Source organism: Alosa alosa, chromosome 19 (genome assembly GCF_017589495.1).
Source record: "Alosa alosa isolate M-15738 ecotype Scorff River chromosome 19, AALO_Geno_1.1, whole genome shotgun sequence".
Taxonomy (NCBI): Eukaryota; Metazoa; Chordata; class Actinopteri; order Clupeiformes; family Clupeidae; genus Alosa; species Alosa alosa.
The window spans coordinates 12104137-12245055 of NC_063207.1; the positions used below are offsets into that span (position 1 = coordinate 12104137).

The 140919-nt window shown below is 42.4% G+C and overlaps 11 protein-coding genes and 1 long non-coding RNA gene across 14 annotated transcripts in view; 8 read left to right on the top strand and 4 right to left on the bottom strand.

Moving 5' to 3' along the window:
* Positions 1-8839: 8839 nt before the first annotated feature.
* On the bottom strand, positions 8840-11824 carry LOC125284442. Its single transcript, XR_007191862.1, has 3 exons — positions 10903-11824; positions 9280-10006; positions 8840-8976 (listed from the first exon to the last, which is right to left on the bottom strand). It is a non-coding gene; the product is annotated as an uncharacterized LOC125284442 (long non-coding RNA).
* Positions 11825-12985: 1161 nt separating this feature from the next.
* On the bottom strand, positions 12986-36073 carry sec23a (Sec23 homolog A, coat complex II component). Of its 2 annotated transcripts, none has more exons than XM_048227940.1 (20): positions 35968-36073; positions 34673-34913; positions 34314-34371; positions 34072-34158; positions 33543-33779; positions 32467-32546; positions 31901-32045; positions 31293-31451; positions 30815-30930; positions 30218-30341; positions 29958-30038; positions 29309-29398; positions 21838-21944; positions 20384-20537; positions 19322-19399; positions 18969-19130; positions 16135-16221; positions 14245-14400; positions 13651-13716; positions 12986-13287 (listed from the first exon to the last, which is right to left on the bottom strand). In XM_048227940.1, exons 2-20 carry the CDS (start codon positions 34891-34893, stop codon positions 13198-13200), a joined length of 2298 nt encoding a protein of 765 aa, XP_048083897.1. In that variant the 5' UTR covers positions 34894-34913; positions 35968-36073; the 3' UTR covers positions 12986-13197. The 2 variants fall into 2 exon arrangements, with proteins under 2 accessions (XP_048083897.1, XP_048083898.1); XM_048227941.1 differs by having other exon boundaries at positions 35975-36050.
* LOC125284152 (adenosine receptor A3) lies at positions 24602-28220 on the top strand. The gene is made up of 3 exons (XM_048227943.1): positions 24602-25704; positions 27038-27191; positions 27555-28220. Exons 1-3 carry the CDS (start codon positions 25008-25010, stop codon positions 27775-27777), a joined length of 1074 nt encoding a protein of 357 aa, XP_048083900.1. The 5' UTR covers positions 24602-25007; the 3' UTR covers positions 27778-28220.
* A 395-nt stretch (positions 36074-36468) lies between the features above and the next one.
* On the bottom strand, positions 36469-43537 carry srp54 (signal recognition particle 54). Its single transcript, XM_048228418.1, has 17 exons — positions 43453-43537; positions 42923-43044; positions 42545-42642; positions 42302-42393; positions 42130-42214; positions 41758-41862; positions 41275-41341; positions 41127-41184; positions 40355-40505; positions 40079-40227; positions 39744-39844; positions 39522-39608; positions 38617-38690; positions 38378-38486; positions 37995-38165; positions 37700-37795; positions 36469-36955 (listed from the first exon to the last, which is right to left on the bottom strand). Exons 3-17 carry the CDS (start codon positions 42620-42622, stop codon positions 36864-36866), a joined length of 1515 nt encoding a protein of 504 aa, XP_048084375.1. The 5' UTR covers positions 42623-42642; positions 42923-43044; positions 43453-43537; the 3' UTR covers positions 36469-36863.
* Positions 43538-43613: 76 nt separating this feature from the next.
* Positions 43614-48798, top strand: zgc:109986 (uncharacterized protein LOC553566 homolog). The gene is made up of 8 exons (XM_048228419.1): positions 43614-44118; positions 44911-45032; positions 45512-45650; positions 45769-45890; positions 46437-46547; positions 46951-47057; positions 47145-47244; positions 48321-48798. Exons 1-8 carry the CDS (start codon positions 44022-44024, stop codon positions 48435-48437), a joined length of 915 nt encoding a protein of 304 aa, XP_048084376.1. The 5' UTR covers positions 43614-44021; the 3' UTR covers positions 48438-48798.
* A 2196-nt stretch (positions 48799-50994) lies between these two features.
* Positions 50995-73701, top strand: baz1a (bromodomain adjacent to zinc finger domain, 1A). Its single transcript, XM_048227929.1, has 29 exons — positions 50995-51117; positions 51468-51623; positions 53015-53293; positions 56887-57045; positions 57138-57239; positions 57385-57472; positions 58523-58657; positions 58851-58941; positions 59857-60023; positions 61344-61439; positions 62127-62265; positions 62619-62765; positions 63797-63892; positions 64285-64509; positions 65371-65536; positions 65711-65806; positions 66099-66190; positions 67380-67651; positions 67693-67987; positions 68437-68594; positions 69045-69202; positions 69572-69720; positions 70057-70140; positions 70439-70686; positions 70945-71135; positions 71387-71715; positions 71902-72080; positions 72319-72406; positions 72695-73701. Exons 2-29 carry the CDS (start codon positions 51511-51513, stop codon positions 72865-72867), a joined length of 4515 nt encoding a protein of 1504 aa, XP_048083886.1. The 5' UTR covers positions 50995-51117; positions 51468-51510; the 3' UTR covers positions 72868-73701.
* A 215-nt stretch (positions 73702-73916) lies between these two features.
* cfl2 (cofilin 2 (muscle)) lies at positions 73917-77356 on the top strand. Its single transcript, XM_048228407.1, has 4 exons — positions 73917-74065; positions 75326-75633; positions 75763-75839; positions 76258-77356. Exons 1-4 carry the CDS (start codon positions 74063-74065, stop codon positions 76368-76370), a joined length of 501 nt encoding a protein of 166 aa, XP_048084364.1. The 5' UTR covers positions 73917-74062; the 3' UTR covers positions 76371-77356.
* A 4772-nt stretch (positions 77357-82128) lies between these two features.
* On the top strand, positions 82129-90269 carry snx6 (sorting nexin 6). Its single transcript, XM_048227610.1, has 14 exons — positions 82129-82210; positions 82349-82399; positions 83285-83389; positions 83896-84006; positions 85761-85882; positions 86004-86127; positions 86358-86453; positions 86792-86897; positions 87759-87825; positions 87916-87955; positions 89340-89426; positions 89646-89805; positions 89924-90009; positions 90134-90269. The coding sequence occupies exons 1-14, from the start codon at positions 82205-82207 to the stop codon at positions 90185-90187; spliced, it is 1215 nt and encodes a 404-aa protein (XP_048083567.1). The 5' UTR covers positions 82129-82204; the 3' UTR covers positions 90188-90269.
* Positions 90270-91573: 1304 nt separating this feature from the next.
* On the top strand, positions 91574-95078 carry LOC125283983 (e2f-associated phosphoprotein). The gene is made up of 6 exons (XM_048227611.1): positions 91574-91766; positions 92052-92236; positions 92393-92509; positions 93420-93534; positions 93635-93754; positions 94364-95078. Exons 1-6 carry the CDS (start codon positions 91696-91698, stop codon positions 94668-94670), a joined length of 915 nt encoding a protein of 304 aa, XP_048083568.1. The 5' UTR covers positions 91574-91695; the 3' UTR covers positions 94671-95078.
* Positions 95079-95257: 179 nt separating this feature from the next.
* sptssa (serine palmitoyltransferase, small subunit A) lies at positions 95258-98552 on the top strand. The gene is made up of 2 exons (XM_048227612.1): positions 95258-95709; positions 97594-98552. Exons 1-2 carry the CDS (start codon positions 95607-95609, stop codon positions 97692-97694), a joined length of 204 nt encoding a protein of 67 aa, XP_048083569.1. The 5' UTR covers positions 95258-95606; the 3' UTR covers positions 97695-98552.
* A 584-nt stretch (positions 98553-99136) lies between these two features.
* On the top strand, positions 99137-110274 carry egln3 (egl-9 family hypoxia-inducible factor 3). Of its 2 annotated transcripts, none has more exons than XM_048228605.1 (5): positions 99137-100065; positions 105527-105646; positions 106598-106734; positions 108281-108354; positions 108953-110274. In XM_048228605.1, exons 1-5 carry the CDS (start codon positions 99457-99459, stop codon positions 108982-108984), a joined length of 972 nt encoding a protein of 323 aa, XP_048084562.1. In that variant the 5' UTR covers positions 99137-99456; the 3' UTR covers positions 108985-110274. The 2 variants fall into 2 exon arrangements, with proteins under 2 accessions (XP_048084562.1, XP_048084563.1); XM_048228606.1 differs by lacking the exon at positions 99137-100065 and adding an exon at positions 100719-101484.
* Positions 110275-112711: 2437 nt separating this feature from the next.
* The window catches only part of LOC125284438 (neuronal PAS domain-containing protein 3), a 274366-nt gene continuing 246158 nt past the window's right edge, over positions 112712-140919 (bottom strand). Inside the window, 8 exon segments of the mRNA XM_048228381.1 lie at positions 112712-117286; positions 117288-117738; positions 118632-118747; positions 119301-119448; positions 129748-129854; positions 130431-130522; positions 130524-130679; positions 134917-135035. Coding sequence (XP_048084338.1) covers positions 116203-117286; positions 117288-117738; positions 118632-118747; positions 119301-119448; positions 129748-129854; positions 130431-130522; positions 130524-130679; positions 134917-135035 — 2273 coding nt within the window. The 3' untranslated portion in view covers positions 112712-116202.

Sequence of the window (140919 nt, forward strand, 5' to 3'; positions counted from 1 at the left end):
CTCTTTTTTGATCCCGTGAGGGAAATTTGGTCTCTGCATTTATCCCAATCCGTGAATTAGTGAAACACACACAGCACACAGTGTGGTGAAGCACACACTAATCCTGGCATGTATATATTATACACAGGACAACAGTTTTAGCATTTGACAAACTGGATTGTTGGATTCCAAAATGTCCGTTGGGTTAGTTGAATCCTCTGATCTAAAATCGGATCTGACCAACATAGGTCATATTTTTCAGAAGACATCCACTAATACTGTACATATTGCTCATCTCTCTGTGGGCAATAAACAGCCTGGGTAATTTAATATAATAGAAATAATCTCATTGGTTATGGACTAGGCTATATGGTGTGATCTTATCATGACAGTGTCATTTGAAATTAAACATCTTAAATGTGGTTCATGTCCACGAGGCTAGCCTCACAATATGCTATAAGAAGCCTGTCATTGTACACACACTATCTAGAATAACAGACTGGAAAATACAATGTGTTAGAATGTGCCTGCTCCTTTTTAGAGGATGCACCAGGGGTATGTGATGAAATAGTGTGCATGTCATTTTATTAATGACATTAAGGGAATTAAATGTGCACATAAATCCTGACCGGGGTTAGAAAATATAGCTATTGCTTCACATTAGAAACAGAGATAGAAAATAATAGTAGTATGGATATCCTTCTCATCTATATGTCCCCTTCCCCCAAAGGCACATAAACAGAGTTTAGAACACTGTATTTCACAATCTACATCCACACGATTCCCCCTATCCCACATCTAATCACTGAAGCTGACACTGATCTCAGACAGTTTGTTTATAAGGGCTATTGAGAAACCCAAGCTCTTTGAATATCCACATAAGAACATCTGTATTCACTCATGATATTGTCGAAGTGTAACCTTCTGGGTGCAACAATGCTTTTTTATGACAGACAATTAAATGACCTGTGTGATTTACCATAGTGTTTGGCTCCATATTTTCTGAGGCCAAGGTTTTTTTTTTTTCTTCAAAAGATGACATAGCCCTGAAATAATCTTAATACGATGTTCCACTCTGACAGACAATTAAATGACCTGTGTGATTTACCATAGTGTTTGGCTCCATATTTTCTGAGGCCAAGGTTTTTTTTTTTTCTTCAAAAGATGACATAGCCCTGAAATAATCTTAATACGATGTTCCACTCTGTTGGAGAAAATTGCACCTAAGTCATTTTCCATGAGCACAGTCAAACATTAACAGCTGTGCCGCCAAATGTAAATCCATTAGGTTATTGCTGCTAAAGCACTACACACTCAACACAGTGTCGCTGAGCTGTGGATTAGGATGCAGGAAGAAAGTAGAAGTCTGCAAACAGACCTCATGGTTACAATTAGAGCTTGCCTTCCTCCAGTTTGCTGTTGTCTCTAATGATGAAGAGGATTATGGATACAACACGAACAAAATTCTGGCACCCAAATGATTACAAAAAATTAAAGTCTCTCTGCGTGTGTGTGTGTGTGTGGAGTGAGATGGAGAGAGAGAGAGAGAAATTTCAGCAGATGTATTGTAAGTTGGCATTTCTGCGATGAATCTGCAACCATTTTGAGGTACTACGTTGTCTACACATCAATCAGAATGAAAGGATGCAATAAAGACAGTATATTTTTATACAGGATAAAATATCATCCTCAAAAACACAAAGGATGGCAACAGACAGCGTCTGCATTACTTACATGTTGTCCACATCTGTTTCTTTCACAAGGTGCATGTGGTGAAAGAAGTGGTTCATGTGGCTATACTGCATTTGCACCAGATGTATAGAGCGAAGAGCCTGTGAGTGGAAAGAGGAAATGGCACCATCATAGAGGAAAGCAAACAAAACATCTGAAACAAACTGCAGATGTGACCCAGGGATCTGAGTAAACCCACTCACTCAACAGATGCCTCATCCTTGGGGGGGGGGCCAGATCAATCCCCGCACTGCTGCACGGTGGCAGCGCAGAGCCTCCGAGCTGGAGATTAAGAATGACAGCCAGCGTTGAGCACAGCCCTGAAACAGAAAGCTTGGAGAGACACTGCCTGCCCCCTCTATTGGCTTCATCCCTAGACTTGAAATACACATCTTATGTTCTCCATCTCTTCCAACAGGGGAATAGCAAAGGGGGTAAACCAACGCTGGACAAGGGTCCTCAGACATTGCAGGCAGTCTAGATCCCTGAGATGGATTTCTCAGATTTAGTCAAAATATTTACAGCACAGGGGCAGTCAATGTGTTGATACGTGTCTGGTTTTTAATCACAAAATGTTTTCTTTTGGGATTCAGGTAGACAATTTAGTTTAGTTCTGTCCCTTTCCCCTCTCTTCCTGTATCCACAACCCTGATAGAATTAACCTGCGACAAGGTGGCTCTCCCCAGCCATAATTAGCAGCACGTACGGGGGAAGGTGACAGCAGCTGTGATGTACCATGCAAAATGTGTCAAATACCAGACTGAGGGTGTCAAGTTTAATAACATCACGTCACACTTTTAATTTACACTCTGTTTTTTTGTTTGTTTTTAACAGCATACGGAATGTGTGCTGAGCTTATTCAACCCCCACCATCAACAACAAAACAAATGCAAAAAAAGAGGATCTGTTGATACAGCCCTGGACCTCTGTGTTGGTCATATTTTGGAGGTATGTCACACTCTGACAGGCTCAGAGTCACAGGGAAAGCATAGTGCTGCTCATTCGGTGATCAACTGGTCCCAGTAGATGAGAGGAGAGGAGAGGAGAGCGAGGCAGGAGGCTGTGGTGTAGGGCACTGCACAAAACACCAGAGATTGAAAACCACTCAGGAGTGGAGAACTGATTCAGACTGTGAAAGCAAGGGAGCATTTTTCCATAGCACGTGCATCTCTCTATCTCTCTCTCTCACACACACACACACACACACACCTCTCTCTCTCACACACACAAAACAAATTATATTTCCACAGGAATGTGCCTATACACATATACACAACACATGCAGTTCCACATGGACATGCACATGTGCACACACACACACACACACACAAGCACACAAACCTACGATTTAACCCTCCATATGAGCTTGCTGCAGCTGATCTGACAATTTTGTAGAGGCTTCACAAAGACCTGTTTGTCAGTTTGTGAGATATGCACCGAGAACTGAGCCACATCAACTCATCAGCTGATATTGACATTGCAACAGTCAATCATTCTTTGATGTGTATGACCTTGCACCCGTCCTGAAGATGTAATCATAGCAAACTGCCTCCTTTCTTTTCTTTCCACAGTGTGACTAGAGGCACGCTGAAATAAATACAGGTTTTTGGCAGTGGACTTACTGATCTCTTTTGACATCCCAGCATTGGATTGTGTTGGTGCTGGGCTACTCATTATTATGACCGCCGCGCAGCGAAGCAGTGGTCATATAGGTTTAGTCAGATTTTTTTTTTTTTTTCGCGATGCCCAAATTTCGTCAATGATTCCGGGACACTGAAAGACCGGGTACACAAAACTTGGTGGGCATGTAACCCCACATGGATAGCATGGAACCATCGTTTTTCGTTTTGATCTGTAGCCCCCCCGCTGGACTGGACCCCCCGAAAGGAGGGTAGGGCAGACACAGTTTTCTGTGAATATCTCGAAAACCGTAGGGTTTAGGAGGACCATTTTTTTTTGTATGTTGATCTCAAGGGGCCATGTCAACCCATTCCATAACCACTCATTTCATGTATAGCGCCACCTAGTTAAACACAAAAAAGTAAAAATGAGGTGTTGTAATTGAAGGTATCTGTGACCTAACATAGTCAAAACTGCACGAAATTGGAAGTGTAGGATCATTATGACACCCTCTGTATGCACGCCAAGTTTTGTGGAATTCTGTTCATGGGGGGCCACACAATAAATTAATTTATGTCACTATACACCAACTGGCCTGTAGGTGGCGGAGACAGTTTTCTGTGAATATCTCGAGAACCGTAGGGCCTAGGAGGTCCACCTTTTTTATGTATGTTGGTCTTGGGGGGCATGTCAACCCATCCCATTACCACTTATTTCATGTATAGCGCCACCTAGTTAAAAATTAAAAAGCAAAAATTAGGTGTTTTCATCACAATATCTCTGGCTGACAAGGTCAAACTGCACGAAATTAAAAGTGTAGGATCATTATGACACCCTCCGAATGCATGCCAAGTTTTGTGTACTTTCGTTCATGGGGCCTTACAATAAAATAATTTATGTGTACATTTAGTGGCGTACACCAACAAGGATTCCGGGACACTGAAAGACCGGGTACACAAACTTGGTGGGCATGGTGGATAGCATGGAACCGTCATTTTTCGTTTTGATCTGTAGCCCCCAGCTGGACTGGACCCCAAAGGAGGGTAGGCGAGACACAGTTCTCTGTGAATATCTTGAGAACTGTAGGGCCTAGGATGACCAATTTTTTCAGTATGTTTGCCTCCAGGGGTCATGTTAACCCATTCCATGTGCACACATGTGCATAAACAGATACACATACATTTACAGTAATCATACATTATGACACATACTCACACAGTAGACATATGTACGCATGCATGCATGCACATGCACAAACACAGAAACGCAGGCAAACACACACCCACACATAAACATAAACACACACACCCACACACATAAACATAAATTTTGGTCTTGTACACGAACCACCGGGTACATGAACATGCCCACTAGACGGAAAAATTCAGGTCCCGGGGATCTTTTTCCGTTCATCTACTTCCTGAATTTTTGGTCATTGATACCGGGACAGTCCCGACAAACCACAAGTAAAATAAAAAGGGTACATGAAATTTTTTGGTGGGTATGTAGTCCCCAATAGAGGCTTGGGTAGTTCTTTTGACCTGAGGAAAAAATTTCATTTTAAGAGCAGCAGAAGTGTTGTGTTTTCACCGGGGACCATCAGTGTGCAAAATTGGAGTAGTGCCCCCCAATGTTGTTCTGTGCAATGGAAGATTTACCACCTCTTCTACACCCGGTCTGATACAGTTTTGCCTATACATGCGTGAGACTGAGGCGCCTGTTTATTTTGTTTTAAGTGCGTGCAGGGTGTGAGAGGGGAATCGATGTGCTTTGATTCCAGCTTGGTAGTTGTAGTCTGTGAAATTAAAAAGCACGTGTGTGTGAAGTATCCAAACAATGACACCTTCATTATGGCTGCTTTAGCAACACACCTTAAGCTACTGTGTAGTGGGTCCCATTTAGAAGTGGCTACTTCATTCAAGGCTTTCCTTGACTCATGGAGCTGCGTGAATGTTATTACAACTTTGCACCCACGATATGGCAGTTTAAGTCCGGCTTTGATACTGTAAGGCGTAAGCCATTGGTTTCCAAAGGAGATTTTATTTGTGTTGCCAGCATAGCCTATTGACAATTTATGTTATAAATAGGCCTACCTTATAATCCTACCTGTAGCTTAGGGAAGCTAACAGCTTTCTATTAGGATCTAGTTTGTTAGTTACCGTTTTGTCATAACTCCCTGATGCATTTTTGCATTTAGAATAGCCAGAGCGTGTATATCTCAATCGGGAAAATTAAACAATATCGGGTGCCTATGGACTAGGCTGGGTGAACCCAGCCTGATCTGCCCGCTATTTATTTTTGATTTCTTAAAAGATTGAGCTTGGTCTGATGAAAGCCAGACTAGCCATGGACCTCAGTTACACAATGCAAGGGAACATGAATCAGCCTATATTTGCACGCGAACAATAACGGACAATAGCTCTTCAACTTTGGCCCGTTAAAATGTGTATGAACAGTCTAGCGACGCATTTCATCAAGGCCCATTTGGACATGTCAGTTATTTGCACCACTGGTTAGATGTAAAACAGCATTTCGTTTCAGACTACTGTTACTTAATTTGTGCATTAACAATAACGTTTCAGACTACTGTTACTTAATTTGTGCATTGACAATAAAAAAGTATTACATGAACTAAAGATGACTAAAATCTTATGTAGAAGAAGAAACATCCATCCATCCAAAAATGACCTTTGTTTTTGATAGCTGTTGAAAACGGCATGGAACTGACAGAGATGTTTTTGTTTATAAATACATAATAAATAAATAAATAAATAAATAAATAAATAACATTATGCTGATACCTTTTGCTTTTCCCAAATACAATGTAGCCTACAGGTGTAAGTGACCTTTCATCAATCCAGTTGCAATGGATGAACTGTGATGAACTGCCCTACTTGTGATTGTTTAGAGATTTTAAAGGTTTTATAACAATGCTACATCTTCTTTGGCTATTCTACAATCTATTCACCTTTTCAGCACCAGTAGGCTACTTTCTGTGCAGCCGCACACACACACTCAGGCATGCCAAACAAGCATACACAAAAGTTTCAAGAGTGGGGGATGGAGTAAAATATGGAGACAAATTGAAGTGTGATTTATTTTCGCGGAACGGATGTCCAGGACTGAGCGGCGGTCATATTTTGTACCGCTATGCGGTACATCTAGTTTGAAAAGAGATTGTCTAGCCTCTTATTTTGAAGGAATTCACAGCAGGCTACACATTCCAGCTCAGCTAAAGTTCAGCACCTTTAGTAGAGTTATTTCTAGATGGCCGTTATGACTCTGTGAATGGTGTGTTGTGTCACCCTTTTAAGCAGAGGGGATTCGGCAACCGACGTAACCAAAAAAAGAAAACGGATATTCCCTTCTCCTGTCCCCAGCACTTCACCACACAAGTGTTTTTAATCAAAGAATAGTGGAATTGAAAATAAAAAAACAAAAATAAAAAAAACAATCCAAGACTACTTATTTAGGGAGACTAATTCACCTGAGATTAAAAAAAGACAAAATGAACATTACAGAAACGAAGCTCACTTGGGCATCACCTGGCCCTCTCCCACCCGCTTACCTACAGTAGATAGGTGACCACTGCCGTTGTGAATCTACACTTTTGTGTCATGATGAATACACTAAACCCTGAATTGAGTCCCTGGCAGGATTGCAATGACTAGCCTCTGAGAGGATCACTGGAAGGGAAACACAATTAACCTTCCCTACAGGGTTTGTCATTAACAGACTGCCCAATGCACCACCACCTGTTTATGCCTGTCCTTCTCTCTTTGAAGCATTTGCTCAGCGATAACCCTGTAGGAATATACAGTTCTGTAAAAAATGAAGAGACCACTGCACATTTTTCTGATGTCATCCTACGCTTGCTGAGTGACATTCGAATGAGTTGATAGTCATTTTTGCAGCGGTCTCTTAATTTTAAATATGACTGGCACCCATTCGAATGTCACTCAGCAACTCGTAGGATGACGTCAGAAAAATGTGTAGTGGTCTCTTCATTTTTTCCAGAGCTGTAGTCTGCTGTAGCCTGCCACTTCTAATTGCAAAGCTCTGGCATATGTTAGTGGTAATAATGAGTGTTAAGTGAGACTAAGGGTGTTTGTGCGAATGCACCTTCACTCAGATGAGATCCCCAACCCACCAACCTGATGATCAAGCCTCCACACCGAGAGGCCCCAGGCTCTGTACATGCAAGTGGGATGAATGTGCAAATGAGGAGTGTTAAAACCTCCAACAGCAGAGAGAGACGTACGATATGCAGCAGCAGCAGAATACCACTAATTGTGTCCATTTTCTATCTCGTGTTGCTTTTTGAATCTTTCAAAATTCCGCAAGTGTCTTTGTTGCTTTGGTTGTTACCATTAGAGGTGTTTAAATATGCTGAATATACGTCAGATGGAGACAAGAACATACATCTTATTATGTGCTACCTGCTTAGAACACACAGAATTAACACTAACTCAGACACTGCCCTGGAATCAAACTCTCTGAAGGAAAAAAAAGGATAAGAAGGATGCAAGGTTGCCATGGAAACATCAACACCAGTTGTCTTTAGTGTCGGTATCTCACCAAACTGTCTATAGTTGTTGGTCTTCATCTCAAGCATTGTCATTTTCCTCTGAAAGGATGTAGAACAACTGTGCCCATACACACCTATTGCATGTCCTGATTGGGTCTTGGGGATGTTGGATGTGGGAATTTTATGACATCCACTGAACCCATTTTGTTAATCTCTGTGTGCAAGATGAACAGGATATTTCTGTAACACATACTTACAGCACATTTGACTTAAAAGCATGAGAGAGAGAGAGAGAGAGAAAGACTGATGTTTACTGTTGTTGTTTTGCTTTGGTACCACATCTCTCTGTTCAGTCAAACGGGGCAGACTTGTAGCCCCACTTGGCTGATATGACCATTACGGTATTCTGTAATAAGATTGCAATATTTTATTATAAAATGTGAAATTTAAAGATTCCATAGGGATTTTGTGAATATATATACCGGCAGATATTTATCTCTTAAGTGTGAACATAAGGCAGTAGTTTTCATATAAAACAAAGCTTTTTAAAGGAGAAATCCGGATGATTTTTACATGGATTGTTAGATCGCTAGTACTGGTTACTAGGTCTGGGCCATTATCTAAACGTGCCTTTTTTGCCTCTTAAAGGATAATTCCGGTATTTAGCACTTTGAGTCCCTTTTCTGGTTTGTTTTGGATGAACTAGAGTGGTGGACACTGTAATTTTGACACTGGGTCCTGTCTCGACTTTTCTGACTCGTTTTGAATCACCTTTGATTACTTCAGAGTTGCTGCCTACAGGCATGCACAAACATGTCTTTAAAACAACCCTTAACGTTCATTTTCAAAACTGTGCAACTGCAAAAGTGCTAAATACCGGAATTATCCTTTAACAGACTCAAAATCTCATTGAAAGTTCTGGGCCCTTACGTGACAAAACAATACGTTTTCAACTCATTTATTGTAAAGAAACCGTTTGAATTCAAAGTTTTTACAGATGGTACATCCTCTACCTCTGTATGTATTTCAGCAGTTCCAGGGAACACAGTCTTGAGGGCACCTTTTTATCCAACGGCAGTGCCACAAGGAACAGTCTTGAGTGCACCTTTTTAATCCAACTGCACACAATGTCATAAGGTTCAGAAAAAAGCAGCAGGGAAACGTAGAAAATTAATAGGATCTGGCATTTCTCTCTCTCCAACCTGACCCCCCCGACCCCCCTGGAGCAGTGGTAAGATCAGAGAATGATGGCCTTAACCTGCATTCACATTCATTCACACACACACATACACACCTAGAGAGAACTCTATGATGTTCCACCAGAAATAAATGTCCTCTTCCACATGCATTTAAAGATGGAAACGGTATAGCCCTTAAAAGTCCCTATGAAATGATTCACTGGTTACATAATCATCAGTTACCATCGTTGTCTGCTCAGTTCTCCTTGAACACAGTGTCCCCTCATGTTGTTCAGCTCATCAATCAAGATGCTAACAACACCAGTGTTATGGGTTTGACGTCAAGGAAGTACTATTATCCTGTTGTACATGCCATGTTGCGTTGCTTTGCATCTTGCACTAGGATGTGAAACATTACCATAACATTCAAGTCTTTACAATGTCCTTAAATGCGGACATTAAATGCCATTGGTTTGTTTCAAAATGTAAAAAAAGCTGTCAAAAGGGGAATAAACCCTTGTTTTGTTGTATCCCTCATGTTAAACTATTGGTGCACAGTTTTTTGTCTTGGTAATATGGACACGTTTGAAATTGTAGCCGCTTACTGCGTCGAGCAGCTCCATCCATACCTGTGAATGTGGCTTGGGTGCTTGGTGTGACGGATGCAGGTGGGTGAAAGGGTGGAGGAGTCGTATGTCTCCATTAACCTGACCCTGCATGCATTTCTCAGGTAGATCCATCACAGCTGATGAGCCCCAGCATCGATCACTTTCCACCGACCACATAATCGGGACTCAGAACATAACAAAGGGGAAAGACTCCTAATTGTTCTGGCAACAAAGCAGGATCTCACCACTGGATAGGCAATTCTTTCTCACTCTCATATAGGACCTAGGCTTGGTTGGTTTAATTTTACAAGGTCTGAGTGTGAAGAATGCTGTTGAGCATTGTCCATTCAAGTACTGAGATTCTGTAATGACAAAAAAAAGTGTCATTATCAAATGTCATGTTTCATCATCGCACATCTGCCACTGCAAAAATTAATTTCCATAACCGACACTATTAGGCCAAATAACCTACGTCATTGTCATTGTTAAGTGTTATATTTAATGGCAATCAGTTTGGATCATAGACTGTATATATAGAACTATATATACAGTCTATGGTTTGGATAATGTAGGTCCTCTGACGCTATTAGGGAGAGAGAAGTTATAAGCCTTTAAGGATTTTGTGTTAGGTCTCTACTCTGTCTGATTTGATTTAAAAAAATCTGATGTATGATCAGCTAGGTCTGTGCTGTGCTGTTGTTCATCAAAAGACCGCATGGATGTATGTTTCTCTGTCTCCGCTGTCTCCCATCAAAAAAATGTTGTCTCCACGGCAACCCGCCCAGGTCTGTTCCTTCACCCACCACACCACACGCTGTTCACTTTTCTTCAAGGACATTATGCATGTTTGAGGCCCTATTCCAAACTGGATTGTAGTACTCATATAAACCATCCCTCATCCTTAGGACTTCCAATTTTGTCAACCACTCACATAGCCATTCATTTTCACAACATGTTCAGAACCAGTTTGCTTGTGTAGAACTACTGGAAAAAGATGTTCAAGGAATTGACATGCTGTTACTGTATGTGTGGAGGCTAAAAAAAACAAATGCCGGGCTGCTAATGGCAGTCAAGCAGCTGAATATTTCACATTAGTAATAGTATAGAGCCCCCCCAACCTCGCACACCTTTTTTAACCTGGTGGTGAAACGGGTGTTTAGGTTGGGCTCAATACATCTAGATTTGCGATTGTGAGTAGGGAATGTATATGTTGAAAGATGGGAATGGAGAATTCAACCCCTAAAGGAGCCCTGCTCACCTCTGCTCCAGATAATGTGTAGCGCTCTGATAGAACCAGACTGCCGAGGGCGGGTGCATGTGTTGGAGGCTGGGCTTACACACTCTTTGCTCCATTTACTGCACTCGTTCTACAGATAGGCCGCTACATCATGGAAATACGACATTACGTGTAGGCTATGTACAGCAGGGTTCTGCAACTCGTTCTACAGATACGTCATGGAAATACAACATTATGTGTATGTACAGCAGGGTTCTGCAACATTCCAGAATTGAATTGAAGCTGGCTCTTCAATTCCATTTTAGTTCTTGAATTTTACTTGCATTTCAACTGAGGTAGCAAACAGGAAGCAGAATAGCAATTAGAATTTTGCACGACCCTGTACAGCCCTATCAGTCATTTCAAAAGGCACTTCTTTCGCACATGCTAAACTCAATAGACTAATCACCACAGCAAAGAACAACGAAGGTCTCGCCTGACTGTTGCTGCTCTCATGTGGTTGTCATGGAGAACAGCCGCGACCATCAGAGTGATGTGGCTATTATGGTATTAGCATCACTCTAAAGAAAAAGAAAGAAATTATTTTGTGATGCGTTACCTAAGTGCTAATCACATTACAATCAGAGCACATTAAGCTGTCTGCCATGGTCTTCACATCAGAGAAGACTTAATGATTGCCTTTTTGATGGAAGCATTCTATCCACGTTGCTTACAAGAATCGTGAGAATAAAAAAAAAAAACATGTCTTTCTTCAACATATAATTAAGCTCCTAAGACAGCATCTCCTCAAGCTAGATCACTCTCGACAGTGAAGTACCATTCAACTGCTTTTAATGGTACCATTGTGATACTGAATTTGATTTTGAAACAGATTTAACTCAATACTTCTCCTTTCAGAGTTCCTTCCACAGCGCTCTGACTGACTGTTTTCCAGCAGAAAGGGCACATTGTCCATTGGTGGTTTGGAAGTTATTGCACCATTACAGCCATCATCATGATATTGCTTCTTCAAAGTGCATATTATCGCTAGCTGGCAGAATGTGAAGAGTTTACCAAAACACAGCAAGACTTTTTAATAAAGAATAATAAAAAACTTTTTTTTTTGATAGAGTGTTTGATAGTTAAATATCAGCTTGCTGACATCATTCTGCTTGCTCATCAGACCATCAAAAAAAAAAAAAAAAACACACACAGCTCATGTTTGACTGAGGAGCATTTTATTAAGAAATCACACTAATACTGTTAGAAACTATGCATAAATATCCAAGTCTTTCCAGACAGTAGGCAGCGTTTGCATACAGCAAGTCCATGACTATTAGGATTTACTGTTAGCTTTGTACTTTATGCGCCAGCATAATGTGATATAGAACCACCAAGAGAGATTTGATGAAAGACAGAGGGGGAAAAAGGAGGGGGGGAATAAGGGCTCTATAAATAACTCATTGTTTTTGACGCCACAAAGGCCGGGGTGAGAACAAAAGCACTCAGGCTTAATTGGGCACACTGGCAGTTTGTTCATCTCTGTGCCTAACCAACAAGAGTGGCACCACCGGCGTTGATACAAGGTAGGCTATTGTTGGATTTAGCACATTTTCACACTCTTTTAAATAGAAAGTTATCCAGATAAGCCATCCAAAAAGCTATTGTGGGAAATGTTTGAGAAATGTACTATTCAGAGGGTTTGATACATGGGGGCTGGGGGTACACAAAAAAATATTGAACGTCAAAGGAAAAGTATCCTCAGTTCGGAAGGGAGTCGAGTTAGTGTTTCTGAAACAAGTTGCTCTGCCGTTTTTTTTACCCACCCACATATACATACAGCACCTCATGCGTTCCTATTCAGTAACAATCGTTGTGTTTCTCCAACAATTATTGGAGACTGCCTTAGGACAATAGTTACATTGTGAGGCTCAAGTGTCAAGACTCGGTTGGCAATAACTTTCCTATGTAAATGTTTCCACAATAAAAAAAAAAGAGAGCAGGAGGAAAGACGAGGAAAGAGGAATGAGGAAAAAAAGAATAAAAAAGAGAAATGTGATCAAGAAAAGACGGATGAAAGGAACACACTGAGGCACAGATAAAGTGATATGAAGAGAGAAGGGGGGCAAATGGTAAAATATGGTAATCTCTGGGAGCAGACAAGAGTCTCCTCAAGACTGATAGTTCCTGTACCTCACAGGCCTTTGGGATGGAGGCTGTTCATATTGGCAGGGCTGAGGGGGGTGGGCTGGGGTGAATGAGGGTCTCTTAGCGTGTTGGGTGGCGAGCTGAATAAGCAGCAAACCCCCCCGACTACCCATCATCAACCCCAACCCCTTAAGCTGCGCTGGAGACGGCCAATTTCTTCAGGTGGTCCATGAACACTTGCAGGCTCACATCGTCCGTCAGGATGGGTGCTCCAGACTCCTGCCCAAAGTTGGGACAGAAAAGAGTGTTTAGACATGGCAGCCACCTTGTTTAATAGGACACATTTCAATTTCCTCTTGGCAGAGTCGCTAATGAAACATGCTAGCCTGAAGCAAGAAAGAGTCAGGTTGTTTTGTTACTTGTTGCTGTGACGAGGTATTTATTATTTAAAACGACACACACACACACACACACACACACACACACACACACACACACATAAATAACACAGTAGCTTCTAGGTGTAGACATATGAAGACCACAGGATGTTAGAATTATTTAGAAGTACTGACAACCATACTTACAACCCCACACACACACACACACACACACAGACAGACAGAGCAGCTTCACGCATCTTACCTGGCCCCAGGCATACATGTTGTTGTGGGTCTGAGATGGATTGACTTTGGAGAGCAGGAAACGAGCCTGTGTGGAGAGACAGGAGAAAAGAGAAATGGATCAGCTCACTGGAGCTTGTGAGCAACATCATCCTCCACACTGACAGGACGCAGGCCCTGGAGCCCATCCAGCAGGCCAGACAGGCAAAGGCAGACACACTTTATGAAGAGCTATGCGGGGGGTAATAAGGACATTTCTCATCAACACTATGTACTCCCACGAAAAACATCAGAAGTGTTTGAGCTTGTTGTGCAGCGATTGTTTTATGACCTAAGCAAGATGCTTTCACATTAACTCGCTGTGTGTGTGTGTTTTTGTGTGTGTACGTGTGTGTCTGTACTAACTGACTTGATTGTTGACATGTGCTATGTGTGTGGCTGTGATTGCTTGTTTGTATGGATGGAGATGTCTGACTTGGTTGTTTTCATACTCCCTGTGTGTGTGTGTGTGTGTGTGTGTGTGTGTGTGTGTGTGTGTGTGTGCGCGCGCGCGCGTGTTCAGCATGTTTACATGTGTGTGTGTGTGTGTGTGTGTGTGTGTGTGGGGGGGCCTGACCTGGCTGCCTCCGTGCTCCGTGTCGATGTAGCGGGGCATGGGGAAGCGGCTGTGCAGGATCTCCTGGGCGTCATCCACAGGGGCCTGCAGAAGGTGCCGGAAGTTCTCGTACTCGGGCATCTCCTGGTAGCCAGCCTTCCTCCACTGAGCCACCGTCTGGGGGGGGGGGGTTGACAGGAAGAGGGAGTGAAGGAGGTTAAACAGGGCACCAGAGATGGGAAATGAGAGAGAGAGAGAGAGAGAGAGAGAGAGAGAGAGAGACAGACAGAGGAACAGGAAGAGGGAGTGAAGGAGGTTAAACAGGGCACCAGAGATGGGAAATGAGAGAGAGAGAGAGAGAGAGAGAGAGAGAGAGAGAGAGAGAGAGAGAGAGACAGACAGACAGAGGGCAGGGCACTCAGAAGCATTTAATCTAACACCAAAGAGGGAAATATGAGAGGAAGGAAGAAAGAAAGAAAGAAAGAAAGAGAGAGAGAACAAGAGGCAGAGAGAAAGGGTACTCTGAAACGTATCATTTGAGCAGACCGCAGAGCCAGCAGATTCAGTTTTTATTTTTCCCTCAACACTGATTTTTCCACCAGAATAAAAAGCTAAAATATTTTGTGGATAATACAGACTTCTGATAATGGTGTGAAATGCCTGAGAACCCAAGCAAAAAATACCATTTACTGATGAAAAATTTGACCAAGCGTAATTCAGCATAATAAAGGCTTTTTCACCCCATGAGCAGCTTCTGTCTAGCCGTTCCACACACTTGCTCTTCCACATCTTCCTTCTTCCTTCTCTGAGACAGAGGTCAACCACTGCAACACAGGAGCTCTGTTTCTATGACATCAAGCTGTTCCTGTGATGTGTTCCATCCCATAATGTTCTCAGCTTTTTGCACTGCTGTGGGCCCCTGTCTTTACTGCCAAAGTTGCAACACCTCCCTCCACTACCGGCAGATAAAGAGGCACTAACTCCACTCAGGTGTTAAGTCCTGTTCCCAGCCCTTACCATCTCACTGGAGTGGATTTGAAATACAAAAAACCCTGTCTAGGGCCTGTGCTGCTAAATGCAGTAAAACTGTTGCAATAGCATTGCAACCAGTGATTAAAGATCCGCCTGGTATTTTCCGGTCGAAAATAAATAATGCATAGATAAATCATATACAGCTCTGGAAACGACTAAAGAGACCACTGCATATTTTTCTGATGCCATCCTACAGTTGACCTTCATATTCAAAATCAAGAGACCACTGCTAATTTGAATATGACCGTCAACTCATTCGAATGTCACTCATCAACCCTAGGATGACATCAGAAAAATGTTCCAGAGCTGTATGTCCAGAGTTCCCTGCTAGTCATATGCACTGCATGCATCTCAGTCTGCATTTCAGGTTCTCACTTATTCATTTCCATTTGTAAAGCTTTACAATTCTCCCTAATCCCCTCAAACATGGAGGTAGATACCCAAAGACTACAGAGATGTTCGGGAACACAAAAACAAAAGTCACTCTTCTACTCCACCAATCAGATATTGGATGTAACCTCACAGAACCCTTAGAGAAATCACTTAAGGCATTGGAATGGCACCAAATAAAGCTCTCTAACACGCTCACACCTCTAGCTAGTGCAAGTCACAGGATTCCAGTGAAACAGTGTCTGCAATCAAATGGATTACCAGTAGGGAAATATTTCTTTCTCTGATATTTACTGCAAACACTTCATCTGGAAGTTATCAAACCTAATATACAAATGAGTGAAGCCAGAGGGCTATTCATTTGGAGAGATTCCACAAAGATCTCAAGAGTCCTGGGATCTAGTTTCAGGCGGAGAGACCTGATATTCAGGTAAGCGTTTGACTTTCCACTCCTCACAGCTGCTTAGACAGTGTCTTAACCTTGCTTACCTCTCCGTGGTAGATGAGAATCTGGAAGAAGGTGTCCATGAGCAGGATCCGGTCAGGCAGGATGCTGCTACTGTCCAGCAACACAGGCTACACAGACAAAACAACAAGACAAAAGCAATCTATCAATCTGATACACATGGAAGAGATGCAGGAAGCAGTGTCATACCCTAATAAACTACAATTGGAGAAGCTTTTTTGCGGGGGTGCCTCAACCTGAATTATACAATATTTGCTAGGAAGTGAGACAAAGATGCCAAGTTCCCTAAAGGGTCATTCCATGTGAAAACAGCCAATATCGGGGTATCATGTACATGGTACCTCTCAGATTTTGCTGAAAAGCGCTGAAAATAAGCCTTATGTAACCAAACGAGGGAATCTGAAGTTTCAGGTCAATATCTCAAACGGTTTGCCCATGGCGTCCATTTTGAAATTCGGGTGCCACGGCCCTAATTGACACATTGGAATTTCACATTTCATCCTTTGCCATTTTTGGAAGCCCATAACGTCTGTTCTAATAGTGGTAGAAGGCTGAAAACTGGTGTGGTAGTTCATTGTAGCCTGTACTACACAATTCTGGAGGCAGAATTAACATTCCTTACTATGGGTGAGAGGAACAGTACAAAGAACAATGTCAGATCAGCCACAAAACTCAATTTTCCAGCTAGGAAAATACATTGCCTGAATCTATGATGACTGGTTCATTGGAAACATTGTTGAACGTTCAGATGAACATGGTGACGTTTTTGTGAAATTCATGAAGTGTGTCAACAACATCCTCAAATGGCCATCAGACCAAAGACAGGTCCCCTGTTTGGTGCCATTCCAACATATCATTTGTTGTGTCAGACATCTATGGACTTGACCAAAAGTGCTTTGATAACACTTAAAGACCAATACAAAGGGGCATGGAAAACTCCCTTTTATCTGTAGTGTTCTTACACTATGTAACATTCTTGTTATTTATTTTGAAAGTTTGATGGCGGGTCTCTTTCATGGGGGATAAGGGGGCCATCACTGAGCATAATAATAAGTTATTTCCACTATTTTCATGCTTTATCATCACTAAATTCTCCCTGATCTACATTCCAGACTTCTGGAAACAATGTCCAAAATGGTGCATTATGAAGAATAAAATTCATATTATGGAGGTTCATAGTCAAATAGACAAATATGTATCTTTATCTGGTATAAATCCCATTAGGATCATCAAATGCCCACATGGTCATTTGGGGGTCCAAATATGGGGTTAAAAAGTCACCTTTGCCGGAGAGGGTTTTTGGACCCCCATAAAACCCCCACCAGTGGTACCATAACCCTCAAATTAATTTTGGCAAGAGCAAAGTTCCCAAATATAACAAATAATCCTGTTTAGAATAAATATGATCATTAATCGTGGTGCTACAGCCACCCAAAAAGTGAAAAATCACACATGCCGTCATCATTTTTTAGGACTTTGGTGACCCACCTCTCACCCAAACAGTAAGGAATGTTAATTCTGCCTCCAGAATTGTGTAGTACAGGCTACAATGAACTACCACACCAGTTTCCAGCCTTCTACCACTATTAGAACAGACGTTATGGGCTTCCAAAAATGGCAAAGGATGAAATGTGAAATTCCAATGGGCAAACTGTTTGAGATATTGACCTGAAATTCCTTTGTTTGGTAACATAAGGCATATTTTCACCGCTTTTCAGCAAAATCTAAGAGGTGTCATGTACATGGGTGGCGGAGTTGGTGTGGAATGACCCTGAAGTTCCCTGTAACTACATTAGCCGTTGCTAGACATATTCCTCCATTATGGTCTGCATCTTTCTCCACCCCACAACAGCAGCTGCTTGACTGCCCTGAGACAAAACTGCAGCCATTTGGAGCTCTTGAGGGCGCAGGAGCCATCAGCTCTGCTAACAGACGCAGGAAGGACGGGCATAACAAACGGCCTGAACGCACGGCGTCTCCTGGTAACAAGACCCTGACGAAGAGGGGTGCATGCGTAACCTATTCAGTTCAGTCAAGTCATAAAAGAAGGCGTAAAAATAGTAAAAGCAAACACACAGCAACACCCACACACACACAGACACACTTACACAAACAGTTATTCGTGTCCTTGCTAATTAATTCTCTGTTGAAAAAAAGGCCCTGCGGCTCTCTCTCTTTTCCATTTATAGTCTGACAACTGTAGCATTTTCTTCTATCTGAAATCACCATTTATCGGTAGCCGTCGGTCTCCCGACCAGGCTCTCTGCGGGAATGAGCTGAGATGGGCGATAGTCTCAGTATAGCAGATATGAAGCACAGGAAGCACTTCTGGAGTTCAGCGGAAAATCCAAAATGATACCAAACAAAGAGAACAGTTCAAATAATATGCTCTTTGATTGATTGTGGTCTTGCTCTTGGAGTAATTCATTGGGGCGACACCTCTCTTCATACGAGTTCAATAGCTTCGGTCTGCTCACATCATGTTTTACATTCAGTGGTTTAGTCATGTGTCTACTTTTAAACACAAGATGTCCTCTTGAAAGTGCAAATACCACTCAGAGGCCTGCAGCCAGATGGAGACAATGGAGAAGTGACTGGATCTCACTGTGCCTGTGCCTTTTGGTCTGTAAAAATGGTGTATTCAAAAAGTGAACGATACCATGATGCCTCATCAACATCATCCATCCCTGTGTTTTGTGCTTGGTGTTTTTGTGCTTGCTGTCTGTGTGTGTGTGTGTGTGTGTGTGTGTGTGTGTGTGTGTGTGTGTGTGTAAATGTAGGTGCATCTGTGCATGTGTGTTTCTGTCACCGTTGGTGGGGACGGTGGTAGGGTAATAGTCTCCTCTTAATTACTAACCTCCGGAGGTCCACTGAAGGAGTACGCATACAGGATGGGCTGAATCATGATAAGTGACTGAGTAAGGTCCTGTCTCATGAACTGGTGCCTGTAGTAGGAACTTTCGTCTGGGCTGTTGTTGAAGACTTGCAGGAATGGAGACCTCCGCAGATGGAACATGAACTACGAAAAAACAAACAACAGAAAACAGATATGTGAATATAAAAGGTCTGGTACATGAATTATAATGAATCCACATACAAAATGTACAATTATGTATCAGTTAACATCAAATAACTCATTTGATGCGTTTATTAAGTTTGCTTCACACTAATGATTCCATTACAAAGCAACATTTAAAAGCACACACTGACCTGTGGATAGAGGGAGAAGGTCTCAGAGAAGCGGAATGAGTTTGGGTCATCCTTGTGGTAATCTCCAAACTTCTGGCACTAAAAATTAACAGACCAAGAGAATAGTTCATTAAAAACATACAAACATACATCTCTCTCTCTCTCTCATCCTAAAAACAATCACATTCAGGTAACTGTGTACCGAGCTGCTCCAAGGTGAGAGTCAACAGGAGCATAATGAAATCGACTACAGGACAAACCTTGTAGGGAGATTGTTATTTACTTAGCATTTGAGTTAAGTTAGAACACACATCTAATTATGATTTTCAATTTCATGTATTATGTGTGGGATTTTTTATATATTTCAAGTCAAGTCAAGTCAAGTCGGCTTTTATTGTCAATTTTTTACATGCATATTTGGTGCAGACATAGACATGCTTTAAATACAGACATAGACATACTATAGACATAGCCATAGACAATAAACATTAAATTAATAATAATAATATTTGGTCAAAGACAGAGATGTTCTATAACACCTATTTACAAATATGGACTTCAAATGATATAGTTCCTAAAAAGACATGTATCGAATGGGGCTATGAGTAGTTCAGCCCTTTGCAGAATTGAAAGCTGTGACCTATGAATGGGACACTCATGCACCAGTTCATTAGTCAGTAACGCAGCCCAAGCCCAGACACAGGGGATGGGGATGGGAGTGCTCATTTGCAATAAATCATTTATAGCAGAGGTCCCCCAAATGACTGTCAGAGCAGAAGTCCGTGAAAGACACGAACACAGTTTGGCAAGTTCTGTGTAATGTGAGCTCAGCTTTAACACCTCTGCAGGAACATCTCTATAAGGGTGCTTGTTGAGGGGAAAAGGAGTTCTGTGCTTGTGCCCACTGAGGAACACTTCAAGGTTCCAGTTATGTGATTTAAAGAGAACATTTTGGTCTCACTGTAACGTAAGCAGTGGGGGAAAAAAAATCTAACAAAAAAAGAAAAACTTTTTAGAAACATTTTAAAAAAAGACATTTGGACACATCTGGGACCGCGTCCGGGCTTAAGTCAGTGGACCTACCAGGCGGATGAGCTGTCGGTCCAGCCAGCGTAAGACGTCCGGTCCCTCCTCCGACTCGGCCCGGTACACAGCCAGACGCGCCATCAGGATGGCCGCTGCCTCCTGGTCAAATGAGGCTGCAATGCTCTGGATCTGAGTCTGTGCATCGGCCCAGCTGAGAGACACAGGGGGCAGTTTCATAAAAGGGTGACAAATCTGGAATTAACCGAGTGACTCTTGCCACTGCAATTAGATCAGACTGTAACATCACCTCCTTTACTAAAATAAGCCCAGGGCAGACTGTGTGGTCATGTCCTAAAGGACGCACAGACCAAAGGAGACATGGCCTCCACTACTGGGGGGCACGTCCTCATTCTGGCCCTCCTAGGATGATGGAGACACCCCCTGAGGATCTCCTGCCTGATGAAGCCTCAAACCTATTCTGATTCTAGAACTCTGAACTGAGGCAAAATGAGCAGACATGAGAACTGCGGGGAAAGCATAGCAAATGAAAAAGTGCAGCCGAGCATGCAAATCATGAATCACAAAATGGAAAATGAATTAACCCCAACCCTTCTGAAAAGACCCGTCAGATCAGGACCTACACTAAGTGCAAACTGATAAGCAGATGAGCTTTATGCAGGGTTCACTTCCATTATAGCACCAGGAGTTAGATGGTGAGGGATAACAGACTAATCTCTATGAGGAAGTTAAGCTGAAATCAGTGGCATCAGTGCCAATTAAAAAAAAAAAATTGCTTTCAACTAATTGTATTTGTTAAGAGAACAACCTTGAGAAAGATTAGTCTCCATTATTCTCTTTTTCTTCCTTTCCTTAGTTAATAAACATTTTGGGTATGAATTATCGGTTTTGTGCGTTTACATAATAGCCTGCTAGTGTGAAGAGGTGGAGCCAGGGGTCTTGTTTTGTAACTTGTATGGCAATGGGCTTTGATAAACATTGGCTCGCTGTTTAGACTGAGAGTGCAACACATTCCCAACAGGATGGAGGCTTCCTTTCTTGAGCTCTGCCTTTGTGAGTTGTCATGGAAACTGCACAAACTTGACACCACAAGATAGAAAGTATCTAGAAAGACGGAGGGGAAAAGAAGCCACCATGCAATCTCAGAGAAACGCTTCAAATGAGTCTGTGAAGTCTGTGAAGAAATAGAGAGTCTATGAATTCAATGTCACATACAACATAGCCTAGTTCAACCTTTTAGTCAGTAAATACACTTGTGTTTTTAGGTGAGCGGAGATACTACAGACAGAACATAAAAATGTTAAGACATGAGCAAAGAGGTTACAAGACACCTAGTCACATGTTATACATGTACCTCACACACATTTCAGGAAAGTGGCCATTTTGACAACTTGGGAGAAGCATGCGCCCACACAATAAGACACACATTGATGTGGGGGAGCACAATAACACACACACACACACACGCAGAGATATAGAGATGTGGTACTAACTTCCTGGCGATGGTGGAAACTCGGATGCGTCTCTGGCCGCTGGAGTGTTGGTACTGCGTGACGAACTGGACTGCCCCCCGGCCGCCCTGAGGGATTGGTGCGTTGTGCTGGAAAAGAACACAGACCAATAGACACACATCAGATGACTGCACACGAGAGCGATTCGACCCCCACGGCTCTCCACCAGTTAAGTACAGCCTTATTATACATGCATATTCATAGTATCAGTTTATCTGTACTATTTTGCTTAACATGGGCGTACCAATTTTTTTTAACAAAACTGTCCATTTTTAACTATTGAAATGTTATATTCTTTTGTTAAGTTATATTCTTATTCTGTAAGTCGACTTGGACAAAAGCATCTGCTAAGTAACCATAACAATAATCATAACATAATTTCTATGGTTAGTCCTGATTTACATACAACCCCAAAACAGAAAAAGTTGGGACGTTTCGTAAAATGCAAAAAAAAACCCCAAAATGTGATAGTATACAAGTCTCGTAAACCCATACAGTATTTAGCAGTAAATAGGACATAAGACAACATATCAAATAAAAATTTGGACTATTTCATGGAAAATATATGTTAATTTTAATTTGATGCCAGCAACATGTTTCAAAAAAGTTGGGAAGGGAGCATGTATGAAATATTCAAGGTCTTCCCTGGAAAAAGACATTGCCTGGATGGCAGTATATGTTGCTCAAAACCTGTATACATCATTCAGAATTGATTGTACTTTGCCAAATGTGCAAGATGCCCATGCTGTAGGCACTAATGCTCCTCCACATCAACATAGATGTTGGGTTCCGAACTGAGCACTAAAACAAGTTGGATAGGTTGGATACTTGGATAGCCCCTCTCCTCTTTAGCCCAGATGAGTCCATGATTTCCAAAAAGAATGGCAAATTTTGATTGGTCTAACCACAGGACCTTGACTTTTTCCATGTTACCTTAGTCCATTTTAAACAAACTCAGGCCTAGATAAGACGGTGGTATTTTCTGTATGATGTCTCAATACAATTTTGGCTGTTTTGTTTTTGAAATGTGTATCAAACTGTGCACATAAACAATAGTTATCAAAGGTTTTCCTGAGCCCATACAATGACAGGTCTGGAAACAGGTCGGGTGTTGATGCAGTGCCATTTGAGGTCCAAAAGACCACGGCCATCCAATTTGTTTTTCAGCTCTTTCCCTTGTTTGCAAAGATTTCTCTGGATTCTCTGAATGTTTTAATAATATTATGTCCTGTAGATGATATTGTGAACTCCCTAACATCTCCTTCACAATATCATGTTAAGAAGCATTACAATTACATTGTTTCATCATTTGTGCACACAGGTTTACCCAGTGTGATGAATATCCCTACATCTTTACTTCTAAGAGACCCTGCCTCTCTGGGATGCTCTTTTTCATACCCAATCATGTTGCCAGTTACCCTAATTAGTTGTGAAACATTCCTCCTTTTGTTTTCTTTATCATTACACACCTTTTCCAGCATTTTGTTATCCCTGTCCCAACTTTTTTTGAAACATGTTGTTGGTATCAAATCCAAAATGAACATATATTTTCCATGAAATTGTCAAATTTGTCATTTTCAACATTTGATATATTGTCTGTGTCCTTTTTGCAACTAAATATATGTTTAAGAGATTTGCAGATTATTACATTCTGTTTTTATTCACATTTTACACAACGTCCCAACTTTTTCTGTTTGGGGGTCGTAGATGATTTTTCCAGTCATGTAATTTCCAATCCCCACACTGAAATGATATCACTAACAATATTAATTATTTTCTGTTGTTATGTCAGATCCACTCAATGTAGCAAGGGTGATTCAGTGGAAAGATCATTTTAAATAAGCATCTGATTAGGGGCTTACAGACCCTGGGTGATGTGGATTATCATATGATACTATGGCAATTAATTTCAAACAAATATGGCCATGTTTTTAAAAAAAGAAAAAAAAAAAAAAAACAAGAGAAGGGAGAGACTGTACATTAGCTCACAGAGAAGATGGTGCTGGTGAACAGCTTTCTCAACACAGAGCAGAAAAACAAGCACCTTTAATTAGTGACCAAGAGCTTAACACAAGGCAGAAAAGGCCCCATGATCATTAATGAGTAGGGCTTAAAGTGAATTACTCTTGTGCTTCTTGCCAATTACCACAACAACACTCGGGCAAAAAAGGCCTCATTAACCTGGCTAGCAGCAGCCATTACGGGAGAGGATATTGAATGCAGGTTCGGCTGTTTGTACAGAGGCCCTGTTACAGCCTTCCTCAGTGAGCGCTATGTCCACACAACTCCGGGCTCTCCAAATGTTAGCCACTTTATTTGCACCAGCAACAGAGCGAGTGAGAGACAGAGAGCAAAGAGTGTGAGAGAGAGAGAGAGAGACTGTTGCATAGTTGTGTCGCTGGAAAGTGGCGTGTTTGTCTTTTTACAGTGGCAGGTGAGGTGGGGGTGGGCAGCATGAGATGAGGCAGGTGAGGTGGGGGTGGGCAGCATGAGACACGAGGCAGGTGAGGTGGGGGTGGGCAGCATGACACGAGGCAGGTGAGGTGGGGGTGGGCAGCATGAGACGAGGCAGGTGAGGTGGGGGTGGGCAGCATGAGATGAGGCAGGTGAGGGGTGTACCGCTCAGGTCCCCATGGAGAGAGATTTGGTGTGTGTGTGTGTGTGTGTGTGTGTGTGTGTGTGTGTGTGTGTGTGTAAGTGAGTGAGAAAGAGGGAGAGTGTGTGAGCGAAAGGGAAAGACTGAGTGTGTGTGAGTGAGTAAGTGAGTGAGTGAGTGAATGAGAGAGAGAGAAGGATCTTCAAACACAGCAGGAGACTGGCAGATCCATAGCAGCAGAAGTCTCCTGAGAGTGACCGATGCTCCACACACAACCATGAAAACGTGACCACATCTATCTGCGTCACCAGTCTCTTCTCATGGCTTAACTTGACTGTAGGAGCTCTATCTGGACTATGACATTCTGGACTGTGGACTATGCATTCATGAACTTCTGATTTTTGTTTGGAAACATACTGAACGCAAATGTTGCCAGGGCAGAGCGAAGAGGAGAAAGTGCTTTGAGGAAAATCTTCCCAGCTGTACACTTATCAAACAAAAACACGCGTCGCGCACACACACACACACACACACACAGAGACACACACATGTGGGTATGGCGTCCAGTGCGGTGGCGTACGCTGCGCTCATGATCGGCTCCAGCGCCTGCTCGGTGTGCGGCAATTCCATGCTTCTCCTGGTGTCGCTCCTCAACAAGAACCTGCGCACGGACACCTGGCCGCTCACCTGCAGCTTCTGCCTGTGCGACCTGGCCCTGGGCCTGTCCATCATGCCATTGAGCGCCCACACCAGCATACTGCGGCCCACCGAGGGCTACCCTAGTGAGGGCACGCTCTGCCAGGCCTCTGCCTTCATATTTGTCCTGCTCCAGCTGGCCTCTGTCCACTCACTCACCTGGGTCACCGTGGACAAGTTCACCGAGATCTGCTTCGCGCTGAGCTACGCCCGCGTCTTCACCGCGCGCCGTGCCTGGGCCGTGCTCGTTGCCGTCTGGAGCTACTGCCTGCTCATCGGCGCGCTGCCGCTGGTGGGCTTCGGCAACTACGGCTACAGCGCCGGACGCTACGTGTGCGCGCCCAGCTTCCGCAGCTCGTGCATGGGCTTCAACGTGCTCTTCGTCGGCCTGGGCATCATCGCGCCCATCCTGGCCATGTGCTGCCTGTACGGCTACATCGTCTACGTGGCCAAGAAGCAGGCCCGCCGCGGCACCTTCGTCTGCAACGAGCAGCACTGCTTCTACGTGCCCGCCAACAACTACCTCCGCAGCTCCGTCGTCATGATCGCCCCCGTAGGTAAGACCGCAGCAGGGGCTGGGGACACAGGCACTCCCTGTGTCCGTGACAACATGCAGTGACATGCCTCATTTTTTCGAGTAGGAATGTGAAGGAACTGTGTTTGGGTACAGCTCATCACCTCAGCCAGGCCAGGTAATTATCTGAAATAGCAGTGTTTGTTGATCTAGGCTATTGCTGCCTTGAAGCAAAAATATCATAACAGTAAGGTAAATCAAAGCAGTAGAGATTTACTAGGAGTAGTAATTTTACAGCTGTTGGCTTACTGATAAGAGTAATTCTACAGCTGTTTGTTATTTGCTATGACTTAACAGCTTAGAATTGGTATTGAAAGGTACACAGTGTTTTTCCCATGCTTTTCATATCCTGACATTAATGAACATAAATTACTTACTAACACTATCACACTATTTACTTGACGGACATATTACTTTACAGTACCACATTATTAAAAAAAAAAAAAAAAAAATACACTCTCAAATACATCCATAGTCAATTACCAGTTAATGTAACATACCAGTTACATTAAAGTGTATATAAATTCTAAAAGTGTGGTGTTATAAAATCAATCTTTTTGATACCTCTCTACTGCCATAGATTTTTTTTTGCTTATGTGATGATCTGAGAGATGGTCACATCTCAAAGTGGTTTATGTAAAATGGCTGCGACAGAATCAAAATACACAGTGCTGGAGCTGGTCAGTTCAACTCAAGCTTGCTGTGTTTTCTGAAAGCCTTTTTTTTTCCACTGACTTTTCAAGGACTCTTAATTTTTTACCTTTCATAACCTACAAGTGCACAAAATTGCATACTTCACTGCACAGTTTTGGCCTAATTATTGAATACAAAAAATAAAACATTTTCATACTTATATATTTATAAGTCTATAATATTATTGAGTTTAGTCAATTCAAGTGGAAACTGTATCACACTACAGAAATGTGCACAACGAAACATTATCCCCAGAGCAGTAACATTTCATTATACCTACATTTCGATTTCATTATACCTTTATATGTGAATTATTTCCCACTATGTTTTCAAAGAATTTCCTGAATGTCATAACTTTCACTGGCCTGGAAAATGGCATTCAGCCTCAGCAATGAAAACAGCTGTTACACAAACATGAGAATGAATTCAATAACACCAAACCGAATACGATAGCTACATGACCTGCTCTGTATTTATGTTTGTCTGTAGATGCATGTATTCACAAGATACATTACATACTGAGTTTGTAAATAAATGTTTGTGTATGTGTATTTTCAATGAACCACAATGTGTCATTCTGAATTTGTGTGTGTTTGTGTGTGTGTGTGTGTGTGTGTGTAAAGTGTGTCTGTTGGTGTGCTGGATGCCCTACATCGTGATCTGTTTCTACGAATCACTAACGGGGAGGGAGAGCCCTGAGCCTGTCTCTGCTGTGGCCACATGGCTGATGCTCTTCACCTCCGCACTGAACCCCTGGATCAACTCAATGACTCAAACGTAAACTACACTACAGCGCACACACACACACACACACACACACACAAATACAGTCTATCAATCAAAGGAGAGACTTTCCAATCTACGGATACATCCTTTTACTTCCATTAATGAACGCAACAGGCATCCTTGCATTGCATTTTAACAGACTGTACCAGCAGAATCAATATTCAATATGACATCTTTGGGGGCAATATGTCATCTGTTATGTCGCCGATCATCTGTCAGGCTAAAGGGCAATTTTCTGATGTGCCTAAGAGACGAGTTACACGTAGAATTACAGAGTTTGCAATTAATAAGTCTACTTTCATGAGTGGACAAATGACTTAAACCCCCCCCCCTCCCCCTCTCTCTCTCTCTCAGACGCTACCGGGCGGCCCTGTGGCTTAGTCTGACCAAGCTGCGCCAGACGTTCCAGCAGCGTCGCAAGACCTCCCTGTCTCAGGTAATGACCACCCAGCCGGCCAGCGCTAGAGAGAGCTGCTCGTCCGCACCACCACCGCCCCCCTCCGGCCAACCACGAGCACCCACAGGCCCTTCCCAGCATCCCACGGGGCATGAGCATCAGCACAAACCCAGCACATGAGCATGAGCATGAGCCCAGTAGCTAGCACAGTGCAGGGCCGAGCCAATCCCAGCGTGCACATCAACGGGTCAGAAAAACAACAAAATAACAAAAAAAAAAAGAAAACGCAAAGCAACATGCCATATGGAGGCCACAAAATGACTTAAAAGACGCTTGCATTTTTCCAGCGCTTTCCAAGCCAAGTGTGGACGCAGCAGTAACATGTGAGTGAGAGTGAGGAGGAGTGAGGAGACAGGAGTGCACTAAAGACTTCTCTTTCTACAAAAGGACTGCTTGTCTGCACACCACTGTGTCAATGCCACTGCGGGGACCACTAAAGGACCTTCTCTAGCCGCTTAAGTTAAAAAACAACAGCTCACTCGCTTGCCAACACGTGCACTCTCAATGCCATCAGTGGGCACGACTCACACTGCGCCAAACACAACAAAGGATTCGGGATGTTTTCAAACCATGGCTACATTATTTTTTATTATTTATTAAAATAAAATAAAAAAAGACATGCTACTACCATGAAGCAATGTTAAATGTTGTCCTTACTCTTTCAGTCAGAGTAATTCAGACAGAGTAACTCACTACTTGAGCAGCAGTAATACTGTTAACATGTCACATTTGGGATGTCTTTAACAATCCAAACTAAAATGGAAATTCTCTACAGTCATCTCGTTTACCTCATGTATTACGCATTTAGACATCAAATATTATGCAGAAGTATTACCAAAGATCCTTGATTACTAGCTCCGCCTTAACCCTCTGGTATTACTAAGTATCAAGAGATCCAGTTTTAACAGTGCATTTCTGAAGACCTTGCACCCTCTAGTGGTTAAAATGAGTAACACTCCCAATCTTTTCGTGAAGTGGCTAAAACTCTGGGAATGGTGCCAGCTCAAAATGACTGCTGGAGATGACTCAGCTTCAAGGACATATCGGTCTCATCTCCAGTGAGAAGTTGTGAGCCTGAGAGGTTAGGTGATGAAACTCGACTGAGTCAATATGTAGAGCTAAAAGCTGGCGTAGTCTATTTATCATGACATCTATGGCATTGACTCAACATGCAGAAACATTGAGTGCTGTGTCATCTGTCCCATGATGCAAACATTTGTATTTATGTGTGTGTGTGTGTGTGTGTGTGTGTGTGTGTGTGAGACAATACAAACATCGAAAGACCTTGTGAGGGACATTATGTAATTTGACCATTAGACCATGCACTAATATTATTACACAAACTAAGTACACCAGTTTTTGTGTATGCGATTGTGCCATTAGTTCTAGCTATTACACCACGGTCATGAGCACCACTGACAGGTTCCTTGTCCACTTTAACGCCTCTAAATTAGATCCCATCAATCTGGGTGGCCAGCTTTCCTCTGCCGACGTGAAAGGAGAGGTAACGATTGAGTGGTTTCACATGGCTATCCCCCTCGGGTCTGTGTAAATGTACCCCTGACCACTCTGCTCTCTGATGGCTCGACTGAGACAGATCTAAGAGGCAACACACACACACACACACACACACACACACACACACCCTTACCTGATTGACCACTTCGAAGTAGATGGCCAGAGTGGTGGTGGGATCCAAGCCACAGATCTTCCACTGGCATGTGCCACCAGTGCCAATCTCCTGTGAGGGTGTGAAGCATGGATAGAGTGAGGAACATGAATGTCTAATTGGGGATTTAACACTTAATTACCAATTAAATAAACACACTATTACCACTCGGTGAGTTGCACAGTTTTGAAAACGAACGTTAAGGGTTGTTTTAAGGACATGTTTATGCATGCCCATAGCCAGCCACTCTGAAACAGTCAGAGGCGTTTCAAAACGAGTCAGAAAGTCGAGACAGGACCCATCATCAAAATTTCGGTGTCCACCACTCTAGCTCATCCAAAACAAACCAGAAAAGGGACTCAAAGTGCTAAATACCGGAATTATCCTTTATTAACAGAATTATTACTACATAGTACCACAAATTTTCCCAAAAGAGCACATTTAGCATCATAGAATTCAGCTTTACGTAACATTTAGATAGGAAACAGAAGTGCATGATTTCAGCTGTTTGCCGTTTCGGCAGATGGAGTAAAGAAAGACGCCTGGTGATAAGGAGTCACATGTTCCACATGAACCAGGTATAAGCAGGTGTGACAGCAGTGTGATGTGTAAGAGCAGTGTGTGTACTCACATTTTCAGACACACACGGCCCTTTGGCATTGAGGGAAACACATGGGCCAATCGCTCCTGAAATCTTGACCTCTCTCGAAGTCTAAAAGGAAGGCCGACAGGTTTGACAACTTTTAGCACTTTTTCCTCCAGTGATGCAATGTCAAAGTGAGTCATGTTTTCACATAATTTGTAATGTATAGAGATGGGGTAATACTGTGTCATACATGATAATGGTTCTTTACCTTTTAAACAGAAAACAAAATATAAACATAAATATACCTTAATTTCTAAAGTGCTAGCGAAGGCCATCTTGAAGGATCCTTGCACATCTTTTGTAAAGACTCTCTGGAAAGTCTGCTTGAAAAGTGACGTGTTGAAGGAATCTGCCATCACCATGTAACCACTGCCCAAATAAAGGGTTTACCCATAATTAAATATCAACACACCATCACTGTACAACGGGCTCCTCAGGCCCCTCAAAACAGGTGTGATAACACCAACATTAAAAAACTTGTGGAGTACCATTACACTGATTTTACAAATGTATTTGTCTTTATTTTAAGTTAGTTGGAAATAAACAAAAGCAGTATGTAAATAGTTTTATGCTACAACGGAATTATCATTACACATGACTTTCAGATATGTTATACTTCTTTAAAACCCTAGAAATGGAAACATCTATTTTGATGTAACAAACCCGGCTTCAATTCTCAATCTACCTAATGTTAGACCAAGTAGAAACAACAGCTGTAGGCTGTCTACAGTACAATCCCTTTGTCATCATTATGAATTTGGCCACAACTGTGACTTGATCTGTAATTTGGGTAACAACAGGAAGGGACTGGGACTGGGATGTGACGGGAGTCTGCCGCTCACCCTGTGTAATTGGGGCAACACTTCATCTCGGCAAGTCCCGTCTGGTCCAGGGCACAGGCGTAGATGTCGACGATGTGCCCGTTGGCCGCTGCTCGGTTAGCCAGCGCCTCGTAATGCTGGAATGCGTTGAGGGGCCGATTTAGATGCAGTGCATAATAGAGCCACTTAATTTACACACTAAAGCCTATAAGCCTGTTAGAGTGAGTACTGTACACATGTTACATAAGCAATGACTCATTCATCCACAGTGTCATTTAAGAATTCTGGATTTAAGAATTCTGTACATAATGACCACTATAAATAGGCAAAATACCTAATATTAGGTCTAAGGCAATAAAAAAACTCTCTCATACCAACAAAAAGGTTTTCCTTTTCGTACTATTGTGGGTTACTAAACATGCGATCGAGTGGTCAGTTAATCAGTTCAGTGTGAGACATTCAGGCTATGAGATGGTGACTACAGTCAAATTTTGCTTACTTTTGTGGCCTTCTTCATGAACTTGGCGTTGTCCTTCTCAATGTCGTGCCAGGAGCGGATGGGTGTCTTCAGTTCGTCGCCCACCACCATGCCAGGGCCCTGGGTGGCTGGCCCACCAATGAAGGTCATGATGCGTGCGCCAGTGTTGGGGAAAGTACACTGCCATGAAGCGATGAAGAGAGGTGAGATTAGAAATCACTAAATATAAAAATGTGACACTTATATTATTATTATTATTATTACATTTATGTAGTACTAAAAGCTTAACTGCTTTCACTGCTTGCGATATTAACACTACTAGCAACATCAGTGCTACTACAGTAGTTCCACCACATCAATTCCAATACACCTGGAAGTGCCAACACTAATCATTTCACTTTAAAAGAGGTTTCAGTGAACACACACAAAAAATAGGTCAGAGCACTGTGACAATGTCTTCTGGGACAGAAATAGTCAGACGTACGCCAGGTAGAAGAGACATTTATCTTAGGAGTTTATCAAATTTAGCAGAAGGCATTTTCTGCTGCTCTACTGAAAGGTGCTATTTTTAGCCTGCACCTGTGCCCAGCTTGGCCTTGATGTACTTGTTTGAGTGTTTTCACCCTCACCTCTAGCAGGCCCACAGCAATGGACAGCGCTACGCCCAGGGAGCGCAGCGGCCTCTTGCCCTGAGTCACAGGCCAGGGATCCCTCTGCAGCTCCCCGAGGAGGTCAGTCAAGTTCATGTCGACCTTCTGGACTGGCTGCAAGAACCTGAGCACATCAACAGCCCATGTTGTTAAGGCAGTCCTAATCCCTGCACTAATAATGCTACATTTTGTGAACAGTAAAAGTTTGTCTTTCGAGATGTCAAGTCAAGTCAGTTTTCATTTTTAAAGCGCATTTAACATGCACAGAGTGCAACCCAAAGCGCTCCACAAACAAGACACATAACAACAAGACAAAAGATGCCGGATGGAGCGGCGTAGTCGCCAGCGTGCCCATGACATCAAGAGATGTGGGCTAAAGATTTATCTTGTCCACATTTTAGAGTGTATATTATTATTTCTCCCAACCAAGTGAGTTTGGATCACTAAAGCTCATTTAAATCCTAAAAGATCACACAGTAACTGAGTCCAAGGCATTAGATAGCAATATGCCAAACAAACTCTATATGGAATGCTATATGGAGTACCTGTTAGACAGAGGAACCTGTGGGCCTTGGGGTCCTCTTCCTGCCTGCTGTGCTGCTGGCTTGCTCAACCCGAGCATCTCCTGAAAAACAGCATTCACAGTCAGATTATACATTTCATAACACAATCAGTTATCTGTAAATGCATCTAAATTATTGGAAGTGTAGAGTAACAATATGCAGTATTTTCAGAAACAAAATTATGCAACTTTTACTGCGGCAGTCAGGTTACAAAATACGGACACTTTACTTGACAGTATCGACATAAGAGTGACATGACACTGTCATGAATGTGTCATAAACAAGTCATAAACGTTTATGACATAACGCTTCTGTTATTAAGTGACATTCGGTTTTTGTCATAACAAGTTAGGGTTAAGATTAGCTTTAGGTGTAGGGGAATGAAAGTTTATATTGGACCTTTGGCCATCAGTGCACTGGCCTATTGGTACTGCACACACCGGTGGTGAATAGGGTTAGGGTTAGGGGGTAGAGGTTAGGATTAGGGTTTATGTGTCATGACAGTGTCATGTGTCACTCTTATCAAAGTCCTTTTAGGCAAGTCCCTCCACTCAGCAGCCATATTGCAACGCTTTTTGGGCACTTATCGGGCATCTATTTCGGCAGAAATGTGCGTGTGCAAGGAAGGCTTCACTATACCAATCTTGCTCCAGCGGCGAGATCACAACACATGATTGGCACGATGTCTTCACAACACACAACATTATTGGCTCAATGTATTCACAACACAGCACATGTTTGGCTCAATTGCTGCAGAAGGGGTGTGATATGTATATACAACTGCCATATAGGCATTACAAACTAACCCCATGCATTTCTATGGAGGATTTTTTGAGTGCGGGGTCACCTCATTAGAAAGTGTCTGCTCTTATGTCGATACTGTCAAGTAAAGTGTTGCAACTTTAAAGTAACATCTGCAGTCTTCAGAAAAGTACAGAAAAGTAACATCTGCAGTCTTCATTTGAATTATTTTGGCTTTTTCATTTCTGCCCAGCTAAAAAGTATTACAAGGACATTTGTAATGAGCCAAAGAGCAAACCTATGCAGTAACGCCTCACCTGTAGCTGCTTGGCATTGAGATCTTTGGTGCCTCTGAAGACGTAGCTCTTGGAGATACCCTCGCATCCCAGCTCGTGCACCTGGATCATGCGTCCGAAGGTGATGAGGCCGACCAGGGCAGTGGGGGGCAGCAGACTCAGAGACATCTGCAAAGACTCCTTCAAGGCCTGCAGGTCCTCATCCTCCATGCACGTGTCCACCACATACAGGAAGTTCAGGGGCATTTGGGGACCTCTCTGTAATGAAAATATGGAGAGGGGTCAAAGTGAACTAGGGGAGAACTAGGGAAACTGCATATCTTCAAAGGTACAGTATCATTAGGTGATATGAGAATAACAAATCTCTGGTTTCTACGTCTTGAAATGAGAATGGTGAAAAAAACATAACATACAACAGTACAACATTAACACAATTAAGTACATTCAATTAAATTATCCCAAAAATACTCAGTATCCAGGTAGAAATATATAGTTTCCTTTCTCCCACAGTGGATATTATCACTGGTTGAAAAAAGTGTACATTCTGTACCTGAACAACATATTCAATAGTTGAGAACTGGGGAAGGAGCTCAGCTGGTTGGTTCACTTCTGAGATTCCAGCATAGGTTGGGGGAAACTGGAATTAAGTCATACAAGCAACATGTATACATGAACATTTGTGAACCAATAGGCCTATTCCTGAAATATATATAATGTGAACATGTAACAGTATTTAACATGAATATATGCCAGGAATATTTAATAAATGATAACATTTTAGGATGGAATTACCTGGTTTCTTTGGTAACAGAAGTTGCAAGCCCACAATTTGGCTCTATAATCCACTTGACTGTTTTAAAAAGGAAAGACAGATGTGTAAGTTTAAAAAGGAAAAACTGTACAAGTAAACAGTGTGCAAAAAGCATTACTTTGACTGTATAAATCATACACAAGACAGTATTGCACACTATGTCACCTTTGCCTGTCCAAAGAGGAATAAAAACTATGGGTACAGTGATCATAATCAGTTTCTTATCTGTCATCTGTTAATATAGGCCCTTCCTGTCGGATACATTTTGTGACAGTGTGTGTTAGGTGAATGTCAAAGTATTTGGCCCGTGCCCTGATCAGGTTGTTCTCTCTGGGCTTACCACAAGGGGTTGAGCACAGCGCGACAGGTGGCACGACTACAGAGCACTGGCTCATACTGAATGGGGGGGAGGTCCGGCCGTTCCTTCAGAGGTGTGAAGAGAGAAGCAACAGGGACCACCATGCGGGTGGCCTCAAGGCGGCTAGAGGGCCAGACGTTCCAGCTGAAGCGCACACCATCCCGGTCCTCATTCTGCTGGATGAACTCCTGGAAGGTAGCCATGGCACCCTCTGGGAACTAGGCTGGTGGTTGAAGAGGAAAGCAAACGTTGCAGTATCTACAGCAGTACTGGTCAAGTAGTTTAATAGCCAGTAAAGCCTCCCTATTAAGTGTTACTTTGCATAGAAATGAGGCATTAGGCATAGCGAGGGTAAGAGGGGAAAAGAGAACCAAAGGGCACCGGATTACTTGTCTGCCTTATTTACCTCGTATACCCTTTGGACTTTTTGGCCAGTGCAATGGTACTATTACACTATACCATTAAACCATAAATGTCTGATTAAGCCACGTCTACAACATATTAAGATTCGTGAGAAGCCTATTGCCTAAACCCCTGGTGTATAAAAAAAAAACATTTGATTATATTATTTTCACTACAGCAAACGAAATATCTGCAAATATTTCTGAAACTTCAATGACGGGATGCTGACCTATGTGAAATAACATGAGGATGACAAAAAGGGTTGGGGTCCTAATAAGTTGAGAACCAGCTAGCTGTGACAAGTAACGTTGTCAGTGCCAACTTACTTTTGTTTGGCTGTTAGTCACATTATAGCTAATGGTGATACCACCAACCTTATTGAAGGCAAGTCGCTAATCATCCCGAGGAACGACAACGTAATTATTATGTTTACAGATAGCTTCTAGAGAGGGACAGGCTAACTTCGATAGCTAACGTTACCGTAGCTGGCTAGCTACCTAGCTTACTAGCTATTGGTATCAGAAGCAAAATGCCAACACTTTATTAATACAAATCTAATAAGTTGAACTACAGTCATCATGGCAAAGTGTTGGCTACAAATGCCTCACATCCTAAACAAAGATAGCCTTCGACATCATAGTATCTAGCTTACGTGTAACAGCAACCAGAGCCAGTCTGTCAATGTTGAACCAATGCTGCATTCAACCGGTATAACGTTAAGCCAGTACGTTAAAATATTATACTAGAATTTGACAAAAACATTGAGGATATGAATAATTGGAACACATTTCATTCAGAAATAGTATAACGAGAAACCATGCATAATGGGGAGTACGTAAGAACCATTCATTTTCTTATATAAAAAACACACATACCTCTTACTTTTTCCAACACCGCTTTCACTGACAGCGAAGGGGCCCATACACTTCCCAGCGAACTTACGCCTAAGTGCTTACGTAGCAGCAGTCAACATGGCTGCATGAAACATTTGCCACGTCGAGGGGTGGTGCCTTGAAAATGGTCCTTTCCCAAAATAAATTCTGGGGCATGCTCCGTCCAATCACATCCACGTTATAGTTTCATAACATCGAGCAATTTCAAGTTCAAGTTGGGTTGGAAATATAAAGAACACCTACGCAGTGAGTGGGAAGTTAATACTCCTCCCTGGATTAACTAAAATATAAATATAACCCATATTTCACCAATGTTTTGGTCATTAACTGTATAGAACACATTCTATGGTTTTGGTATCAGACCAAGATGAATCCCCATTTACAGATTGATAAGCATTCTTTTTTTTTTTTCCAATAACATCAGGTCACCCCCTCTTCACATTCTCCAAAGATCATCACAGACATAAAAGCCATACAAAACAATCACGGTTAAAAATATTGCCATAAAATTTTATTAGAACATATGACAAAAATCTTGCCACATACTAATAATTTGCCATGGGTTCTGACTCAAAACACAATTATGAAAGCTGTCTGTTTGCAAACAAAAGGATGCCCTGATGTACCATGATCAACTATACTTAGCTTTCTGGACTACTGGTCTTCCAATGTAATTACTGTAAAATCACAGAATTTTCATTTGTTACAAGTACATATGCCTCTGCATTATTTTTTTACAAGTTATGAATTATATTACGTGAGGCAAACAAAGAACAAAAAAAGAAAGAAATGCGTCCGTCTGCCTTGCCCTCGCTTTACTCTCTAAAATGAAAATATCTTCATTTTCATTTTTACATCTTTATTTAAGGCTCTGAGGTTCACATGTTGTTGAATCCCATCATTCCTTTCATGTTGCCAGCTGCACCTTGCTGAAACTGCCGCATCATGGACTGCAATCCTGCCATACCACCTGAACAGAGAGGAAGAGTAAAGCTTGAGTTTACTGGGGGGAAAACAAAACACTGTCAACCTATCTCTAGGGAAATAAAGAATCGTAGCTTTGAAAATCTATTGCCTTAGTATTCGGACTGCAAGTGTATATGAATGTACGAGAGACTGGCTGGGCCACTTCAGAGAGACAACATCCAGGGATGACCGGAGCACTAAGAGAACGTTTAAACTTTTTTTATTAAGGTGCACAAACGACTGACGTTTCGACGCACTGCGTCTTCCTCAGAGTCAAAGAGTCTCGAGCGCAAGTGACACCTGTCTTACATGTATATGAATGTACGTGTTAACTGGCCAAAAGTAATCTTGAGTAGTACTATCAAGATACTAATCACTATCACTATCATACTATCAGTACTAAGGTGTACTGGCTGCACTGGAGTAATAGTCACCACTGGCTGCACTTGAAAAGTATCATCAAAGGGCTGTTTGGTGTTTTAAACCCCCAACGTTGTCTTCCAGGCAGCGCTGCATGGAAGGCACTAGGGTTAGGCAAGGGTTAAGGGTTGGGTGCCTTGAAGTCGATGGTCGCAGCGCTACCATGAAGTCGACGGTGGGGGCTTAAAACACCATCGACCCGTCAAAGGACGCACACTACCCTCTAAACTGTACTCTGTACAAGTGTACTGTATATTGCTATCAGTTAAATAGCAAATGGTAATACTAAACAGCAGTCTCAGGGTGAGAAGGCTGGTAGTTAGCATACCCATGTGGTGCAGAACTCTGGGATCCATCATCTTGGCCATCTGTTGGTTCAACTTTGCCATCTGTGATGGGTTGACATTCTTGGACATATCACCACCTAAAAAGGACAACAGCAATATTAAGCACACTTTAAAATGAAAGGTTTTTACATTTAGAGTATTTCAGAGGCTGACCCCTCAGCACTCTGCATATAAATAGATGTACTAGTGTCTAAATGTTGGTCCAGAGAATTAGTTTCATAACGACAGTGACAATGACAAAATCAAATTTGCAGATTAGTTAACCTGATAATCTACCTTTGAACAAGCCTTTGATGCCACCCATCTTTTTCACCATCTGGGCAAACTTAGTGTATTGGGTGAGCAGCTCCTGAACATCTCTGGTGGCTACACCTGCACCACGGGCAACCCTCTGAATTCTGTTGGGCTGTTTGCTGAAAAGCTTGGCACCATCTTTGTTGTCCAGCTCTGTGGAAAACAATAATAAATATAATTAACTACACACACACACACAAGATTTTATATCCATTTCCTAATCCATTACGGGTTGGAATCGAATCCTTCTACATGAGTCAGAAAATTTTCATTTAATTCAATTCATACGTCATCTCACTTTTGACTTTTGGAAAGAGGTGATGATGTACTGTATTTATCATATGTAACATGAGGATTTTTTTTACCTTGGTCATTCATGCTGTCCATGATGGTCATCAGCTTCTTTAACCTGGCCATGGACTCTTGCTCATTACCTTTGCTCATGAAATCAGTTCCAAATCCTGGAATCATGCCCTGTAAATATACATACCGAGAGTTTAAATCACAAATAATAAAGATCGACCAGTACAGATTAAACTTTTTTCTATACATTTCATAAAATCTGAGATATAAAATTGCATTGACAAGTCATCCTCATCCTTACCATAATCTGTCCAAAGGGACCCATCTTCATGATGTTCTGGAACTGTTCATACATGTCTCTAAGGGTAAACTGACCTGGTTTGGAGACATCAACACTCAGTTTTGGATTTCCATTTCTGCTTAATGCATTTAGCATAGGCAGTACCAATTTGAGATTAAGAATCTAGATCAGTGGTTCTTAACTGGTTTTGCTTTGGGACCCACAGTTTCCCATGTTCATCAAGTCACGACCCATTTATTTTTCACTGATCAAGCCAACGGATACGGTAAACTACATGAGACATGTGAAGTGCCTGTAGGCTTACTTGTTTGGAACAGGCCGGTGTTTGGCATTCCATTTGGAACATGCTGGTGTTTGGCATTCCATTTGTACAAGTCTTTAACTCCTTTAATGTCACCTTTCAAAGTACTCGACAGGTTTGTCTTCGACAGGGGTGCTTTGTTTCCATGTGGCATTTTCTCTCGTGTGCCAGCAATTCAGTGAACACCGCACACTAGGGTTTAGGTCCCATTTTGTCTCAATTTAAGTGAAACCATATCCTACTTCAAATATTGAGGGTCAGAGCCTACATGCTACCGCTAAAATGATGTCTAATATGACCCGTCACATAAATATTGTCTATGTCCATGGCAATGACTGACATACAAATGTTTCAATCAAAATAAAGGTCCAACATTAGATCAAAATAAATAAGATCAAAATAAATAAAATCAAAATAAAGGTCCAACATTAGATCTGAGGTAGCATTTTAAATGGGTGTTTTTGTTTGTTTTTAACCACAAGCGACACACCCAGAACGGTTCCGCGACTCACCAGTTAAAAACACTGAGCTAGACTTTTCCACAACATGCAAATTATTGTATTAGCGAGATGTCAGGGCGTGATTATTGGATTGTTATCCTCACCGTGTTTAAGTTTGTCAATGAGCTCTTCATTGTCATCCAGCTTCAGCTCATTCACTTTGTCTATCAAACCCTCAATGTCTCCCATACCTGTGTAAAACAGTCACATGCAGTATACATAGTTTAATAATGTATTCACATTCACAGTGTTCTTATATAATATTATATTCCACTCATTTATTTACTACTATTGAATTCATAAATTGAGTGTTTGATCAAACTTACCCAAAAGTTTACTGATAAAAGGTTGCGTTTTGAAAGGTTCCAAGTCATCAATATGCTCTCCAGTTCCAATGAAAATGATGGGACTCTTCGTAGCTGCCACACTGTTGATGTCAAAACAAATAGCTTTTAATTAAATTATTTGTTTTTCATTAAAGGAGAAATCTGGTGAGTTTTCACATAGATCTCCATTAAAAGAGTCATTTGCTGCAATTATAATGCAAGTAATAATTTCTAAATTTAATGTGAGCAATTATCCAGTGAAATAATTGTATTATACTGAAACTGTAAGTAAAAAAATAGAATATTTAAAATGACTTAAACTGGATTTCACTTACGCACTAAGCGCACCACCTCCTTTGGCATGACCGTCCAACTTTGTCACAATCACAGATGCCACATCTACCTTATCTTTGAAAGCTTTGGCTTGGGCCTCGCAAGCCTGACCGATGGAGGCATCCATCACGTACACAATATTATCCGGTTGCTAAAAGGCAAAAGTAAGGAACACAAACAAGATTACATATGGATTTTCCAAGCCTGACTCGATACCTGTAGTTCCCACCTTCCAATCAGTTATTCTTGCTTGGTCACTATCATCGAACAACACTCACCACAGCATTGGCGACTTGCAACATCTCCTCAAAGAGAGAGTCCTCCTGTTTATGTCGGCCGCTTGTGTCTACAATGATGATTTCAAAGTTCTCAACCTTGAATTTCTCGACACCCTCAGCAGCTATGACAACTGGATCCATCTCTGTGTAGCTGTGGAAAAAAACGATGATCAGCCATCACTGTACACTGTACACTTCAAAAGTCAATTGTTTTAGAATATTAAATGGCCAAATGGTAATGGAGGGAATGAGAGGTGATGGAGGGGATGACAGTCCAGCCACTGTATTAAAGGAAGGTACATGAATGTAGGAGTTATTCAAGCAACATGAATGTTATTCAAACAATCCGGTTCTCTTTCTTGGATGGACAAATTATGAAAACAAAGGAAAAACTAAAAGGTAGTTTGCGATAATTTGCGGTCTGAAAACTGTACCGTCTTGCCATCTAACCCATTGCACACTTAGTGAATGGCCTAATTAAAGCCACCACTTCACACCACAGGCACGTCAAAGGGGTGTGTCTACTACCATGTGACAGGTAATCAGGTAAGTACGTACAGGTAAGATGCTGCTACGGTTAATTAAGGTATCACATTTCTTAAATTAAATTGTATAATTTCTGTTAACTTAAAACGCATTTCCATAATGTAATAATGTAAACTAAACTAGTTGTACTTATTCCACAGATAAGTCACCAAAACCCAAATATGGCTCCTACAGTAGGTGCATGAGAAAGTTCAGTGTGTGAAGACCAATAAAATGCTTTCCTCACCTCCCATAGAAAGGAATTCTGGCTTTTGTAGCATTCTGCTTCAACTGGTCAAAGGCACCTGTAAAACAAACACATTTCTTTTTAATCATTCTGTTTTACTTCTGAAAAATGGTATGTTATATCTGACAACATACATTTCCTGCGTTACCTGCTCTGAATGTGTCGGCACAGATCAGACATGTTTTCCATCCTTTTCTTTGGTAGTAATATGCCAGCTAAGAAATATCAGAGAAGTGCATGGAAGTTACAAATGAGCTTTCAACAAAGATTTTTTACACAAACATTGTAACATTTGCTGATCTCAACAACATTCCAAACTCTTTCAGTTATACAGATTGTGGTCCTCAAATTCCCAGATTTTGCTTCCTGCTTCAGTTCAAGCCCTCCCAATATTTCAATAAGTCAAATGTAAAGACTTAACACTTTTGGAAAGAAACTATATGGTACATTAGGCCTTAATGCAATCTACCTGGCTCATTGCTTTCAACTAAACTGACCACAATTAACATTTTCGCCTACATTTACACATGACAAAACTACAAAAATAATAGTTATATGTGACAAAAGCATGTGGTATTAAAATCATCAAATCACTAAGTCTATCCCTGGACACAAGTTTGGCATGGAGTACCTTTGAACATGTTGTAGTTTTCCCACTGCCCTGAAGGCCTACAAACATGATGACGTTGTTTTTTCCCTTTGTTGGTGTCCAGGCCTTGACTCCAGGATCCACAAGCTGGGAGTATAACAGAGAAAACAAGGCTCAATGACACAGTAAAAGTGGAAATCTAATGACAATTGAGTATAATGGATAAATATCTGTACCGACAGAGTAATGGAGAAATATCTGTAGGATATGTATGGATATATCTGTATCTATGGAATGTAACAACTGTGAAATAACAGCTCCATACTAACCAGTGCTTGCATACATATCATTATCCTGAAAATCTATCCATAAAGAAAACTCTCTGATGTGTTTTAACAATGCACAAAGACCAACCTTAACAAGCTCTTTAAAAACGGCATGCTGAATCATTCGTCTCTTGTTCAAACCAGAGGCCATTTCCTCCAGGTCGATGGCAGCTCTAGAAAATATCACACAGCATATTATAGGGAGCCAGGAAACAAACAGAACCTTATACAAACAGCCCATATCTGATGATATAACTTACTTGACATTTTCTCTGAGCGTCTTAACTAGCCTGATGTTTACATCAGCTTCCAGTAAAGCAGCACATACATCTTTTAACATAGCATTTAGAACCTGGGGGGCAAGAAACATCAATATTATGCACTTGACTCCTAGGGGTTTAATAACCATTTCATTATTACACGTGTTTCTAAAGATTTTCTACTGCAGATACTCTAATCATACATTTGTTCTATTCATAACGTTAGACCATTTCTAATGTTACCTCCTCGTTGATTATGGTGGCATTGCTAAGAGACCTCAGCGCCGAGGTTATCTTTCTGCCCAAGTCGGCCAACACCATGTTTGCGACTCAGCTGGTACCTACACACAGAGAGAGAGAGAGAGAGAGAGAGAGAGGAGTGAGAAAGTGCCGTTTGAGATCCTTGCTCTGCTCAAGGACTACTTGGCATCTTCCTGACAGAGCTGTGTTGCCAAACGTTAATGTTTGTTTTTATTCTTCTTTCCAACGATATGTAAAGAAAACAATGCACTGGCGTCAATGACACGTGCACATATGATTCAGAAGACAAAGGAAGGCGTTTGACCATAGGGTGTTATGACAATTCTGCTTAGATGTGAATCTGAATTTACCACAACTTACAAGACAAGACAAGGAAATGGCCTCGTAGAGGGGGATACCCCCTGTTGCGCTTAACAGTCTCCTGCTGTCAACAGGGAAACGAAGCAAAGGTCTTGGGTAGAACAATCCTGAAAATACGTTAACTACACAGAGGAAACAAGAACAGAAACTTAAGGTAAACAAGTGCTCCATGACATTGAACACGACGATTAACATACTCCTGCAGAAGACAAGTGTCTCGGTCGTTGACAATCACAAGGCACAGCTGTTACACGCTGCAAACTGAGTAAACACGGCCACTTTGGCCCGCTAACTAGCAAAGATGTTGACACACCGAATACGCTGAAACGGTAGACGAGCTACTTCATTCGCTAGCTTTCGCTAGCTACTATTTCTGTTAGCTAACGTTAGCTGGTTTTTAAGCGAGCCACAATAATCAGACTCCACCAAATCAGAAAATCTCCCTTTCCCATCACCTAAGATATATGGCGACATTTTTATAAACGTGAAAAGTTGTTGTTTTTAATCAAAACTGTGAAAACGACACATACCTTTTCCCTAGGCTGTTCACAGCAGCTATCAGTATCGGGCAATCATAAACGTCATCGAAATGGGTAAAAAAAAATCCCACAAACCTCTTTTAACTTCCGGGTTAAAGGAAACAGGCTGCTGACCTCAGTGGTACACACGCAGTGAAATGGGAAAATACTGGTAGTCAAGTTACTAAAATTGCAACATTAATTTAAATCAGTGTACCAGATAATTATTCAGAGTTTTCTTTCAGAGAAATCTGCTTCTCTGTACTTTTACATTGAAATGATTTCATATGAAGTCATACTCGTTTAAGGTGGAGCTGAAATTTCAGATCTCATAAGTGTTTTTCTAGATGTTTATCATGAAGAAAGAGTAATGCATATGACGATTGCTTTATTGTGATCTAGTGTTTTGCATAGAAAAGAGGATTAATGGCATCAGACGAACGTTGAACTGTTATTGATATTATGAATTAAAAAGAGGACCCTTAAAACATCCACGTGCCCTCGTCGCTGTTTGATTCCACCACTCTGTTTGGAAAGCATGAGTTTTGGTTAAAGGAATTGAGATCCACGAATCTTCCACAATGAACTGTTCAGACGCAAAAACCGAAATTCTACGGATAATAGCCCAGGTAGAGCCTCAGGAGTTACCCAAGTTAATCGACTGGATGAAGAATTCAGGTAAAGTCTACAAACGCGTTGTATCTAATTGCTATGATGTCTTGACATTATGCTTTAAACCTAAACCCTAAAACCCAATCATATCAAGCAGTGCTGTGAATTATATGCACAAACAAATATCCTGGCACGCACATTTGTATAGCATGTGCACTGAAGAAGTCACAGCTCCTTTTACACTGCTGTGTAGCTAGTAAAGCTGAACAAGATTAAGGTTTATGATATAATGATGCTAAAGTGTCCAAGATGGACCAGTGCTAGCTGTTTGTTTGAGACTAGTAATGCCCCCATCGTTCATGCTGTGCATTCATGTGCTGATTAACCGAGTCAGAAAATACCATTATAATGGCCTTAACCAATCCTGCACTAACTAGTGACAGAAGATAAACATACTTCTTTTGGAAACACTGGAATAAACATATGTATGTATTTAATTACTGTGGACAGTTATTGTCTGTGTGTATGTACCTGTTTTAAACATTTAAAACGCCCTTTAAAATGATAACCGATTAGTAAACAGAATGTGCCTTTGGAACAATGTAGATATTGCATGAAATATCGCATCAGCCATTTCTTTCTACAACAATCAAGAACCCTTTTGCAATTATGTAAGCACATAATGTAATCTGAAAACTGCCCTGGTTAAAAAAAACAATGCAACTGATCGCAGCTGGTATTTTGTCTATAATGGAGTGGAATGGAAATTTGTTTCCCCAAACTTTTGATCGGTAGTGTGTGTGTGTGTATGCATGTATATATGTATGCATGTATATATAATATAATATTTCTCTACAGATGACTTGGATGACTGTTTAATCGACAATCAAAAAGTGATACTTCAGAGTATTGCAGAGGACCTCAGAACCTGTCTCCCTCTGGAGGCTATGTTTTCCTCAGAGACACTGGCAATTCAGAAGGTAACACTAACCCAACCCAACCTATGGTTGTATTCCGATAGATGTATTCTAATACATTGTTCACAGCCAGTGAGTGTTAAAGGAACCGTATGTAAGAAATGTATTTCAATTAATCATAAAATGGCCCTGATATGTCACAGACATTAAGAAATCATGTTCATTTCAAAAACTTATATCACTGACAACAGTAGTCCGGCCAGGATATTGTCATTTAAAAAGTGAAGTTGCAGCCCTCAACTGATGTTTATGTTGTCATGTTGTGTTTTGGCCTGATGCGCCACGGTCCACCTATCTACTTATCACAAAGTCAGTAGTGTTTCGGCATCCGGGTTGCCAGCTCTGCCAGTCAGAGGGGAGGGGAAGGGGATACAGCGCTCTACAGTAATTTGAAAGTGATTGTAGTACCAGCTTTGTCCACAATCTTACATACGGTTCCTTTAAGGCACTGTGCTACCACTCACTGCAATTTTTTGTTTTAGACTCAACAGAATCCCAGGCCTACTATTCACGTTGATGCATTCCTGTATGACGATGAAGCTGTGGATTTGCTCTGTGAGGAGGGCAAGATGAGTAGACACTACTGCCTTGGCTGTAGCTCCCAAAGGACAGCTCCTCTTGGTGGGTTCACATAACACAAGGGCACTCAACTGGATGAATGTGTCAAGGGCTTGTCCACGTTGTCGCCGTGAGAACATACTGTACTGATTCCAATCACCACCCATTCTCTTGTTTACAGAATTTATATCCCACTCTTTCTCCATTTTGGAGCTCAAGTTTCTGTTTCATCATGTTCTTCCGGATCTATCTGGGAAAGTTTTGGTGGATGTGGGCTCAAGGCTTGGAGCTGTACTTTATGGGGTATGACTACTTTTCACTAATATTACATTAGAATATTATATCTATAACATCCTAATTAGAATCCAAATGTTCACAGTCACCAGTTAGCATTGTATGTTACACCTATACACACTTACACAAACAAAACATTTGTATGGGGCCTTAACTAGAGCTGCACAATTATCGCAATCACAATTGCAATATGAACACAATTACCTAATTGCAAAAGATACAAATAATTGTGTACAGTTAATTTTGTCACATTCATGACTTTTATATTCATGTCATCCACCTATACTCTGCCACCTCTGGTTGGTGGGTGTGCGTAGTGTGTAAGGGGCACAGAAATTCTGATGGTGAGCTTCACAGTCGGTCAGGGGTGCTGTGCTTCTTGTGCACTAGGCATGCTCACCGATCAGGGGTGGCACAAATTAAAGAGACATTTGTAATATTGAACAGAATCAATTCATTGACATTCAAATCGTATCACAAATCGCTAGAACTAGAACTAAGTCTGGTGTATGCAACTCCCTTGACTCCAGGTGCTCTGTATAATGTTAATTCCAGGGTTATCTGTACAGCTCAGCTTCAAGGCTGGTGGGAGTGGAGATTAGTGCGGAATTTGTTCAGCTCCAATCAATGGCAGCAGAGAAGTATGGATTCAGTGATAGAATTCAGGTAAAATTTTAAATTTAGAAAAGCTAACATGTTAACATTTAAATGAAAATATAGATATTCTCAACCAATTCACACAGTGTACACCCTGAAATGTGGCACCCATACTTATGGTGTACTGATTTTCTCATGCAATGTAGTGTTAAGGCAGAGCTTTCCATTCCTCCCTAAGTTTTCACTATTGATCTAGAATATTTTGAAAGCCTGGAATGTAATATTCACACTCCAACATTTTGTACAATTAATTTGAACTACGTAGAGTAATTAGTAAGTTCATAAAGTTTATCTCACGTCAGATGATATATAGGATGCAGCTTAGCTGTGGTGGTCATTGTAAATTAGCTATGTTAAAATTGTGTGTATGTCTGCCTAAGTGTTGCTATACATCTTTGAATTATGTGAATAGGTTATCCATGCCAATATCAGCTCTCAAGCAGCACTTCTCAAAGAGGCTGATGTTCTCATTATGAACAATGTGTTTGAATATTTTTTGGACCTCAATGGGCAAATGATGTAAGTTCAGAAATAATTAAAACATTCATATTCATAAAATACATTGATTCATGGTAAGGTACAGTATATGATTTCCTTTTTCCACAGAGCATGGCAGAGTATTTGTCAGAATTTCTGTAAGAAAAATAGTCTGTTGGTGACTGTTCCAAGTATTCAAGAAGCTCTTACTAAACTCAAGGGAAATTGTGTAAGTATTCACTTGTGTTTACATGACTAAATTGAAAGGTCAAACATTTTTCAATGACTTTTATGGCATTAATTGATGTATATTGGGCTTTGAGTAGGGCTGCACAATTAATCGTTTTTTTTCCCACCGATGTTTCTTTTTCAACATTTTCGAAAGTGCAACTATTGCAAAGACTGCTATTTATTGTGCAGCTCTCAACTCTGTACCAATGGTTGATCTTGTCACATCTATGATTTTTATATTCATGTCATCCTCCTTGTGTGACAGACAGTGAAGCTAACATGAGTGATGTGCTTCTCATGCGCTGGGCATGCTCACCAAATCGAAGTGGCCCAACAAAGAGAAATTTGGAAAATTGAACTGAAGTTTGACTTTAAAAATAAAAATAAATATAGCAAATCAAATCACAATTGCAATATTACTATTAGATATTTACCTCAAATCATGCAGCCCTAATTTTGGGCATACATTTGACACATGTTGGATTAGAATTGGATTAGTATCACAGATTGTGCTTTTAGTGCCTGGAGTGTTTCAATTTTTTCTTCTAGAAAAAGCCAGGCTAGAGTTTCTGAGCCCTGAACCATTCTCCAGGCACACAATGATGACTTTCCAGGCACACTATGATGACTCTGTCAGTTGGTTTCCCTTAACCACTGTCCTTTGTTGCCTTTAACAAAAGTTGGCTGAATGGTCAGATCTAGGTGCATGTGATGTGACTGATGGCATGGTTGAGCATTGTGACTTGTAGGATGTTACAGTACGAGCACATGTGTATGCTAGCCCAATTAGCTTATGTAGTCTCTTATGGATTTCCTGAAACACAAACATACAATTGCTGTGCAATAAGATGTGAATACGTATCACAATTATAATTTGATATAGATAAATTAGACATTTCTTGATTCCCCCCCCCTCCTCTGGGTTGTCCATGACACCTGGTGCAAGTTCACTTGGAGCATCAGGGTTGTTTTTTCACTAGTTTTTCATCATTTAAAGTGTTTTTGATGTTCCATGAACTGCTTTGCCAAAAATGATCTGCTTTGTGACTCGTTTTTGCTCTTTTTTCATTGCAGGGGGTGGTTGATGTTAGCCAGTGGATTGAGGAAATTCCTGTCAATTGTGATGCGTACCTCAGCAAAGATTGCGATCCAGATTCATTCAAACAAATTCACCTCTATAAAGTGCTTTGACATACGTCATTTTGCCATGTGACTCACTTCCTTTCACACACTTGCATACTCAGACACGTGCACATTCACAAAAGACTCCAAAAAAGACATAGACTCTTTTAAGATTGCAAATGGGAGTGAACCTCCCAAACAACACATAATACAATTAGATTATTGTCATAACTAACAGTGTAAATAACTTACAGTGTAAATACCTTGTGTACTCTATATGGTATGTTTATAACTTAAATTGTCCTGGTTTGTTACTACACCCAAAATCTGTAAATTTCTATATTCTTTACTATCTATACTGTCCTATACTCCTTCCAATGCTTTTATATAACACTGAAAGCCAATACAAAATAATAAATTATATTCTTAACTCTGGTTTCTGGTCTGTTTTATTCTGGTTTGTCTCTGCGTTTTGTTCAGTTACATGCTCCAGTGTTGAGCAGAGCTGAAACAGAAACATGTTGTGCATAATTAGACAGGAAGTGGCATCCCTTGCCAGCATACGATGTATGTTGTGCCAACTTACTCGAGGAAGTGGCATCCCATACAATCAGAGGATGTTGTCTAAAGGATCTTTGATACATGTTGTGCCAACTTACTTGAGTTTTCTGCAGTATGTTTATGACTACTCTGTGCTCCATCTCGGTTGCTGGGTTTATTGACTTGTTTCAAAATAGTTGTGCACTTTTATGTAATGTTATGATGACTCCACATGAATCAACTTTGTCAAAAATGAATGATTGTTTAGGTTTACAGTGATTTCCCTTAAGCTGCTGTGACAGGAAGAGTGTGATGTACATTTCCATTTACAAAATTCTTTACTTTGGCAGCCGTGGCCTACTGGTTAGCACTTCGGACCTGTAACCTGAGGGTTGCCGGTTCGAACCCCGACCAGTAGGCGCGGCTGAAGTGCCCCTGAGCAAGGCACCTAACCCCTCACTGCTCCCCGAGCGCCGCTGTTGATGCAGGCAGCTCACTGCGCCGGGATTAGTGTGTGCTTCACCTCACTGTGTGTACACTGTGTGCTGTGTGTGTTTCACTAATTCACGGATTGGGATAAATGCAGAGACCAAATTTCCCTCACGGGATCAAAAGAGTATATATACTTATATACCTTATTCAAATATACAGAATTAACAATAGAAAGCAGAATCGTGCAGAATGACTGGCATACCCAGGGGCGCCTTAATACCACCTGAGGCCCCTGGGCTATATGTTTTTAACCCCCAAAACCGCAAAAAATAATCATGATTAAATGATACCCGGCCCGCGATCTGACCCGCCTATTTACATAACGTGCGCTTTTGGTTAATATAGCCTATAACATGCAGTGTTACCTATCATTATTGAGCCTATGTAAAACCTTTACATAAACAGGAACAGAAAGCCCTCCTTAATCAAGTCAGCCTACCCATGACATCGCTTATCAAAAATGCTAGCCTACTGCACGAAAACAAGCGTTGAACTCTTACAACACTGGCTGGCTAAGTTAAAAGATGCGTTAGGCTACATGGACGTTTCAAGCTTTTCAAAAGTGCATGTGTTTGTCGTGTCGGGGTGTTCTAGGAGGTTTTTTGAAATTCTGTCCACTTAACACACCATTTTAACGCAGCTTGAGAGGGACATAAATACTTTTAGCCTACACAACAAGCAGCTGGCTCATGTGACGTGAACATTGGCTACCCTATGCATTATCACTATATGGAGAGACATCTCACGTTAACAATGGAGAACACATAACATAGGCTATTATTTGTGCGAGTGGGTTAGCACAAACTTAGCTTTTGGTGAACGGAGATGCTGATCACTAATTCATTTCTTTCCGCAACAGCCCATGTTCTGCGTTCACTCCAGTGAGACAAGTGAAATACATGCTTTTAAAGCCCTTTCATTGCCAGGCTATTTGCTACGATATTTACCCGCTGTTTTCATGGACAGTTACAGGAATCCACGTCATTCGTTTATCGTTGCTTCAATCCTAGCCTACCCAGTTATCTCCAGAGTTTGTAAGTTTGTCAGTCAGTTTCAGCCTCTCCTCTAGCTCCTCTACACACCCTTTGGAATTTATTAAGTTTTATTACACTTTAGAAGAGAAGACAAAGGGGGCCTCTGCATGGATGTCATTGTAGAGCAGTGCGATGTGCTCAATTAGGCTAGCTCCAGAGTAGGCTATGACTGACGCCGCGAATACGGACACGGCCGTTTAATATTATTGATGATCATTATTATTATTAGGAGGCCCCTCATTGGTCGAGGCCCCTGGGCTGAAGCCCAGGTAAGCCCCTGCATAAAAGCGCCAGTGGGCACACACACACACACACATACGTGTGAATGAGAGTGATATTTAAGCAAGTGCAGTTTTTGAGTTAGCACTTTCAGGTTTATTAGCCACACCGTTACGTCTGATGCTGCTTGCTATGTAGTTTGTGAAATCCCCAGTTCCAGGCCTTTGATCCTTAACTATGCAATTTACGCAAACATAATTGGTCAAGCCCACGAGTGGCGGGATGACGAACCAGTAGAAGGATAGGCTTGTACTATGGCAAACACCGCCCCTACGCGCTTCCTCATCAGTGAACTAGAGCGGATCAAAACTTGTCGTCACGCTCAGCCCGCTTGGAGAAGTGGGGCAAACCGTGGAGTTTCGTGTTTTTTCTCTGAAGCGGATTATCTTTTCTCCATACAACTGGTAAATAGGTGAAATATCGTTTTATATCTAATTGATATAACCCCTTGGGAGATTATATTATTAACGAATAAATGATAAACCGCGAAAGTGGGTCTCTGAGCACATTTCATGTGGGCTGGATTTAGCTAGCTAACGTCACTTTTGTGTATGACTGAGTGGGACTGGGAAGCGTGTGTCACTAACAAAGGCTGGATTTCCTCTTGAAAATTCTCGTAAATTATCACTTTCATTCCGCACATTAGAGATCGCTGTCTTTCATCCATCAACATGGTTAACTGTAGTGTTTAATGACGGAATATTGTCCTTGAAATAAACACTTCTGACTTCCTTTTCCCTCCTTTTTTTGAAAGTCCCGAAGAGGACAGACCAGAGGACACGAAGTGATAAAGAAAGATGCCGCTTCTTCACAAAAAGCCGTTCATCCGACAGAAACCTCCAGTTGATCTAAAGCCAGAGGAAGAAGTTTTCCTTTGTAAAGTCACACATGAAATCTTCAGAACTTATGAGTAAGACGATATTTTCTTTATTATTGGTTGATGTAAGCTAAACTTGCTAGACACCAAATGGAAACTGTCCTGGAGAACAACAGAAGTGACAGTCGGAGATGTGACCCCCGAAACAAAGTTTCATTTATGGTTATCAACTCATTGTGTGGCACGATAAGTTTTGTTATTTATATTGCCAGTATTTAATTTAAAGTTATGAGTTTGATATCTGGCAAACATGCTTGTATAACCATATTCTCATTATCGTTGGTTGTTGTAGCAGGTGTAACACGACGTTAAGTCGCTAGCTGGTTGGCTATGGTAGCTGCGATTAAACTAGCTAGCCCAACAACTCAGAACTCAACATGAGGCCTTGAATGGCTAGTATGGAGCTATTGCTAACTCGTTAACAGATTATCGTTAAGTTAACCAATGCAAACAACTTATTTTGTAAATTTTAGAGTAACGATTTTGTGTTTCTTGTAAGAGTTTTCTGTTTCGATCTTGGATCATAACATAAGGAGCCGAGATGCAAGCTAACGTTATCAGCCCTCGCTAACCGTAACGTTGAATGTCGATTAACGAAGTTAGCTAAGCTCCGGGCAGGATGTTGTGAGAAACGTGGTAGCTTGCTAAGGCCATTGTGTCTGTGTCAGTCATACTCCATGCAAAATTAATTCGTTAGTGACGTCTGGCGAAAGTCGTGTCAGTAGTAGAGGTTTCACTGGCACAGAGTTAAGCGATATAACTAGTGGTCTTGAAAGTTTCTGTACATTACTCCTATTGACAACGAGCTGGCCGTTGATGACTTTCTAACATGTTGAACAACACACTTTGGTAGTGCTCAGCCTCTCTTCACCGACCCGAACTCAGAACCTTGATGGAGGCTGGCGTTCTCCTAAAAGCAGTTACGTTTTTCAACGTGGTCCTAAGCCTATCAGATGCCCCTGATCCAAAACAAAGGCATGTTGCTTTTCCTCATGCATCCACAGAATATGGTACAATCTCAGACGTTTTTTTTTTCTCCTCAACTTTTCTTCAAGGCCAGTTGGGATAATGACTGTGAGCCTTAAATCTATGTCGAATGTAAAGATGGTGGGAATGATTCATGAAGTGTAGGGAAGAGGTTGGTTCATGATAATTTTGTCCTGCTTCTTCCTTTGAACTAATAGATCAAAACTGAATACATTTTTAATATCTCAGAAATTGTATTAATGTACAAATTGGTTACATTCTTCAACTTTGGTTTTATACTGTTTTTTTATGTCATTTTTGTAATTTGAGCACTGAAGATTGATGCTGGGACAGTGTTTGCTCTCTAATAACACGTGATTTGAACACATCATGGTGGTCTCCCCCTTACAACTCAACCTCATTATGTTAACTCATTGATGTTTGTGTATGTCTTGCAGTGAATTCTTTGAGAGGACCATCCTGTGTAACAGCTTAGTGTGGAGCTGCGCCGTGACGGGCAAGCCTGGCCTGACCTACCAGGAGGCCCTGGACAGTGAACGGAGGGCCAGGCAGAGTCTACAGAACTTCCCCAGCAGCCTGGTGGTGCCCCTGCTGCACCTCACCGCTCTCACACACCGCACACGCCTGCATGAGGTCTGCGATGACGTCTACTCCTACGTCAAGGAGCGCTTCTTCCCGGGAGAGATGGTGGACATGGTGGCCCGCTCAGGAGCCAGGTTGGTGTGGATTGTGATGTGTGTTGGTTTGTGAGTGTGTTTGTGTTTTTAATATTTGCCCCCATTATCACAATATATGTGTTGAGGTGTATGGATGTGTCTGTCCTAAGTAGTGTGAATAAGAAAATGTGTTTGTGGAGGGTGGTCGTGTCATTTTTGTTGCTGTTATTGTTGGTGTGTGTGTTTTATTATTGATTTATGGAGTGACTGTTTTTGTATGTGTGTGTTGTGTTCATGCCATGTTGCCACCCATCAACAGTAGAAGTGCTGATTCAGTAATTTTCTCTTTAGACTTGTAATTATGTTAAAGCCATATGTCTGTTGCCTTTGCCAAAGTTGTGGGGATGTACTTTAGTTAAATGGAGGACAAAAATAACTGAAAGGAACTAAACTGTTAAGCAATTAGTATTATTCCTCAACTTCAGGTCTGTTATGGAAGAGTTCATTGTATGTATAAACAGGATAGTTTTCAAGAGTGCAATATTTGTCTGCAAATATGAGTGGAAATATTTATCTGCCTGTGTGTCATCATCTTTTTGAAGATGTATCGACTTGATATAGGCTTGGCCTACATTAATGTATCACTCACATTTCAGCAAAGCAATTATTTCTTTCATTGTACAATCAAATGTGCTCAGAATATAGTTTCCTGACTTACAGAGAGGCATTGTCTCTGGAATTGTCATTTCTTGCTGATTCTTGCAGAAATGTCTCGGCATAAAACAACAACCTCTTTGCAGTTACGTCTTGGATAAAGTGGGGCCGTTGAGCAATTTGGGGGAGAAGTGTAGAGATAGGGATGGGTGTGTCAAGTGCCTGCATGTTTCCCTGAGACAAAACTCCTGTATTCGCAAGCCAGCTACAAGCCTTGAATTGCGCATACTGGACTGGAGTTGTTCCACCTTCCACAGCTCGAACTTATCAGCCAAAGAAAGAGAGCGAGGGAGAGAAAGACAAGAGCTCCACATGTCTTAATCACCAGCCGAGGACACACAGCTGGGCGAAGACTTCCACCAAATTAATTAACAAGCGAGTCCATACCGGGACTCCCCTCCTTCCTGCCCAAAGCAGCAGATCAGAGGCAGCCATCATGAGCTGACCTTGCCATTTGGAGATAACACAAGGCTGTGGGTGGAGCCAAAGCGGGCACTCTGATTGGCCAGCCCCCAGCACAAGGAGTAGTCCCAGACATCACATCATCAGGGGCTGAACTGTGTCAGGCAGACAGCAGGCACGACTGTGCCGCAGCAGGGGAGATGGGATCGTTTTGGGGCAGTGGGGGACTGCCGGGCAGATTTGGGGTGTGTCACTCTGTGTTTGTGCGTGCCTGATTGGGGGGGGGGGGGGAGGAGACTGCCGGGCAGATTTGGGGTGTGTCACTCTGTGTTTGTGCGTGCCTGGGGGGGTGATGGAAAGCGGAGCTTCTCACGCGTTGCGTAGGTGATGGCGGCCATGCCTGCCGCACCTGAGTGCGAACAGGTGGCTGCTTTTGTGGGAGGTGATCATTAGCGATTTCACACCCCAGTGGTCAAAAGTGAGCTTTGTTCCCATTGTCTCTGGTGTCAGTTTGAGAAGGCCGTTACTTGTGGGATTCGGATACGCTCACTGTATCTATGGGATACAACAGTGTTTCTGTTTCATGGGTACTTTGGATTGTAGTAGGATACATTCAGCTAATACTATGAAAAACCCATATTATCTGGATCTCTTGTTCTAGCATGACCATGTAATAGGCTAGTATGAAAAACTTTTTTTACTGGAATTTCTATTTCAAACAAATGTGGTGATGACCGCTTTGAATCGTATCGCCACAGTGAAGTATTAAGATATAAGGTGTAAGTTATAACAGATTAAAATTGTGTTTGAAATAGGGCTGCAACATTTAATTCATTATTTGATTGTCAACTTCTAAATAAATTGCCAGTTATTTCTGTAGACCTAGTTGATAAATGGATTTGTATCATTTTTAAGATGCCTAAAATGCTCTGAATTAAGGCTCTTAAACTTGAATATTCTTCATCTTACTTCTCTATTACAGTAATCTAAATGTCTTTGGCATGTGAACAAAACAAGACATTTGAGGACATAATGTTGGGTTTTGGGAAACACTAATCAACATTTTTGATCATTTTATCAATCACAGCTAATCAATTAATAGAGAAAATAGTCAACAGATTAATCAACTATGAAAATAATCATTAGTTGAAGCCCTACTTCGAAGTGCCTCTTCTGTATGAACTTCTTTGAGTGTTGAGTTTGATGTAAATGCTTGTCCTTGGATTATTTCCAGGGCTGGTGTTTGAGATCTAACCTTGGACCTTATATCATTTGTTATGAAAACCCAGATTTTTTCCAAGACTGCTCTGCCATTATGCATTGATATGGTAGTGCTTATCAGGGCTCTACAGTGCGCCCATTTCACTCGCACATGCGAGTAAAAATAATTGCGTGCGAGTGCAAAAAAATATTTAGGCGCACTGGTGCGAATGACTTCTAGCCAAGTCAATGTTGGTCTACATTGTCGAGTACTCAAATACACCGCAACATCGCGAAACATTACTGGTGCGAACCATAAAATCACGTCGCCAATATAGCATAAAAACTACACCTCCCATCAATGTTAGCAGTTTCGCGTTGTGACTCGCTAGTTGCTTCTATAAAATTTAAGGGTGCGTTGAAAAAGCGGAAAGTTAGACTAGCCAGCCAAGATGCAGTCGAACTAATTTCTTCAATTCATCGGATATATGAGGAACAGGATGAGATTCTAAGAATGCAGTGAGAGAAGGAAAAGGTAACATGCCTTTTAGCCCAGTTGACATTGGCTGCAATATGCAAAATATAGCTGTAGCTTAACAGGCACAAAAAGTAGCCTCCCCGTAATACTCCCGTTTTTTATTCAAAAGTAGAACGCTACAGACAACTCCAGGCTTCGATGCATGCTTGTTTGTTTTACACCGAATACAAGCTGAAGTGCAAAACAAAAGTAAGCATAGGCCTACCATCTGCCTACTGCCTCCATCAGTGCAGATATTTATATTTATTTGAAATATCATTGATTAGACTTATGTTGGGTTTTGTTGAAAAGAAAATTCACGGTTTTAGTAGTAGGCTAGTATTGGGCAGTATGCAGTCAGATAGGTCACCATTGGGATATTTGGATTAGCTATAGGTGGATTCACAAATAAATAAATTGGCCTAAGGACCTACATTTGGCAGGATAGCGTACTTCATACAGGCTATATGCAAATATGGCAATGCATTATATTATTTTACATTAACAAAATGTAGAAAAATAGGACGGACTGAAAATAAAGTAGGCACTGATGTTCTTTAAAATCTTGTTTCCTGTAAATGTTGTCAGTCATTCTTAATCTTCGTAATTGCTGCATTGGCATGTTTAACTGTTAGCTGCAGTGTAAAGTTACATTATGTGTAAGTTAAGTACAGAACTGACTGTGCCCCCAGATTTTTGTCTGTGCTCCTAAATTTTTTAACTTGGGCGCACAAGTGCTCCTGGAAAAAAATGTTAGTGTAGAGCCCTGACTTATGTAACAGTATCTCAGGCCTAAAAGCCCCGTTCTGTGTCCCCATAGGCATCCCTGTCAGGTGCTGGAGGTAATTTCTCCCCATTCTAACGGTGCTCTGAATGGGCACACTCCGAACCACGTAGAGAGTGACTCCATTATCATCAGCGACAGTGATGAAGACACTACACCAGTCTCTCCCAAGACCCCGAAAACGACGCCTAATGGGTTGGTTGATATCAATAGATGAACATTTGTACAATCCATCTTTTTCCACCCCTTTTGTGTGACCATCCGTAATGATTTGTCAATCCTAAAAGCAGAAAGAAGTCTTCCCTGAACCCATCTGTGTTCAAATACAAAATTCGCCTCGTCAAAGCGGAGAATGGCGAAACCCAACTCGTCAAAGTCGCACAGCTTTGGTAAGGCCTCACAGAGTCCTCTGTATATTTCATTTGTCCTTTCCTTTTTAACATCCCGCCATTCTTTATTATATTGAATTATTATTGATGCAAATCCAGCCCTGCATGATGTTCTGTCTTGTGATTTTTTTTCTCCACTGTGTAGCCGTAAAAAGAACGTCTTCACCAGAGACCGACTGAAGCTTCTGTTGAAGCAGCACTGTGAACCCCAGAATGGAGTTGTACGGCTGAAGGTAGGTTTGACTGTTTGGCCACCCATTAACTCATTGAGTGCCAAAAACGTAATATTACGTTTTTAGCTTTTTTTTAAAAAAATGACGAAACTAGACACTCTAACACACCTTATATTTGGGAACTCTGTGATAAATGTAAATGAAATATATGACGATTGAAAACTCATGAAAACGCACAATCATTTTATCATAGCTCGGTTGCCGCTTTGGGTCCAATCAGTGACGCATGCACGTCAACTCAAAACCAGGCCATTTTCGTGGGTCTATCACTAGGTGGCAGTCTCGCCAGGTCTCGCTGATCACTTCCCGGAAAGTTTACAGGCAACACTTCATATTTCATGAAAGACGTTATATCTCCATTTCTAGAAAAAAAACAGCCATTTTGATGAAAACTAGCCACTGTTTAGCTTGGGATTTCTCAGGAACAGAGGCGTGTAGCAATACACGGTTTGCACCCACTGAGAGCTTAAAGTCTCACCATTTAAACGAGCCATTGTATGTGTTCATAGCTGTAACACAGAATTTGCTGTGGCTGTACAAAAATCATCAACAATGGTCTAGATTGCTGGCACTCTAGGACAAAGCTTCCGAAAACAGCTTGGCATTCAATGAACCTACACATTGGTATTTTTGAGTTAAGGGCCATTCACACCAAGAACGATAACTATAACACCAAAAATGATCACTCTAGCTAATATGAACGACGAAATCCACGCATAAACTATAACGACAATGACCTGAAGAACAATATTGTTGGGGATCAGTGATTTTGAGAACGATAAAAAGCTTACAGCCAATCATAATCCATCGAATTTAGCAGTCACATTCAACTACACAAGGAGAGACTTTCCTTATCACTGGTCATTATGGATGCTTTTATCGTTCTAGGTCTAGTTATAGTTGTCTTTATAGTCATCATTTCTGGTGTGAATGGCCCTTTAGGCCCAGTGCTAAGGGGGGACTTACACTTTAATTAATACAATATTGATGGCACCTGCGTGCCAGACAAAATTCATTGGCAGTTAACCTGAAATGTTGTCTTATTTGCAGGCGTCCACTGTGGCACATTATAAGTTGTCAGAACAGAATTTCTCTCAGATCTTCCCCGACGAGCCTCCAGTGTTTGTCTTCAGTCCACCTGGAAAGAGCCGGGGACGGCGTCCAAATGATGCTTCACCCGGGCAGGTGAGAACCTGGTGTTCAATTCAGTTGTTTTGGGGTCTGTTGTTTTCTGGCATAATTTGTCAAGTCAATAAATATAATAACCTGACTTCTCCAGTCTTTAGATTCAGGATTGCAATTTTTCTCCTGAGTGATTTGTTGCATCTGTCAGGAGTCTTGATGGTTTTAGATTGACTGTGGTTGTGATTACCTGCAGGTGAACTTTGCAACGGAGAGTCAGGACATGATGCGAGCAGCCGAGGAGAAGCTCAGGATCATGCAGCAGAGAGAGGAAATGGCCGGCATGGGTAGGAGCTGCTCCTTTAGAGCCTGTGTCCACCAATCGGGTCTTTTACGCCGGTGGCGGCTATTTTCTATACAAATCCTATGAAGTTCAGAGCTCACAGCGCTCCGCACCCTTGGTGGAAAAAAAGACCTCGGCGCTGACGGCGCTCAGATCGCTGACAGCCGCTGAACGGCCCTGGGTTCGTCAATGTCATTTTCTCAATGACCAATCAAAACTTTGTAACCAAGAAACAATAAACACTTGACTGAAGCGCTCTGAAAATGAGGTTGAGGGCACTATCAGTGTAAGAAACGTGATTGGTGGACACAGGCCCTTATCAACAAATGAAGGCCTCTGCAGGCATAACGGCATGTCTAGACTATTGAGTGTGCAATGCAAATATCAAAATATCATGTGCAATTCCAACTGGAGTGTAAAGGGCTGTTCACACCAGGAACAATAACTATAACAATAAAAGCATCTACACTGACCAACGATAAGGAAAGTCTCTCATATTAATGATTGTGATGGCTTCTGATTGGCTGTCAGCTTTTTATTGTTCTCAAAATACACCAATCTTGCTCCAGCGGCGAGATCACAACACATGATTGGCACGATGTCTTCACAACACACCACATTATTGGCTCAATGTATTCACAACACAGTACATGATTGGCTCAATGTATTCACATGTCAACGTTTTGCCTCGGAAGGGCTGTGATATGTGTAAACAAATTAGACAAATGCCATATTGGCGTTACAAATTAACCCCATGCATTTCTATGGAGGATTTTTTTGAGTGCTGTGTCTCCTAATTAGAAAGTCTCTGCCTCAACTCTGTTCTGAAGTCTTTGGGTTCCAGTTGCTGGAGAGATGGAAAAGTTCACTACCCAAAAACCAGGAAGTCTTTGGTTTAACTGAATGTTGTCCTCCTTAGCCCAAGAGAAGGCCAGAATGAAGAAGGAGCGAGAAGACCTGTGGGAAGCCAAGAAGAAAGAAAAGGAAGACCGTGAGAGAAAGAGGGAGGAGATCAAGAAGATAATTGAGGAAGAACGCCAGAAGAGGAAAGAGGAGAAAGAAAGAATGAAGATAGAGAAAGAGAAGGTGAAGTGTTGGCCTATTGGTGCACCAGCAGGAGAATGTTATTAGGTGTCGCCACCTCATAAAGTGGGTGGCGGCCATGTTGGAAGTATGCAAAAGAGAACGTAATGTAAACCCTATTAGAATGTCAGTTTCTGGTTTAGTATACTGGTAACTTCTGTATTAGTAATACTTTCTTTGATTAAAAAAAAATAACCCAGTCATAGGCCTACACAGTTGCCATAATAGTCTAGACAAAATAAAGATGTGCAGTTTTACAGATTATTCATTATCAAGGAGAGCAAACTTTCACATCCATGGTGTACAAAACTATTGACTAGGCTACAGGATGCCAAACTTGTAAATCTAATTGTAACATAAACCACAACTGGCTGAAATGAACACAATAAGTAGTCTATGCGTGTTTCGAAATTGTTGTTAGAGCTAATTTATCAGCATCCCGTGCTAGCCAGTGGCCACAGTGTGCCACACTTTTACTTTACTTCGCATCAACCGATGGCAACTTGCAAACTTTTCTAATAGTAAACTATGCCTTTGGCTTACAGTTGGCTATAAAGCACGTCTCCACCTGTGATGTCGATTACTTCTACTCCAGTAAGAGACAGTTTCAAATGAAAGTCTGGCAAGTCTGATTTACGTTTAGGTACCTTATGAAGACAGCTTAGTAGCCTGTGGATTGTAGCATACTGTCCACCAAATCAAGACGGCATCACAGCAACAGGCAGCATCTGTGTGTCTTGTAGGCCTATTCATTCTTATAACCAACAAATATATATAGTTGGGAAAGTATATTTAAATGATCTTCATCTATATAATGCTGCCCTATGGAGCACAGCTACCAGCAATAATATTCTATACTCCCAAGATGGCGCACATTCGGAAATTTGCGTTTATGACGTTGGTGGCGACACCTAATTGCACAAGAGAATGTGTACAGTAGTTCTAATTCTAAATGTTAAGAGCAACTTCTCAATCTACTAGAGAACTTGTATGAAATAGTTGTTCTTTACTCATGTAATGTGTGTTTTAATTGAGTAATATTATTTACATATTATTCTTTAATAGACTAATAGAAACACACCTTGTAAATGTGCATTTTACAGCTTAAAATGAGAATGTTTTATCAAATGCAGGGCTTAAAGTTCTCATGTACAGTGCCTGAATTCAGGATAGAGCCAGGCCATTTAAGATTTTAAAATAGATCATTATGCGGTGTTAAAGATTTGTAATAACGTCAGGCACAGAAAATGTTCTCAGAAATAAGCCTGTTGTGAGGCATTTGATTAGAGGCTAATTTTTGTTTTCAAACCCCTCTGGCTTCAGGAGCGAGAGAAACTGCGAGAGGAGAAGAAAAAATATGCAGAGCGTCTGAAGCTGTGGAACAAACCCAGGGAGGACATGGAGTGTGAGGACCTCAAGGTCAGAACACACACACACACAGATACACAGACAGTCAGCTGTCACAGCAAAGCAAAAGTATTGCACTAGAAAAGTTCAGACTGCCCATCATGGGGAACAACATGATGTTTTCTGCAGCCTGGACATTACACATTATTTTAAAAACAATGTCAGTCTGTAGATTGTAGTCAAGCACTTTGTACCATAGTACTAAAAACAGACTTTCCTTTTCATAATTAAATTTGTGTGTATTCTTGAGAGGTGGTTAGTATGCAAAACTAGTGTAATACATACCTTGATATCTGCATGCTGCCCTGTCAAATTTGTGTTTTAGGATGGCGTAGGAGATTAAATGGAGTATTAAGTTATTGTACTTTGCATGTATTTTCCTTATGTGCCTACATTTTTAACAATCAACTGCCATTGAATGATCAACAACATGCACTGAGAGGCCATTAATTAATTAATTAATTAATTAATTAATTAATTAATTAATTAATTAAAGACATTTAAAATTCCTACTAATAAGAATTCCTACAAATTACCGTTCAGTCATATCATGTATGGTACACAAGCAATAATGCAGCAGTGTAGTGGCATAGTTTAGTGATTATCACCTTAGGTTTGTTGGGTGAGGTCGTCTCAGCTTAAAGTGGAGGCTATGTTGAGTGAAACTGAAATATTATTTGTGCACTGATGCTCTCTCAGGAGTTGCCAGCTCCTGTCCCAGTGAAGACGCGTTTGCCAGCAGAGCTGTTCGGAGACGCCCTGATGGTGCTGGAGTTCCTGCAGGCCTTCGGGGAGCTCTTTGACCTCAAGGACGAGTTCCCAGAGGGCATCTCGCTGGGTGAGACTCGCCACTCACCTCTCTTAATCTCCACAGTACTGCCTCTGGGGAAGGGAAGAGAAACTGAGATGGCACTGTGAATATTGTCCATACGTTTGTTTTCACCGAGTTATCCCAAACCAGATGTGGCCGCAATGAGGAGAATATGGTCAGAAAAATCTACTAGGAAGTTTGGAAATTTATATGGAAAAAGTATAAAATTCTGAAATGGAAAATGTGTAGGAACCCTGTTATTAGATTGTGGTGATATGCTGTGTTTAAGGTTTGGTTTTATCTGTATGTTTGTCCTCTTATCTGTAGACAGCTCTGCATCTTGCTTCTGTTTTTATTGACCTGTGTGTGTGCTACCACAGAGATCCTGGAGGAGGCGCTGGTGGGCTGTGATCCAGAGGGCCCACTGTGCGAGCTGCTTTTCTTCTTCCTGTCGGCCATCTTCCAAGCGCTGGCAGAGGAGCAGGAGGAGGTGGCACGGGACCAAGTTGCTGAGGCCGACACCAAAGGTCAGGAGGTCATGCCAGGGCAGGGGATGACTTGCAGAACCAGGCTCATTTTACTTCCCATAGGCAGAGGAAATACTAGCCTCTGGGTTTTCTATGAAACTGACTGGGAAAGCCAGCCGCACCACCTCAGCCTCTATAGCAATAAATCTCTAAAGTTGAGACTGCCCACCATGTACCAGGACGCCAAGCCTTGTCCCACCACCCTGTTTCAGTCCTTAGGAGAGCTTATGTCAGATATAATGGGTTTTGCAAATGTTTAGATGGTAGAAGCACTTCTTTTGGGAGTGTTTCTTGAATAAGGGTGTTCCACGGCAAAAAAAAATCAAAGGCTCTAGAGAATCTCCACCTCTCTTTTTTTTTATGCAGTAGGGCTCTTTTAATGCGCTTCAAGTGTCTGCCAGGTCTTGTTTGCTTAGAGTATCAGACTTGGTTTTGCACTGAAGTAGCTTCCTGTAACTTTCCACAACTTCCAGTCACATTCCACCCAGGTGGTAGGAAAGAAATTGAAAGAATGACTTCACGTTCTCAGTATGACTCAGTGTGACTCAGTCATGACGTACAGCCTGCTAGTGTTTACACATTCCATAGGCCCTTGTTTCCCTCAGGTCTCATCAGTGAGTGAAATTTATGACTTGAGGCATATTTATCTGTGTGTTGAAAAATGAACCATCCTCCTCTTTTGAGTTGCGCAGCCTGGGAATAGTTTGAGATTGAGGTACACTGGCTTAAGTGGTGTTTTAGTGTTTGTACATTTTGTCATTTATTCCTTTTAGTATTGGCTAGCATATTTTATTACAGATCATATTGATGTATGTATATATAATGTATGGTCTGTCGATCTGTCATAACTAAGAGATGTCTGTCCATGAAGCAGAAAAATTATATAAATATACATTTTGAAGCAGCGGAGGCCATACTGTACATACATGTTGCCTCCATTAAGTGCAAGAGTGTTTTAAACTAACAGCTAATTCTTATAAATTAATAAATAAATAATCAGAAGTATTAAAGTTCTGTGTGTTTGGTTGCAGATTTGAGCGAGGCCCTGGACGATGACGCAGACCCCACGCAGTCGGCCATCACTGCAGTGGCTGCCCTGGCTGCGGCCTGGCCTCAGCTTCACCAGGGTAAGACGTGTGACGCGTCAAGTGTTTGTGAGGCTAATAGGCTAATTTTCTTGTGAAGGAAAATGCCATCCGAGGGGCCGAAAATGGACCTGGCTGAGAATAGAAGTCGTCGCAACAGAGTGTCTGTGCACAGCTGCCGTTGTTTTCATCTTTCTCTCTTCCTCTCTGTTTACCCTCCTTTTCTTCACCCCACTCTCAACGTCCTGTTTTCCTTTTTGATTTGTTCATTTCCCTGTGTTGCATGTTTCTCTACCGTGCTCCTTCTCTGTCCCCCTCTGCCCCCCCTACTTCCTCTCAGTTCTTCCTTACTCTGTCCATTCTCTGATCTATCTCTCTTTCTTTCTATTCTTTCTTCCCATCGTCCCTCTCCCCCCCCCCCCCCCCCACCCCAGGCTGCAGTCTGAAGCAGTTAGATCTGGACAGCTGCACCCTGACGGAGATCCTCCGCCTCCACATCCTGGCCTCGGGGGCCGACTGCAGCTCCACCAACGCCAAGTTCCGCTACCAGAAGCAGGGCGGCTTCGCCTCCACCGACGACCCCTGCGTGGAACTGCGTCTCTCCAACCCAGGCCTGGTCAAGCGGCTGGCCTGCACCGCCGTCTACGACCTGCTGCCCGGTAAGCCTGGAGCCAGTGCTGAGCGGTCATCCTTGGGTTAGGGGGCCGGAGGGTTCAACTTTGGCCTGCTCCGAACACCAGACTGAACTTTTACCTTTGGAAATGAGCCCATGTTCTCAAAAAGAATTAGCAATGCACCATATTGAATTTCTGCTGATACTTTCGGCAACTAATTTTGGCCGATGGCAGATACCGATATACAAATCTTTTTTATTTGCTATGATGCTGCTTCTGAAACCCTACAGGACCTCGTAGATAGGTGCTGTTACTGGGTGTACAGTACTGATGATATTGTGCATCCCTAACAAGAATAGTAATTTTGAGAATTATACTTCTCTCCAATTAAACACCCGACTATTAAAGTGAGGACATTGTTTCACATTTTGAGTCCATTGTGATGTATCAGCCTCATTGCAATCTAGTAAAATTCCACAAGCCCCCCTTGTGGTCAGCTTGTAGTAAATTAATGGTTCAATAACTGAATGTTATGCGTTGCCTTTCCAACTACTCACTTTATATCAAAGGCATTTATTTTTGCAAGATGTTCCTCAATTTAGTTTGTCAAGTAATCTAGTATGGGGCTCAGCTGGCCAGAGCAGAGCTTCCCTAAGGCCTACTGGTAGTGTTTCTTTGCTTTAATAATGGCGGTCTGCTTCATGCCCCACTCTCACCGTCATGCAATCACTAATCCATAAACAATCAGATCACCCAGTCCTCTTGCATCAAATAGATTGATTATATTATGGTTTTGGCTCACTACATGAGTCACAGACTCAATGGCTCTACAGTAAATGGCCTGAGGCAGGGACACTTGCATATATTTAATCAGTGAAGGTCCTAAAGTGTGTGTGTGTATTGCAGGTGAGAAGTTGAGGATCCTTCACGCTCTGTGTGGGAAGCTGCTGACGCTGGTGTCCACGCGGGACTTCATTGAGGACAGTGCAGATGAGCAGCGGCAGGCCAAGCAAGAACTGCGCGAGCTCAAGGCTGAGCAGCACCGCAGGGAGAGAGAGGAGGCCGCTGAGAGGTATGTATAGTGTACACACACACCTCGGCTGGAGTGGCAGAACAGGGCTGTAGTAAATGGCAAACATCACATAATTGCACACACTCATATCACAAACAGATGTATTAACTAATATTTACTCCATGTAAACATGAACTTGTGGGATTAAAATTGTTATATGGCGGCTGTTCTCAGAGTTCGCAAGCGCAAGGAGGAGAAACTGAAGGAGCAAGAACTGAAACTGAGGGAGAAGCTGAAGGAGGAGGCCAAGAACGGAACACAGGCTGCTGGGTACGACTCTCTGCGCTCTGCTAACTCTGTCTGGCCCTCTAGCCTAAAGTTGGCTGCTGGCGTTCTGTCTTTTAGTGGAAATTTTCATTCATCAAGTTCTCTATTATTCTAGAACTTGGCTTAATCCATGTCTTAGGAAACTGATCCACAAAGCTGAGTGCTAGTACTCTCCCAGAGCACAAAGATGGAATATGTGTAGTGAATCACACTATTAATACCATATGACTGCACAACAAAGACCATTTTTGTCCATGCACAGTGTTTGATTGTTTTGTTGTTGTTTGTGTTGCAGAGAGGAGCTGGACACGAGCACAGAGAGTCAGGAAGCGCAGGGGAACACTGAGGATGAGGAGGAGCCAACCCCCAACAGCAAGGCCAAGAAAGGTAACTGGCCATCACCCCACCCTCCAACCTCTGTGTGTCATTCCCTCATCCCTTATCCTCTGTTCAACTAGTATCTGACTTAAACACTAGTCCTTACCTTTTATAGACATACACCTCTGAACTTGGATCTCTGAGAGGGTCTACTGCAGCATTTGGTCAAGGTACACTGAGGTGTCAGGTATAGACCTCAGTGAGTTCCAGTGCTGGTAGACTGACTGAGCCGATGATATACTCCGGTGTCACAACACAAGGTTGCGTTTGTGAACACGCCCCTCTTTATGGCTTCAAGTAGTTGCCCTTTGTTCAGTAGAGACTGTGTGTGTGTGTGTTTTTGTGTGTTTAACTGCAACAAGCAGACATTGATTGGCCAAGGGAAAAACAAAAATAAGAAGAGTGGAAAAAGGTTCTGTTTTCTGTTCACTGCATATGTAAAGCTGGCGATTTGGCTCATATCTGCACTTGAGTGATGACTCCTAAGTAACAGAACCACTTCACCCGATTAATCACATTTTTCACATCAAATGTTTTTATTTACTAAATGTAAACTCAAAGCACCACTAGTGATTTGTCAGTGACTTAAAATAAAAAAATACACACCTAACATTTGCCTCAAGTACCTTGGAAGTTAAGTGTGTGTGTGGTGTGTGTGGTTTTATCCAGGAGCTCTGCACTGTTTCAGACATGTAGTCTTGCACTGATAAAACAAACCTTTTATGGGTGACTACTGGCAAGAGTTTAAGTGGATAATTGTAGAATTTTCTTTTTTGAAGGAGGTACGCCTTGGACATAAAACCACGATATAGAAATAACCTCCGTAAAGAACCCTTTAGCTGTTGCCACTTAATGGCCTCAGACGTCTGGCCTCAGGTGGAGGTCACACTGCAACTGCCAGTGAAAAATGTAATACAAAATCAGACTGCAAAGGCATTTCATTTGTGCTTCACAATGATCAATGGTCTTTCTATGAATTTGGACTTCCCATAATGTTTAGACCCTGATGCATTTAGTTAGAGTGCCTGTAATGTCATGATTAAGTGTTCTGGGGTTCTGCCAAATATTGAATATTGTGCTCTGCTCCAAGCTTGCTAGCAGGATGGAAGCAAACCTACCATTGCAGCTTGTCTGTGTGATTGCTGCCTAACAGTTCTGGTCTCGCCTCTGGTCTGTCCCTCCCTCTCCCCTCTCCCAGGTAAAGGCTCCAAGGAGAAGGCGGCAGAGGTGCGTGAGAAGGAGTCTCTGACACCGGAGGAGCTTCAGCAGCAGCAGCAGCGCGAGCGCGAGCTCCTGGAGCGCATCCAGAAGGCGGCCGCCTGCACCTACATCCTGCCGCTGGGCCGCGACCGCTACTACCGCCGCTACTGGCTCTTCCCCGCAACCGGGGCGCTCTTCGTGGAGGACGACTTCTTCGGCGTCACCGAGGACATGCTGCTGCCCCAGAAGCCGGAGCCCGAGACCCAGGAGGCTCCCAAAAACAACAACAACAACAAGAGCAGGAGCAGCAGCAGCAGCCCCAAGAGGAGAAGATGGAAACGGACGAGGTGAAGACTAAGGGCGAGGAGGGTGAGGCCAAAGCCCCCAAGGAGGAGGCCGAGGCTGTGACCCACCGCTGCGGGCCCCCTGTGAACCGGCCCAACCAGTGGGCCTTCTACAGCTCGATGGCAGAGGTGGAGGAGCTGCTGGAGGCGCTGAACCCGCGCGGCCACCGGGAGAACAGCCTGAAGGAGGCACTGCAGCAGGAGAAGGAGCGCATCGCCCAGCTGCTGGACGGCACCACGGGCCAACGCCTCAACTACACAGGTGAGAACAACAGGAAGGAATACATGTATGTTCTTTATGCAGTTTGAGTGTCCCTTGTTAGGATCTGGAAGTCCAACATGTAGCACTAAGAAGATTAAAGCTCAGATCATACACATGGAGTAATGCTTTTGATTGTACAAATCACAATCAGTAGGCAGTGATTTTATAGAGCTGTTGACTGTTATTCCTACAGTAACCCAAGTATTTTATTGGCAAATATATATCTTTCAGTGGTGCGAGTTTGGGTTGCGACACTGTGATATTTATGAGCCATGATCAATCTCAACCCACAGGTTCACTGTAGCGACATTTATCATAATCATCATAATATACAGTTTGTTTAACTATCGAGATTTATCTAAGTTTTGATGCGTTGCTGAGATGTTGGTTGATGAATCAGCCTTGCTTACGTTGTTAGGAGGGGCCTTTATGATTGTATTGCCTTTCAGATAAGACTGACGGAAAAGCTGTCTCAACGAAGGTCAAGAGCAACTCTGCCCCCTCAGAGAGCTCGGCCCCTGCTGAACGTCACATGGAGAACCGTCTCCGTGACCTGCTGCTGGACATTGAGGACCGCATCTACCAGGGCACACTAGGAGCCGTTAAGGTACAGACTGTGTTCCATCGCTTTTGCTGTGTGGGTGCAAAAAGAGATGGAAACCGCTTTGCAAACATGAAAAATAAAGGAAGCTATGTCCCTTTTTAAATACATAATACATATTGTTCTAAAGATTAGGGCCCAGTCGAGAGTAGTTAAATGAATTTCCATCAACCACCAACACTTAAGTTAAATGAATCTCATGTGACTGCTAGAGTCAGATAACTTTTAATTGGCCAAGTGCAGTAGGTGTGTGTTTCACAACATTGTGTAATGACTCCTTGCCGTGTAATGAAAACCTCAGACATGCGCAAGTAAGGGTGCAATGAAATAAACATGTCTGTTTTGAGTGAAAAAAGAAAGAAATCTGCAGTCCTCCAGTTAACTTTGTTGTGTTTTTTGTTTATCTGGGGGTGTGTTTGACCTGGGGGTTTGTTGTGTTGCCCCCGGCCTGAGCAGGTGATGGAGAGGAGTGCCTGGAGGGAAGCCCTGGAGAGTGGCAACTACGAGCTGCTGGCCTCGGAGCCCCGGGAGAACGGCTCGGACAAGAGTGAAAACGGAGACGTGGAGGCCATGGAGCTGGACGACCCACACATGAGAGTCAGCGCTAAAGACCGGTATGAGCACCACAGTCTATCCCCACATCCATCAGTCTGTCACACCTCCGCAGCACCATGAGTTTCTTTTCAATTGAATGACCATGACCTGAGTGAACTGTTCATATTTCAGTTTATAACATTCATATGTAGTGGTAATTCAATAGTACAGACTTGATGTTGTCTTGTAGTGTACTGAAGCATTCTTTGTTTTACATGGTAAACACATGAATTCCCTAATTTCATCTGCTGGAATTGGCGACCACTGCTGAATTAGTCAGCCAAACCTCCGTTGAAAATAAATGGTCAGAGTTCTATTGGATTCTGTTGTGTTGTATTTTGACCTGATCATACCACTGATGGTCTGATTATCCTGGCCTCTCCCCCCAGACTCCAGGAGCTGAAGGCGGAGACCCTCAGCACAGCCTCCACCAGCGCCAGCACCCCGCAGCCCGTCAATAACACCGTGCACTATCTGGCCCAGGCTCTGGCGCAGATCTTGCAGGGCATCGAGCGCAAGTTCCTCAAGGCCCCGCTGGGTAAGACAGGCACCTTAGGCCTACACCTGTCACTGCATAGTGCTGAAAAGTGCAAACCTGTGATCCTGTAGTGTCTCTTTCTTCCCCTACTGTCATGCTCCTCCGGTTTTATAATCCTGTTATTGGAGGGGAAGCATGGCGATGCCCCCTATTATGGAAGATTTGCTTCATAGCGGTTTTATAGTTCTGTGGAGACACAATGGGGAGGCTGGCAAAGGCTACGGCATAATTGGATTTTGACCCTAACGAGGAGCTTTAGGAGCAGCTGAGAGCGTTTGGCATCCTATCTGACTGCTTTCTCTCTCCCTCTCCCTCTCCCTCTCCCTCTCTCGACAGGCGATGATGACTCGAAAAAGGACCAAAAGGATAAAAAGAAAAAGGACAAGAAGAAAGATGACGATCAGTCGAGTGAGAAGGATGGTACGTACACAGAAGTCTTTGTTTGGGGACAGCATCTGGGCAGCATCTCTCTGTGCAGGAGAAAAAGAATGATCTTGCATCTGAATAATTCATGTGTTGGCAAAACTCCTAAAAATAGGTTGTGCTCAAGAGCTGTGCTGAGCATGAATCTGCAATCTGCAGTGCTGCTTTCAATGCAGCTGAAGGAACATCTGTGTCAACACTCAGTGATGGGGAAAACACTTATCTTTTTTCTCTCTCTCTCTCTCTTTCTCTTTCTTTCTCTCTCTCTCTCTCTCTCTCCCTCCTCTGTGTTTAGATGGCAGTGATTGCGGCCGTCAGGTGAAGACCATTCAGGAGCGGTGGCGAGAGTCGCTGCTGGCCTGCTCCAGCCTCTCACAGGTGTTCCTGCACCTGTCCACCCTGGAGCGCAGCGTGGTCTGGGCCAAGTCACTGCTCAACGCACGCTGCAAGGTGTGCCGGCGCAAGGGCGACGCCGAGAACATGCTGCTGTGCGACGGCTGCGACCGCGGCCACCACATCCACTGCGTCCGTCCCAAGCTCAAGGTGTGGGCTCTTACTTTAAAGGAAACATCTGAACGTTTGTCTCCCTCAAAAATATCAAATTGGCATCATCTTGCACTGAACTTGACTCAACTGCATGTTGATTTCAAAAAGCTCATCAGATTCCTTTTATAATCCAATCCAAATTTCACTGCGCATTTTCAAATTCGTTTCCAGTTGATGGGTTCTGAAGCCTCTTTTAGCCACGTACATGCCCATGTACATACCTAAAGCCCTGCTTTGTCGTTTGTTCTCATCTAGGCCGTTCCCTCAGAGGACTGGTTCTGTCCCGAATGCCGTCCCAAACAGCGCTCCCACCGCATCAACTCCCGCCAACGCTCCTCCATTGACTCCGAAGAGAAGGTGGAGGAGGAAGAGGAATCTGAAGATGAGGAGGAGGAGTCTGAGGAGGAGGAGGAAGAATCTGAGGAAGAGGAATCTGAGGAGGAGATGTATGTTATTTATCATCAAATCAGTCACAGTTCCCTGTGCACTCTACTTGCATTATGTATGGCAAATGTATGCATATCTGCTGCTTTCTCCATTCTAGGAATTTTGTGGACTGTAGCAATGTTTAGGAACTGAGAGTTGACTACTTTATCAACTCATATCAAGTAGTAATCTTCCTCTGGCTACATTCACAACGTTTCATACATTGTGGGTTAAGACATGTATTTTTACAAGTTCAAACCTCTCTCTGTAGTGCTCCCAAGAAGAATGCCGTCAAACTCCCTGTCGCCACAAAAGGGAGCCGATCATCGGGGCGATCTACGGCCAAGCAGAACGACTCTGTGCATTCCACTCCCCGTAGCCAGCAAAGCACCCCGAAACAGAACGCCTCGGCTGGGAAAGGGGCCGCCAAGGGGTCGGGGAAGAAAGCCACCCCAGTGTCCAACGGCAGGCCCCCTCCCCGGCCGGGCAGTCGCACCAGCTCCCGCCTGAGCCAGGAGATCCTGACCACCAACGGCCCCTCCAGTAAAACCAGCAGCCCTGCCCCTGTCCAGGTGGAGGCCAAAAAAAGACCTGCAACAGGTGCCTGGCCTTTGTAAAAGTGGCATCACAATGCCTGACATCAAAATGATCATTGTTAACTTTTTTTTAAATTATGTAAAAATAATTCCGTTTTCATCTCTTCCCACTTTATCCCATCTGTCTTTACTCTTACAGTCTTCAATTGTTTTCTTTTTTAACCCTCTTTTTTTTTTTTTGCCCCTTCAGAGGTGTCCCCTAAAACAAAAGTGGTGTTGACTCCATCGTCGACATCCTCCTCATCCAGTCGCCGCAGCTCCGGCAGAAACCTGGGGGTCCATGAGCTGTCTGCCTGTGAGCAGCTGACGGTGGACCTGGTCAGGCATGAGGACAGCTGGCCCTTTAAAAAGCTAGTGTCCAGGACACAGGTAAAGCATACAGATCCTCTGGTTAGCGTTTTAACCAGTGTCATACGGGAACCACTCCCATGATGGAAGACATTTAACCACTCCCATGATGGAAGACATTGACTATGTTTGCATTTAAATGTATACTACTACCACTTCTGACTACTGCTACCACTGTAGTCCAGTCCAGACCATAGTTCTGCTAATTGTCCTGTTAAGTTGAAAAGAATTCACTTTGTTTTTTTGTTTTATTTTGCAGGTGCCAGACTACTATGACATAATCAAAAAACCAATTGCTTTGAGCATAATCAGGGAGAAAGTCAACAACTGTGAATATAAAACTGCTTGTAAGTGTTTTATATATATATATATATATATATATATATATATATATATATATATATATATATATATATATATATATATATATATATATATATATATATATATATATGAATGGTCACACATTGTTTAGTAAACAAATACAGCTTAACCCTTCCTGTAATTCAATTTCAGTGTAACACTGGAATCCTATTTAATTTGTTTAGGGCAGTTAGTCTCTAAGATCGTTTAATTTAGCATCACATGTTCATCTTAACAGGCTCTTATGTAAGTTTGCTCTTGTCCCTGAACAGCGGAGTACATTGAGGATGTGGAGTTGATGTTCACCAACTGCTTGGAGTACAACCCCCGCACCACCAACGAGGCCAAAGCCGGCATGAGACTCCAGGCCTTTTTCCACACCGAACTCCAGAAGCTGGGCCTGGGCGACCGGATCCCGCCTCCGCCCAAACGACCCAGAGTGTAGAGGAAAGCAAAATAAACCTCATGTCTAGGTGTTCCGATCAGGTTTTTTTCCCCTTCTTTTTGTTTTCCTTCTTTTCCACCACTGAGATACGCTCGTCTCTTTCACTCTCACTAAAGTAACAGACTGCTGAGCATTCACACCAGATGTTGGTGGAACAATTCCCAAAACAGAAGAAATGTAAATATCATTCCATTTCTGAGACATAGAGGACAAGGGGGAGGAGACGGGGAGATGAACCCTGTGCTGTGAAAAAAAATATTTGCACTGTGTTGAAGTCCTCTCCATTCACACACTCAGGACAAAAAGCACTGTGATTTGATATTTTTTTTACGGTGCATGTATATTTTTTTACCTAAGCTGCATTTCTAGACTACTGTTTTTTTTTTTTCTCTCTGTATATATATACTTTTTCTTTTACTTCAGTCATTACAACATTATCGTTAATAAATTAAGTATTGCAGCTGGAAGCAACAGACATTGTTTTGTTTCATAGTAGTAAGTTGTGAAACGTTATTGAATCAACCATTATTGGTCCCTATTACCCTGCTGAACACTACATAGGAACCAAAATGTGCTCTTCCAAATTTCTTTCTTGTACTTCTCCTTTTGTATCAATTGGTTATTTATTTAGGATTTAATTTTGAATTCGAATACTTGCTTTATTTATAAGAATGTTTTTATAGGATGTGTTTGCGAACCTTTTGTAAAGTATAACCAGAAGTGGTTTTCAGTTGAAACAAAGTTACAAAGGGTTGTAAAGTACGTTGTTTTCCTGTCATGTTACTGCTTATCGTGTACATTTTTCTGTATGTAAAATAAATGCATTTTGTTAAATGTTTGGATTGTGGGGTTCATTTAATGTGCCTACCTGTGCTTGCACATTTTGATTCGATGTTAATATAAAGATTAACAACTCCCGTACTAACTTTGAATGACTACAGATTCAGGAGTCGGCGCACATGATTAACCCCTTGTCACTGTCAGGCATTCGATTCGTCCAGTACCGTACCAATCCCTGTCCTGATCCCGCCCGTCGTTCCGCTGCTGCAGCAGTCCCAACTCGCGTATTCCTTGCCTCACCCCCTTCTCTATCTCCCTCACCCACGATCGGTCGCCCACATTCCCAGATACCATAGTCCCTTGGAAAATTTTCCACATTTATTTTCAAGCACCGCCGAACCAACAGTAGGACAACATGGTAAGCACAAGAATACTGCGGATTTGATTGCTGTTTAATTCTAACTTGTGAGTTAATTTACCGTTAGCCAGCCACAGATAACTAACTTATTCCAGTCCGTACCGTAAGTAACTGTTTGAACGTTATATCTGTAATTATAGTTTTGGAAAGTTTTAGCAGATTTTAACATTTAGGAAAAAGTTTTTGATTTGAAATTAATAGTGTTCTAATGTTACTTCTGTGGTTGGCTAATAAAACCAGTTCCAGTTCGGGGATTGCCACAGGGCCTACGGCCCGAGGCGGCCATTTTAACCTAATTTTAGCCGCTTGTGCCTTGCGGTATCGTTAATTGCCTTTAAGATACACTTGAACAAGTTAGTTAAGTTGACGTCAAGTTTACCAATTTAGTTTTATAGTAGATGATATGGTTTATATCGGCTAGTAGGTTGTATCCTCTAGTCGTATGCGAAACACCGACTTTGCGAAATTGGAATACTGCTGTTTCAGTGTCCTCACTTGCTAGCTTCATTTCTTATGGATTTAGTCAGCAGTATTAAGCCGTACCGTTACAGTTAGCATGCAAGCTCGCTGACAGCAGTGGGATAGTTAGCAAGCTAGCTGGAGTTAATAACTTGCTAGCAAACCTCACTAGCTTTAGCATACAGGGCTGTCTTTCGAGTTTCCTTTACGTAACATTGACTGTGTAGACTTTTATTTCACAACTTTTAGCTCGCCTTTTAAGTTTGTTATTAGGGAGTAATTACATTACGAGCCCATGTTCATATAACTTTATCTATAACTTAGATTTGTTTAGCCAGGTTGACAGACTTCTATGCAAGACAGCCGCAGTACGGTGCTACCTCTCAGGCGAAGTCAGTGTAACTTTAGTCACAGGTCATCTGGCCAGTGTTGGTAGCTAGCGTGGTTATGTCCAGCATGCAAATGAATCCGTCGTTAGTGGTGCTAGGTGTGCTTACAGTGCTATCCGTTCCACGGGTGCTGTCTCATGCTCCGTGTACTGATGCCGGTGGTGTCGACTCAAATGTACCCAGTCAAAGCATTTTCCTGACTCATAGGTGCCACTTACTGACTCAGAGGTGGCACTTCAGCCAGATCAATTTATTGATCATTGAGACACAGGGAGGGAGGAATCATGAGTCGACTCGGAGACCATAATTCAAGTTTTATGGTTTGATTCTGTTGCTACTGATTTGGCTGGTATTGATCCTTGTGACATGCTTGACCATTCCCTTTTTGTTTTTTAACCCATCACTATTGTAGGCCTCAGGTGTCACAGTGAATGATGAAGTCATCAAGGTCTTCAATGACATGAAAGTGCGTAAGTCTTCATCCTCTGATGAGGTAAAGAAGCGCAAGAAGGCTGTCCTTTTCTGTCTCAGTGACGACAAGAAGAAAATCATTGTGGAGGAGGGCAAGCAGATTCTGGTGGGTGACATTGGGGAGACCGTGGAGGACCCTTATGCTTGCTTTGTCAAGCTCCTACCTCTGAATGATTGCAGATATGGCTTATACGATGCCACCTATGAGACGAAAGAGTCTAAGAAGGAGGACCTCGTATTTATTTTTTGGTATGTAGCTTCACTCCGTGTTTCATTTGGCTTTTGCTCACATTTGTGTATAGGTTGTTGCTTGGTGATGGTCTGGGTTGCCAGTACTGGAAAATGCACATTGACTGATCTACTGTCGTCCCATTACAGGGCACCAGAAGGGGCACCTCTCAAGAGCAAAATGATATATGCTAGTTCTAAAGATGCCATCAAAAAGAAGTTTACAGGTGAGTTCAAGTTCACATACAGTTAATGACTATTGTTCAGATGGGACAGTGGTCGTACAGATTTGTTACCCCTTTTTAGTCCTATATTTTCATTATAGTAGTGGTCTGTTCCCTTTCATTCTGGATGTATTTCTCCCCATACACTGTAAATGCCACTATCAGTCCTAATATTAGGTCCACATTTAGAAGGGGTGAACAGTAATAAGGATTGATGTTGTACAGAGATTAAGATGCAATAATGCAGAATAAAAGGCTGTCAATGATGGGGTGGGAGGACATAAACATAAAGTTCTGTCTTCTGCAAGGATTTGTGTTGTAACAATGTTACATGTTTGTTGTTCAATTTGGCTCTCAGAGTATAGGTCATCTTGATTCTTTCTCAGTTAAAATCTTTGCTTACACAATTCTTTCTTCTCAGGTATCAAGCACGAATGGCAAGTCAATGGTTTAGATGACATTCAGGACCGTTCAACTCTGGCAGAAAAGCTGGGAGGCAACGTGGTTGTATCGCTTGAAGGGAGACCATTGTAAAAGGAAAAAAAGACATGTGCCATCTGGATTCCGCGCGCTTTCATCTTAGCAGCTGTGTCTATATCATTTGATCCTGAAGGAGTAGCATTAGATTAACTTTTTTTTGTTTGTTTTGTTTTCTTTATTTTTGTTTTGTTTTTCCACAATGAAGGAGATCTCATTAACATGTGCAAAAAAAAAAAGAAAAAAAGAATGAAGGTCCTACTACTTAATAACCAGCTGATATTATCAATTTTTTTTTTTCCTTCCATAAAACCTTCATGGGATGTTCGCACATTGTGTGTTTTGCCAAACCAAAAGCAAGATGAGGCACTACCAGAAACTAATAACGCTCCCTACACTAAGACATGAAAAATCACAGACGGCACTTTTGGCATCTTTTTTTTTGTTGTTGCCATGGCTGCGGTGTCGTTTCGAAGCTTAAGACATAACTGACAATGCTATCTGTTTATGCCTTGACAATTACTCACTCCCCAGGTGCTCGCTGCTATCCAGAGCACTTTGCACTCTTGAGTTTGAAATGTATTTATATATTGATGGCTCTACCTAATTGGGCTTTATTTTGACATGGCAAAACACGTTTTACACTATGCAGAAAAAGAAAACGCACTTTTTTTGTATACACTGCAAGTTTAGGTAGGAAGTTTCAAAGAGAGAATGACAATTTGAATATCTTGTTTGTCATCCGGACTGAAGTTTTAAGAACCACAGTTTTCCATTCCTGTTATGCATATGGACAAGGACAGATGGGTATATGCCAGTTCCGTTCGCAGCCTTACTTTCATTGGAATGTACAGTACACCTCTAAATTCCGAGGAGACGGGGGTGCTGCTCACAGTTTTTATAAACACTGAAAAGAGAACACATACACACACTATCTGTAAAGATGGCAGTATCTGCATTTGCAGCCTTAAGTGGAACATTGTTTTTGAGATCGAGGAAGTTCGCCACTTCGCAATAAAATACTTTGTGGCAGACAACACTAAGATGGTCTCTGAGGGCTTGTTTGCATGGTTCCTCTGCTTTTGCTCAAGACATTTTTTTTCCCAGGTGCATGCAAAAAGTAGTCTGCTTTTTCTGTTGTTGGCCATACTGAGGAGCCAAACAAGTTCATTGAATTTTCCCATTTAGCAACAAGGTGTCTTCTATTTAATTTAAATCTTTGAGAATCCCTTTTATCTCAAACCTGAGCTATTCTTGAAAGTCACAGATTAAACCCACCAGACAGGGAAATGAGAAGTGACTGAATGAAAAATGTCATTTTTGAGAGGCAACACAACTGACTGAAGCAAATCACAATTCTCAATGATTCCATTTATCATGTTACTATTAGTTCAATAAGAAAAAATCTTAATGCATGTCAGTGTTTGACATTTGAAATCATATAAGAAAACATATTTTTACAAACTTTTTTTTAAAATTCAGTATGCACATGCTGTATAGTCTTCTCCTCAACTGCCTTCTCTGTGCTGAAGGAACTCTTATAACCAACCAGCAAGTTAGGCCACCCACAAGACAACTGTACTTTGACACGTTCTAGAACTACACTAGGACTGTTGGCTTCTTGAATCATTATTGATTGCCCGTATAGGAACAGGACGGTGGCTTTTTCGTGGTCTTTAAAAAAGTTTCAATGGGCTGCGGTTGTCGGCGAGCCGCGAGAGCCGTGTGTGTTCCAGAGGAGCTGGGCAGGGGGCCAGAGGGGCCTGCTCCTGCCGTCGCTGCTGCCTCTGCTGTCTCTCCTGCTGCTGCTTCTCCCTTTGGAGAATTTGATCTGCCGGCAGCGAGCAGCAATCCTCTGCTGGTCAGAGCTATTTATGGCCAGCGTGCTTTTGTGTCTTGTCATCGCTGTCCACAAATGGCAAAACTGGACATGACTCCAAAGGAGCAGTGAAAGGAGGCCTCCGCCAAGCAGCCCATGCGCAGCCGCAGAGGACGCAAGCAGTGAATGTTTTTTAAACACATGGAAGCGTACACTGCGCTCACTCTCAAAGGACGGCACACGCCCACAGACAAGCAAGAAGGCGAAGGAGAAGAGGGCAGGAGCTTCTGTCTAGACAGCACAAGGTTTTTAGAACCTAAGACTGGTGATTCAAGAATGATGCTATTGATCTGCTCATCAGTGTTTAAGAATGGAGGTTTATGATCTGATTTAAAAAAAAACATTAGAAGTAGAAAGATTGAGCCTGAATTTGTCTTATACCCTGTGAATCCTAAAGCCCAGCTCATCGCTCATTGGTGTCAATGCTGTCTATGCACTGTCTATTCATTCAAGGTGCCCTGTCCAGAGCTCTGTCACTTCCCCCAGAACCAGGGAAGAGCAAACAGCTGGCGAAAGGTGCAATGTATCCAGCTCATTCAGGACTTTATCAGTATTGTTGTCGGGACAAAAGTTTTCAATGCAGACTCAGATTGTTTATTTTTTTATCCAGGGTATTTATCATTTGCTTTCTGTACATGTGAACTTGGACTACCTTGATGCCACTGGAGTTAATGATGTCCAGATCACCAGTTGAAAGCATTTAACACAGACAAGAAACTGTCATTAGCCTACTTTAAATGTAATAAACATGCTTCTGCCAAAAGAAAACTAAAGCTTGGATTTAGTCAATATGTTCTTAGAGATAGAGATTAAATGAATGTAGAATACACATTCACAATACAAAGAGGTCCTCTCAAGCCATGGATACTCCGAGCATGTCTACTGTATTCAGTGATCATATTTTGTGATTATTCATTAAACAGCCCGTTTTCTGTGAAAGGCTAATTATCAGATTATCTATGTGAAGTAAACCCATTAATAACAGACCGATTTTATTTGAAGTGTTCTGTTTATTCATGGAAAACAATATAGAACAACGTGATGCAACCTTGGACTTGGTCAAAACATATTTCACAATTTAGTTCTTAGTCACATGTCAACATAATGACACACCTCAATAGAGCTTCAGTCACTAGGTGTCTTTCAATCTCTTCTCCCCAAGCACAGGATCAGCTGTGGAAAACAGCTAGCACTGTTTACGTTTTAAAAGCCCATGAGCTCTGTTTAGAAATACATTACATGCCGTGTGCCTATCTAAGCCTGCAATCAACAAGACAAACTGCCATCTACAAGTCTCTATACCTCGAAAACATCACAAGGTTCTGCTGTGACACGCTGGTAAACCCCGTGTCTTTGGAAACATCTAGACCTATTAGACTGGCTAGTTCTGCTCAAGGAAAATGAACAGAGGACTGCAGCTAAAAGCCATTTTGATTGTTTATGGGAGTTGTGACAGGAAATACTTTGGGATATTTATTCCACTTTTCACAAACTCTTGAGGGCAAAAATAACATTGTAGGCCTGTTCCAAAATGCAATATATGTGAAGCAGGAAAGGCAAAGGAATTAACAACTGAAAAATTACTTAAGTCTCAGGAAACAGAATTGATGTGCACTGCATTCAAAAGGACCTAACTTTCTGGAAACCACACCAACCTTGTTGTCTCAAACAATTATAGACTATTAATGTGACACTCTTCACTCTGTTTTATACTCACATTGTTTGTGTCTTTTAATTCCATAATTCAAGGAGTTATTGCCATATTGCCAATAAACAAGTTCAAATACATCATGTCTATTCAACATGACATGTGAAAGGACAGGATTTGCATGTTTACAAATAAAAGAATACATAATGCATAAATCATTCAATATTTTACAACTGAAGTTTCTTTAAGGTAACTTTTAACAGAACCGTTTTAATGACAAGACGTTAATAACATTGTTATTCATACATTGAACTGGGACAATTTGACAGCTGATGATGCTCCAAGTTTCAACTTTATAAAACAGTAATGCATTGTCCATAAGATTAAAGCAGATTAATTCACTAAGTTTGTGTGGTGTAATAATTATTGAATTATTGAATATTAATCATGAACAGGATGCTAGTGATAATGGACAATGACCCCCACTACACAGCACATTCAATAAACAGAGGAGCATGTTCAGTGGCAGACTTCTATCACTGTCATGTTCAAAAGACAGGTTGAGGAGGTCCTCAGAGCCATCCATCTTTTCAGTGCCACACAAAAGGGGAGGGAAGAAATGGACTTTTCAGAATGAGCCTGTCTCTTTCAGCCCCTACATAACACTTTGTCGGCTGTCCACCTGACTGTTTTACAAGCTGTATTAGCCCTCTACACTCTGGTCATAATGTATACATCTTTTTAACTTATTCCCTGTTTTATATTGTTCTTAAAGTATATAATTGTTCTTGTTTTTAAGCTATTCTAATATGTTTACATTCTTGTCTTTCCATTTATATTTAATAATAAGCACATTTATTCCACTGTTCAATCCCTGCACTGTTCACTTTTGCACTACCACCATTGCACACTCTACCAGCACCTTAACATGGTCAATGCATCAAATGGTCAGTCCATAGACCTGTGTAATCAATTTACATGCCCCTTTAAAGTCGTACATTTCTGTAAGCATTTTTTATGTATGTGAGAGATAGCTTATGTGTGTATGTGTTTGTTGTGTTTGTTGTACTGGATGCCTAAAATTTCCCTCAAGTAGGCTATCTATCTATCTATCTATCTAGTATCTATCTATCAATCTAATCGTTGCTCAGTTCGCCTAGGTTCATATGATTTTTTATAAATTCCAGTCGGAGGTTTAGGAGGCTAGGCGACCTTAAATGGCCTGTGTATAGGCTTCCGTTGAGGCCAAAGAAATGCCTCATGAATGGCAGTAAAATTACAATAGACTTACCTCATGGATACATTGTTTCAATATGTCTGTGAAGTTGAGCATGGACATTTTTTTAGGTTTGTCTGCCATCTTGTGGTAAAAAAATGGCATAACAGTCACTCGCTTCATTAGAGACTTCTGAGAGATTGTGTTCATATTTTACTCTTTAATGAAGAAATGACACGCTGCCTCTGAATTATGAAACTGCAAAATAGATGTTTCTCCTTTTAAAAACAATTGTGGGTTTCTAGTCTGGTCTGGTCTTAAGATCACATTTTCAGCCTCTTTCCAACGTTTAAAAGTCACAAAAACTTAAATGCATGTTTATGGGCATGCATTAATATTTATAACTTATATTCATATACTTTTATTTATTATTTTTGATTTCTCCTCCATCTACCCATGTCCTTGATTGCCTAGCCTTTATGCTCCCCACACTCCACCCCCATCCCCAACACACACACAAAAAACACACCCACTTACATCATCACTGTCACCACCTCACATACATACAGCACACTGCTTAGCTTGCTAGTCTACATGCTGCACACTGCCCCCTCCCTCCCTACATACACAGCACATTGTCTTCAGGATCATCTCCAACACACATCCTCTACATACAGTACTTACAGCACACTGCCCCCACCTACCCACACACACACACACACAGTCACTGCTCTACTCCCCTCCCGCCACACACACACACATCTTCACTGTCATCACTCACATACATCATACATACAGTACTCTGCTTGCAATAGTAAGTCCCTTCACCATACTTGCAGTACAGACTACTTGATGTAGGCTACATCAGTAAACTAATACTGACAGCCAGCCTGGCCGTTAGTCAACACTAAACCTCGGAGACAGAGAGCTAGATATCATGTATACAAACAATAAACCTAGATCTGTATTCCAATAGGCTAACAGCTGTTATAACACTACTTTATTACAGGTTAGGCCTGGTTACCTTGACTCGGCTTGCATGCTACCTACAGTCCAGTGTTTTTACCAGACATCGAAAGCTCCTCCTTCAAATCCTGCTGCCGCACGTCACACGACTTCATCAGATTCGTACTCCACCCGTAGCAGCCATGATGGTAGGTTTATCCACAATTACTGCATGCCCTGGTTTAGATTTTTAACGTGCAAAAGGTTTCTGTCGAGTTGCGAAGACGCCTGTCATGTTGATGATGATCAGGTGATCAATACTGTGCATTTTGACTTTATGTTCGCAGCAAGAAGGGCTGGACGACGGTCCCGATTTCCTCTCTGAAGAGGAGAGGGGTGTAAGTTTTTTCTTTAATTCCTCACTTTTCTGTTATATTAAACTCATTCCTCTTTTTAAGTATCGTGTTGTGAAACCAGTTGTCAAATACAATCTATAATTTGTTAATGTGCAACGTTGCCTGGGTGTGTGAAATCGCTGTTGTAACTCACGATAGCTAGCTAGCTTTCCTGGCTCAGTGTTGCTTACAGTGTCATTTGACTTCCGACTGTGGCTAGTGCTATCTGCTAGCGGGATTCTGCACGGAATTCCAACATGTAACTTGGCTAGCTAGCTAATCATCACATTATAAACCAGTTGAATGAAAAGGACCAAATGTATAACAGCAGTGATTGTTTTGACAGCTTAATAAGAGAGAAGAAAGGTCACACGTGCCTTGTTTGGTGTAAAATCATGTTAATAAAGTTTACGCTGTTGCTAACTATAATACGCTAGCGAGACAAAAACAGTTTCTAGCTTAGGGCGCACAATGGCGAATCACTGCTTCAGTTCAGCATCACAGATATTCTAAAGATTGAATTGGTAATGTTTTAGAATTTTGTTTAGAGTATCGGTTCTTGATTTGTTAATGGGGGTTTGTCGTATTCTTAAAACTGACACGACAAATCAAGGTAACGTTAGTGTGCCCTTCGCAATGGTGCGTCGTAATCAAACACCAAGGGATATTCTCTGCTGTTTTGGCAGAGAAACGCTCAGGTACAAGATAATCAGCTGTTGTTAAGACAGGTGCAATTTTGCTTGACATTAGTGATGTGTTTATTACACCAGCGTACCAGCCTAGAGCAGGCCTGCTTCAGAAACGCATGGTCACTTTATCAAAGAAGAAAAATCATGATATGGGTTTCTTACATTACTTACTCTTGTTGCTTATTTGCTTCCATTTTAGCCAAGGGCAGTCAACGTGGATCTCCAAACTGATGCAACTTTACAAGTGGATATTTCCGATGCACTTAGTGAGCGTGATAAGGTCAAGTTCACAGTTCATACAAAGGTATGATTGTGACCTTTCCTTGTACACTATAGGTCTGTCTTCTTGAATTGGTTTACAAGGAGTGTGTTTTCTCTTATGTGATGGCTTTTGACAAAGAGTGTAGTGGTATAATATGTGATTAACTTGACGTTATCATTTGCAGTTGAAGATCACCATGCATGTTCCTTTTTTATTTTGTTGTCATCTTCTAGCTGATTGCATAGATCCAAAATGGCTCATTACTGAGAGCTATTAGCAGCTTTAAACCACCATTTAATAATTAATGACAGCTCTCACTTACTTTTGTCAATGGGTCTCATAGGATTGCCTCTGTCTGACACTGAAATGCTTAAGTACTTATAATGGGACACAAGCAATTTTAGAACACCCATCCTTAACCTACTCGTAGTGTGTGTGTATGTGTAGGAAATAAACCGAGATCCATGCCTCAATGTTCTACCGAGACTTTATACAATATAAGTCAATATGATTTGGAGTTAATATTTGACCTACTTCTCCTTTCCCAGACCACTCTCCCCAACTTCAAACAGAATGAGTTTTCTGTTGTACGCCAGCACGAAGAGTTCATCTGGCTTCACGACTCCTTTGTGGAGAATGAGGAATATGCGGGTTACATTGTGAGTTTGCTTACCTATCTTGAATTTCCCCTGGGGATCAATAAAGTATCTCTCTATCTATCTATCTATCTCTATCTATCTATCTATCTATCTATCTATCTATCTACCTCTTCCAAGGTCACACGGTCTCCTTATACAGGTAAATGGAGCACTGTGGTTGTAACAGGATTGAGACTTCAATGCAGTTTTTTTGCCATTTGTAAGGATTATAAGGTTCAGTTGGTTGGCTTATGGCCTCCTTACACTCAACAACTTTGACAAGATTTGGGAAAGATTCTTGAAAGATTTGAGTCTTTTGAGTAAAGCTTGAATGGAGGGGCATTAGTTAAAAGACTACAATCTTTCAAGAATCTTTCCCAAATCTTGTCAAAGTTGTTTGGTGTAAGGTGGCCATTACTTGTAAGAGCAAGGTGCTGTTCAGACTTGATTGTAATTGGCTAATTGTAATGATGTCAATATTAAGTGTAGCTGCTCTAGATCTCAAATCATATCTAAGGTAATGTTCTAACAGGTCCAAACAGGTCAAAGTGACACTGCCAGTAGTGGTTGTAAAGGGTTAAAGTAGGAGGTGTCTTGTTAAGTGAACATCCTCACCAGTTGTCAGCAATTTTGCCTGTAATGCAATTTCCTGATTACGGTACCCAGGAAAATGCTTTAAGTCTGACATGGGTTTCAATAGAAGCTGCTGAATGCTTTATGCTTATGGGAAAGTGTCTGTCAAGATGTCACCCAAGTCAGAGAAATGCAAGCTATCATTGTCAGATTCACACAAGCTGCCCTGCCTTTAGGAATTTATGCAAAGGTAGATGACCCAACTTATCAGTGGGCAGGGAATGATATTGAAACGGTGATGATTTCTAATGCGATGATGTTGTAAGTGTATCAGCACTAGATAGTATGTGAGCAGTTTCTGCATCCTGCTTCCTTCCTACTTTGAAACAGCAGTCTTTCTTGCCAGTCATGTTCACCATTTTCCTCTGCAGTCTCTTTGTATTGGCTTTCAAATGAAAACATTGCAGGGGGAGAAGCATTCTGCTTTTGATTAAAGAGGTCTCTGTAAGGACTCTTAGGGATGCCACAATGTATTTTGGACAATATCTTCTCTGGCTGAAGTCCAGCCATTTTATAATTGTTTTTTATAGCTGAGACTGGGAGAGAGACACAGCAACATTAGGATGATGGGGCCCCTCCTCATTTAGAATTTCAAACTAGGCACAGACAACTCAACCGCTCCCATTTTGATGTTGACTAGCAGGAGACACACACACACACACACACACACACACACACACACACACACACACACACAGTTGTACATCAAATATTCCCCTGCATTACTGTGAGATTTATCACGTTTTAAGCCAGCCTGAGCAGGCAGCACTTGCAGTACATTTCCGTGATTTGTTTTGGAAATGGCATAGATGTAGCACAGTGTGAATTTGCATCCACCCCAGACAGCTAGTGGTCATCTAAAGAATGGATGTGGAACTGGAGCTGTGGCGCAAGTGGTAGCATCCCATACAATACAATATTGGTAGCATCCCATACAATATTGGTAGCATCCCAGTGCCCACGAGAACCCAGGTTCAATGTCTGGCCTGTGGTCATTTTCTTGATTCCTCTCCCCATCTTTTCTGCCACTCATTTCCTGTCTACTGTGGCCAGAAAAGCCCAAAAATAAACCTTTTAAAGGGCATGGAATAACTCAAATCTCTGTGAAGTACGCTTCTCAACCCTTAATGTGTCACCGTCAGATTCCGCCAGCTCCACCACGACCAGACTTCGACGCCTCCCGCGAAAAGCTTCAGAAGCTGGGCGAAGGGGAGGGCTCCATGACAAAGGAGGAATTTACCAAAATGAAGCAGGAGCTTGAGGCGTGAGTTGTTTGTTTGTTTGTTTGTTTGTTTGTTTGTTTGTTTTCCATATTTTCAGTTTGTTAACGTTCGGTTTATTGCCGCTGTAGTTGCACTGCAGTGACAGTCACTTCTCTTTCTCAGTGAATACCTGGCCATTTTCAAGAAGACAGTGGCTATGCACGAGGTGTTTCTGTGTCGGGTGGCTGCTCATCCTGTCCTGCGCAAAGACATGAATTTTCATGTGTTTTTAGAGTATAACCAAGATGTAAGTGAAATCTCACTTTTTTTATGGTCTTAATATTTCCACAATGTTTGTATAGAGGTAGACGTCTCACTTGAAGGTACCACACTTTTTACCACAAAGGAAAACCCATTGAATTTGAGTGTCAAATATGTAATAACATGACATTTGATACCTATCGACTTTGATCTTGTATGTGATCTCTTTCTCTCTCTCTCTCTCTCTCTCTCTCTCTCTCTCTCTGCCTCTCCCAGCTGAGTGTACGAGGCAAGAACAAGAAGGAGAAGCTGGAGGACTTCTTCAAGAATGTGGTGAAGTCAGCAGACGGCGTGTTGGTGGCCGGAGTGAAGGTGAGTGAGCAGAGGTTGGGGTGGAGCTGGCGCCTCTGTGCGAGGTCCACCACCACCATGTGACCATCATGTGACTCACTGTGGCTGGTAAGCGGTGGAGGAACAAGAGTTCAGTGGACGAGTGCTGGGGAGAAATGGGGGTGGGGAGAGTGGAGGGAAGGGCAACAGGGTTAACAGGAGGTGAACTATTTTTTTTATATATAAAAGTACTTTGTTTTATGTCAGCAATCAGTAACAAAAATTTTCATATGTCAATAAAAAGACTTGTTATACACCTGTGTATATGAAGTTGTGCCTTTTTTTTTGTTTTGGTTGAAAACATCCACTTTATCTTGCAGGACGTAGATGACTTCTTCGAGCACGAGAAGACATTCCTTATAGAATACCATAACCGGGTTAAAGACGCCTCAGTGAAATCAGATAGAATGATCAGATCTCACAAAAGTAAGTCTCCTCTCTCCAACGACTCATTGGCAGGCTATGGGTAAGCAAACGGATGCTCATACTCCAATTCAAGTCATTTTGCATTGGTCTCAGTTGGGGGAATTACCATTGAAATGTCTCGTAACATTGGGTCTCATTGGCTTGATCAGGAACCAATCAGGCCTCTTCCCGGCAGAAACGTATCATGTTTTACTGCTGACCGAAGCAAGTGTACTTTTAGTGTCTGCCACTGTGCACTGTATTTTATGTCTGCTCTTTTCTTCACGTTAATTTGCTGACTGCTGTGGAAATGGGTGAGTTAAATTTTGTTTTTGCCAGTCCCATTATCTGAGAAGGCGTTGCCTGGTCATGTCTGAGGCATTGTTGAAGGCTGGCTGCTTGTTTGAATGTAGTGAAAGTGATGGTTGACTGTCCAGTTGTTTAATGCTATGAAATTCATGTGACTTGTTGAACCACCGCCTCAAGCAGGGCCCTATCATTTTTGACAAGATCCTGCTGTTACAGCAAACTCACAGCATAATGTCCAAGCTTCAAGCCCTCTGTATAGTCAACTGTCATTTCTGTGTAGACCATGGTCTTGTCCAAGAAAATTCTTGTTTATTAGATTCCCACAACAATAAAACATGATACCTGCCTCTAAAACAAAAATTGGGATGCATTGACCCAAAAGGTCCTGCTGATGGGTGAAGTAAAATGAACAGGATCTGTACACTGACTGAGTTGGCTGGATGAGTCAAGCAGGTGCATCTGTGCATGTAGTATGGCTGGCTTGGATGCGAGATGTATATGTTTTGTTTATGTTAATGTAGTGTCTGCTCCGAGGCATTTGATCACAGCTCTGGATCCTTTCAGGCGCCGCAGACGACATCAACAGAATTGCCTCCACAATGTACAGCATTGGGACCCAGGATTCAACAGACATGTGCAAGTACGTTCATCGTGCAAAAATCTTAAGTGTTTCTTGCATTTTAAGCTTCTGTTATTGAAACGGTATTTTTATTTGTTGTTTGACTTGTAGATTCTTCCTGAAGGTGTCGGAGCTCTTTGAGAAAACACGGGTAAACCATTTCATATTCCTACTGTTACAAATCATCGCCAGTCGCTCCTGAACTTTTTATGGCAGACACCCCTTTGATAACAAGAAGAAACCCCCCTACACACCTCATTGCAAAAATTGAAACAATCATATAGCCTATTACCTGTTTCTACTGATAGTTAAAATGATGCCCACCAGCTGTTGCATAACTTGTCTTTAAACATTATTTCTAAAGCTGACTGGTTTAAATACTGTTGTATAATTGGCTGTATTCATTCCACTCTTAATATGTTTGTTAGGCACGTGTCTGTTGTATTAATTAGGGGGGCTATGCCTTTGCTAAAGGTCCAGAACAAGTACAAAGTAGGCTATAAATTCATTACCAAATAGGTTAAGTTAGTTACAGTCTGCTCTAATTTGACCTTTAGTTGGTTAGTTAGAGGGAATGCATCCCCTCTATTGAAATCCGGAGACTTCTTATTATTTTTCTTTTTACCTTTTTGTGCGTGCTATTCATTCCAAACTGCTTAACGTACAAATTTGGTTCAAACACCGTTCCGTAGATCTTCCAAGGCTTTACCGTCCTATCCGTTTTTCATTTTTGAGAAGTTTATACTTTTTGAGATATTTGTAATTAAAAGTGTATTTTTCCCCCATAGACTTGAATAGAGCCAGCTGCCAGCTGCGCTCGTTAAGTAGTTCTCAGAGCAGTTCCCAGGCTAATCAGAACACTGGCACAGGTGTCACCTGTGAGGAATTCAACTGTCTCAGCCTCTAAGCATACAATCTAGCTCTACCTGAACTACACATCCTGTTAAAGTGTTTCCTGTGTGTCAAAATAAAAGTCCCATCCATATCTCATGCATTCAGCATTATATCTCCAGAGCGGCTTGACGTACATGCTTCAAATTTAGTGCGAGAGTGTTTTTATGGACTCAAAGATGAAGTGAGTTGAAGTTGGAAGTTGAAGGTCAAATGTCAAGGTCAAAAACACCTTGAGTATGATATCTCAAGAATGCCATGTCACATAAGATTCAAATTTGGTTACTCCAAAAGCACCTTTGCAGGTATCACAATTACCCTACCAACCAGCTAGCAGCAAGCTCAACAGCCCCACCAACACCCTAACCAGCAGACTGCATCCCCTCGGAAGACAGACTGATTCCTCGGAATTGCATTTCTAGTTTATGATTCTTTTTTTCTTTTTTGCCCTCAACCTGTGCCTTGTCCAATACCTATCTAGGAATATTTGAAGCTTAGTCATTCCATTACTGTTTAGTGAGTTAGTGGTTGTTACAGTAAAATGTTTTGATGACCACATTGAAAGAACTGTCAGCTGAATAAGAGTAAGTCATCACTTTGCCCTTATAATGCACCCTTTAATTCCCATTCCCCTCCATGTGCAGAAAATTGAGGCACGTGTAGCAGCTGATGAGGACCTGAAACTTGCTGACCTGTTGAAGTACTACCTCAGGGAGTCACAAGCTGCAAAGGTAAAATGTCTTATATTTTCTTTATTTAAATTAAAGATTTCATTTAGATAATCATTTCAAGTTAGCGCCTGGGGCAAACATGGCCCTTCTATCTCATTTGTAATGCAACATTTAGAGTGGAACACAGATGTGTTTCGAGGACACTGTTGAGTAAACTCCATGCACTGTCAGGTGGTTAAATGACGAGATGCATATGCTGTACTTCTTCTTTCCTTTCAGGACCTTTTGTATAGACGGGGGAGGGCGCTTGTTGATTACGAAAACGCAAACAAAGCTCTCGACAAAGCAAGGGCTAAGAACAAAGATGTTCTTCAAGCAGAAACCTCCCAGCAGTTGTGCTGTCAGAAATTTGAGAAAATTTCCGAGTCAGCCAAACAAGGTGCAATTTTGCTTCTGTAAATAAAAATGTAACACTTCCAAGCACCACTGACTTCTATATTCTTTGATTAGCATTGTATATGGAAGCTTATGCAAAGTATATTTTCTTCAAAATTCAGAATTGATAGATTTCAAGACAAGACGAGTAGCAGCCTTCCGGAAGAATTTGGTGGAGCTGGCAGAGCTGGAGCTCAAACACGCCAAGGTAAACATCACAGATATCTCCTGCAACACACTGAATTGATTTTACTCCCTATGAGCCATTTCAGTGATGCCGTTTTTCTCTCCCCATGTCTTTGCCTTTGTCTTGTACTTCTTTCCCTCCCCAGGGTAACCTTCAACTGTTGCAAAGCTGTCTCGGGGTCCTAAAAGGAGATACTTAAAGACTGAACTGATGGTTGATGGTGCAGGCATCCTCCCCACTTTTGGCTTCTTTTTCCCTCCAGAAGATGAGGGGAAGAGAGAGAGAGAGAGAGAGAGAGAGAGAGAGAGCATATCTTATAAGGGAGGGCACTTCTTCCCTGAAGGATGTCTTGTTAGTCACCACTACCAGAGACACCATAATCCCTCCACTTATTCCCCTATTCAAAGTGCGGAGGCCCTTGGTGAGAAGTCTCCACTTGCCCACACAGCACAAGAACCTATCAAGGAAGGAAAAAAAAAAAGTCTAATCACGTCTGTTTTTAAAGTTGTTATAAAATGTAATTTCTTCATGGGGTTGGCTCTGTCAATGTCACCTTCATTCTTTTTTTTTTTTTTTTTGGTTTTTTTTTTGGGGGTAATTTTTTTGTCCATTTTTCCCCCATTTTTTTCCCCATTTTTTTTTTATGTTTGCTTAGTGTAATCATCAAAGCAGTTAGTTTTGGTAATCCTCTCTGTGATGCTGCTCATGTACCTTGTAAGAAAGAACGAAAGAAAAAAAGAAAAAAGTTGAGCTGATTGTTACTATTATTAAAAGTGTATTGTCACTAAAAAGCCTTGTATATGTTGTATTAGTTTTCACTGTACGGTTCATGATCATCATAATCACACTAATAGTTTTGATACATTTAAGTAAATTTTCATATAAAGTGTATCTCTTCTGTTTATTTTCATTCCATAGCAGTAATGCATTATTATGTTTGCCTTAAATTGTAGATTTAACCCTATCAGATATTGTTTTTAAAAATCATAAATGGATAAATTTGTTCTGTTGTCCCCCGATATTTTTAAAAGTGCACTGTATATGAATGTTTTTTTCACACTATGTGACCAAAGCTTCCATTAATTGAAATGGAGGAATGCTGATATACAAACAGTAACAATAAAGAAATAACCAACAATTGATAGTGTTTACTTCAGAATGCCCAGGTATACCTCTTTTGCCTCTTAGGTATATTTGCCTCATAGGCTTATATTTGGGATTTCTCTACCTACATAAAAGCAGCAAACGATGAGATTACGGAATGACCATGGATAATAGTAGACGGTATGGTAAGAGGACACATGTTTGATACATTTTGCAGCTGGTGTAGAAGTCATTCATTCACGACCACATTTTAGAATGATAATTTTCTGCTGTGCATGTGACGTGTAACAAAATAATAACAGTGAGTATAAATTAATTGTGGTAAATACATGACCGTTGAGTCATTCATTATTAAGATAAACATACCAATTTAATACTCTGGAGTCTTCCAAATGTTTCATTTTGCTTTTTACAACGACTTTTATAAGAGCCCGTTTTAGACATTCTCTGCTTTTATTTTGTCACACTGGGTAACCCGGAAACGATTATTTACATCGTGCTTTGGAGTTCAACTTCAGAAGTATGGTAGATGGTTCTTGTTTTATTTATTTATTTATTTAGATTGATTGCACGACTTAGGTCAAACGTTGCTTGCCTGACAAAATGAATCGAAAGGAGGACTATGACTCTTACGAAATTGAGGAGCCAAGCGACGAGGAGCGAGCTAGTAGCAGGTATGGGGCACTTGTTTTGATTTCGAGCTCACCAGCTAGCTGGCTAGCTAGCTAGTTACTGGTTGAGTAAGTTAGACTGTATTAACAATTTAATTCATTGTGGTTGATGGTATACTGCAACGAGCAAAAATACATTATCAGTAGTAACGTTATTCGTTTGATAAGGTTAAAGAGCACTCGCAAACACTAAAACGACGCCCTGGTGTCAGTAGATCTTATCATTAGCCCACCATATGAGTTAAGCATGGAGTTCGTCTCAAGCAATGATGTGTCTTGTCTCTCCAGCTCTGAAGATGAACTTGACATTCTCCTCAATGGAACTCCAGAACAGAAGAAGAAGCTCCTTCGAGAATATCTTACAGGAGAGAGCGAGTCTTCCAGTTGTGACGAATTTGAGAAAGAGATGGAAGCAGAGCTCACTACTACCATGAACTCTATCGAAGGCAACTGGGCAGCTCCTCTTGGACAAGGTTGACACACACTCATACACAGAGAATTTCGAGAATTTTTCTCATGAGCTAAAGTAAATATTACCTCGTGGAAATAAGCCCTAAGCCAACCAAGAGTGCCTTTATTCAGATGTAGACTGCCTTCAATAGTTACTAACCAGTGGTTATGCTGTGCAGCTGGTGTGTCCACAGGAACAAGTGGAGGCTCCGATCCATCTGGCACACAGCCACAACAGGTGTATGACAGCATCTACTTTGACTCTGACTCTGATTCAGATCAGGAGGGAAAAGCAGGTATGTGTATTCACAGTTAATTTCATTTGTTAGGTCATTTACAACATGACTGCTTGGACATTCCAGGAAAGTAGCCTTTCTACCCCACAACTAATCTGGGTACCCAGAAGCTCGCATCATGCTGAACGAACTTCTGGGCCAAAACTTTCACAACAGGAAAACAGCTACTTTCAGAGACGCCCACTGATCTCACTTCCGTTGTGTTCATGGGGAAAAGTTCCTACCGAAACCAGTGCGAAATGGCTGGCGATACAAGCATAACTTTTTTGGGCAGCCGTGGCCTACTGGTTAGCACTTCGGACCTGTAACCAGAGGGTTGCCGGTTCGAACCCGGACCAGTAGGCACGGCTGAAGTGCCTTTGAGCAAGGCACCTAACCCCTCACTGCTCCCCAAGCGCCGCTGTTGAAGCAGGCAGCTCACTGCGCCAGGATTAGTGTGCTTCACCTCACTGTGTACACTGTGTACTGTGTGTGTTTCACTAATTCACAGATTGGGATAAATGAAGAGACCAAATTTCCCTCAGGGGATCAAAATAGTATATATACTTATACTTATACTTAACTGTGTTTAGAGCCGATTTTTGAAGAAATTGATGTTCGTAACAACATTTGCTTTAAACCTCAGAAGTTATGTCTCATTTGCAAAGGCTAGCCAGAGATGGCTACAAAGGCAAACTAAACGCCATTGTTTTGGTTGTTAGTCTGCTGTCGGTGGTATTTTCATGAAACACCCAGTACATGTGCATACTCACAAGGTCTGCCACCTCTCCGCGATTGGCTATTGAAAAAAGCTTTGTTCGAAACCAGAGACATTCCCCCCACCCTATTTTCCCCTGAATCCAAGCGTATTCCTCTACACTACCCCACAACTATTTTGTGGTACTAGTAAGTGTGTGTTGACTGTCCCCAGGAAGCTCCAAGTCTCAGAGAAAGAAACAGCATGTCATCCCTACAAATGACGAGCTATTGTACGATCCAGATGAAGATGACCGTGATCAAGCTTGGGCAGATGCCAAGAGGAGAAGGTCAGCCTACATAAACATGAAACTATCACACATGCGTAAGATGCACACCTATAGTCACACAAACTTAACATGAATCCAATGATTTACACCCTCCCAACAGGTACAGCCGATGCCAAGCAACCGTGGGAAGGAACAGGATGCGGTCGCAGGCTCTCCCCTCCAGTGATGCTGTACTGAACTGCCCCTCATGCATGACCACACTATGTCTGGACTGTCAGAGGTGAGAGGATAAGTGAAAGATGACAGATCTTTAAGCAGAATTGAACTTTTTACTTACTTTATATTAGATTTATTAATTTAACAGACGCTTCTATCCAAAGTGACTTACATATGTAAATTATATTACAACCCCCACTTCCAAAAAAAGTTGGGACGATGTGCAAATAAATACAGAATGTGATAATCTGCAAACCTCGTAAACTCATTTAGCTGCAAAAGAGAGCTAGACAACTTGAAAATGACAAATATGAATTTCATGGAAAATATAAGCACATTTTTAATTTAATACCAGCAACAAGTCTAAAGAAATTGATATTGAACTTACTGTTTGTTAATGTACTTGAAGCAGTTTGGGTTGCATTATTTTATTTATGTTTTGTGTCTAGACATACTTGATACTTGGATGGAATATTCCATCCATATCCATTCATATTCTATACCTGGATGGAATATTCTATTAGTGATCGGAACACTGATACTAAAAACAATTATATGATAACTTGGTGTTATTGAATCAATTAAATATTTGTAATTTTACTTTTATATCATATTATATCAATGTGGTGTTTAAAATCAGCCCGTGAAAAATGCCCTCTTATTCTGACCACAGACATGAAAAATACAGGACACAGTACAGAGCAATGTTTGTAATGAACTGTGATGTCAACAAAGAGGAGATTCTGAGGTACAAAGCACCACAGAAGAAGCAGAAACAAACCAGGAAGAAACGTAAACATGATCAGACCGATACAGAGCCTGAGGCTGCCCAGCCAGGAACCACAGACAGTCGTTTGGGAGGGATGGATGAGGACGAGATCTACCACCCAGTGTTGTGTACAGAGTGTTCCACCGAGGTGGCTGTGTACGACAAGGATGAGGTTTACCATTTCTTCAACATACTGGCTAGCCACAGTTGAGCGCTTCTATTTGGAACACTTCTTCATGAGTCATTGACTTGCTGAGGTCTGGTCATGTAATTCATACCCTTGCAATCAAATCACAACACTGGTTTGAACAACTGTGTCAACGAAAGACTGTTTTGTGAAAATGGTAATGGAAAGCAGTACATGGACCAGTCACAACTCATAGTAACTGATTTTCACAGGCTGACACCATAACAGTCTGTTAAGACTACCTCTAATAGAGGTGAGTTGCAAAACATTTAGTTTGTTAAAAGTTTTTTTTGTTTTGTTGCTGGACTGTTTTTTTTTTTTTTTTTTCTTTTGGGCAATATTAGAGGTTTAGTTATTCCAATGATTTTTAAAACATTGTCTGCAGTGTACTGTACATTTTTATGTGATATAAAATTGAATCCCTGAATTGAATCCCAGAGATCATGTTGACTTTGTATTTAGTTTTGATTCCCATATTTTCATATACCAGCAACATGTGCATTAAATCATTTGGTTTATTAACCCTACACTTTTATTTCTATGAATTGCAGTACTGATATTATAACAAGAGGTGGAAAAGTCCAGCTGATTCTAATGAGCAGTTCTCTTCAGCCAGGTGGATCAGCTAATGGTGAAATCACCTGTGTTAAGTGCACAGGTAGAACCAATGCATGGTTGGACTTACTTTCTGAAGCTGGACTCTTCCACCTCTGATTATAATATTGTGATGGGACCCTATTATTTTAAGCATTTTCTACATTCTACCTTTACATTATCTACCTTTGAGCCACCTGAACTGCGAGGACATGCCCCGTGTCCTGCCACACCCCTGAGGCGAGCCGGCATTGGCTGGCGCTAGGCGTATCGTCATTGTTACCAGGAACTAGTCCGGAAGAAGCTGCTGAGGAGGAGCCGAGCACAGCACAAGACGAAAGGCTAGCTTCTACCTCGGACAAAATCATGGCGCTTGGGGATGCCTGGAAACAGATTTCTTGGTTTTATTACCAGTATTTACTCGTCACAGCGTTGTATATGCTGGAGCCCTGGGAGAGGACAATCTTCAGTATCCTTTAAAACCTTAAACCGGTATTTCTGTATTCCAGGATTGTTAAGCAATGACTGTAACGCTACTCATACTTGCTAATTTGCTAGCTTGTTAGACTTCCAAGAATAGTTAGCCAAACAATTAAGATGGTTTGTTCAGTGAAAGGCTTACCAGTATATTTATTCTATAACGTTACCCACATTGAAAAACTAAAGATACCCGAATAATGCTGTGAATATTGATCGCTTCTAAACGTGTAAACGTAAGCTATCTGGCTATGTTGGGTATCCGACTTCTAGTAAGTCTAACTTAGCGCTAGATTCACCACGATAAACAACTATCGCTGACAAACGTGATTTCTTGAGAAAGGGTACCTAATAAATCTTAATTGCGTCTGCTGCTCGATCATTTAATACTGACTGAAGAATATAATAGAGTAGCATAAACACATTCGTGAACCTTAGTTCACTGTTGCCACCAAATTACGTTATTAGCCTACTAGCTTATCAGCAAAGGTATAATAGCTATCCTCATAGGCTACTGCATATTTACCTGATATTTACATAGAAGCCAGCTCTTTAAATCATGCGAGAGCAAAGCTCACGGCTTTACTCCGGCCCCTTCAGTCTGTGGGAGGAGAAACAAATCCGGCGAGGTTAACCAGCTGAGTTCCTTTTAAATTACTTTGTTAACCGTCGTTAGAGCTCATCATAGAAATAATAACACATGGCTCAATAATGGGGCCCAACAAACGTAATTTTAGTTTCGTGTTACATCACCCTGCCCCAAAAGAATCACCTGTTCCTGCCGTCATCTGTTCATGTAATTTTAATGGCCTACATACCTGTCAACACTCCCGTTTTCCCGGGTTCTCCCGTATTTCAAGGTCATCTTCCTTGAATTTCCCCTGGGGATCAATAAAGTATCTTCTATCTATCTATCTATTTATTAGATTTCTCCCGGAAAACTCCCGTAATTTGCATGGACATCAAACTTCATTTTAAAATCAATGATCCATTCATTTTTTCTATTAGTCTGACATCTCCCATGTTGCCAGATTGTGTACACCCTACACAATACATACACGATCACTTAGTTTCAAACCTGGCAACCCAAATAAGGAAGCGGGTGCCGACTGCGCAGCCCGAGTCTCGTCGTAAGCAAGCGGGCTAGTTAAATGGCCTACTCCAGAACTATCTGTTGTCAAATTGTTGGGAATTGAATTGATTAACACATCACAAACTGTTATTGAGTGTTGTTGATGCACTGAACTTGTGTCCTCGGAACCAAATCAGACAGCAAGCAGCTTTGGAGTTTTGGAAGTAGGCTGCAGGCAGCCAGCTGGTGGATAGCCTACTACATAACTGGCATGCGTAAGGTAAAAGCAACGACCGAAATGCATGAAATGTGTGTGAAATGTAGGAAACGCTATTACATATGCAAACACAGATCCGGTATAAACACTGCCCCCCCTTCCCCGAAAAAAATCTCCCGTTTTTGGAAAGCTAAATGTTGACAGGTATGATGGCCTACACAGATCACACCATGATCGCCTAGTCTGACGCGGTCAATCGTGAAAGACCATCGTGGGAGACAAAAACATCTGTAACCTGCATAGGCCATTAAAGGTAAAATGTTTATTCAGGTGTCAAACCTGTTTGTGTGAAGGACAAGCGCTGGCTAGGCTGCTACTTACTAATACATATATAGTTATTGGTTGGTGAGACATGTTTACGTATCTGAAAACAATTTACCTACACAATTCTTTTATTCCAACTTACTGGAAGGCCTTTTCTTTGTTTCTCAAATAAGTGCACAGACAGTCCTCACTTCTACCTAGGACAAACAACAGTGGCATGTGCTTTATTCTGTGGCACTGTGTTGTCCTTAACAATGTCTCAGATTCGCTCTTGATCTCTGTAGCAGGAATGGCAGTATACACAGGGTATGTGTTCATGCCCCAACACATCATGGCCATTCTGCACTACTTTGAAGTGATTTAGTGATGTCTGTTCTGTGCCTTTGTGGATGTGCTTGCTGTCATTGTCTTGCGGCTACAAAAGAGGAGTGGTTCTGAGGACTATGTCATAAACACTGGACCTGTGATGATTGGGAGCATGGTCATTTTGGGTGGCCGGGAGGAAGAAGGTGGAACAAGCACAGCCTTGTGGCCGACCATCCAGTCCTGCTTAAATTGTGGTCTTGCTGCAATTCACCTTCCCTGTACCTGTGACTTTAACTGCACAAATGTCTTTAAATCTTTTTTTTTTTTCATGGAGTATAATATGTTTATTTTGGCAGCGATATGTTAAGATGGCAGATATTTTTTCCTGATATATATGTGTATATACAATTGTATACATATTGTAAAGTTTTATAGTGACTTTGGAAAGAAAATGTTTTCTTTTTTCATCCTTGATGCTATGTCAAATAACCATGTTTTAATGTCACTATTGATTTTATTTGTTTTGTTTGTTTAATGCCCACTCTCTGTACACCCAAATATATATAATGTAAACAAAATATGTGTCTATTTCAAACTGGACTGTTAAAACTCTCAGGTATATTGTGTAAAATGTTGACCTATTGTTCATTTAAAATACCTAGTTATGAGGGGCATTGTCCATCACCGTTCAGTTTGATGCCATGACCAGAAGTTGAATATGGAGACGCTACCAGGTATCTTTCTTTCCTTAGAAATATTTATTGTTGGTCACAAATACTTGGTTGCACTACAGCAAAGACCCCTTCTGACAATGCATTCCAGAGAAGAACTTTTTTTTTTTTGTTTAACAGTGGTCTTTTTTTTTTTTTTTTTATTATTATTTTTTTACAATAAACACTGTATACAGTCGTACATATATACCTCCATGCCTCCTTTATACTTGCTTATACACTGCCATCTGTAGGCTACTGGCATTTGGCTGGGAGGGGGTAGGGAAAGGTATTATGATACACCTACCATCACTGGCATTGGATCTAAACTGAACCAACAGCTGGATATTTGTAAACTCTGAGATGAGGATGTGCTCATGTACAGGACTGCCCTGGAATTTGCTCCAGGAAAAAAAAAAATAGTTTCCTAGGGCAACGTCATTTAAATTGGTCCTTATCTGAAGGGATTGCCTTTACATAAATGTTTCTAGTATTCTTTTGATTATCTCTTTTATTTTACTTTTATTTTAAGACATTTTCTGCAGTTGGTTTGAAGACATTGTTAGTGACATAAGCATCATGTCGACATTTTGATTAATAATCATGTTTGTAAAGTCATATCTAAACACACACAACAGCCTAGATGTTTTGGCCAGTTCCACTATCGCAAAGCACTGCTCTACTCATTATCATCGGGAACACGTCATGTTTAATAGTAGGAGATCTCTCCTAGACCTCAAAGAAAATAAATAGCCTAGGTCTAACGGTTAGAAACAATAAAGATGGGTTAGCTAGGCTATCATTCCGATGTCAACAGCAGTGATGAGTAGCCTAAGCTTTTCGCAATGCCATAGACCTACGTAAATATGACTCCATAAGGTCCGACATTATGAAACACATAATCTTCAGAAATCTACTCGTAAGCTTCATAACTACACATCTTGAACGAGCAGCGAGCGCATTCTCGACTGGCGATGCGCGCGCGTTTGAATGTCCTCAGCCTAGAAAACATGGCACTTTTCACGTAGCGCTGCGCAGGAGGCACTCAGTGTAAGTTGGGCTATCTTGCCAAAAAGTAGTATGCCGTGCTGATCCCAACACCACAGCCAAATGGACGACAACCGTGGAAAAGACAACGCAGAATATGCTGCTGAAGATAAAACAATGTGTACAAGACGTGGCTTTGAAGGGTGGGTTACCACAAAATCGAACGAAAGTGTAGTTGACCCAGGTGGGGATGTCACAGGCAGAGGATACAGCAGGGGCCGGGACCTGACCTCGGCGAGTGCAGAGAAACCTGCTGCTGCTGAAGACGTTGGGAGTGGGGTTAAAAATTGCCCCTTTAGAAGACATTACAAGCACAGGCCAAAATCCAAGGAGCACAAACGTCTTAACACCCACAAATTAGTTTTGCATTATATAGGACCTTATATGAACACCTATGGCCTCTGTAAGGTGGACAACTTTCTCGGGAACAAAATTGGTGATCGTATTCTACAAGAAGTCAAAAACATTCACCATGGTGGGAAAATGCAAGATGGAGAATTAGTTTGTCAGACTCAACGCAAAAACAAATCCATTCGAGGGGATACAATTACATGGGTGGGGGGGAATGAAGAAGGATGCGAAAATATAGGGTTTCTTCTAACAAGAATGGACAAGATTATCATGCACGCCAACGGCAGACTGGGAAATTACAAAATTACAGGGAGACACAAGGTCAGTATGGATTGTATTGTATATAAAAGCTTCTCTAAAATCTTCTTTATTTGTTGATTGTTTGTACGACTAACTGTTTATGAAGGCTTTGTTAGCATACATAGTAGGCCTATTGTATTTCAGAGTTCAATTCCAGTTCAGAAACTACGTCATTATTTAATTTTGACTATCCTTTCCCATTTCTCCTTCAGAGATGTGTAAATCATATGATTTTTTTTTACTGTAGGTTATAGGTCTGCATAAAGTTAATCGTAATTGCTTGTCCGACTATTATAGGCTATTAAACAACGGTGGGACCCACTCTTTTCTGCATTTCTGGCAGTGTGCCGCGCTCATGTTGAAACGCCATGTACAGTAGGCTACGTGCATGCTGCGAGGAGTACATGCGTCTAGTGGAGTCCTCAATGGCGGTGGGCACGCCTTGCGCTTCTGACACAACCATTATGCTATTTTCATCTACCATGGCTACAGAAGAATTGAGCATGGTTCCTATTGCACAATAACTACAGTGATGATAGCCTACGCTTAGACTATAGGGGAGTAAAACTGTTGTGTAGTCATCCACACACAATACAAAGTGTAGGCTTTGTGTTACAGCGTGCCGGCGGGACGCTTGCACGTTATGCGCATATAGATTTTCAGGTGATTTTTATTGTGATTATGTGGACAGAAACTCACAAGACATTTTGCTTGTGAGACTTTCGCTCTGAATCTATTCTATATCTAATCTATTCTTGCATTCAACACACTTTCGCGGCTCTGGCAAGAGTTTCTAAACACGCCTCTTTTGGAAGTAGACCAGCCTACTACACATCCCGCACGTTCCACCGATTTGCAGGTGTTCGCATCCTCCATAGCGATAAATTGGGTGGTCTTTGTGTTTTGATAATTAGTCTACATCTCTACGCGTTCAAGTCCAGCAACATTCTGTACTGGGTTCAATTTGAGCCTTAGCTATGCACTGCATGCAGATTTGTTAATAGCATACAATTGCAGCAGATGATGCTCAGTATATGCAACGTTAACAACACTACGGACGCCGAATCACAGAACAGACTGAAAATGCAATTTCTTCAACAAAGGTTGCACTCAGATTTGGAGCAGTTAGTTGTGGACCAGATTGTACCATCGCTGTTGGACCAAGGTTTCTTTTTCGTTGACAACTTTTTGGGAGAGTTCGTTGGACACATTGTTTTGGGTCAAGTGAAGAACATCCACCACGCAGGTCTTCTGAAAGACGGACAGCTTGCTCGTCGAGGCTTCGGAGTTTCCAAGAGAAACATAAGGGGAGACAAGATTGCGTGGGTTAGTGGAGCTGAAAAGGGATGCGAGGCTGTCAATTTTCTTCTGACGTTAATCGACAATTTAATTTCTCTTTGCATTAGACATCTTGGAATAAAAATTCGCGAGCGGTCGAAGGTAAGCCACTGAGCATCATCTCTGCGACTATGCCAACTGACTTTAACAGAAATACTGAAAGCCTACTTTTGGCATTGTTTGTGAAACAGAAGTTAATATGGTCTGATTTAGCCTACAGTGGCACACACATGCAGGCTACTGTTCCTCATGTTTCATGTTACCAAACTGTTTTGCTCTCCTGTCATGGGTTCACTCTTTTCTTTTCTCATGTTTTTATTCAATTCAGTAGCCTACAGGCATTCTGAAGTGGCCTGTCTAGCCATATGAAGTGAGACACATGAATATCTCTGGCATATCCAGCCTTTTGGTGTCATGATCCATACATGATATGAAAGCTGTACTGTGCTGAGAAAAACAGCATGTTGTTGATGCATGTGGATGATGACCTGTCAAACCACGAACAACAGACCTCAGAGTCCTACATGACTTCCTAAACAGACAAGATCTGGAAGTCCAAATTATCGCCTGTTATCTCCGTTTCTTTAAGGAAATACTGATTTCATAGAATCAGCTTCTATTTGAAGATATGAATAATAGTTCTTTGCCAGGAGGAAATAAAAATGGCAAAACATTGTGTATCTGAAGTCATGGAGGGTGAGAAAGTAGCCTACTTTTGACTTCTGTAACATATAGATGTATTTGGCAGTAGTGTGTCATGTTTCTCGCTACATCAATTTAACTGCCCTGAAAATCACTTTAATTAATAGATACGTACTGTTATGGACATCCAAATAATAAGCCAGTAGTAGCATTGGACTGCCTGGACAGCCTACTTGATGTAAAAGACCCAAAAAAAGAAACTAAAATGGCGCAAAAGTGAGCAGTGATATGGGGTCTCTTTGCCAAATACAGATTGTTTCTTAGTGGAAAGATGAGTCTAAGTATCAGAAGACTGTTAAATCTGGGATATAGGGAAAAATTAGGTTTTACATGACTGGATTTACCTTGTGGATTTACTTTCTACTCCATCTCTAAATCGCAATGCAGCAAACTGCAGGGTGTTTTGCTGCATGAAGCAAGCTATTTGCAGGACAGATCCTCAGCCAAAAGCAACCACAGGGAGCCCTGAAATCAACATGGACCAGTGGAACTTGGAGTGAGTCATTGCCACAGTGATCTCAAGTCCTGAGAGCTTAGGCGGTGTGATGGAGAATTAGAAAAACATAGTTTTTTTTAAACACTCGGATCTTTAAATTTCGCCAAAAAGTTATCTACGGTTCTCTGGTGATTCACATGTCTACAACGGATGACATCCAGCTAAAATGAATGTTTGTGATGCTTTGGGTATAACTCATTGTTCACCATTTTACTCACACACACAGATCCCACAATGAAAATGGTGAAAAAAACAACAGCTTAAAAAACGGTGATGAGAGGGCTTGCTGTTGAGCATGTGCTCAGAGCCACAGTCTGTCACGCTCAACACGTAGCACTGTCATTAAACCTTCATCTGTCTGGCCATGAGCCAGACCTCCTCCCACTCTCTTCCTGTACCCCTCCTCTTCTCTCTCTCTGTCAGCCTTTATCTTTTTTGCTTTGCTTGATCTTTATCTCTCTCTCTCTCTCTCTCTCTCTCTCTCTCTCAATGGACCGTCTTTTAGCCTCTTCTCTGTTTTGTTATCCTTTACTCCTTTACTCTGTTTCTTTCCCTCTCTCTGTAGTCCCCCCCAGCACGTTTACAATCTGACATGATGACAGCACACACGTATGCAGCCTTCATTGTGGATGTGTGATTTGTGGTGTATCCCCCCCTCTCACAAATGTAAACAGGAGAACAATTGAATGGCGAACGCACGCTCGGTCCCATGTTGCATCCAGTGACGTGAACATCTGGGGAGTTGGTTGGGGTGGTTGTGTGCAAGTCTGCACAGTTCATTGTAAGACTACCGTGGGTTGTGCAAATTGAGCACATTATACTCTGCCCTCGGATCCTCTAATCTATCACAGTAGATGTAAAACAAGTAGTCAGATAAATGCAGACAAATAGTCAGACAAATCATCTCACAAATTGTCTCATGCAATTATGTATGAGATATATTGACAGCTTGCTATGTAAATATGGCCCAATTTTGTATTGTAGGGTTACAGTAATGATGAGTGGAAGCACAACATTCTCCAGGGATTTAGTTTGGAATATTATTCCAAATCACCAATCCAATATCACTGCTCCTGTGTCAGCAAAGTCAAATTGTTGACAAAATCATTGACAAAGTTTAGACAATTTTATATTTGTTGTGTGCTTGAATAAGAATAAGCAAACATCTCAGCTCCTGCAAGGGTTAAGACATGCTGTGTTTACTGTGCAGTGTACAGCTGACAACAGAACAGCTTGTTATAAATTTAGTGCACTGGAGTGTGTTGCAGGATTAACATGCATGTTCATGTCCCTGTTCTGTGCTCCATGTTTATTTCAGTGGATTTCCAGTATGCTGACAGCAACCGGGTCTGAACAGAGTTAACAATAGCTGATTCTTTTTTGAATTCTTTCTTTGTATGGGAGAGGAGCACAGCATACCCTCTGACATTTGTCTCCGGCTTTGTGCTGTGTCGGCAGATAAGGAAATACCTGTGAATCACGGCGAGAGGCCCAGATTCCAGCGCAGATTTATGAGGCACGTCTCGTGTCGGCCCCTGCCGTGTTAGTGATGTGGTTTTCGGCTAATCTGATGCCCTCCGACCCTGGCCCAGTGGGGAGGGGACCGGTTAAAAAGCTTGCAAACCGGTGTGCGGAAAAGGAAGTTCTGTTTCCTGTTTGTATGTGTGTGTGTGTGAGAGAGAGAGAAATAAATGAAAGGTGCTGATTAGTTATTGCACATGGGATAGGCCTCATCATGGGTCTATGTGGGATGAAGTATCATTCATATGGAAGGTTTTACATTACATTTGGCCGACTACAAAGCGACTTCGGCAAGGGAAACAATCAAGGCAGAGTGCGATAAGGACAAAGTGCAGCAGTGAGCAGAAGTACATCCATATAGTCAAGTGTCAGTTCTAGTCAGGTGGTAAGTCTAGTTGTAGGTAGTGCTACATGAGGAGATACTCTCTGAAGAGCTGGGTCTTCTTGGAGAGTGTAGTTTACTATCTAATCCAGTTAAAGGGGCAGTTCACAGGTTAGCCAGTTTAACCCCACATACATTGTCATCATATTAAGTGCTTGACTGGATATGACTGGGACCTTCAGTACATGATGCTAGAGACTCAGGAGACAAGCCCCTTGGTTTATTTCACATGCACTCTCATCACTGTGAAGGATAAGAGCAAAGCTTGTTTTAGTGTTTTTTGTCTTATGCAGGGACCTGTATGGTTTAGCACTATCAGTTTGATATTCTCGTTCTTGAAACATTGATTTATGATGATGTGGTCGGTTGTTTTCCTGGCTTTCCTTTCCTAGGAACCCACGGTGTTTAACCAGGAGAAATGTGTACGTGCAGATATTTGTGTTCTCAGTGCAGTTTTTCATGTCATGCATTGCATCATGTGCCAGATACAATAGAGCTCTCTGTTTGAGTCACTGGAGTGAGTCTCAGTCTTCCTCTTTTTCAGACCACTAAAGCCAAAAGAGCTCTCACTGCCTCTTACTGCTTTTACTTTCTCTTCCCTTCCTGTTTGAGTAACACTGTCACACAGGCTTCATTTGAAGCTCTGCTGTGAATGAATGAGAAAATACTAATATAGTCTAGAAAGTGAGAGTAAAGTGGCATCTAAAAAGGATTAAGATAAGTAAAGAATGTGGATGTCATAACTTGCATAGCAGGCCTAACATTTCTGGTTTCATTAGCTAAATCCATTTAATGACATTAAAAACAGTATTATGGTTGTTCACGTAATTTTTTTTTATACATGAGAATATTAGAATGGCAATATGCCATTTGATTGTGTATTGAACTACTCACAGTAGTTACAGTGTTGTGACACATTGCAAATGTTTTTTTTTTTTTTTGAACTACTAGGACCAGTTTCATTAGGTCCACATGTAAGATTATGCATGAAGTACGCTAAACAAACTCAAAAACTCCCATGTCTGTTTCTCTGTGTTCTTTAGGCAATGGTTGCCTGCTATCCAGGAAATGGCTCTGGTTATGTGAAGCATGTAGATAACCCCAATGGTGACGGCCGCTGTATTACCTGTATCTACTACCTGAATAAAAACTGGAATGCCAAGGTGGGTAGCTATGACCTCTATTTCAGATTTCTGAGTTCTTCCCTCGACTATTCTGGTGTGTTTGCATTGATTTTTCCAATGAAAATGGCCAATCATGATTGCTGTAATGTTTAAAACCTCTATTTTGACATCCATACACAAACATTTGTATCGAACATTAAAACATGAAATTGTAATATGTATTCATTATCCTCTCTAATATATTTGGCCAATAGTCAGAAATACACATTAGTGGTAAATAAGCCATATTTATGTTGAAAAGTTGCTTTGGTATAATAGTGCAGCATAGTGTACATTCTAACCTGTATTTAAACATTTGCTATGCATTGCATACATTATGTTCAGAAGATTGGGGTTAGAAATATCCTTGTTTTCGAAAGAAAAAGCCAATTAAGAATTCTTAGATGAAAGTAAAGTTTCAAGAACTCATTTTACTAGGTCTATTCTAATTTCAACTAATGTCATGTTTTATGGACAACAAGAACATTTCTAAGTGACCCCAAACGTTTGAATGATGGTGTACAGTCGTGTTTCTCAAAGTGTGGTCCGGGGACCACTGGTGGTCCGCAAGCTATCCAAAGTGGTCCGCGAGCAGACGTGGTAAAATATAATATAGATGACTTGTTTACAATATTGAACCAACTTGAATGTAAATCCAAACAGTTCTGTAACACTGTCTATGTAAGATATGCCAGTTTAAATCATATAAATCCTCTGACACAATAAGCAGAGTGCAAAGACAATAAGCAAGGTGGTTCAGTGAGTAGGCCTATTGTGTAGGCTAATATACTGTTGAAGTAGGTCTAATCTTTTTTTTTTTTAGCTAGGTGGTCCATCCGTTTGTTTTTTATTGGTTAAGCGGTCCTTCGTCTGAAAAAGTTTGAGAAACACTGGTGTACAATATATCAAAGCTTTAGAACAATGAGCCAATGTGCCTTTTTTTACCCTCAGGAGCATGGCGGAATCCTGCGGATCTTTCCAGAAGGCAAATCCCACGTGGCAGACATTGAGCCCCTGTTTGATCGGCTGCTTCTATTCTGGTCTGACCGCCGAAACCCTCACGAGGTCCAGCCATCCTATGCTCAAAGGTATGGATCTCACCTGTGACTGAAGTATTTACTCAATGCTCAAGATGTCAATCAAGCCTTGACATTGGTGTTCAGAATCTACTAAAACTAAAATACTTTATAATTTTACATTAATTGTGCTGTACTATATTTCTGCTATAATATTCAATTAGTAAGGTTAGAAGGGACTCGCACAAAAACATCACTCCCAAGTCCAGAATAATTTATGGTCTTAAGTTTACCTGTGCTCCTTAAATCATTCCCAGTTCAAGAATCACCTGAAAGATTTAGCATGTTTTCATAATGTGTTAAGAATTTTGTAAGATCATCGATAATGTTACATCTTTCATCTCAAAAAGTCAAGGCTGGAGATTATAATTAGCTTCCTTGCCAGACGTTATTGACACGGATTGGGGTGCTCTCTCTAAGGATTTGTTTAAGCACTTTCCCATGTTTGATATTTATTTATTTTGGGTGGTATAAATATAATACATTAAAGGTAGAGTCTGTGATTCTCATCCAATACACTTTAGGGCAGATCAGATTCACTGAATGGCTTTTCATGGTCATCTTGAAATCTTATTTGCATTCTGCAGTATTTTAGTTATTGTCTGACGATCATGCTGGCCAGTGTATAGGTTGTTGATAGGTGTGTGTTGTATAATTTACCTGAAGCAGGTGTGGCCACTAGTTTGTGTCAGTGTTAGCGTGGGCAGCCAAAATCATAAACACATAAATTCTTCAAAGAAACATAGTGGATATCAGTACAGGAAAGTTGTTATGCTGTAAATGCACATTAACAGGTGAAAGATGAGACTGCATAACACTGTTTTCATTGGTATTTATAGATATGAAAAGCTGGTCCCTACCTGTTGACAAAAGATGTTCAATATACAGTACTTGCAAATTGTAAATGTATTTTAATGGAATCACAACGCTGCACTATTTTATAGGACATTATTATTATACTTATTAAATGCATTATCTATATTGGACTCACCTTTGCAAAAATACAGTGAAACAACTGGAATCATAGGGGTAACCTTCAGTGCACAACCTCTTCCATTTTATTTGTTATTTGTATGTATACTGCCCCTTAGTGACGTTTTGGTGGCATTACAGATAGCATCCATTTTTATGTCACCACTGGTTGTTTACCCTCTTTTCACACTGTGTCAACACTTTTATTGTCTTATTTATTTTTAGGAAGTGGTTGAAACAATGCACCAAAATATTATGAACATATATAGCATTAATCCTTAATATTCTAACAGAGACACATATAACATTGAAATTGACATTGATAAAGTGGTATATCCATATCTGAACTTACAGTAGAGAACCGATTAAATATCTAGTTTTCATAAGCAGTAGCCTATGTCATATCTATCTATCTATCTATCTATCTATCTATCTATCTATCTATATCTATCTATATCTATATATATATATATATATATGTATTTATTTTCAAAATATTTACACTAAATGTTTTTCATATCAGTGCTTGTAAATAATAGCTTGAAAATAGAGTGTATGTCAAACATGTGTATGTTTTCTTTCACAGGTATGCAATCACTGTGTGGTATTTTGACTCCGAAGAAAGGGCTGCAGCAAAAAGAAGATTCAGAGACTTAACAGGTATGACTGAGTGACTTTGATCATTCACCGAATGCTTAAATGAGTTTAAATCTAAGATAATACTTGGATAAATATCAGAATGTTAATGTTTTGCAACAATGCAACAAATGAAGCTGCAATCGTTGCATCGTTCTCCAACTTCCCTTGATGCTGCTGTTCTATTTTTCTAGCTTTTGTGAAATGTATTTGATTCATTTCCTGTGATGGCCCTGTTGATTTAGGGCAGCCGTGGCCCACTGGTTAGCACTCTGGACTTGTAACCAGAGGGTTGCCGTTTCGAGCCCCGACCAGTGGACCGCGGCTGAAGTGCCCTTGAGCAAGGCACCTAACCCCTCACTGCCCCCGAAAGTGCGCCCGTTGAAGCAGGCAGCTCACTGCGCCCGGGATTAGTGTGTGCTTCACCTCACTGTGTGTTCACTGTGTGCTGTTTGTGTTTCACTAATTCACCGATTGGGTTAAATACAGAGACCAAATTTCCCTCACGGGATCAAAAAAGTATATATGTTTATACTTATTTGATTAATTTCCTGTGAGGGACTTGTAGAGTGTTCGATCTTCCTTTACTGAACTTCTGCGTTATGGATACCTCTTCCTCCAGGCTCGTCTGGGCAGGACGGCAGCGCACCCTGATCCACAGATGCCGGTGTGGACTGAAGTGGCCACGTGTGCAACTGTTCTCTGGATCAGAAAGTGGGGAAAGTCAGCGAGGGTCTTTGAGACCCTCAGTTTTCTTCCCCCAGTCTGTCCTGATCTCTGTGCTCTGTCCCACCCCCATTATGGTACAAACACCTTCCTCCCCCAGGAAGCAATGAAAAGAATGACTCACATACATTTTCAAACAGGGTATTCATTTTTTTTGTTATTAATAGTATACTTACTCTGCAAAAAGTGACTGGCACTTACTTTTTGTCTTGTATGTATTAGCATGCCATTCTTTTTAATTTTACACTAAACAGTGATATCTATTGGGATTTAACAAATTGAAACTGTAAGTTTTGCTTCATGTCGAACCGTTCGATTGAAGCTCTGAAAAAACAGAGCTGATGAAACCTCCCTCTGAATGACAAATGGTCCACTGCACCTAAAAACAGCCTTGAAAAATGTTCCAGTAATGTAATGTTTATTTATGAAGGACTTGAAGAGTACATAATGTCTATTTTAATGAAATAGACCATTATTAAGGTCACATTAAATAACATAACCATGCTATTCAGCTTTTTATCAGTTATTTGTTGACACCAAAGGAACACTATTTAGATTAAAGTGACTACTTTTATTAATGTTGAATAATTATATTTTGCATCAACTCTGAGATAATGCCCTCTATCTCCCGGATTTTAACTTATGTTTGTCCTGATCTTGTTTGATATGTAATATGTATATCTAGTATAAGCACTGCAAGTTTGTAATGGCGTCTGTTAATGCAGCCTGCAAAATCAAAGTGTCAAAATGACACGTAAGCATTAGGAAATATTAATACCGGTATTGCCTATTTGATTTTGTTCTGTTGCTTTGTTTTTCTCACTGTCTGGCAGTGCAGTCCATGACGATTGTTGATAAATCACTGGTTTATGTGACCAGCTCTGTTTACTGTTTACCTAATTGACATGATTTGCCTACGTAGGGGTTAGATATTATAATCATGTAATCCCTCAGCCCTCCACTGTGTGTTACGGGAAGCTGTTGTCATAACCACCACTGATATTGTTTAAAATCTGTGTGTGTGTGTGTGTGTGTGTGTGTGTGTGAGAGAGAGAGAGAGAGAGACACTGCTTCCTACCGATATCGTCCATAGTTGATAATGCACTGAGGCTCCAGGAGTCAGCTTGCATGCAGGTCAGCAATGCTGTGCTGGTGTTTGGCTTGTTTGGTGTTTGGGTGTTTTTCTGCGTTGGACAAATAAAAGTAGTGTTTGGGAAATATGTGCCTATTGTGTGTCTAATATGTGTTATCAAATACAAATCAGAAATGTGAAAGAAGACAATTAACCACAACATCGCTTGTTGACAAACACACACAGACACAAATACACACACACACACAGACACACACACACACACACACACACACACACACACTGCATTATGAGGCTGAGACAAATGGCATACACAGACAAATGTGCACATAGGTTTTCATAAATAACACTGTATAGATAATAACAATTCAGGTAGTAAAGACATGTAGAGTTCAACTAAGAATCTTTTGTTTGATTACTGAAAATGTATGCAAAAATATTAGCATCTACTTCCTCATAGTTTAAACAAATAGGAAACAGGTTAAGATGTGGCAGTTTTATACTTCAAGGAAAGGGGATATATATATATTGCTGTGTGTTCCAAACTGCTACACTAGGTGTCACTCCCTCTCTATCAAAAATGTTGGAATTTCATCAACGAGTTCCGAGGAGAGCCTGACTTTCAGAACTGCCTCAGCTTGTAGATGACAGGATTCTCTGGCTATAAAATGTTTCTGGATGTGCAGGAACTTTATTGGAACCTTGAAGGTGACGCATGTAAAAGTCTTTGGTTAAAGATACGTTTATGGAGGTTTTAAAAAGACTTTATGTATGTTTTGGCATTTTTGTTTTTTAAAACTCACTGTTTTCAGTCCTTGCTGCAGAATATTTGCATAAATGCATCTAGCTATACATTGAGGATTTTACCTATGAAGGCCTGGCTAAAAAATTGACCAGTATTCATGTGCATTCATGCAGCTTGTGTCTAATTTAGTCAAATGACCAAGAACAGAAGGAGACATATTTTTCAAAATAACTTCAGCATAACTGTCATTGTTTGGGTGTATATATGTGTGTAATAAGTGTACATATTTTGGCAACAGAAATATCAAACTTGACCTTTAAGGTAATTTCATTGTTTTGTATTTGTAGCAAGTGTAATAAAAAAGCATGACATAATTTAATCTTGTCATAAATGTAATCTTAAAATGCCATGGGGTCTGACATGAAATGATTGACAATTTACACTCAAACTACCGGCATATACCACAAAATCCCTCTGAAGTGTATATGAAACATTTCTGAATATTTTTCGAGAAAATCTCCAGGTGCTCATGTATTCACATGATGACTCCGGTGAGGACCCAGGAGAGAGAAAAAAACAGAGCTGACCTAATGAGTTTGCCTTGTGGTCCGTAAACACCTCTCTCGCCTTCCAAATATGGACACAGAGCTGGAGATAGACAGCTGGAGGTCATTAGACCGGCTCCAGGTTTGAGTGTTTTTTTTCTCTCTTTCTCTCTTTCTCTATCCTTCTCTCTCTCCCTCCTCCTCTGTCCTGTGATCTATCATTCATGGGCTTCATTTAAAATTGCGTAAAATATTTAAAGTTGGTTGAATTTTCCTGGCCGGGCTTCGGCGGTGACCTCCCCTCCACGCTCTGAGCCAGGGGAGAGGATGGAACGAGAGAGAGGCTGCACTGAATTTGACAGGGGAGGAAGGAGGAGAAGAGGCAGAATAAAGAGCAAAAAGATTTGGTGGGTAAGGCTGTATGCCTTTGAACAAAAACACAATCAACTGTTCAAAGGTATGGAGAAATCCTGAAATGGGCAGGAATCAGTTTTTCAAAACAACCAATGGAGGAATATCACCTGTAAAATATGTATAGATTTTACATGTGTGTGTGCGTGTACTTCAAATACAGCCTACAGACAAACATGAAATATTTAAAATAAAACACTTCTAAAATGGAATGTTTTCTTTCTCCCCGTTTATTTAGCTTTGCGTTACAGTGGAGTCAGTATGATATGGTGACGTGATGACGGCGCATTAGCACAATGTCTTTTTTAAAAAAAAAATCTAGCTAAGATTATCAAGAGGTATGGTGTAGCATTAGAGATACCCGTGCTTCCCTCACTGAAGTTCTCACCCCCTTGGTCGCTGTGACTTCCTCTCCCCTCCATACACACATCCCCACCACTACGAGTGGGAGGCGAGGGGGCCAGTGGACACCCAGAGAGACATTGGTGAACCTCAACCAGTAGAGACCAGAGGAGAGGCATCACTGAGGTCAGCCACAGACTTCAGACTTCCTCCCTCTGTCTGTCCATAGTAATCAAACTGTACCTAAAAGAGAGGATATGTCTCAATGTTTGCCCCCATGGAAGGACAACAAAATAAAACAAAACAAAAAAAAACGACAGGGCGTTGGATACAGAGAAATCAGGAGGAGTACAGTTCCTCTTGAAACGCATAACATTTAAATAAATTGAAAAGGAAAGAATGAAACCAGAAAGGAGGGAAAGCAAGAGGTAAAGAAAGTAGGAAAAAAAAAAATCTTGCCAGTCACAAGAGTGTGTGGCGTTTGCCTGGGATGGTTGAATGCAAAAGAAAGGATGCCAGTTTGACAAATCCAAGAGAAGTTTATTATGAATATGGCACCTGTAAGATGGTAAAAAACCGTGTTACAGAAAGACAACCATGTATGACATGTTTCTTTTGAAACTGAATGAAAACCTACAAAAGTATAAAATAACCCTGTTGTAAAATGAAGTATGTACAATTCTGAGTTGCAGCATTATTTATGGTCAATGAAAAACAAACGAAAAAACAAAACAAAAAAAGATGTTTTTCAAAAAATAAGCCAGGCACTCAAAGTTAGCTTCAGTTAGTTCATGTTTTCCTCTGAAAACAAAAAAATAAAAAATAAAATAAAAATGTACCATAGTTTTTTTTCTCTTTTTTAATATTTTAATTTGTTCGCTTTTTAGAATTTATAACACTGTTAACATTGAGACTAAGAGAAACCCCTTTTCTCCCATAGTTTTTTTTCCTACTTGGCACCAAGTTCCTCATAAAAGAATCTGTATAATTGTACAAGAAATAGTTAAAAACACAGACACATTTCGTCACAGGTAATGAAGTGATTTTTCATATTGTCATTTTTAAACACTATTTATCTGACAGCAGCTGAGATTAGTTTAAGATTAAATCACCAGCAATCATTTTTGACACAACACAGAAAAACATTGAAGCAGCTCGTCCGGCTGCTCTGTTTGTAACATATGGGTGTATTTCCTGGCCCACTATGTCTGTTTTCGGAGCTGCCCCCCTCTCTCATCTCCCAACACCCCTCATTGCTTTGCCACGTAGAAAATTCTAGAACGCTATAGGATCCCTTTTTTCGTTCTTGTCTGGTGACACCAAAGCCCTCCTGCAACCGTTCTGTAAAGTAACAATCCACCCTGACATTTTTTTAACATTTTTTGTCAAAAAACATTTATTTCACGACCTGGGTTTGAGTTAACAGCAACACCTTTACAGAAACAAACCACAGACAATTTTTTATTCCTGATGAGCAAAGCCTGATTCGGTTAAAAAGACGAAGGATCCCCTCCCTTTGCTGGACAGACTAAAAAACACTTAACTTTGACAAAGCTGCTGGACCGAACAAAATCAAGTAAACCAAACAGTCAACTTAGTAAACATGCAATTTCAAAACACCTATAAAAATAGATTTATAGTGCGAAATATTTTTTTTCATCTCTTTAGAAATCTTTAAAATTGTTTATTGTCCTGAAATACTACCATGAACTTTTTTTTTATTAATTCCTGTGAGTTGCAGGGTCCTTGAAGTCAACAGGTTTGGTGGAAACCAATGAAATACACCCAATGCATACAAGAAGCACAAGGGACTCTGGGAATGTGTTCGCAACTGAGGCTTGTATGGTTCCAGTCTAGTCGTTAAATCTAAATGCTACTTTTTTGTCATAATTTTTCAGAATAAATGCAAGCTGGAAACTGCAATCCCAGAATTCCTCAGTGGCAAAAAAATGGCTCCATAAACCTTTGAGCTAGTTAAGAGTCTTTTTTCTCTGAGAGAAAGAGAGGTCTGTAAGACTACACGACAGCAAAGCAATAGCAGGAACAGAAGAAAGGGAGTACAGAGGAAAGAAAAAGCAGCAAAAAAGGTGACACTACATTTGGGAAGGCCACCACACAAAATCCACTAACCTCAACTGGTTCACTAAGACTGCAGAGGGGAATGGAGAAGGCAGGGGGACCGGTGCGGTCCCGCCTGACCCCCGTGGCCAGCCCCAGACTAGAGAAAGCACAGAGAAGACAAAGGACGAAACAGCTACATCAGCTCGGTATATACTGCATATAGTAACACACACTGAAATCGCTATGGAAACTGACAGCCAGTGACACTTACACATTGTACACGTTTACGGATTTCACGCTTGGTAATAGATGACTGGATGGATGGCTGCCAAAGGATGAAGTGACAGTATTTTAAATTTTATTACTATCATTTCTTTTTTTTCTCTTAAACGACAAAAAAATCACAGTGTTTTAACACCAATCTGTGAAAAAAATCATATATTTTTTGGCAACGGTGGGAAAAAAATAGGAATGTGATATATTTTTTTCAAAATCAAAATCAAAGATTTTTTTTTTACATTTCTGACTGAAATGCATGTCCTTGTATCAACATCCTTGATATGTGATTTCAGAGAGTCTGAGGGTACAGTGGAAGTAAACGGCTTGGTTGGGACGTTGGCAGAGATGCTAAGATTTAGATAATGAAGGGAGAGTTTGATAAAAGGCAAAAAATACTTGAATCTTAATTATAGAAGGGGGAGAAAAGCCTTATTTATATTTAACATTCATTTTTCGTTTTCAAGTCTATGATTCTCATTAGCCTCAGTTAGACTGAGAGAGAAAGTGATTCACTTCAAACGTTAAACAAAAAAAAAACCCTAACCTGCTCCTTTTGTCTTTCTAATGCCTGATAACATTGAGCTCAGCTGACAATCAACTTGAAATGGGTATGAGTTTAATGTTGGGATAGGTAGCAGGGATCGAAAACAAAAATATCGGGGTCAAGAGGTTTAGACTGTACTATTAAATCATTCCCTAAAACTCCTTACATCTCTAGCCCTGGAACAGTGCCTACACCGGTCAGATGAGTGAAGGGTCATTGGATGGTAGCACCATGGATCTGCAAAGGAGGAAATGGAACTAAGAGATACGATATCATGTATTGACCTGTTCCAAAGTCCTGGGATTTTTTTGTTGTAATTGTAGTTGTTGTTGCAGTAACATTCTATTCACAGGTCAATACCCGGCTGTAATTGCTTTTTTTTTAGTAAATGTATGATTTGCAAGTTAAATCAGAACTATAAAAAAGGAAAAGAAAACATTAATTTCTAAAATACTAATTCCCTCACTTAGAAAGAATCATAAACCCCTTCAACTAGGTCAAATAGGGCAACATCCTTTTTGTCATCATCAACCTTGATCACATCAAGATATGGTTCTGAAACAATCACAGTTTCGTGTTCTTTTTTTTCTGCTGATCCACTTCAGTCACCTTTAAATATACAAGGCATCTGAATAAAGATGCAACAAAATCGACTCAAATAAAAAGTACACCTCATTCTGCCTACAGAGAAGTCCTACAGAGAGTTCTCTGAAGTCAGAAAGGAAGGGTCAGTTTAGTCCATTCAGAGGAAATGTCACTGACACCTAGAGATCAGGGAGGTAAGAAAGAGATAGAAAGAGAAGGTCTAGAAAGAGAGAAAAGATGGGAGATAGAAAGATAGAAAAAGATGTGAAGTGAGTAGGAGAGAGGAGAGGAGGGAGAGGGTGGAGTGGGACCATACATTTCAATTCCACAAGCGCAATTGCTCGAAATTCAAAGTGCTAAAATTATTTCAAATGTTCTTTTACAGTTCTCACAGTCTCCCGCTTCAAAACACAGTTTTGCGTCTTTTATTTTTTGTTCGTGTTTTTATTTTGTATTCGTTTTTTCTCTCTCTGGAAAAAGAGTCTGGTAACACAGTCAATAGTAACGTTAACACAGTAAGGTGGTCTCGGAAGGGCGGGCTTCAGTCCTCCTTGCGGTCGAGAGTCTGCGTGGCATGGATGCCGTTGCTGTAGACGGGGAAGGGGAGTGTGGAGAACAGGCCCTCGGCCGTGGTGAAGACGTTGGCGGCGGGCATCTGCGAGAGGCTGGCGCCAGTGACGGCGCCGCCAAACGGGCCCGACATGTTGAGCCGGTGCACGTGGTGGTACAGCATCTCCATGGGCGTCTTGGGGTCGATGGCGAAGCCGGGGCCGTTGACGTCCACGAAGTTCATGGTGTGCGCCGCGTTGGGCGTGGCCGCAGCCAGCAGGTTGGCGCCCTGCATGGCCAGCGTGACGTCGGCGGGTGCGTAGCGGATGGTGCCGGTGGTGTAGACGCGCGGCGCGCCGGACACGGCCGCGGTGCTAGTGGCGGCGGCCAGGGTGCCCGTGACGCGGTGCACCAGCGGCAGGACCATGTTGCCCGCCTGCAGTCGCTGTAGGGCCTCGAGGTCGCCGCTGTAGAGCAGGGAGCCGTTGCCGGCGCCAGAGGAGGATGAGGAGGAGGTGGTGGGAGTGCCGCCCTGCTGCTTGTCCCGCGGAGACGCCGACAGCGGTGGGGAGAGGGGGTCGGAGGAAGAGGAGCTGGACGGCGGTGCCAAGTTGGAGCCGACGCTGGAGGTGGAGTTGGGGGTGCCGCCGTTGGCGCCGCTGCCACCGAAGCCCTGTTTCCGAGCGCCACCGCTGCCATCCGTCCCCGGCGGGGTCAGTACCGAGTCGGGGATGGTCACCTGGAGCCCCGTGGAGCCCTGCGGGGAGGGGAAGGGCTCGGTGGCGCTGGCGCCAGGGGCGGGAGGCTTGGTCATGCTGTAGGGCGACTCGTTGCGCGAGATCTCCCGGTTGGGCGGGTAGTTCCAGATGCTGCTGTCGTTGTCGAAGTTGATGGGCTCCGACATCTCCGTCTTGATCTTGAGCACCGAGGCGCTGGTGGGCGACGGCGGGGGCAGCAGAGGCGGCTGCTCGCCCAGCGCGCCGGACTCCATGACCCCTGGGCTCGCCGGCTCGTCGGACGTCAGCCTCGGCCGCTGCCTCCGGCCGCCGCCGTTCCACTTCTGCTTTTTCCGCCTTCTTGCGCTTCTGGTGCTTGCTGGCGGCCGAGCCGGCCAGCTCCGTCACGCCCATCCCACAATCCTTTGGGCTCAGCCCCGTGTGGGGATCCTCGTCGTCGTCCTCCTCCTCCTCGTCGTCATCGTCGTCTTCCTCGTCCTCCTCCTCCTCAGACGACGAGGAGTTGGAGTCGTGCAGCTCCAAAGCCTCGGGGTCGCCGTAGTGCTCCACCTTGATGTGGAGACCGCCCAGACGGCCCAGGCGGCCTTCCTTGCTGTCGGCCTCGCAGTCGGACGGCTCCAGGCTGTCCTCGCTGTCCTGGCTCTCCGGGTTGCTGGAGCTGTCGCCCTCCTCCTGGCGCCGCATCTCCTGCGATGGCTGCCGCGGTTGCTTCTTGCTCTCCGGCTCGGGGTCCTCGGAGTTCTCCGACGACTGGTTGCCCTTGCCGTCCGACTTGGAGTTCTCGTTGTCCTCTGGAAACAAGAACAGGAGGGAGAACGTTAGGAATGAATGGCTGAAATGGAATATGAACAAAACTGGCTCAAAAGAGTCAACTTAAAAACACACATTGTTACTGTGTTCAGATTTTAATCATGTATTTTTTAGTAACACAGAAACAAATTCATTATTGTTGTTTTTATTAACAGACCAATATATATGCCATTTTTTGCGTTAATTGTAATCTTAAAGATCTCCGAGTGCCACCCTTTTCTCTATCTGTCTGTATCAGTGGAGTGGAGTGGAGTGTGCACAGTTATATCCACCCCCCTCCCTCCACCACCCCTGTCCTCGGTGCCTCTGGAAGTTACACTGCAGGGCTGTAGTGCACTGTTGCGCTTTTCATCAGGAACTAATTGTACAGCTTCATTTGGGCGCTGGCAACTCGTGCCCCCCGGGAGCCCGCAGCTCTGCCAGGCTGCCAGTCTACCGCTGTGCGCAGAGACACATCGTTCTGGCCAGGCTGCAGCTGGCACCGCCACACACACACACACTCACACTCTCCGCACTCTTCCTGACACGGACTGGCAAGAGTCGTGGCGGCATGAAGGAACGGAAGGCCATGTGCCAACGATGCCAGTGGACAATGCGCTGGCACCTTCCCCACAGGTGTGCCCGGAGAAGAAGAAAATAAGACATGTTCACCCAGCTTCTGGAGCTATCGCCCACTAATACCTGCTGATTCGGCACGGGGAGCCGATTAGAGCCTTCACGCCCTGCACAGCTGTCGTTGACGCTTGTTTGGTAAATGCCGCGTTCCCATGCGCTACACTGGGTTTTTTTTTTTGCAGTGTGTATTAAAAAGGGCACAGAGTTGTTTAGAGTTTGGGGGTTGCTAGGGTGACAGGAAGAGAGAGGCTTATGGTACCAGAGTTATCCTTGAAGTCGGATTCGGAGTCGGAGGTCTCGGAAGACTCGGATGCTTTCTCCGGGAGGTTTGGGAGCTGTGCGATATCCATGGGCACGTCTTTGTACTCCGGATTGCTGCAAGATGTTAAGAAAAGGGAGGGGGAAAAGCAAGAAAAACACAATTATAAAACACGATATAAAAAAAAACAAACAAACACAAAAGCAAATAACACACACACACACACACACAAATGAGGGGGAGACGAGGGGGTCTTTGGCGCTGCCGATAGAAAATCATTTACGGGAGATTGTGGGCAGCGGTGTGAAGCACATGACAGACTCTTTATTCTCCTCACACTGGGATTGATCCGCCGCTCCCAAAAGAACATCCCCTCTCTAATGATCTCTGACAAAGCCGTTGCTCAGTGCAGGAAAGGTTGAGGAAATTAAGCAAAGGACTTGGGAGGAGGAAGGGAGGTTAGGGGGGAGGAGGAGATAAATATATCGGCTGCCGCCGTTCTGCTAAATGCTAGAGGATTCCTCAGCAGCTGACAAAAACAAAACACACATACACACACACACACACACACACACACACACACACACACACACACACACACAAACACAAACAACACACACACAGATCTGTCAAACATGAGTTCATGTTGGGTAAGTCTGGAGTGTTTACCTGAGCACATAGTTGACCCAGATGATGTTCTTCTCGTTGGCGTTCTTGGTGTTGATGGAGATGGTGGCGCTGGACTGGATCCAGATGTAGCCGCCGTTCTTCTGGATCCAGCGATAGTACTTGGTCACACACTGGCCTTTGTTAATCACTGAAGGAGGGAGAGGAGGAGAGAAGGAGAGTCAGCCCAAGGTGCTAATCCTGGTTAAAAGGTGATATGCATAACGCTGATGGGATCCGTCAAGTCAAAATACATTACGCAGGCGAGTCGCCATCTGCAGCCCTCCTGCCCCAAAGCACAGATAACTGCCTTTCTGTCTTTCTCTCTATCTCTCTCCCTCTCTCTACTACCCGATACCTGATCATATTTATTATACCTTATACAATATACTTCTACTGTTGATATGGACAAAAGTATGGCTTTCTAATCTTCAAATGCATCTCAGTGTGGATTCAGAGCATCATATGAGAACTAACTAAAAGGCCTCAAGTAAGCTGCATCTATGTGTGTCACCCCACTCCGGGCAGCCCGAGAGGGACACTGTAGTGGCCAGCTGCATGAGGTCTGGTGCAGTGGCCACAACACACCAGCAAAGGGCACTGTGCCTGTGTGCCATGAGAGGGACCAGAGAGGGACACTGTAGTGGCCAGCTGCATGAGGTCTGGTGCAGTGGCCACAACACACCAGCAAAGGGCACTGTGCCTGTGTGCCATGAGAGGGACCAGAGAGGGACACTGTAGTGGCCAGCTGCATGAGGTCTGGTGCAGTGGCCACAACACACCAGCAAAGGGCACTGTGCCTGTGTGCCATGAGAGGGACCAGAGAGGGACACTGTAGTGGCCAGCTGCATGAGGTCTGGTGCAGTGGCCACAACACACCAGCAAAGGGCACTGTGCCTGTATTGCCATGAGAGGGACCAGAGAGGGACACTGTAGTGGCCAGCTGCATGAGGTCTGGTGCAGTGGCCACAACACACCAGCAAAGGGCACTGTGCCTGTGTGCCATGAGGAGGGACCAGAGAGGGACACTGTAGTGGCCAGCTGCATGAGGTCTGGTGCAGTGGTACAACACACCAGCAAAGGGCACTGTGCCTGTGTACCCCTGTGCCCCAGTCTCTGTGGAATGCCCTTGTGCGGGTCCACTGGAGTGAAGACACATCAGCAGATGCAATAAATTTGGCTAAATTAACAGCTAAACGGCTATCTCAACCAATATGTATCTGCATTAATCATTGTGTGCTAAAACAGAAACAGTCAGAGTCCAAACGAGGTAGTAAATTCAAATTCTTAGTTTAATTACGGCTACAAATAGCACTTTCCATAAAAAAGAGCTCTACGAGCAGTGTGATTTATAGAAAAAGAAGTCCAGTAATTAAAACTATTAGGGACTAATAGCATTGTTTAAGGAGACGTCCCAAGGGCTAAAATAATTGACTGTAGTTTACTGGCTTGCTTTCTTTATGGAAAAAATATAATATTACTAAATTGGCATAAAGCACTGAAAATAAATGCAGAAGTGCACCTGGTTTCTCAGAGGCCAGCAGACTTTTTATTTACTGTTGGATTTTAGACTGGGTTATTTCAAAATCATTTTCTTGAAAGACTAGTCATTTTAGCTGTTTAAACTTGCATTAAATGGGAAAAAATATTTACATTATATTTTTTTCTGACCCCTAAATTATAAACACATAACTGGGACAAAATAAAGAAAAGTTACCAAAACATATACTTAAATGTCATGTATATAACTGAGCAAATTGTATAATATTGTATAATATATATACACTCAAATGATAAGACAAGTGCAGTAAGAGATTTGTATGTATTTCCCTGGAAACTGAGTGCGGTCTGGTTTAAAGATCTTGATGAATTCTGGCTCTGCCTATTTTCTGTGGGCCTTTGGCTTGTCTGGCTGCCTTGGCCAGGGCTCTATAGATCCAGCAGTCAAAGCCCTCCATCTCCCCACTGTCAGACGAGCCTCGCATCCGCACTGCCATCAATACCCCTCCACCGCGGCCTCTTCCCCCAACGCTGGGCCTTTGCAGGTGTGCCTTATTTTTTAACCCCTCTCACTTACCGTGCCATTTAATCAATCAAGGCCCTGTTTGCGCTATTGATTTCGTGTTAATGAAGTGTTAATGTTTCATCCTCCCTGCTCTCTCTCTGTCTCGCATTCGCATTCCAGTCTTTCTCTCCTTCCTGTCTGTCTCTCGTTCTCATTCTCGTGCTGTCTCACTCTCTCTTGTGTTGTCTCTTAATCCTGTCTATGTGACGCTTGATCTTGTTCGCTCTTTCTCTGTTCCAATCTTCTCCATTCCTCCTTCCACCATTTCACTGCTCTTCCAATCGTGTCTCTTTCTCATGCACAACTTGTGTCTGTGTGTGTGTGTGTGTGTGTGTGTGTGTGTGTGTGTGTCTGTGTGTGTGTGTGTGTCTATGTGTGTGTGTGTGTGTGTATGTATGTGTGTGTGTGTGTGTGTGTGTGTGTGTGTGTGTGTGTGTGTATGTATGTGTGTGTATGTGTGTATTGTACGCATGTGTGTGTTTGTGTGTATGTGTGTATTGTGTGCATGTGTGTATTGTATGTATGTATGTATGTATGTATGTATGCATGTATGTGTGTTTTTTTTTTTTTTTATTTTTTTTAAGTATATATAGTATGTGTGTCTTCGTGTGTGTGTGTGTCTGTGTATGTGTGTATGTATGTGTGTGTATGTGTGTATTGTACGCATGTGTGTGTGTGTGTGTATGTGTGTATTGTGTGCATGTGTGTATTGTATGTATGTATGCATGTATGTGTGTATGTGTGTGGTGTGTGTGTGTGTGTGTGTGTGTGTGTGTGTGTGTGTGTGTGTGCGTGTCTGTGTGTGTTTGGGGGGAGAGGTGCTCTGTGTGTGTGTGTGTGTTTTTTTCTACCAGGGCTTAAAAAGGAATACGGCCCCTTTAATCTGGCGATGGGTGAAGCAGCCGCGGGCGAGCCTGGAGCATGACTTCCCTCCCTGACGTACACCCAACCCAACCCCTCCATCTCTTCTACCCCCCCTCCTCCAACCCCTCCATCTCTTCTACCCCCCCTCCTCCAACCCCTCCATCTCTCCCCTTCTCCAACTCCCATCTCTTTCTACTCCCCCCTCCTCCAACCCCGTCCTTCAGTTTGTTTTAATCACTTGGATCCCTTCCATAATGGCGCCTACCTTTCAGATACCCTTTACCCAAAGTGCCCCCCGTTTGGTGACGGAAAAAGGGGGTGGAGGTGGTGGGTGGGGGTGAGAGTAGTGGGGTGTGTGTGGCGGGGTGTCAACGTCATAAAAAAAGTCAGTAATTTACGCCCGTGAAATTGCTTTATGGAAAAGTCCTTGCAGTCCATCGGGATATTATCGTAAAGGAAAGCTCTTTTATGAATGAGAGAGAGAGAGAGAGAGAGAGAGAGAGCTGGAAAGAGACAGATAGATGCACAGGGTGAGAGTCTGGCCAAAAGAGAGAGGGAGAGAGAGAGAGAGAAGAGGGAGAGAGAGAGAGAGAGAGAGAGAGAGAAAGAGGGAGAAAGAGAGAGAGAGAAAGAGACAGATAGATACACAGGGGGTGAGAGTCTGACCGAGAGAGAGAGAGAGAGAGAGAGAGAGAGAGAGAGAGAGAGAGAGAGAGATGAAGAGCGGAGGATGGAATTGAAGGAGAGTGGTTCTCCCTCTCCACTGAGCTGCTGAGGTTGGGTGAGCTGCGGTATAACGGGCCTTCAAAGAGCACCAGCACGGCCCTGAAACACCCTCACTGCTGGAGCGTCCGCACGAGCGCTCAAGCACTTTCGTTTCAGGAGTTTTACTGAGCGAACTGAGAGAATCAAAACTCTCGGTGGTGAAGTGTGTGTGTGTATGTGTGTGTGTGTGTCTATGTGCGTACCGGTAGAAAGAGGCTTCAAGAAGGTTAAGCGAATTGTAGCCCTTTTTAAGGATATCTTGTCTGCTATAAGCCACAATGAATTCCAACTGAACACATCCTTATGAGACCATGCTTTCTAAATAAAGGACCCATTCATGACTGTGCATGCTAATAGTCAATTCTGAAGTTTACACACAGATGAACTGCACTGTGATTACGTGAGTGCCAGAAACTCTACATGACTATTCCAAAAATGGCAGCAACTACAATCTTCATATGGTATTATAAATATGACCAAACAACAATGCAATGCCAGTGATTATAGTATTATGACTTTATGTGTGTCTGTATGTATACAGTTCAGAGCTGGTGGAGGACATAGTGGCACTGTTGTTATCAATGACCTCTTAAGGCGACAGCAAATTATAGACTGTACACATTTTTATTCTACATGATTATGATGAGGCTCAATCACCGGCCTACTTTCCGGCAGGTGAAACTTCCTTCCGTGCTCTCCAGGAAAATTCCATGCAAACACATTACAATCACTTGAATAAGCCGGATGACATATTTGATTTGCAAGCTTCAGAGACCTGAAACATTCCAGCGGCTGTATTTCTTTTCCCATCTCTCTCCCTCTCCCTCTCTTTCTCTCTCTCTTCCTCCCTCTCTCCCCTCTCTGCAGTGCTGAAGTGAAGTGAATCTGTCTTTAAGCACAGTAAGCGGCGAGGTGAGTTTTTCATTAAAGCCAGTCTGAACTGCTCTTTGGAGACGGGCTCTTGTAGTATGCCTGCGGGCGAGGGGAGCCTCTCCTGAGGTTTCTTGGCTCTGCTGTGAGCCATCTTTTCCCACCTCTCAGCACTGACTGAAGGCAGGAGAGAGAAAGAGAGCAAGACAGAGAGAGAGTGTGAGAGAGAGAGAAAGAGAGAGTGTGAGAGAGAGAGAGAGAAAGAGTGTGAGAGAGAGAGAGAGAGAAAGAGAGAGAGAGAGAAACTCTAACTTGCTCACCGACTGTTTCACAATGCTAGTATGATTCACTACCATGCAGTTAATGCAGTCACTCACACACACTCAGACACACTCACACACCCACATACCCCCCCCCTAACACACACACATGATTATTTTATTTGGAATGACCAATACTGCATCCAAACAACACAGCATCCAAATATTCACAAAGATCCTGTTATGTTTCACCTGACAATACAAACATTGTGCTAATAGTCACAACCACATGAATAACGCAGTTTTGGGCGTGGACTTCAGGGTTGAAACTAAAGCACATTGTGAGTAGTTAACACAATTGGCTCCTTCTCCGTTTTTGCCGGCAGTTACGACGGGTGTAGATGTAAATTTTGTTTGTTAGTGCAGCATGCCAGCGTGTGGGCCTACCGTTGCCATACCAGCCCGTGACGAATGCGCGCGCACACACACACACGTTTAAAATCCAGACACATATACATATAACACGTTCCAGCCAACATATACAAACAATCCACACACACACACACGCACACACATGCATTCACACGTCTGCTCACACAGGTCTGGAGGAACTATAGCTCTATAGTAAGTCTTAGTCTATAATAAGGGCTCTCAGAACATTTGTGAGATATGGATATGCAGAGGCAGATATCTTGAGTTATAGGAAAGAAGCCTGGTAGGATCATATGGAGATTCAGTGTGTGATTAGGATTGGTTCACTGCTGTGACAGAGTCTTCACTGAGGACTATTAGCAAAGGGCCTGGCAGTGTTGGTTGTCGGCACACTACATAACATTATGACACAGTGTTAACATGGGTGCGGTGGCCTTTCTGTCAGACGTTATGGTCTGAAGCGAGGAGTAGGGGAGGGAGCTCCCACCATTACATATCTATCTGTCCCCCGACCAACTGCACATCAGCCTAAGCTATTGTTGAATTTGCCTACCCAGAATTACTGCATATAGATTATGTATGGGAACATGATTTTGACACGGAGGTCAGGAAAATATACATGCACATTTTAGATGTGGACTCACTGAATAAATTAATTACTGATGTTTATAAATGAATGTATAGTTTGTGTAATAATATGGTAGTATGAATACTACTGAATACAGTATGGTATAAAACTCATCTGCTAGAGGGTGGATGATCACTCTTTGTCCCTGAGGCATCCACTCCCAGTGGAAGAGACTCACAGAAATGTAAGCGTCATCTACAGTGAGTTACACCAGCGTCCAACAGAGAGGGCTCCCGCACACTGGAAAATGTCCTTGGTGCAGACAGCACCTGACAGGATAAAACTGAGGTGCCACCATCATTTAAGCTCCCCCCAGAAAACTATCGCTCTGGGTGTGAGAGAGACATCCGGAGCGATAAAATGTTTTCAGTACTTCATCCCCACGGTAATAAAAACTCCCCGGCCTTGGGCCCGGCACGCGCCCCGCGCTCCCTCAACTTAAAGCTATGCTTCATCAGCTGAGGAGGAGGAGGAAGGGGGGGTGGCCACCTGCAGCAGGAAGCAGAGCATGGCCACCCTGCAGCAGCACCAGCTCATTTGCTTCCTCAATAGAGCTATTCTGGCTCGCCGTTTCAGTTCTATAGGAAAAAAACAGAGTGAGTTGTGAGGCTCACCTGGTCACAGATAGAGGTGAGGGGTGTCACAGGAGAGAACTAGTGTCCACCTCCTCTCCTTCTGACCGTCCCTGCAGGGGATCGTGTGTGTGTGTGTGTGTGTGTGTGTGTGTGTGTGTGTGTGTGTGTGTGAGAGAGAGAGAGAGAGAGAGGGGAGAGAGTATGTGTCTGTGTGTGTGTGTGTGTGTGTGTGTGTGTGTGTGTGTGAGAGTGTGTGTGTGTGAGAGAGAGTGACAGAGAGAGAGAGAGAGTGTGTGTGTGTGTGTGTGTGTGTGTGTGAGAGAGAGAGAGAGAGAGTGTGTGTGTGTGTGTGTGTGTGTGTGTGAGAGAGAGAGACAGAGAGAGAGAGTGTGTGTGTGTGTGTGAGAGAGAGAGACAGAGAGAGAGAGTGTGTGTGTGTGTGTGTGTGTGTGTGAGAGAGAGAGAGAGAGAGAGAGTGTGTGTGTGTGTGTGTGTGTGTGTGTGTGTGTGTGTGTGTGTGTGTGTGTGTGTGTGTGTGAGAGAGAGACAGAGAGAGAGAGTGTGTGTGTGTGTGTGTGTGTGGGTCACCTTTCCATCACTCTCCCACTCCCCCGGTGTCAGTAGAGACGGGTGGCGTGTCGCAGCCGTCTCTCTCATTTCCTTTAGTCTAAGTGATTCCATGCCCCCCCCGTGCCCTGCTCCTGGTGGCCATTGTCAGCGCTTGATTGGCAATCAGTCCTGGGGAGGCCTGGCCAAGTGCCCGCCGGGGGGTCTGTCAGGGAGCCCAGGAGGCCCCCCCTCGCACAGGGGTCTAACAGGGAGCCACACAGCCTTATTACACACTTATGCCTTTCGCTATTAGATTGAGTGAAGAGACAGTGAACCTCCAACTTTCCCTGTATCTAAAGCTAATGTCATTTTGTCTTACCACAATTGGGTAGCTGACTTCCGACTTCCAATATATCTAAAGCTTATATTTCCAACAAAGCCTGGTCACTGACTTCTGACATCATTAATACCTACAGCGAATGTACCTTTTTTACCACAATGTGGTAACTGCTTTTTAATGTAGTGCTAGTTCACATACTTTCTATCTATTGGTTGAGGTTGCTAGGTGCTCAAATTCCTGGGGTTGCTAGGGACTACTCGATAATAATAACAACATATATACAGGTTCACACAACATATAGGGAGATACACCACCATACAGTGTGCTAGCTGGTGTTGGCCCTATCACTGCCACCACCAACACATGAAGCCCTGGAGAAGCTTAGCTGAGTGTGTGCATTGGAGCAGAATGCCCTTTAGGGACGATTACGCCTCTGCGCTTTACAGTCAGCTATAATCAATGAGCGAATGAATCAGCTCTCCTCTGCAGGGGGGAGCGGTGATGGGAGGCTGAGGCTATAATACTTATCTTCTCATTTGCCTCTCTTCTTTAGCCTCGGTTAAAAAGTTTCACCTGCACCGCACCAACATTAAATCGATAGCACACCAATGGTCCCCTTTCCTCCATAAACACATGGCTCAACAGTCCCCCATTACAGGTCATTTCAGCTGATTACAACATTAGTAAGGTGTAATAGATGCTTAGACAGCCAGGGGTAGCTGCTGTATTTGCAATATTGAGTGCCTTGCTTAGCTCTCTCTCTCTCTCTCTCTCTCTCTCTCTTCCTCTCCCTTTCTCTCTTCCCCTCCCCATTCTTATCAATGCAATCCAGGGATCCACCGAGGGCCCTCTCTGTACTAGGCTTCAAATCAAGGCCTAATGGAGCCAATCTGCTGGCTTTTTAAGACAAAAGGGACAGTCCGATGCCACAGTAATTGCGCTCTAATTCAGTTGAACTCCCAATATCTAATCAGACAGCTCGAAATTCCCCGATGCTGCGCCAAGGACACTCGTCCTCTTCTTTGCAAACATCTAATAAAGTGGGTGAATTTCTACGCGGCGGAGAGGCGGCAGAGCCGAATGAGCCATGAGGCTGGCGGGCGGATCGCTCGGCTCGGCCGGCGCTTAAATAATGGCCCTGGCTGCCAGGCTGCTGCTCGGCTTGGTGTTTTTCCCACTGAAGCTCTCGTAAACGCCATGCCGCGCTGCGCAACGATACCCCTGCCATCGTCACCGCCTTTCTGTCTCTCCTGTTCAATGTCAAGAGTCAAGACAGAGAGAGAGAGAGAGAGAGAGAGAGAGAAAGAGGAGAGAGATAGTGTTAGAGTGAGAGAGAGAGTGATATAGGGAGAGAGGGAATGAAAAAGAGGGAGAAGGAGAGAAAGAGTGAGAAAGTGTGTGAGGAGAGTGAATGAAACAGAGAGAGAGGAAGCGGGAGGGAGAGAGAGTGAAAGACAGACAGAGAAGGAGAGAGAGCAGGAGAGAGAGAGAGAGTGTGTGTGTGTGTGTATGGGGGAGACTGGCTGTCAGAGCACACTTAGCAAATTATTTAAGATACTGAAATAGTGTTCACACAGCATCACAGTTCACATCAATGTGAACCTCCTGCTGTTGATGCAGCTGATGTGTGTTCAAAGAGGCTTCAGAGAAGACTTCATATAATGATGAACAAGATGAATCCAATAGGGAGGCGAGAAAGAAAACCAGGATTAATGTCCAATTTGATGCGATCTCTTAAAAAATAAAGACCAAAAAAAAAAAAAAAGCAAAAGCTCCACTCAAGAGCACACAAAAATTCTTAAGATGTGTTATTTCACACGACTTGTGGGGCTTTCTCCAGCCCAACCGTAAGTGCCACTACTCCATCTCAGGGGTTATTTGTCTTCCAGGCTTTTATTTTGACACGCGGTGGCCGTCCCGGGGAGCGGGCAGGCGAGAGCCCTTGTCGGCGGCGGCCGCTCGTGGAGAGGCCATTCGCGGGGATTATCGGAGCTGTCACATTGGCAGACCATTACGCTCAAGAGCCATGCTGACACCCATTATAATAACTGTAATAGAGCAGCCTGTGCTCTGTGCTGCACTTCTGCTCTCTCTCTCTTTTTCTCTCGCTCTCTCTCTCTCTCTCTGTCTCCCCCTCCCTTAGTCTCACTCACTTTCTTGCTCTCTTTGGATCTGTCTATCTATTTCTCTTTCAGGCGAGGGGCTCAAACCTAAGGTGGCAAGGACTGGAGAGTGTTGCACGTGTGTGTGTGTGTGTGTGTGTGTGTGTGTGTGTGTGTGTGTGTGTGGAGTGTGAGAGCAGATCGAGCTAAGAACACTCGGCACCGGTGAGATCATATCGCCGTCAAAATCAATCAGTTGAGATGACTGCTAGTGCCACTTGGGTAAATTTAGGCATACTTGTCCGAGGAGTGCTGGCTTAGGTGCAACGCTGAGCATGTTAACAGCCTGTTCAGAAGGAGGGTTTGTCTTCCTCATTATGTCCCAATACTGAGCCAATCGGATTATGCTGGGACCTTCAAATCCTTCAGAAGAATAACATTCCTTGATGTGAAAAATATCTCCCATTTCTCTCATTGGAATTCCTTCTCAAGGGTGCTTAGACACCGATAGTGCGTTGGTAAGCCTCCCCCTCAATAGACTCATTCTACATGTTCTTAATTATACTTTTTGACATGTGTTGATAGAGGTCTTACTTCCTTGCTGGAACTGACAGCCTAATGCCGTCCAACAGATGATGGCTTGCTACCCTTTTCTCACTCCTTTGGTGTTACCAATTTCCTTGCGGTGGCATAATTACTCGGAAGCTCGTTAACAGCACCAGCACATTAACGAACTATTCCGCTTATGAGGGGAAATGAAATAGACAATCTGACCGCTCGCTCTCTGTGATGTAGACCATTATGTCTCCCTCCCTTCTTCCCTCTCTCTTTCTCTCTCTCTCCCCTTCTCTCTCGCGCTCTCTCTTTCTCCCTCTCTCTCTCTCTCTCTCTCTTTCTCTCTCTCTCCCCTTCTCTCTCGCGCTCTCTCTCACTGTGTGTGCCGGCAGCAGCCTAGCGACGTGGCCGATAGCACATTAGCGGTGAGGCCTGGGCTACTCACAGTCCAGATGGCACTGCCGAATGCCCTCCACGTCCTCGGCGTGGATGAAGTGGTAGCATCTCTTCCCCACGATGTCCACTGGCGTCAGGTCCATGTAGTCGCTAATTCTGAAACGGGGAGGGGAAAAGAGGACATGTTCAGCACCAGGGGGCCGTGTGCGCAGAGTGAAGTCCTTTCAATTCTCTTTCGGAGAGCATAGAGAACGGAGCGTTGTGTTTTTAGGGGACACCTGGAGGTATGAAACTGACGAAAGCCCTTATAACCCACTCAAATGCAGACAGTGTGGGCTAATGGATCTGCTGAACTCTCAGCCAGCTTACCATGGCCTGACTGTTAAGGTCTAAACGGTCTATTACTTCAGAATATTCTCACAGACTAGTCTACTTTGTTCATACAGTACAATGTCTTTCATAATATTCAGGCTCTCTGCTATGATACACGTTTGGAGACATCCAATAATAAGGTTCCAAGTATAGAATACTGGGCAGACCCTGTTCCATCTCTATATAAAAATGGCATGTTTACCCACAGGAAATCATTGCTTTGATGTAGAGCACAAGTAGTCATATTGATTAAGACAAATTATAAAACTTTTTTTAAATAAATGCTTCAACCTTAATTGGTAAGATTTTGTGCAGTTTTACTACTTTAAAAAGACTAAATATTTTAATTCAGTGCCTCACCTGTTTTCACAGTATATGATGTTGAGGTCCATATTGATTTAAAACTCCTTTAACAGTAGCTTTTACAAAACACAAAACATCTGGCAGTATATGATGTTGAGTCTATGACCCGCGTCACAAACATTCATTAATGGTGGTGGGAGGGGGCAAGGCATGTGCAACCACCACCATGCCCATGATCTGATTGGGCACCGATCGACTGTGGGTCAGTGCCATTCTTATCCTCAGTCTGCCTGTGACGTGAATGACCTGGGAAGAATGAGGAGGAGGAGGGAGAGAGTGAGTGAGTGAGAGAGAAAGAGAGAGAAAGAGAGGGAACATTTAAGAAAGGAAAATAAGAGAAGTGGTGGACTGTGAACACACAAATGTATCGCAAATCACTATAGTCACATTGCTGAAGGGCAATTCATTAAGTCGACCGTGATTAATTTTTAATGCACATCTAAATATAACACAAGCACTATATATCAAGGCAATAAAGCGAGGATAGTATGTGTGTATGTGTTTCCTCCCACTTCCTCTCTTTCTGCAATGACAGAGATGAAAAAAAAGAGAAAGGAAACTAATAACCTATTTCTCGCTTTAAAGTTTTTGCAAAAAGCTTTAAAGTCTTTGTAGCTTCGGTATTGCCCAGAGGAGGAATTGACTGGATAGGCAGGGCACACTGTACTTTCAGATCCATCCATTTTAATCAGGCCAGGGAGAAGCCAGCAGGAATTGTTTTGTAGCCCCCCCCCCCATACACACACACACACACACTCTCTCTCTCACTCACACACACACACACACACACTTTTGACACCAGCCTTTTCATAGCTTCACCTCAGAAACTGCTCAGATGCTATTAGCATCATTGGTGAAGACAGCGGCTCTAGACAAGCATGTATCCTGGCCACTGGGGATCTCTAATGCCTGTGCCCTCTCTGCTGGGCCCAGGCAACCCCAAACCGCCCGACTAACGCGCGTGCAGAGGCGGGAAGGTTGCTCCCCCAATTCCTACACAAGGTGCCTTTGCGAGGCACTTGAGTACCAACATCATGCAGACACCTTGAAACATCGAGCTGACAAGGGAGAGGCAAAAGGGAGCTTGAAGATCAAACAACTATGTTTCCTCACTTAGAAAATACGACAAAAAAAAAGATAAAGTCACACAAAATTACAGGAAGTGTAGAGATTGTTTGAAGTTTATGTTAGTCAGTTGAGGTTTTGAAAGATTTATTCATGGGCAGCATGCAGACAAATCTGTGGCCAAAACCAATGATGTGTTCCAAATGAATTCAACAAAGGAGGTGCACTATTTGTACAATTCAAGGAGGGAGAATCATATAAGGACATGCCTTAGAAAATAGATAAGACCTGTGTATGATTTTTTGACATGTTCTGATGCTTTAAATTAGATGCTCTCAGCAAAAGGTGGAGACTGTATCTCTGAGCTTCGTGAGTCAATTAAACATTAAGCTAAGTGAAATTAAAAACAAGAACGTAAGAGCTTTTAAAGTTCACCTAATGATGTGGTATACCTTTTTCAAGAGGAGAATGCCGGGAAAGTCTTTCAAAACACAGTGATACAAACTGGCTGTAGACACAGCTAAATGTAACATGAACTGGGAGAGAATGTTTCAGGCAATAACAGACCTGGGAACAGCTATGGGCTGTCTCTCTCTCTCTCTCTCTCTCTCTCTCTCTCTCTCTCTCTCTCTTTTCTCTCACACACACACACATAAATGAACAGCACGTCCACACGCACTTGACAGACCACTAGCACATTTCAATAAGACATCAGAGTATAATAAAGAATGAAAAGAAGATGCCTAATTGCTTGATGAAAAATTAAAACAACGATCACCCTTCCACTGTTCTCGGTAAATACTGCAACACTCCAGAGAACACAAGCCCGTGCAAAATGGAGAACGGGCGAGCTCCCTCGAATGGGCATAAAGGACCCTCGACTTAAATAAATAAACATTCAAATGTATTAAAAACATACAAAATGGAAATGATCTTTTCAGAAGCACAAAGCTGGGGGGCATCAAAAGTTAGTTTGAAAAATACAACTTCTGAAGAAATTGCCACAAAGCCCCGTGCTGGCCGTGAATTGCTGCAGGAGTGCTCTTGGCAAGAACATCATAAGCCCCGGCAAAAACATTAAATATGCTCAAGCAGCCAAATGCAAACTGACACGGCCAGAGTTTCTCAACGGCTGCTCTGCGAGCCAGACGAATAGCATATCTCAATTTAATACCGGCCAACATAACAAAGGGATCAATTTTTATAATTCATGGTTCAGCACACAATGCCCCCCATCTCCCTCTTCCCTCTCTCTCTCTCTCTCTCTCTCTCTCTCTCTTCCCCTCTTGCCCTGCCTCCCCGCCTGTCTCTGCCAGTGAATATAGAGGAGGTATACATAAGAAATCAGATTCATCTATTCGCCAGGGGATTCTCTGGAGTGCTTTTGAAATGTGATACAGCACAAATAATGACGGAGAACCTTTGCATGAGTGCATCGGACGAGGCGAGGAGAGAGCGGAGTCGGGAAGGGGCGGGAAGGGCGGAGAGAGGGGGATTGAGGTGAGGAGGGGAGAGGAGGAGAGGAGGAGAGGAGGAGGGAGGGGAAGAAGATGGAGATCTTTTTAAAAAACACGGGCTTAAGCCTCGACCAGGAATTCACTTTGAAGTGACCTCCATGCTGGAGAGGGACGGGGATAAGCAGGCATGATGCGAGACGCCCGACGCCATCGTCTGGCGGACGGCGCTGAGCGCCTGGGCGAACGCGGCATGGCACGCTCCGCTCGGCGGCCACCACCGCCGCCACAGAGACATGCAAAATTTATATCCCCCTGTATTATGTAACAACACAAGTGTTGACTTAATTTAAAGTAAATGTAATAAGAGGTGTCCTTGTCTGGCCGGTAATGTATGCGCGCATGCATGCGTGAATATTTATGCGCCACGGTCGCCAATCCCTCCACTTCATGGGAATTTCCATCAAACATGTGACCAGGTGGACAGATCAGACGGAGCGGTGGAGAGAGAGATGGAGAGGGGGAGAGATGAAGAGAGAGAGAGGGAATGAGAGAGAGAAGGAGGAGGAGGAGGAGGAGGAGGAGGAGGAGGAGGGAGCTAAGATGGAAGACATTTGGCTGCTCTTTTTCTCGGAGGGAGGGAGGAAGGCTCGTGTTATCTGTGTCTCGCCGAAGAGCACCAATGGCAAACACCTGCGGTGACAGGTTTATTCTGCAGCTGTTTGTCAAATCTCAGTGATCCAATTCTCCAATCAATGATCTAATAAAAACACTACAATAAAATATATGTGACTGCATGTATAAGCTATTCATAATCCCTTCTAATAAGTGATATAAACCTGTAACTTAACATTAATGCTATATTCATTATATACCCAACATATACAACATCTCATATGGTTGTTCATTCACTGCAAAATCACACAATATGGCAAAAGGTGAATATTTGGTGGCAAAATGCAGTGTTTTTGTTCTTGTTAAAATAATCTCACATGAGTATGTTTAGACAGTGATATAAAGTTAGATAGGGCTATTTTAAGCATGGTTGTGTATTTTGAACAGTATTAAATGCTCCTGTAATAGTCCTGCCATATTTCAGCCATGAGGAGGAGGTACTGTCCATTGTATACTCAGAAGAGTCTTATTTGTCTGAAATCTCTGAACCTGATGTTACCCCATTAATAGAGCTAAACTTGTTCATGTCACGTATTCACGTCAGTGTACTTCCCCGCCCTCAACAACTCTCCACTAATCAAAGCAGAAATGCTCCAAAGTTTCACCACTAGTTACACCACGTCTTCCCTTGAAGTAGCTCTCAGAGAGCGCTTTCCCAGCAGGAGCAGCAGAGAGGAGCCTGTCTTAAGGGGTAAAGCCCGCGGAATGCCGGGAATGCCCCGTATGGTCGGCCTGGAGATGGAGCAGGAGATGGAGAAACAGCAGGACGCACCAGATTGGTCCTGCTCTCCACCGCCAGATGTAATCTGGCCTGATCCAACTCCTCTTGCTCTCCTCTCCTCTCTCATGCGCCATCACCGCGCTTAGACTATCACCTACACCACTGAGTGTGTGTAGAAGGGGGGGGGCTGTTAAGGTATTCAGAGTCTCATAATGATAAAAGACTTCTTAAAGGTACGGTATGTGTGCACTGTCTAAGTGCAGCTTCTGGATGGTTACTGCCACTTAGCACTGCAAATCTGAACACACATGGAGAATCCAACACAAATCACTCTCTCCAATTTAGTCTTGATGGCAAGGAAGCCAAAGTGCAAGGGCTGCATTTCTATTGTGGTAGAGGGCCATTCATTCAGTGCCTGGGTATATCCAAATAAAGAATTTAAATATAAGTTAAAGTGGACAACTAGAAGTCCTAGATTGATTCCTTCACTCATTCCCTGGAATGTATGTCTGAGGAATAGGACGTCCAGTGTCTTGATAACATTGTGAACTCTCTGGCCATAGCCTACCTTATAGCCCGATGACTTGATGTGGACGCCTCTCTTGGTCAGGGTGGACTTCATTCGGATGAAGAAAGAACGTTCTAGGGTGTTATCAGGGGCCAACAGACTCGGACTGGTAGACTCTACTGCAGAGGGGGGAAAAAGACAGACACACACACACACACACACACACACACACACACACACACACACACACAAATCCAATTACTTTACATTACCTGTCCAATGCATTGGTGTGCAAAAAAGCCCAGGAGAGGTGGGGGGATATTAAAAGAGAAGGCTGCAGAGATGCGCTGTAATAACTTCTCATTGAGTTTCTATCATCTGTGGCTAGCTGCCTAATGGAAAAGCACAACTCAGTGCAGAAACACAATGCCAATAAATGTTTGACAAGGTTTTAATTATCACCGCTAATAACAAACAATGTATGCTTCGTCTAATGCGATAATTGCCTCAAACTCTTTGATGGGAAGTTCAATACCTTTTAAAAGTAGCATGCACACTTTCTCTCAGTTTGCCCGCACGCGGTCCTCTGGATTGATATAAACCCTGTTCCTAAGTTGTCAACAAACAGCCGCCTCTCCCCTTCCTCCTGCTGTTTGACTCTGGATTAAGAGTTAACTCTCTATGTAAGGGGAGGGGACGTGGGCCTCTCAAAATCTCAAGGGTTTAAGAAATATGCACAGCATCACTGTGTTGTAAAAGTTCTTCAAAGTCACAACCAAGCTTGCTGTACCATGCTTTCTAACAGTTCATATTAACATAAACAGGCACAACTACCCAAGAATAAAAATAATGATGAAAAACTGATTGCATTTGAAACTGTAGTGGGCTTTTTGTGAATTGCAACCCAAGGATTTGAGTGTCGCTCACGAGTGGAGCCATTTGCCTGACAGATTGAGGTTTGATTGAATGCACACAGCAGAGTGGCTCATGCCCTTCGCCCCCTGACCCCTGAACTATCCTCTTACTGGCAGATGCCTCTCTCAGCGACACTGTAGGAAAAATACTGAGGAGAAAATTGTGTGTGTGTGTGTGTGTTACAGCATGAGTGTGTATGAGTGTGTGTGTGTGCATGAATGAATGTGGATGTTAATGTGTTTTGGTGTGCATCTTGTGTGTGTGTGTGTGTGTGTGTGTGTGTGTGTGTGTGTGTGTGTGCATAGGTGCACGCGTGTGTGTGAGGTCTGAAGGTGTGGACAGAAGCGAGAGATTAAAGTGAAATGGGATTACCAACGGGACACCTGGAAAATCCAGTTTTCTGCTGCTCTGCATATGACAAGGCTACAGTGACTTTGGAGAAGCGCTTTGGAGGAGAAGTCCGAAGACGCCACAAAGACAGCCATGAACAGAGAGTGTTGAGAATAAGAGGTAGAAGGACAGAAGAAGAAGAAGAAGAAGAAGAAGAAGAAGAAGAAGAAGAAGAAGAAGAAAGCGAGAGACAAAGCGATCAGAGGGAGGGGTGTGTGCGCATCTGTCTCCCTCTCTCTTTCATCCCCCTGTCTCTTCCCTCGCTTTCTCATTCTCATTCGCTCTTTTTTTTTGAAGAGGACATGAATTAAATGTCATTTAAAATCTAACTAGCCCTTTATCACTCTGGGGAGAAGCAGAGGCATGTTATATTTAGTCATTTCATTTCTTCTGATTAAATATGAATTACGCCGAAAATTTTTCTCATCATCCAGCACAGCAGAAATACGCCAACAGCTTTTTAACACACTGTATAAGCACAAACTTGGGTTTGGAGAGTTTAATTCGCCTCTCTAATCCAATCACATCAACCTTATTTCTCTTATCAGAGATTCCCATTTTGAATTAAATGAGCTCATTAGTTTTAATCAAAGGCTGCGAGATCAAAACTTACACTTAAATGCTTCAGATCGGAACTGTCAGTCAGACACTGGCTTGTGTTTGACTAGCGCGAGATCAGAGGTGCCCTCTGAAGCGAGAGCTTTTTCATTAGGGGGCAAACGGGCCGATGGGTTCTAAGAGGGGGACGCGGCAGAGCTCGGCTGGTGATGATGGGTTTGGGACTGGGTTGGGCCGATGTTTGGGTTTTGGCAATGCCGGAGTCAACGGGCTACCACGGGTGCGCATGCATCTATGCTTTCTGGGGAAGTGCTAAAATGCTACCACGGGCAAGCATGCATCTATGCTTTCTGGGGAAGTGCTAAAATGCTACCACGGGCAAGCATGCATCTATGCTTTCTGGGGAAGTGCTAAAATGCTACCACGGGCAAGCATGCATCTATGCTTGGAAGAAAAATGAGGAAAACGCGACTCATAAGGAGCACCTCACCAAGTCAAAGAAAGAAATACTTCAACATAACGTTATGATCAATGAATGGAGACCACTATTCTAAGGTCTTGCTGTTATTACTGTGTATTAAGTAAGGTGTGACAATTAAAATGCTTGGTCACACTTCACATTTCCAGTTCCATTGATACACTGTAACCGCACAAGCGTATCAAACTGATAACATTTGAAATGTTATCAGTTTGACTAATTTGTACAAGAGCTGGGTTTAGGGTTGGAATAAGGCATAGGGCAAATGTAAGTCCCCAAATGCGGCCCTCACTGATAATTAGTGTTAAACCCTGTTATTAACGGTATAATATAACAAGGACATTGTAGACCTCTATATTGACTTATAACACCATAGTGGACCACAGGGCAGGATACTGAGTATCTGTGGCCAATAGGAGAGCATGTCAAGCAGAGCCTTCAATTGTGATTGGATGACACTGCAGCTGCAATGAACTCACAGAGGAGCTATCCACACACTTGTGTTGAATGAAAGAATGACCAAATGACTTGTGGAGGGAGGACACTATAAAAGGATGATTCCTTTAAGGATGAGGACATCCTTAAGCTACTGTACATGATGGGCCAAAGTAGATGTTAATGTTACAGAAACAAACAGCTAAAATATATTTTTGGATTGCCTTTATTGTCTGTAATGAGAGCCTTTACTAAATCTACAGGGAAACCCCCTTGGTGTAAAGGCTTACATTCAGACACCCACAACCAATGCAATCTATGTATTGCCATGCAAGAGAGCAAATGACCTCTACATGTGTGTGGGTGTGTATTGAGAGTATGTGTTTGTGTATGCATGTGTATTTGAGTGTGGGAGTGTGTGTGTGTGTGTGTGTGTGTGTGTGTGTGTGTGTGTGTGTGCATGTAAGTGTAATGATTAACATCTCTAAGTAGCATATACACTAATTGGGCTGATCAGTTACCGAGAACATTACAGCCATAAGGGAATTCTCCTTTTAAAAATATGCAATAAATTCTGTTAGCATGTTTCATGCATTTCAGTCTTTACAGCGGATGGTAATACTAGATGCGTTTGCTCTCCTCAGAGACACTGTAAAGCGCTTATGAATGTAGCCAGATCACAGAGATGCCATAAACATATTTACAATCAAACTTGTAAATCAGTGACCTTTTAGAATGTGGTCTTATCCACATCACAAACCAGCAGATGTTTTTTTCCCTTTAAGGCTAACAACCTACTATCTCCCTGAACTAACCTCTGAGTCAGGTTTTCACATAAAAATCGCAATATTTCAGATGACTTTTTCCCTTTTTTTTAAAGAGGAAAATTATTTGCGCATGGCCATTTATTTATGGCTTTGGAGTGGGCACTGGAATTAATTTTCCTGATGAAGCCTCTGGAAAGGCGTTTGTCGGAGGGGGAGTAAACGATGACATTTTAAAAGTATTACTCTAAGGGTTGATGAGTGTTGACCATCAATAACTGAGCCTAGCACAGCTATTGGTCTTCTCACTTTACCCCCCTAGACCACTGCATTGCTTCTTGCACTACATGGCACAGCGTGCCCAATACAGAATGCCAACGCACAACCTCTGGTCCTGTTGAATGACTTATAGGTCCCATGGAAGCATGCCAGCTCTGCCTGATATTCCTCAATTTACATTTATAGAAATATTAGCACCAATTCAGGAGGTTGAGCATTTAGTGCATGCATAAATCAGGATGCAGTGAGGTGAGCTACAGCTCATGTGTGCATACAGTGGCACATGGATACACAGACACATACACACACACAGAGTCTCTTTCCCTCTCTCTCTCTCTATTTATCTATCTCTCTCTCCCACTCACACGCAAACACACACACACTTTCTCACTAACCCTCATACAAACACTATAAGGCACCATACTCACACACACACACACACACACACACACACACACACACACACACACACACACACACACACACACACACACACACACTAACACACACACACACTTGCCTGTATGCCATCTCAGACCGGAGGGCTTCCTGTCTGGCCCTGTTGATGGATGGAGGCCTCCTTCTCTACATTAGTAATGATGTATATGGTGAGGGGCCGCCGCACTAATTGGAAGGCACTGCTGGCTAGCCTCATATGGAGTTACTGCATGCTATATGGAGGTCATTTTTCAACTTGGTTTGATGAGTGTGTGTGTGTGTGTGTGTGTGTGTGTGTGTGTGTGTGTGTGTATGTGTGTGTGTGTGTGTGTGTGTGTGTGTGTGTGTGTGTGTGTGTGTGTGCATGGTACTTTCTAGTCCCCTATATAGAAGCTATCACTTGGAACCTATTCTGAATAGTATGTTGACACTTAGAAATGCTGCAATGTGTTTAGAGAAACTATAACACCTCATCACTGATTGGTCAACCTTTCTGTGGAAGAAGAGGTCAGATTAGACAACCATACTGATTAATTAAATAGAGTGATGTTGTTATCATCAGTATAGTCACTGTGGTATGCTACATACAATTGCTATTTGACATGTTTCATAAAATATTTCGGCACATTTGCTAATTGTAAAAAATTGTAATGACATCATCATAACATACCATAACATCCACTGCACTGACGTATGTTACAGCTAAATCAACACTTTTGCACATCACAAGGAACATCAGGTAGGTCACACTAGTCTTGCACCTCAAAATGTTTTTAGAACTGGCCAAACATTTCGGTAAAACTGTCAACTGACAACTGAAAAGGTTACATGGACCTGTAATTACAAGCAGAAAAGAACATGCTCTCAAAATACTGTCACCACAACCAAACAAACAAATAAAAAAGTGAAGATGCACAATTATGATCGCATCATTAAACAGGAAGATATCTATGAAAGGGCTTAACCCCCACAAACCACTTACATGTGATTAAAGCACATTCCTGCAAATGGCAGGTCCTCCATTCTGAGTAAAAAGCCTATGTGACAGCGACAAATTCCTCCAACGAAAGCAAAAGGTAAACATCAGTGAGGTGATGCGTCTCCTCGGCAGAGATCACAGCCTGAGTCAGCAATCAGCGTGTCAAGGTGTAATTACAGCCGGAAATGGAGGCAAACATTTATGGCTAAATGGGGGGATAGCAGGAAGGCAATAACCATAAACAGAAGATATCAATTAAGGGCCGCAAAAACATACGATGGGAAAATGAGCATTTCACCCTTAGAATGGGAATGGGAAAAGGGGGGGGGGGGGTGTGGGGGGGTTGATGAAGTTGGAGTTAGCACATGATTTGTAAAACAGCTCTATTGACTTAAATAGAGATGTTCTCTTTTTAACTCTGTGTGTCGTGCTTCCAGATAGGCCTATTTTAAGTACATCATTAAACATCAGGTCACACTCACTTGAAACATCCGACTGTGAAACTGTTCATTTCAACGTGATGTTGGGTTGGGTAGAACACAGAGAATAGTACTACTGTAGTAGTATCCTCGAGACCTAAACACATCTATTCTACGCCACCTCATGATGGCCTATGAGAGGAAACTGTTTTGACCAGCTAGGCTTTATCGTGGAGGAATCGAGACGGGCGCACTCAGTGCAGTTTGTTCCTCTTTTGGGCAGGTTAAGCTCAGACACCCATCCCCCCGCTGTCAGTGTGCCAGCCCGAGGCTGCGCTGGCGCGCGGAGAAAACTGACAGTATTATTGACAAGAGAGGAGCAGCAAATGGAATTTCTGTCTTATCTGC

Excerpts from the sequence above, each read along its gene's own strand:
- LOC125284152 (XM_048227943.1), top strand. The coding sequence starts at position 25,008 with ATGGCGTCCAGTGCGGTGGCGTACGCTGCGCTCATGATCGGCTCCAGC. Across the intron at positions 25,705-27,037 it reads CGTCATGATCGCCCCCGTAG|TGTGTCTGTTGGTGTGCTGG; the intron begins GTAAGACCGCAG and ends GTGTGTGTAAAG. Across the intron at positions 27,192-27,554 it reads ATCAACTCAATGACTCAAAC|ACGCTACCGGGCGGCCCTGT; the intron begins GTAAACTACACT and ends TCTCTCTCTCAG.
- sec23a (XM_048227940.1), bottom strand. The coding sequence starts at position 34,893 with ATGGCTACCTTCCAGGAGTTCATCCAGCAGAATGAGGACCGGGATGGT. Across the intron at positions 30,039-30,217 it reads CTAGCACTTTAGAAATTAAG|ACTTCGAGAGAGGTCAAGAT; the intron begins GTATATTTATGT and ends CCTTCCTTTTAG. Across the intron at positions 19,400-20,383 it reads ACCGACAGCTCATCCGCCTG|TGCCAGAAGTTTGGAGATTA; the intron begins GTAGGTCCACTG and ends GTTAATTTTTAG.
- srp54 (XM_048228418.1), bottom strand. The coding sequence starts at position 42,622 with ATGGTGTTGGCCGACTTGGGCAGAAAGATAACCTCGGCGCTGAGGTCT. Across the intron at positions 42,394-42,544 it reads CCACCATAATCAACGAGGAG|GTTCTAAATGCTATGTTAAA; the intron begins GTAACATTAGAA and ends CTTGCCCCCCAG. Across the intron at positions 41,185-41,274 it reads TGCCGACACATTCAGAGCAG|GTGCCTTTGACCAGTTGAAG; the intron begins GTAACGCAGGAA and ends TTTGTTTTACAG.
- zgc:109986 (XM_048228419.1), top strand. The coding sequence starts at position 44,022 with ATGAACTGTTCAGACGCAAAAACCGAAATTCTACGGATAATAGCCCAG. Across the intron at positions 45,891-46,436 it reads TTGGAGCTGTACTTTATGGG|GGTTATCTGTACAGCTCAGC; the intron begins GTATGACTACTT and ends TGTTAATTCCAG. Across the intron at positions 47,058-47,144 it reads GACCTCAATGGGCAAATGAT|AGCATGGCAGAGTATTTGTC; the intron begins GTAAGTTCAGAA and ends CTTTTTCCACAG.
- baz1a (XM_048227929.1), top strand. The coding sequence starts at position 51,511 with ATGCCGCTTCTTCACAAAAAGCCGTTCATCCGACAGAAACCTCCAGTT. Across the intron at positions 60,024-61,343 it reads TGAAGATAGAGAAAGAGAAG|GAGCGAGAGAAACTGCGAGA; the intron begins GTGAAGTGTTGG and ends CTCTGGCTTCAG. Across the intron at positions 61,440-62,126 it reads TGGAGTGTGAGGACCTCAAG|GAGTTGCCAGCTCCTGTCCC; the intron begins GTCAGAACACAC and ends ATGCTCTCTCAG.
- cfl2 (XM_048228407.1), top strand. Across the intron at positions 75,634-75,762 it reads GACCTCGTATTTATTTTTTG|GGCACCAGAAGGGGCACCTC; the intron begins GTATGTAGCTTC and ends GTCCCATTACAG. Across the intron at positions 75,840-76,257 it reads CATCAAAAAGAAGTTTACAG|GTATCAAGCACGAATGGCAA; the intron begins GTGAGTTCAAGT and ends CTTTCTTCTCAG.
- snx6 (XM_048227610.1), top strand. Across the intron at positions 87,826-87,915 it reads GATTCAACAGACATGTGCAA|ATTCTTCCTGAAGGTGTCGG; the intron begins GTACGTTCATCG and ends TTTGACTTGTAG. Across the intron at positions 89,427-89,645 it reads GGGAGTCACAAGCTGCAAAG|GACCTTTTGTATAGACGGGG; the intron begins GTAAAATGTCTT and ends CTTTCCTTTCAG.
- LOC125283983 (XM_048227611.1), top strand. The coding sequence starts at position 91,696 with ATGAATCGAAAGGAGGACTATGACTCTTACGAAATTGAGGAGCCAAGC. Across the intron at positions 92,237-92,392 it reads GGCAGCTCCTCTTGGACAAG|CTGGTGTGTCCACAGGAACA; the intron begins GTTGACACACAC and ends TATGCTGTGCAG. Across the intron at positions 93,755-94,363 it reads CTATGTCTGGACTGTCAGAG|ACATGAAAAATACAGGACAC; the intron begins GTGAGAGGATAA and ends TTCTGACCACAG.
- sptssa (XM_048227612.1), top strand. The coding sequence starts at position 95,607 with ATGGCGCTTGGGGATGCCTGGAAACAGATTTCTTGGTTTTATTACCAG. Across the intron at positions 95,710-97,593 it reads CTGGGAGAGGACAATCTTCA|ATTCGCTCTTGATCTCTGTA; the intron begins GTATCCTTTAAA and ends ACAATGTCTCAG.
- egln3 (XM_048228605.1), top strand. The coding sequence starts at position 99,457 with ATGGACGACAACCGTGGAAAAGACAACGCAGAATATGCTGCTGAAGAT. Across the intron at positions 100,066-105,526 it reads AAATTACAGGGAGACACAAG|GCAATGGTTGCCTGCTATCC; the intron begins GTCAGTATGGAT and ends TGTGTTCTTTAG. Across the intron at positions 105,647-106,597 it reads ATAAAAACTGGAATGCCAAG|GAGCATGGCGGAATCCTGCG; the intron begins GTGGGTAGCTAT and ends TTTTACCCTCAG.